At 42.6% G+C, this 124,392-nt stretch overlaps 6 protein-coding genes across 20 annotated transcripts; 2 read left to right on the top strand and 4 right to left on the bottom strand.

Moving 5' to 3' along the window:
- Positions 1-10,899: 10,899 nt before the first annotated feature.
- ptpn20 (protein tyrosine phosphatase non-receptor type 20) lies at positions 10,900-39,133 on the bottom strand. Of its 5 annotated transcripts, none has more exons than XM_084375565.1 (47): positions 39,062-39,133; positions 35,990-36,137; positions 35,642-35,805; positions 34,558-34,623; positions 34,279-34,458; positions 34,043-34,118; positions 32,623-32,703; positions 32,465-32,540; positions 32,096-32,249; positions 31,753-31,824; positions 31,376-31,550; positions 30,243-30,378; positions 30,010-30,148; positions 29,762-29,914; positions 29,372-29,557; positions 29,132-29,294; positions 28,763-29,018; positions 28,604-28,683; positions 27,893-27,970; positions 27,449-27,556; positions 27,229-27,345; positions 26,897-27,105; positions 26,611-26,712; positions 25,973-26,066; positions 25,461-25,546; positions 24,802-24,976; positions 24,115-24,326; positions 23,390-23,488; positions 22,770-23,287; positions 22,006-22,651; positions 20,601-20,771; positions 20,339-20,513; positions 20,041-20,251; positions 19,920-19,957; positions 19,374-19,460; positions 18,611-18,672; positions 18,084-18,245; positions 17,754-18,003; positions 17,517-17,626; positions 17,282-17,364; positions 16,768-16,907; positions 16,511-16,659; positions 15,850-15,940; positions 14,456-14,790; positions 14,137-14,352; positions 13,066-13,128; positions 10,900-12,969 (listed from the first exon to the last, which is right to left on the bottom strand). In XM_084375565.1, exons 2-47 carry the CDS (start codon positions 36,111-36,113, stop codon positions 12,859-12,861), a joined length of 7,179 nt encoding a protein of 2,392 aa, XP_084231691.1. In that variant the 5' UTR covers positions 36,114-36,137; positions 39,062-39,133; the 3' UTR covers positions 10,900-12,858. The 5 variants fall into 5 exon arrangements, with proteins under 5 accessions (XP_084231691.1, XP_084231690.1, XP_084231692.1 ...); XM_084375564.1 differs by lacking the exon at positions 39,062-39,133 and adding an exon at positions 38,697-38,778; XM_084375566.1 differs by lacking the exon at positions 39,062-39,133 and adding an exon at positions 38,697-38,778 and having other exon boundaries at positions 30,010-30,142.
- A 23-nt stretch (positions 39,134-39,156) lies between these two features.
- Positions 39,157-53,936, top strand: mapk8a (mitogen-activated protein kinase 8a; the record flags this gene model as incomplete). 7 transcript variants are annotated; one of them, XM_084375574.1, is made up of 12 exons in its annotated part: positions 39,157-39,239; positions 44,084-44,250; positions 44,470-44,599; positions 44,681-44,739; positions 44,830-44,968; positions 46,351-46,516; positions 47,182-47,253; positions 47,672-47,854; positions 47,965-48,089; positions 48,224-48,287; positions 50,241-50,318; positions 51,908-53,936. In XM_084375574.1, 12 exons carry the CDS (start codon positions 39,204-39,206, stop codon positions 52,084-52,086), a joined length of 1,398 nt encoding a protein of 465 aa, XP_084231700.1. In that variant the 3' UTR covers positions 52,087-53,936. The 7 variants fall into 7 exon arrangements, with proteins under 7 accessions (XP_084231700.1, XP_084231699.1, XP_084231703.1 ...); XM_084375573.1 differs by lacking the exon at positions 47,182-47,253 and adding an exon at positions 46,727-46,798; XM_084375577.1 differs by lacking the exon at positions 47,182-47,253 and adding an exon at positions 46,727-46,798 and having other exon boundaries at positions 51,903-52,050.
- arhgap22a (Rho GTPase activating protein 22a) lies at positions 52,405-70,326 on the bottom strand. Of its 2 annotated transcripts, none has more exons than XM_084375570.1 (10): positions 70,242-70,326; positions 63,145-63,341; positions 62,229-62,316; positions 57,599-57,727; positions 57,247-57,457; positions 57,023-57,155; positions 56,866-56,939; positions 55,736-55,857; positions 54,630-55,644; positions 52,405-54,546 (listed from the first exon to the last, which is right to left on the bottom strand). In XM_084375570.1, exons 1-10 carry the CDS (start codon positions 70,291-70,293, stop codon positions 54,327-54,329), a joined length of 2,241 nt encoding a protein of 746 aa, XP_084231696.1. In that variant the 5' UTR covers positions 70,294-70,326; the 3' UTR covers positions 52,405-54,326. The 2 variants fall into 2 exon arrangements, with proteins under 2 accessions (XP_084231696.1, XP_084231697.1); XM_084375571.1 differs by lacking the exon at positions 70,242-70,326 and adding an exon at positions 67,907-68,305.
- Positions 70,327-70,937: 611 nt separating this feature from the next.
- Positions 70,938-77,718, bottom strand: LOC311270599 (uncharacterized protein). The gene is made up of 10 exons (XM_084375572.1): positions 77,401-77,718; positions 76,639-76,774; positions 76,420-76,530; positions 76,198-76,330; positions 75,184-75,362; positions 74,933-75,006; positions 74,620-74,782; positions 74,448-74,529; positions 73,648-73,839; positions 70,938-73,305 (listed from the first exon to the last, which is right to left on the bottom strand). The coding sequence occupies exons 1-10, from the start codon at positions 77,519-77,521 to the stop codon at positions 72,817-72,819; spliced, it is 1,680 nt and encodes a 559-aa protein (XP_084231698.1). The 5' UTR covers positions 77,522-77,718; the 3' UTR covers positions 70,938-72,816.
- A 742-nt stretch (positions 77,719-78,460) lies between these two features.
- Positions 78,461-122,576, top strand: wdfy4 (WDFY family member 4). Of its 3 annotated transcripts, none has more exons than XM_084374689.1 (65): positions 78,461-78,727; positions 79,822-79,909; positions 81,507-81,764; positions 82,861-82,972; positions 83,648-83,775; positions 84,105-84,233; positions 84,364-84,553; positions 85,120-85,309; positions 85,602-85,762; positions 86,928-87,160; positions 87,252-87,391; positions 88,128-88,258; positions 88,482-88,583; positions 88,724-88,914; positions 89,874-90,604; positions 90,992-91,082; positions 91,687-91,901; positions 92,029-92,132; positions 92,266-92,494; positions 92,797-92,873; positions 92,964-93,182; positions 93,352-93,530; positions 93,620-93,851; positions 94,259-94,410; positions 94,488-94,599; positions 94,689-94,879; positions 94,996-95,148; positions 95,286-95,359; positions 95,699-95,860; positions 95,980-96,074; positions 96,175-96,271; positions 96,408-96,610; positions 97,306-97,472; positions 97,548-97,667; positions 97,752-97,925; positions 98,002-98,160; positions 98,634-98,760; positions 98,906-99,057; positions 99,260-99,498; positions 99,595-99,716; positions 99,845-100,036; positions 100,126-100,235; positions 102,596-102,673; positions 103,079-103,270; positions 103,354-103,429; positions 103,529-103,743; positions 105,299-105,447; positions 105,557-105,671; positions 106,246-106,331; positions 106,426-106,488; positions 110,292-110,334; positions 111,033-111,152; positions 111,254-111,377; positions 111,457-111,566; positions 112,657-112,807; positions 114,083-114,174; positions 115,341-115,550; positions 115,632-115,752; positions 117,562-117,719; positions 118,436-118,594; positions 118,685-118,864; positions 119,124-119,306; positions 120,194-120,281; positions 120,951-121,080; positions 121,584-122,576. In XM_084374689.1, exons 2-65 carry the CDS (start codon positions 79,889-79,891, stop codon positions 121,645-121,647), a joined length of 9,771 nt encoding a protein of 3,256 aa, XP_084230815.1. In that variant the 5' UTR covers positions 78,461-78,727; positions 79,822-79,888; the 3' UTR covers positions 121,648-122,576. The 3 variants fall into 3 exon arrangements, with proteins under 3 accessions (XP_084230815.1, XP_084230813.1, XP_084230814.1); XM_084374687.1 differs by having other exon boundaries at positions 90,989-91,082; XM_084374688.1 differs by lacking the exon at positions 78,461-78,727 and having other exon boundaries at positions 79,557-79,909; positions 90,989-91,082.
- lrrc18a (leucine rich repeat containing 18a) lies at positions 106,527-110,211 on the bottom strand. Of its 2 annotated transcripts, none has more exons than XM_084374691.1 (3): positions 110,138-110,211; positions 109,076-109,194; positions 106,527-107,478 (listed from the first exon to the last, which is right to left on the bottom strand). In XM_084374691.1, the coding sequence occupies exon 3, from the start codon at positions 107,472-107,474 to the stop codon at positions 106,662-106,664; it is 813 nt and encodes a 270-aa protein (XP_084230817.1). In that variant the 5' UTR covers positions 107,475-107,478; positions 109,076-109,194; positions 110,138-110,211; the 3' UTR covers positions 106,527-106,661. The 2 variants fall into 2 exon arrangements, with proteins under 2 accessions (XP_084230817.1, XP_084230816.1); XM_084374690.1 differs by lacking the exon at positions 110,138-110,211 and adding an exon at positions 109,301-109,475.
- Positions 122,577-124,392: the final 1,816 nt, after the last annotated feature.

The raw sequence follows: 124,392 nt of genomic DNA, 5'->3' as shown, positions 1-124,392 counted from the left end.
CACCACACCCAGATTGGGACTAGTTGTCTCAAAGCTGGCTGAGAAGGAAGATCCTTGTCCCCATCTCTCCCACCGAGGGCAGGACTCGGCGAGACCTCAGACCGAGGAGCAGGAACAGCCAACGGAGAGCCACTGCCAGGTGTCAGCCACTGCCGCCACACCCACAGACACACACAGGAAAAGAAGCAGGTGAGGGAAAAAGGAGGGGGGAAACACCGATAGGCAGAACAGAACACAGAAAAACCACCAGACTGCCACGGTAGCACCGTGACAATTTTGTTGATGTGTTGCAGGATACACCAGAGAGGAGGTCAGATTGGGACCAGCTGTCTACGCTACTGGCTGAGAAGGAACATCCTTGTCCCCATCTCTCCCACTGTGTCTTCCCCCTCCCTCTCTCCTTCCCTCCCTCCCTCCTTCTCTCTCTCTCTCTCTCTCTCTCTCAACCCAACCGGTCGAGGCAGATGGCCGCCCACCATTGAGTCCGGTTCTGCTCCGAGATTTCTGCCTGTTAGAAGGCAGTTTTTTCTCGCCACTGTTGCTAAGTGCTCGCTCATGGGGGAAATGTTGGGTCCCTGTAAATAAATTGGATAGAGGAGTATAGACCTGATCAAATTGGAAAACATTGGAAAACATTGGAAATATTTGGAAAAAAAGATGTGTTTTGATTTGAATTGGCGCTTCAACAATTGACTGATTGATTAAACAAGAATCCTTTCAGTATTACAGTACCTGTAATAATTTATACTGATTCGGCTACACTTAGAATTAGACCAAATTCAGTCATTATCGACTCACCCTCATGCTGATGAGAAGCCCGGTGTAGTTTCTTATTCCTCAAAGTGCAGCTGGAGACCCGCGGGGGTACCCTCCTGCAGCAAAAATCCATATAACGGGCGTAAATGGTGTCCGAGACAAAAAGGTCCATAAAACGACACAAAAACTTTGTAATATTCCTGCTCGTCCGCTGCAATCCAAGTGTCCTGAAGTGGCGACATCTAGAGTTTACTCGAAATGACATCATTTAGTACATTTTTCTAGCCTAAACAGTCACTATGCTATATTTGCCTGGAGGCACGCTCTCACAGCCGATTGCACTACGGAAGCCGCGCCAGGCAAGATCAACAGAACTCGCGATAGATACACACCGGTATTTACATCCTGCTGTGAGTTTCAAAGTTTCAAATCACTAGTGCAGGCAGATCCCTCTTGTGTTTGTGTGTCGCTCGGTCACTCACAGCAGGATGTAAATACCGGTGTGTATCTATCGCGAGTTCTGTTGATCTTGTCTGGCGCGGCTTCCGTAGTGCAAGCGGCTGTGAGGGAGACTCGCGTGCATGGAGGAGCGTAGTTTTATGGACCTTTTTGTCTCGGTCCATTTACACCCGTTATATGGATTTTTGCTGCAGGAGGGTACCCCCGCGGGTCTCCAGCTGCACTTTGAGGAATAAGAAACTACACCGGACTTCTCATCAGCATGAGAGTGAGTCGATAATGACTGAATTTCGTTTAGAGTGAACTATTCCTTGAAAGCTTTGGATGTTGACAAATAAAATGTTTCAAACTGAGTTTTTAGAAGCATTTGTGTTGTAACATCTCCATCATGATGAAGTGTTGCTTGTTTGAACGTCAGCCAACAAACAGACTGTGGCACTGTTTGAACATTAATGTGTTGGCAACCAAACTATTGGAATGGAAAGATTTCTAATAATAATGACAATGATTACAATAATAAGTTTATTTGTATAGCACTTATCAAAAGCAGCGTTACAAAGTGCTTCACAACAAACACAACAATAAAATACACAGTTATACAAGAGAAATAAACTTCAGTTCATCAATGGATGATTAAAATCATAAAAACACCAAAGATAATAAGTTGAGAAGCAGTGGGTACATTCGAATGAAGCACAACATCAAAAATAGTACAGTGTAATTAAAAAGAAAAAAACATTTAAATAACTTTACAGGAAAGCCTTCGAGGAGAGGGGACACTTCTGTATGTCCATGAAGCATTTTGGGTACATTTCCACTAAAAAACATTTACACCTCTCCAGTTGTGACATCACAGGGGACGTTTCAAAAGAGTTACTACACATCAAAAAGTGACGAGCTGTGTGCTTTTACAGCACGTTAATAACATCTAAGGACAAATCCATCCCAAGTCTTGAGGTTGGTGTTTCATTCTTGACAGCATTTCACCAAACAAACTCCTCTTAATTGCTCGTTCTGGCACAAAAACACTTGGTAAGGTTGGGAAAAGATCATGTTTCGCTTAAAATACCTGTTTTGGTCACCACAAACAGCTGGAGCCGTCCTGACTTCCCTTCAAAAACATACTGTATGGTTTTTAACACCGCAATCATGGCTGAAAATTGGGCTGAGGACTCCTTGAAAATATCCATCGGTGTCACACTAATATATGATGTAGTCTCGCACTGTAGGGACTGGCTTCGCAGCCAGGTATACCTGTACCTATACATGTACTGTGAAAATGATCTCACATTTTGAGAAAACATGTACAAATGTGAAAGTAGCAGTGGTTTGCAAAAGCATGAACTGTAAACATTTGTCATGGCGACTGAGTTACCTGGAACATATGGCCTTCTTGTTCCTAAGAAGTAAAAGTGGTTGCTGAGAAAAGTTGCACTACTCGATGAATAGTGTAGGACCTCAACTAGCCTTCATACACCTTCCTAACAGCTAGAAAACGATTTAAAAATAGATAGTACATAGTATTATGAGTTATGAGTTGTCATCTCTTTTCATATTATTTTTCAAGTCTAGACTAGCCCAGACAAGGAAAACACTTACTTTCAGTCAAGTAAAGGCCATCTATTCACAAAATATACACTTTCCTCCAGTAGTGCATCCAGATAAGGTGTTAGTATAACACAGAGGAAGTCAGTAAGTCCCCAATGGAGCTCGCTAATGGTACAAGCAGAGAAAGGAAAAGCTGTGCAGACACAGATAATGGATGACAAACACACCAAATGTGGAACAACAGCGCGCAAAAACATGAACATGGTTGCATGTACGTTGCGGAACGGCTCTTCAACAGGTTTGCTCCGTTTTGAGTGCAGCGCGGTGCAGCACTGCCGGACAGCTGGAGTTGTGAGACAGAGGAGTTCCTGCCATAATTACAGATCTGGTGGAATTTAGGGATAGAATTCTACCGGTTACATGAATGTTACATGTATGCAGATATACGTTACGTTATACAACAACAAACCTGTCAAAAGGTTAGTGTTCCCAACCTAAGGATTAGAAGAAGTGCTTTGATTTGTCTCTTATTTGAGATTTTTGTGTTGGCGTTTATTATGAAAACTAACTGGATGTTATGTTGTTTTTTCGACTTCCTGTCCGCCATTTGCTGAATTCGTCTGAACTGATGCACCGTGCTCCAGCATCCGGCACAAATAGAAGCCTTGCGTATCTGCTACGGAAGGGTCCGGGCTGCCGGAGCTGCAGTGGAGCCAGTGGAGGTACACACCTAGACTAGAGTGAAACGTATCAGCTCCGCTGCCGTAGCAGAGGGGAGATGGACCGAACACACAAGCACAAAAGCCTGTCTTGGGAACACTATCCTTTTTGTGTGTTTGTTGTGTTATAAATACAACGTACGTATGTGTTATAAACACAACATATAACTGCATACATGTAATGTACATGCAGTGGAATTCTTAGCATTATTGTTTGGCCATAAAACTCTTTCACATTCAGGTGTTTTAAATAATGTTACCCATCATTTACCACACTGGCTTCAATCCTGACATTTGGTTAAACTTTGCAAATACATGAAAGGATGTCTCAGAGCATAAATGTTCAAGTGTTTTGATATTTTTTGTGTGAGCTAATGCACCAAGGCCAAGGTTTGCCCTTCATTGGACAGGCAGTGTTGGAAGACCCAATGTGTGTGTGTGTGTGTGTGTGTGTGAGAGAGAAAGAGAGAGAGAGAGAGAGGCAGTAAGGAAAGGTGTAAAAATACCATCCCGCTCCAAGATAAACCCTCTCTCCCACGGTTTGACATTTACAGAGGGCTGGAGCGTGGGAGTGTATGAGGGGGTTGCCCTGTGAGTGTGTTCCCGTGCACGCTGCGTGTACGTGTGCGTATGAGATTTCCCTCCACCGAAGAGAAAAGCTCCATTGATGTAAGCTGGTGCTCCTGTCCCCGTGTCAAGTGTGGACCAGGGTCAGAAGGAAACTCTGGGATTTTCCACAGGTATACAGTTATGTATGTGTGTGTGCGTTTTTCGTGTTTCCCATGTTTGCATAGAAATGTGTGACGCTTTAAAGTGTGTGATTCACGCATAATTGAGAGGGGAAATCTGTTTTCATGCCGCAGAGCATTAGGAGGGAGACGAACGCCCCTCTGTAGGCCCGTGTTGGAGGAAGATGTCTCAGAGTGACGATGAATCACACTGGGTTGTTGAGTACAGAGGCTGATCTGAGACCCTTTAACACACAGCGTTTTAAGGGTTAGTTGAAACAGTGGTGGAAGAAGACCTCAGAAATTTTTCTTATGTAAAAGTGGCACTGCCACAGTGTAGAAATAATATTTTACGAGCAAACATCCTGCATTCAAAATCTTACTTAAAGGATAAGTTCACCCAAAAATGAAAGTAAAGTCATTGTCTACTCACCCCCATGCTGATGGAAAGGTGGGTGAAGTTTTATAGTCCACAAAACATTTTTGAAACTTCGCAGCCACGCAGTGTTGCAGCATTCTCCCACTGAAGTAGATGGGGACTTGATTCGAAAAGATGTATGTTACACCATTTTTGAAGACAAATTTATGCTAAGCTAAAGCGAAACCTGAAGTGGGTGCACAAGCTCGACCTCACATGGAGAGCGTGTAAAATATGTCTTTTCAAATCGGTTTGGGATGTCTGAGCTTCCTGAGACTTGAATTTACGCTGGACAAGCTGGAAGGAGCTTTTATGTTTTTTTCTTTTCAGTTTTTTTATCCTTTAAGTAAAAGTTGGAAAAAAAATGTATACCAAAAGTAAAAGCACTCATGCAATTTCAGAATAGTGTTTATTATATTACTGGTTCATAATTATTAATGCAGTAATGTGTCATTTTAATGCTGCAGCTGGTAAAGGAGGAGCTAATTTTAACTTATTAAACTACTGCTGGGTATCTTAACTGATGATGTTGTTGTAATTGTTCATCTAAATCGGCAAAGTAACTAAATTATTGTGGAGTAACAACTTCAAAATTTGCCTCTAAAATGTAGTGGAGTAGAAATAGGAAATAACCTGAAAATGGAAATATACATTTAATTTTACTATAAAGAACAAAGGAATTATTTGCAACACAGCCATATTCATTCAATTCAAAGTTTAATTCCTACATGTTTAAATATTTGCACCATCACTTCTGCAGATGGGGACTAAACCTTCACTAATGCAGGAAATCTGCATGTGGTTCGAGTTCACGCTGTTCTTGCCTCCAAACTGCCGTGTTTGACATTTCCACGTCCAACACAAACAGCCTTTAACCATCAGCCTTTGCTCCAGCCTTGTCACCCTTTCCAGCAGGCCCCCGCCAGAGACCTGTCAGGTCAATAAAATATGACCTTTGGCAGTGTACATCTGATAAAGTTCCTCACTTTACGTGGTGACAGCCTGTATTGGAGTAATTTACCGGGCTCCAATAAAGGAGCACTCAGCTCTTTTACCTCCTCTGGCTCAGTGGTTTGTGACAGGCGGGCAAGTGGAGGAGCGGCCCAGTCAGTGACCCGCCATGGTTGATGTTCATCACAGTGACACTGACCTACTTAACTGCCACCTCCTCTTGGATGTCAAAGAAATCACTGCCTGACATTTAGAAAAAAGCTTGGTCAATATTATTCAGGCATGACAAATACTGATAACAGCGACTACTGGCTCAATAAAGGAGAAAAGAGAAGAATGACTCTTTGCTGGGTAGCGCCCGTGTCTTGTCCTGCATCTGATTGGTGTTGTCTTTCAGGCGGTGGGTTCATTTGCTTACCAAGTGTGCTCAGAGCACACACGCCTAAGTAGGAGGCCATCAAAGCTAACGTCTCAACTTGAATCAGACACAGATTGATGGTGGTGAGGCAAAGAAGGCTCCTCCGCCGCGTACTTAGTAAGAGGCGAATGTGGGAGGCAGTGACCCGGAGCAAAGGTCTCATCAGCGCCTGTCCCTGTCTGAGGCCCCTCTGCCTGTCAAAGTCACATTTTAATCGCAAACATAATTTGAATTTACACTAATGAATACAAATGACTCCCAGGACTCCACAAGCTGAGAGTAATAAATTATTATCGCCGCTAACAATCGCATTTCTGAAGCCCTTTTTCAATTAGCCGCCCCTGTGGAGATGATCATGGAGGGCCCGCTCAAATGAAGATAAACGACGCCCCTCGCAACGCCGTGCGTCTGCTCCTCTGATTTAATAGCTTTCTAATTCAGGAACATCTTCGACGTGACGAGGCGTGAGGCTTTTTTTTCTGTTTCCAACCAGAGCTTGATGAGAAAGTCACTTAATTGAAAGCAGGTGTTAATCAACCTTGCTCTGATGTGGCGCGTGATTCAGGAGGGAGTTTGACAAAGAGAAGATCGTCCTTGCCACTCAGTGACACAGACCATTCAGTTCACAAAAGACGGCCTTTTGCTGCACATTTGTAGTAGTGTCCATGTTCCATTCAATTAAATACCCCTTACTGTTCCTAATTTGTCAAATTGCACCAACAGCAAACATCAAGGGAAGAAGGGTTAAAATAAGCACATATAAGCATCTTATTAATTCTACATTTAGCCGATTTTGAATATTTGTTTTTGGTTACCAGAGCAGTGCTCTTGTGTCACACACTGTTCTTCCCTCCTATACGGAGAATCAGCAAAACCAAAGTTTATGCCCATTGACAGGTGCTCATTTACTCTGGCGGCTTGGAGAGGTCACATGATAATTATCCCAAATTATGGTCCTGGAAAGAGGCTTTTCCCTGGTTCTGTTCATGGACTTGCTGCTCCAGAGCACACAAGCCAAACACCTAAAATACAATATTGTTCAACTATTCTGGCCTTTGAGAGGAATAAATGGATAACTCTGTTGCTGTTTGCCTCTGCTGTAACTGCGTGATTAAAAACATCTATGGCTGGCTCTTATTTGAAACAAAATGCTCCACAATGTTCTACAACCATTCCTTGTATCCCAATGTTACCAGCAAATGGAGTATACACCACAACCATCTCGCAATTTTACATAACACGTCTGTGCTCTTCAGCACGTTGGACCCTTATCTCCAGCTGACGTAAAACAAAGTCTTTACTTCTCTGAGAGTAAAATAATGATAAATCTTACAATCAGGCCTTAATTTGTGCATAAAGTAGCAACCACTGCAAACTAATTAATATGTTTTGAATAATTCCCCTTAACATGTTTTCATGCCCTTTTGTTTGTTGTGTGCTAGAGGTGGAAAGTTACCCAAAGTAACAATACCACCAAAACTACAGTAAGTGTTGAGTATCAAAACTGCAGTAAATAAGATCGATTGTGAACACTCGTCTTCAGTGGCAGACTCAGGATGTTTGAGGGCCAGTGGTGAAAAAGATTTTAAAAAAGGGTACCATATGTATGCAGGAGGACACTGGTGCTCAGACAGTCGTGGTATATTTATAGTGAAGAGCTGCCCCTCTCCACCAGTGCTCGTCTTAATGCACATCACAATTTCCCTATCAGCTGTTGTAGCAGTGTTTTTACGCTGCCTTAATGGCCGGGTCTCCTCAACAATGAGGTTTTAATCTTAATGAAACTTACCTGGTTCAGTAAAGACAATCTACAGAGCTCAAGCACTCCTCCCTTGGCAGATAAACTCTAACTTTTGCCACAAAAAACCCAACAATGTGTCTGCGTAGCCTTTAGAGAATTCACTGCTTGATTAACTTGATGGATAAATGCATTTCTAAAACATGATGATTACAGACTCAGCTGCAAAGTGTATTGATGTGGTGAGTAGTTTGTCTTCTGTTGCATGTTTTATAGTTTTCAGATTCAACCAGACACAATAGAACAGACCAGGAAATGACACAAATTCACTGGATAACCGTCTCAGGAAAAATCAAATCCTTTTCTCGAAGCACCACTGGATGTAATTCTAGACCCCACTCGCAGCTCACCACAGAAAACCCGACGGCGAGCCCAGCTAACCGACTTAAGATAATTACAAGTGAACATACAAGAGGAGGCCGTAATCATAATCGGCTTCCTTTGACAAGTCTGTGGTTTCTGAAAGTCTCAACAGCCACAAAAGTGACATTCTGCTCTGAGAGGGGATGAATGGCTCTCTGTGTCTCTGTCAGCGGGTTGTCAACACAGAGGAGCCTATGGGGTCGACTTACAAAGGGCACGGTCAACAACAACTCAGAAAAACACATTAATGCTCATTTATTTTGCTGGTTGACACTCAATTAAATATACCACATTTTGGAATATAGAGGCGGTTCAGTTCCAGGGATGCGAGCATCCGTAGTGTAATACAATCGGTATGTGTAGCATGGGAAAACTTTAAGAAGTGTTTTAGGATCTCTCAACGTGTCGATGACAGTGAGCTATTTGCTGACTTCCCCTCCATGTAACACACAGGTAGATCAACATCATGTTTCCTTCCATCGTCTGCTCACGCTCAACACGCGGCTTCTTCCACAGAAACAACTCTCACACGGTTTAACTCAGTACAGGTCAGATCTACAGATTGTGAGTTCATTGTTTTGGTTTTTCGGCCTCAGACGTGACTGCATTGGTTCACCCTGACTGATTTTTGTGTTGCTTTTGGCTGCAGCTAACTGTACGCCGCCTACCAAGCAGCAGCCCGATGACTTGCAACTTGTTTCTGCTGCCCCCAAGTGGCCAAAAAAAAATTTTATTGCACGTTCAAGCTAAATAAACAGTTAAAAACCCATTGGATTAGATTAGTTCTCACAAAGCTGGAGGCGAGCGTGTATTTCTTAGCTTATGGAAACTGACTTTTTGGAGGTATGGAGTTTTCAGGACAGCAAGAAAATGGCACAATCTGATCTAAAATGTATTTCACATGAAAAATCCAAACACCATGCATGTTTATATGAATTAATCACATGTGAAATACTGTTTCACATGCACAGTTTTAAGTATTACGATAATCTCTTGTATAAAAGTTGAGTGGTGTGAAAAGTCAATTTGCCTTGTTCCACATGAACATCTGCTCTTTTGTGAGGCTATTTTGTTTACTACGAGGCCCTCTCGGTGCCAAACCCCTACTCTGGCCGTCCAGCTCCCACAAATGCTCTCTGATAGTTCTCCTTTATCAGCTCGGGTTTAATCTCACCGGTCGATCAGAGAACACAAGCTGGAATTCATCCCTGTGTTTTTCTGAGAATCCCAATGGTGTATGACGGGGCCTGTTTTGCAAGCATCCTGCAGGGTAATAACTCTCAGCCCTCTTGAGCTTGGCTGCAGCGGGAGGGTCATACTTAAAACCTCTTCAAACCTAAAATACCTTTCAGGGGAGTCAGTGTGACAAATGCATGGCGTGAACTCAGATTTTATCTCAGCCCACAGAACTTTCAATTTCAGTCCAGATCCCAAAGTCTCTGTTATGCCAGGCTGAAATATACAGGAGATGTGCATTAAGTAATCTAGAAGTTTCCATTAAATCTGCAGCCCTAAAAGCGTCGTTCTGTGAGAAAAAGACATTGCATGTGATTGAATTGAATCTTTTCAAGATGGAAATGAAACAAAACACTGTGGACTTAGTCTTAACATTTGAAGAGAAGGATGGAGCTGCGTCAGTCAGACAAAAAAAAGCAAAAGACTTTTAGTTTCCTCAAGGTGAAATCTGACAGGAGGGGACAGGGAAGCAGTGAAGGAGGATGGGACCAACATTAGGTGTGTGTGTGTGTGTGTGTGAGTGTGTGTGTGTGGCAGCACATAATTTGTGTGCTATTTTTAATCAGTACACAGAGAAAAAGAAAACAGACTTGTGTCTGTGTTTCACTGCGAGCCCAGCAGAGAGCAGGAGGATTTACCGAGAGTGAATGCGGTCATTTCGACACGTTTCCCAGCCCTTTAAATCACACCCTCTGACTGTGCGGCCCTCCGTTAATGACTTTACCACCAACTTCGTTCCTGTCTCTCTTCATCCTCCTGGCTGCTATACTGTCGGAGCCCCGATACTTGCTTATGTTCCTGGAGTGCAGCCGTTACCGGCCGACTTTGGGGCTCAACAGATTTCCACTTATCACCTTCCCTGCTTTTCAACATCACCTTTGAGTCGGTGAGCCAGTCAGTAATTCTCCCTCTGTCTTGTGGTTTTGAAACTCAAAGGACAACTGTTTAATAAAATGATACAACCATAAATGTGAATGGGCCTTGAATAACCGAGTTGTTGTCGTTCCTGCCATAACTTACAGCAATAACAAGGTCTGAGCTGGGGAGCAAGGAGAAAAAAAGAGGGAGGAGGGTGTGTGTGAGTGTGTGTGTGTGTGAGATAGTGCCTAAAGCAGAGGGAGAGAGAGTAGAGAGAAGGTGAGGGAGTAAATCTGCTCCGTGGCTTCCCCCCAGCGTCAGGTTTATATGTGTGCGGAGCGTGCAGTGTGTTTCCAGGGGTTTCCATGCTGTCACAAAGACCCCTGTGAGACCAGCTTATTTACCCTGCAGTAAAACCCGAGAGGGAGTATACCCTGCAGTAAAAGTGGAGAGGGGGCTCAGTGGAATTAGATTTAGGGCCGCCTCTGGCTCTCTGTTCTGTGTGTGTGCCGTCAGGGAAAACCCACTCTGCTGCTCTTGTTCCGTTGTTCCACGTTGAGTTATGCTGCGTTCAGAGTCGGGGGGGTGAAACGTGTTGTATAACATGCAAACAAGTTTCAGAAGAGTTTTTAATTAAAGAGAGAGGTATTACATTGTTCTCAGTTATTGGTTACATAGTGGCTTGTACGGTGACAAGATATTAATTTAGCATTTATAAGCAGTTGTGCAATTAAGGGTTATTACATTTCACAATGCTACTGCATAAGCACTTGCTCGACTGTACAAGATGCATTTTCACAGATGAGCGCAAAGTGTGCTTTTTGTTTTGTTCTTTCAAGAATAATCATTTTTTTCAGTATCTGAGGGAGAAAACATATCATCAGAGTCTCAGAGACAACATGAACTTGCACATAACAGAGGGTTACCTATCAGCATTGAATGAAAAGATGTTGCATACACAGTACAGAGGCTGACGGCTCTGCATAGCCAAAGGTACAGTACTGCATATGTCTTACCGACATGCTCCGAAACAGTCTGGGAGACGTTATCAGGTAAGAGGTTGACATTCTGATCTCCTCTCCACGTGGAGACTATTGCTTTGTTACATTCCACATTTTGATCAAGTCATTCAGTCAAACTCCAGGCTCAGACTTCTGTACTTTAAGAGTCTGCATGCAATAAGAGAGCTGGTGTGTGTGTGTGTGTGTGATAGCAGCTAAAAGAACAAAGCTTACAAGCATTTACATCCAAAGGTTGAGGTTCAAACCAGCAGCTATAAATCATCGTTGACCTGTGACTTGGAGATGCAGCTCTGTTGCTCTAAAGTGGCAAAATGGAAAGTTTGTAAACCTCTTAATATTTTTTGCATTTTTGGCTGAGTTTGTATTAAAATAGCTTATGGAATACAGATAAAGGATGTTGTCACATAACGAGTTACGACCTAAAAACTAATCATTTAAATCAGTTTTGTACATTTTACAAAAAATCTGAACATTTAGTGTTCACGCCTCGTTCAAATTTTAGTAAAAGAGTGAATTGAAAATTTTATGGATTTATCCAAACATCTGTTATGTTCAATCATTCCTTATCTGTATTAGGATGTGCAAGTTGTGATTATGTGTAGTAAGACTTTCATTGTGAGAGTGTTTTTGTATAAAATGGGCCCACAAACAAACTAAACAAAAAAAAGATTGACAGGCGGTGTGCAAACTTCACATTGTTTCTACGTTTGAACTAACTAAAAGATGAGATGTAATCCTCCTCTGGTTTGGATCAACCAAACATTCACCTCAGACCACAAACAGACTGAAAGCTGCACATTCAACCTAAACACCGCCGGGCGCTCTCAAATCAGTTTCTTGCTCTTCATCCCCGACCGCTTGTGACAAGCGGCTCGGGGTCAACTCGGAGCAAGCGGTGTGAGTCATTCCAAGGCACTTGATTCTTTTCATTTCCTTAGATGATGAACTGAAAAATCAATAGTGTTCTTTTGCTAATGCCCTTTTCTCCAGGGTACAAATGCACTTAATGAAATGATAACACAATGCTTAATCAAATGCCACTCATCAAGGTCACAAACAGATACTCCCTTTGGTATGATGATCCTATTGTACACTTGTGCACGTTGATGACATTAGTGACATTACTGTCAGGTAAAAAATGTGAATATTACCAGATTTTAAATTCCATGCAATGTGACTTAAAAATGAATGCAGTTTGAGAATTAAAGGACATGGAGAGACATAAATGAGATACATTCGAATAGTGACACAAAATTGAAAAAGATGCTAGAGACAGAAGGCAAATCACTAAGCCTGGAAAGGCAAAACAACCTCAGTGATCTAAATTAAATGGACATATAATCACAGCACCGAGAGCACATACGAGATAAGAAAAAAAAAAAAAGTTGAAGTCATCGTAACTACACAACGGGCTTCAACACAAAGTATCAAAACAGAGAAGAAGTACAGGTTTCATATTATAGCTAACGAAACTAACTACAGCCAAAGAAAAACGGCATCACCAATCAATGCTGTGATAGACTGCACATGGCTCCTCGAACACAGTCTGTGCTTTGCAGGTAGGTGAGCTGGACGTGGAAACATTCAAACTACTTTGTGGTCTCGGGGACTTTCCGGTTGCCACTGGTTGCCGTGAAGCTGTAAAATGCCCTGTAAAACCTCCAACCAGACTTTGTAGCAGAAGAGATACTGTTCCTGCAACGAGAGAGACAAAGGGCACGTCTAGCTTTTGGGAACTGTCTCTCTTTTAAAGCTTGAACTTTGAACTTTGACCCTTCTGTTGACACTGACCTTGGTTTGAATCATCCCGTGCCGCTGAAGTCTCATCCCTTTTACGATGTCGCTCACATTGATCTGAGGACAGAGACAGAAGGTTGTTAGCTCCAATTACAGCATGTGTGAGAGCTTGTCTATGTCTATACAGTAGTTATGTCGGTAGTAAATTAACAACAGCCATTCTGGTCCGCAGTGCTCTAGAAGTTGTCCATTTCTCACCCGTTGCATTCTGGTATAGAGGGAAAAAACACTCCGGCTTGTTTGTATTTCTTTTAACCAATCATAATAGTCTTGGGCGGGGCCAAAACCAGGGCGCTGTTATTTGTGCCCCTGAGAGGTGAGCCCTAGCATTAAAATGGCTAAATCCCCATGAAAGAAACGGTAATTACCGCTAGCTCGTTATGTTCACACTGTTAGCTACCAGGCTAGGGTTATAGTAACCTGCCATTTTCAGTGTGTAGGTTGTTGTTGTTGTTTCCCAAAGCAACAGGGAGACACACCGAAAGCAGAAGGGAGGAGAAAATGGTTCCCAATGACAGCTAAATGCTAACAACAGCATGCAAACACACTGTTTTGTTTTAGGTATAATCTTTACTGCGTTCAACACCTTAGTTCAGTGTGTTAGCATGCCGATATTTGCTAATGAGCATGAAACAAATACAGTGTCACTGCATATGAAATTAACATGTTGACCCAGTGACAGGTTTAGATGAAAAGTCGGGGGATCACAAACGTCATTACAATTCTTCCTGAGGGGATCATTAGTGTATGAACTGAATGTCATAAAAATCCACCCAATACCTGTTAAGACAAGTGACTATAAACTATAAATGTCAACCTGCTGGTGGCACCAGAGGCAGTCAGAGGATCACAACACTTGTTAGGCTTCATCCCCTGAGGACCATGAATATTTGTATAAAATTACATGGCAATCAGTCTGATAACTGATGAGACATTTCAGTCTGGACCAAAGTGGTGGACAGTGCGACTCCCACTGCCGCCCCCAGAGCCGCACCACTAGCGTTGCTAAAAATAGTTTTGTAATCCAAACGTATTAGTAAAGCTCACAAAATGGCTTCCACTCACAGGCAAATCGTTCTCGACGAGGCTGAGAAGAACGTCAGTGCAGATGAGAACTCCCGTGCGTCCGATGCCGGCGCTGCAGTGCACGGTGACTGGTCCCTTGTTGTGCACCGCCCTCAGGTAGCGGATGAAGCGAACCAGCTGCTCCGAGCTGTGAGGTACACCGTGGTCAGGCCAGTGTGTGAACTTCAGGTGACGGACAAGATGGGTCTCACCGGTCTGGAATAACATTATGTTTAAGAATAGTTCTCCTTCACGCTGAATTTCAAACCATAATAACGACATTTGACAGGCGGGAAGGTGTTCCTCACAAATCTCTCACCTCTATCTCCAAAATGCGGATGACCTTGATGTGAAAATACTCCAGGTACTGCTGGTTCTCCAGGTGAATCTGGAACCTGCCGGTGTCCAGAGGCGCGCTCAGCTTCTCCGGCCAGTACTTGTGACATTTGATCCTTCCCCGTTCTACTTCCTGGGTCATCATGGCAATGACGTCAGATTTGCTCTCCCAGATCATCTGCCAGAAGGCCGGCACTGTGGAAGGCAGCGGGCCCTGGCAGGAGATGTAGAAGAACTCCTCGTCGCCAACTTGCATGCGGATGTAGCTGGCGTTGATGTAGTCCTGGTTGTCTCCAAGGGCAACACGGGTTTTGTCATCTATTGGGGGAAAGAGACGGAGAAAAAAAACACCCTCAACTGCATGAATTCATAATCCAAATAAATATGTCCCAGAACGAGACATCCCTCATGTTTTTTGATAATTCATTCATCACTTGATCATAAACAACAAACACTGCTCACCTTGTTGTTTCACCAAAGGCTCGCAATCTAAGTGTACAGTAAATAAAGTCTAGCAAATAGCTCAGAGGTCTGGAGTCGGGCTTGACAAACCAGCGCTGTGAAGACGTGTGTTGGTGATGAGAGGGGTGATAGACCGAGGGGCAATTAGGAATGTTTTCTGGGTTGGTCCCCCGCCCTGCTTGTGAGGTCAAAAAAGCCGCAGACTGGAAATCGGCCTTTCTAAATAAAATAGTTGAAGCATGGGATCGGATCTGTAAATAACATGCCCTTCTTCCTGCACCGTTTTTCCACTGGGGGTCACAATCTTTTTCATCACGCTCATTCATCTCAGCTCCGACCCTTTAACACACTCTGAGGGGCTGCTTCTGTGTGTGTTTGTGTGCATGTGTGCATTTTTTTTAGTATCGTCAGTGTCGACCACAATTCAAGCATTGCACACACCCTGTCTCTCTGTTTACCCCCCAATATTCCTATTAATAACACAGCTGGTAATTTAATATCCTCCTGATACTGCTTCATTTATTAAAAATATAAATCCCAGATAATTACAAGGTTGGTAAGAAATGACATCTTCTTCATCATTACATACTTGGCTGACTCAGAGAAGATTAAAAGTGCGGCAAAAGTGAATTATTGATACTAATATGGGAAATGATTTGTTTCGCTGAAGTCCTTAAGTGTTGTAAACAAATATCTCTGCTCCCTTCAGTAAGTCAAGCCTAAGAAAAGAGCTGACAAACAGGCTCTCCTATAAATGCCAAGCCTGTGAGTATCCAGCTTTTACAAGCTTCAGCTCACCAATAAAAAACTCCAATAGGGAAGCATAAAATGAAACGCAGGGGTTTGAACAAATGGAGAGAGTAAAAGTTTAGAATCCGCCTGGAGAAAGTGAAAGTAAACAGACTGCAGACTTACAGGGCAGGATGTCTCTGTAGCGGTTCTTCTCTCTGTTCTCGGGGGCTTTTCCCACCAGACAGTTGTCAGAGGGCTTCAGATGCTCCAGAGCCTGAAATGAACAACATGCGATGACAAAAACAAAACCGTCTGTGAGTGTCTCTCTTCTGTGCTGCTTTTCTTTCAATGTGCCACAGTGGAGAATACGTAATAATAGGGCTGCAACTAATGAATATTTTCATGATTAATCAATTAAGTGTTTAGTCTATAAAATGTAAAAAAAAATGTTAAACATGCTCAGCACAATTTTCGAGATGCCAAAAGTGATGTTTTCAAATTGCTTCTTTTGTCCAACCTACAGTCCAAAAACCAAAAACACTTCACTTACCGTCATAAATGACAAAGAAAAGCAGCACATCCTCACATTTAAGAAGCATGAACCAGCAAATTTTGTCATTTTTGCTTAAAAAATTAACAATTAAGAGTTTATTAAAATAGTAAGCGATTAAATTTCTTTTGAGTGACTAATCGATTAAGCACTAATTGTTGCTTTTCTTTGTATAGTTCTAATGTCAGGATCAAAAGGATAAATGGCACATTAGCTGATAAGTTTGTATTTCCACCCCTTGTTACAGTAATTTTACACCCACTGGTAAATGTGTACGTTATCACATATACACACCATGAACTCTTTGACCAGTTCCTGCTGGTCCAGTTGATGCTGCAGAATCTGGATGAGAGCTTTGACCCTGGAGCCTGAATACTGGCTGGTCTTAGCCGGGCTAATGAGAGCTAAACCGGCCAGTTCCTCCTCTGACACAATGGGTGGGCCTGAGGAAACACAAGAGAGAAAAGAGGAGGACAAGGGTTGCTTGTATGGCTCAGCACAGACACAATTTTCCCTGTGAAACATCAGGACAGGAGCAGAGGAAAAGACACCTGTTTGGGGTGAGGTCGTTTCCCGACCGGTGGCGTCAAATACATCGTCATCTTCTTCTTCGCTGCTCCAGCCGTCTGACTGGGTTTTTTTCCGGATGTCTTTGCAGGACTGGTCCAAAAGTTTGGTCACGATTTGTTTCCTGGGGGAGTCAGGGGGCAGGGGTGAGACCAGACCATTTTTACTCTTCGGTAGGAGGGGATGAAATCATGCAAGGCTGAGCTTCCTTTCCCTGCGACATTTCCACCTAAAATACAGTATAGACAAGAGGCTAAAATATCTCTAATATAGTACTAGAGTATAGACCTCCTAACTGATACACTATTGTTTGTCTCATTGGCCATAACGCCATGTATCCCAGGGTGGTGTTTCATTTATTGCTCTTTGCTGCCTCCTTGTGGTTAACATTGGAACTCTGGCAGGCCAAAACAAAAGAAGAAGCAGGAGGAAGAGGAGGATCAGGGAGAGAAAATAAGCACACAATTACAAGAGGAGAGTAGTTTGGGAGGTAGCTACCTGTCAGAAGCTCCATGCAACATGTCAGTGACATTGAGGGACGGGCAGCAGGCTTGATGAGAAGGGGTGCTGTTACAGCTCTCCTGCTCCACAGACAAGCAGTCAGAGGAGGCGACAGACAGGGAGATGTTAGTCGATGTTAGTGAAGAGGGAAGAAGGGGTGAGAGTATACATCATAAATACTACACTAAAGTTCATGAACTTGTGAGTGTATGCTTGTTAGTGTACGTGTTACCTGCTTAATCTCCATCTCATCTGTTACAACAGTCAGCAGACGGTGTGGTGGAGGAGGTGGAGAGTTAAGAAACACACCAGCTTCGATGACCACAGGGTCTGACGTCGCCTCTGAAACAATGAAAGCAGTTCAGATCAAAACTCTAAGTCTTGTGACTTAAATCCGATTTGAGTCTATTTCAGCACTATTCTCCCTCTAAAAATTTACAACAAAAGGAAAGACAGTCACAGGTCGTACCAGGGGGGCGCTCAACTGGCTTATTGAGCATGACGTCAGGTGAGGAACAGGCATCCGGGCTGGACACAGGAGCCGGCTGCTCGGCTAAAACTGCTTCAGTCTGAGCGGACATGTTGGGCGGTGAAGGTGACTCGCAGTAGGTCAGGGGCAGGATGTCCCTGCAGATGGTGAGCTGGACAGAGCCCTCAGCTTTACGCAGGATGTCCACCACCTTATTGTGGCTCAGCCCGGACACGATCACACCGTTCACCTAGTATACACACAGTGAGGATGAGGGTTTTCTCTACAATTAGGGTAATAAAACAGACAAAATGTGTGATGAGTTATCACCTCTAATAAAATATCTCCCACTCTCAGCCGACCGTCCTGCTCAGCTACTCCGCCCGAGCAGATCTCCTTCACTCTGAGCATGCTGCCATTGGTTCCTCCGACCAAAGCAAAGCCGAGGCCTCCTCCTTCTGGTTTTGTGAATTCCACTTGCATGATGCAACTCTACAAGAGGAGGAACATGAAGAATCGGGGGATGCTGGTGAAGCGTGGGTGCAGTTTCTGGTGGTTTTATTCGAGTGTATTTACAGTAGCGACTTATATTATACTGAAAAAGTGCCATTGTGTTGTTGATATATGAATCAGGTGTACAGAAAGCCTGACAGACACGCACACATGCAGACGGTGAGCCCCCCCAGCAGAGAAAGCACTCGCAGATTGACACACAGTAGACTCATGTTACAGTGTGTGTTTCAACAGACACTGAGAAAAAGAAGAGATAGAGCTGGCAAGAGGTGAGAAAAAATGACGCTGCACACCAGAAAGAATGAGCTTTTGGGCAAGTATGATTAAAATGTTTGGAGACTTACATCGTGTTCCTGGCTGATAGAGAGACATCTGAAACTTCCAGTGGTCCTACACACAGGCTCGGCTGAGGAAAAAGGAAGTTATCGATGAATCAGCAGACAAAACTAAAATGATAAAGCCAGTAAAAGCGATGTCAAAGCTAAATAAGACAATACATCTGGGGTTCTGCACCACTTTTCATCCATGCGACCATTTACAGCTGATGAAATTTACCGTTACAGACACAGAGAAAAAAACAACACACACCAACCTCCCACCTCTTCGGCCATTTTGAAAGAGAAGTGTTGATGGGTGCGTCTCTTCTATGACAGGTGAACAAGACTGCTCTTTTCAGACTGACCCTCTCCACTGTCCCTTACCGCTGCATGCACCGTCACCAGGCAACTGAGCTACCTGCCCTGCAGACCACTGGCTGTATGGCACCGTCTATGTGAGTGTGTGAGTGTGTGTGTGTGTGTGTGTGTGTGAGGACTACAGCCCTGCAGTCCAATACACCAGTGGAGGGCCTGGGGCTTGCTAATTATTAATCCTGCTGTGAGAGCCCAGGATCTGTCTGTCAGCATTCAGATCACACACACACACGCACGCACACAAGCACGCACACACACACACAGCTGCAAAGAGAACTATCTTTCAGCACCGAGCTCCGGCTTCACGCAGACAAAGGAGCAACAAGCAAAGGGGTGAAAGGGAACCAGTTATGGCGCTGATAGAACATGTGAAAGTTTGGAGGGGATAGACGAGGGAGAGGAAGAAAAAACTCACCATCTTCAGTAGGAGACTCTTTCTCTGGAGAGACTGGCTCTTCGAAACGAGCAAAGAACTTCCTGTCCTTCTTCCAGTCAAACAGACCTACGGAGGAAGATAATGTGTTTTTCAAGTGTCAACCATCAAACTGGTTATTCTGTCTGTAATAAATCACACATGGAGTTATTTAATGTATACACATTGACTCAACATGATAGAAAAACTTTGCATTAAATGTGACCCTTTACATCGAACTTTAACAGAATTGTAACAGAATTAGATGGAAAATTTAGGTTTAATCAAAATACTTAAATTCACCATTTTAGGCAAATGATTTTCTGAGTGTAGCTTGTACAAAGAAACATTTGCATTACAGGTGCTGAATAACCAAAAAAAAAGAACACTAAGAACACTTTCTGCTAATGATTGAACTAAACTTATCATTCTTCAGCTGAGCACAAACATATCTGGTTTCTAGGCAATCCATCAGTGCATATAACAACCAAACCATCTGTATGTTTATGTGTCCACTCAAGCAGAGGAAAGCATCCCATAAATCCTTACCGTTCCACTTCGCCCTGGGGGTCACCGGCTGGTCCTCTCTGTGACGGACACAAACAGTAGAGTCATTCAAAGAAACAAACACATCTCAGAGTTTATCTCTGCAGCCTTTGAGGGCACATACCTGAGGATTTTCAGTTTGACTTTACGAGGGGCGATCTCACAGGCTTTGACTGCGTCCTCCAGGGTCATCCCCAGTGTGCACCTGCCGCAGATGTACAGGATCTTGTCACTGGGTTGGACGCTGCCCTCCTCGCTGGCCGGGGAGCCTGGCACCACCTCCAGACAATAGATGCCCTGCCACTTGCTTCCGATGCCTCCTGTAAGCTTTATACCTGAGGAGGAAACACTCATAGAGTAAAAACAATCAAATAATACTGCTGATATCTTTAATATATGTGACGATATAAAAAGTCCCCCACCCAGCTGTCCTGAAGGTGTCTTGTGGAGAACTACATCAGGAAGGCTGTCACAGGAAGGCGGGGCCACCAAATTGCTAACTGCCCTCCCCAGGGTCATACTCAGTCTTCTCGGAGATGACCTGAGAATCGTCATGGCAACATCATCTGCCACACTGGTCACATCGTGTCCATTTACCTGGAAACAAATGACAGAAACGCTCTGAATTAAATTACGTTTTGAAAATGTAAACGTACGGACGTGTGTGTGCATGTGTGTGCGTACTGTGATGAGCCGGTCTCCCGCCCTGAGTCGTCCATCTGCCTTGGCTGGGTTGTCCAGTATTTCCTGTATGTAGTAGCAGTTGTCCAGCTTGCTTCGAGTGATCGTGAACCCAAAGCTTCCACTCCTGGACTTGGTCAGAAACACTGTCAGCTCGAACTCTTTAACCAAACCCTGACAGGCGACAAACAGTGAAAATTTATCTGTGGAACAGCTACAGAAATTATCCAAATAACTTTAACAGTAAAGACATCATTTTCATTGTGACGCTTAAACTTGAACACTGCTGACTTTGGTGAACCATGACCACAAAAGCGAGAGACCACAAATTTTCGGCTGTAAATTTGGTACGCCAATGGTGAAACCTTTCATATACACTCAAAGTTGTAATATATGTTAAATAGTAGCATATACAGCTTTTTATCAGGCATAAAAGAGGATTTCTAGTATTTTTAAACCTGGGCCCTATGGTAACATATTTTCATGTGACTGTTTTGGATTTTGTCCAGTAGATTGCCTCGGCCGGCGTCAAAGTAACCCTTTGACTGAAAAAAACCATCTTCATTCTCATTCTCCCAGGTGGACGTGAAAATGTTCTGCCTCTACAGGCTGTTTCCCCCTGCTGCTTTACAGATGTCCGACCTCCCTCGTGCTTCTCTCCCGATATCTCATTGAGCAAATTAAGGGTTCATTTTTTCAGATGGTGTTTTTTGAGACGATGCACAAAGAAGGTTTTGGTGAATTTCATTTTGTTTCTGACGAGTTTGAATTAATTGTGTCTTACGATGATAAAATGATTGTTTCAGTAAATGCATGAGCTGCTGTTTCTGGTTAAACAAAACCGATTTTCCTGTTTGATAAAAAGGTCTCTCTCTACAGGGATCCCCTCCATAGTGTTGTCAGACACTCAGAATAACACACTCAGTCTGTAAGTGGCAAAAACAAGCACTTTTACTTTTAGTGGACTTATTTTGACAGTCGACGTTGTAGCCATTGCAGCCCGTGTTGTGAAGATATACAGCACTGGAAACTTTTTGCACCGATTTGTCAGGTATGTAAACACAGGGCCCAGGTTTGAAAATACAAGAAATCCCTTTCAATATAGCAAACAAGTGATGCATGAACCATATGCAAGGGTAACAAGGGTTGGGTTAATTTGATGAATTTCTTTTTTGAACACACGCACCACAGATTTGACAATTTAATCTAAATTAATCTGTATATTTTATCTAGCATATCATTGTTCATTGTTGGTTTCTGGCCAAATAACCTGTTAACTTTAATTACTGGTTCATTCACCCAAAGCCAGTCTATTCACCAAACTCTATTCAGACAAACAAATCTACTGGAGTAAAAAATATATGCTTCATAAAATGTTAAGTGAGGCCACAAAACATCACAAACTTACCTTTCTTCGACTCTCTTCCTCCTCCTCATCAACATCATCATCATCATCATCCCTGTAGTCCCTCTCTTTCTTCTCCGGTTCTTCCCTAATCTGTATGTGGCTCTGGGCGGGAGGCGACAGCACTGTGGGTGGCAGCGTTGGGGCAGGTGGACTGGCACAGGGAGGCACAGAGGACATGACCTGGGCTGTGATGGGGGTCACTGGTGGGGTAGGAGGCTGGGGTGGAGGCACCACGGGCCTGCCGTTCTTGGACATCGCTTTGTAGTGACTCGGAAGGAGCCCCTGCTGGATCGGGTGGTGCTTGGCTTTGGGAGGCTGGGTTGTGAGTGGCTGTGCTGGGTGGGCCAGGGGGCAAGTGGTCGGGGTGTCAGAGGAGAGGCCGAGGGGCGAGACGGTGGCGGTGGTGGAGGGGATGTGAGGGCCGAGGTTTGGATTCTGAGAGGTGAAACTAGAGGAGGTGTTGGAGGTTTGTGAGTGGAGGGCTGGGAGGTTGGTTGTTGCGGTGTGAGTGGTCTGACTGGAGGGAAGGCTGTGAGGAGGCTCCAGGGTGGAGCTGATGGTCAGATACTCTTCATCTGCCATGATAGTCAGTCCATTTCCCATCAGGCAGTAGGTCAGACTTCCATCTGCTTCCTCTCTGACCCCACTACAGATAAACAAACAGTACGTACAAGATATAGTGTACATAAAATAATGTTTTTCTATTAATGTGTGATGTAACAAAATGTTATAGTTTCCATGTGTGTCTACATCTGATACATTACCTGGCATAGTTTGAGGCAGTCTTCTGATACGCATCCATAAGCATCACAGTTGAGCTTGTAGTCGTCGGCGCCTCCCCTTTCCCGTCCCTCTTCTTCTCCTTTGCTCCGACTTCTCGTTGTTCCTCTGGTTTCCCAGCGGTTGGTTGTGACTCTGATGGAGCTGGTGGAGAGCCACAGCCAGGTGAGGCAGGTGAGGTAGGTGACGCTGGTGAGGCTGGTGAGACTGGCGACGGCGGTGATGTGGGTGAGGCTGGTGACGGGGGTGAGCGTGGAGGAGATGGGGGAGGCGGGTTGGGCTGAACTTCACTGTCCACACTCTCCTCGGTGGAGAGCGCTGGAGCTGCTGGGGGTTCTGAGCTTTTCTCTGCTGTGCTGGTCAGAGCTTCCTCCTGAGTGGGGTCCACCTGCCTCTGGGCAAGTAGTTTGACATCATATTGAAACTTGAGGAGCTGGCTGTAGTCCTCGCCGAGTCGGATATCCAGAGAGCGAGATCGAACCTCACGGAAGTGTGCAGGACTCTACGGAGTCAGACAGGAAGCAAGACGATCCTTCTTCATTACTGGGTCCAACTGGTGTGATTTTATCTGTATGTGTGAGCGAGTGTGTGTGTGTGTGCTCACCAGTGTGTTGTCATCTGCCTCATAAAGCACTCCAGGACCTAGTCGGCAGATGAGCAGATGAACTTCAGACGGAGCTCCACGTAGCAGGAATAAAACCCTCTAAAACAAAAACAAAACAAAAACTGTGTTGTTGTGCTGAGGTGGACCATTCAATATATTGTCTTTCAACTGTTTTCAATTGAGTATACAGTACTGTATGTCAAAACAGGATTATCATATTATCACATTCGGTTAAATTATTCAACAATCTGGGTTGTATCTAATTGTGATTTATGATTAAAGGCATCTGTCTGAATGCCTTTGTAACTCCATGGCAGTACACAAAAGATTAAAAGACACATCAAACACTATGACACAACCAGCTTGCTATTTTTGGTGGTATGAGATTAAAGGATTAGTGAACAGATGACGTGGTCGAGATCTTAAGAAAGAGCAGGGCCACTGGAGCTGCTCATACACTCACCAGCCCATTTTTAAATATTTCAAAACAGATGAAATCACCTACTGTGCTGCCCTTAGTTACACTTTCTAGGCTGTAGTCAGCACTTCCTGAACCCTTCTATTCTTTTAAGACTTCTGACCTACTTTTTTATGTCCTTAACCAAATACAACCACAAAAAAAACAAACAACTTATACAAATCTATCAATCTATGAATGTAGGTTCAACTCACCAGCTGTCAATTCCCTGGTATGAATATATAAGGACTAAAATCCATGAGGCTACCTGGTAAGAGAGGTCCTTGACTGGCTCTCTGTTGACAGACAGAATGATGTCTCCCTCTCGCAGGAGCCCACTCTCTAGCGCCGGTTGACCCGGGAACAGACGTTTGATGCGCACCACGCTGCCGTGGTCTGGCCCAGAGCGAATCTGCGAGATGTTGAAGCTGAAGCCGAGGCCGGACAAACTCTTCCTTAGTACCACCTCGTGCGTGTTTTCTAGGAAAGAGGATAGATGAAGGGGGATCTTAGAGTATTAATGGGTGTTGTGTAATCTTTAAGCTGTAATGTCGGCTGTGATTTGTTACACTGTGATCAAAAAGATGTTTTAGCGACCCCCTTGACACACATATATCTTCCTCTGAGAGGCATTTAGTTTTGCAGAAATGATAAAATCAGAGAAAGCAGGAAATCCTTTGTCACATGTCTTTGAAGCATTTCCAGTAAAGAAAGGAGTGAGGGATGAGGAACTGTTCCTTTAACGAAGCTGAACAGGCAGCTTCAAGGTTTCAGCTCTTGCAGTCTCGGGGGGACTGAGTCTGACAGCAACCACAATGTAGCTGTCAGATGACTCACAGTCACCTCTGGGCCATGTGTGCAAGTGTGTGTGTGTGTGTGTGTGTGTGTGTGTGTGCCTTTTCTTTCTTTTTTTTTTCTTCTGTGAGTGCATGTGCCCCTTCGTCTCCCCTCTCACCATCAGTCACAAAGCTGTAGTCCTTGACTCGACCACTCAAGGTCGTTTCCATGGAGACTTCGGTCCTGGGGGGCTGTGTATGGACTGATGGACTGTGGGGCAATTGGGGGCAGGGTGAGTCAGGTCTGGGCTCCAGTATGACTGTGGGCTCCCTTTCCAGCAGCAGGTTCACCACCTATGGGGAACAGATGCACACACACACACACACACACACACACACACACACACACACACACACACACACACACACACCCTTTATATTCAATAGACTTCAGAGTGTATCTCCTGCTCTTTGATGGTGCATATTCATAATCAGCTTTGAATGGAGTGAAATGAAAAAGCGTCTCCATATTGCTACAGGTCTTAAGGGTCCAACAACTCCTTGCAACTAAAAAAAAAAGCAATCTAAAACAACCCATATGAGGGTTGTCCAATCTCTCATTCCTTTATGGTTCAAGTTTAGGTGAATAAAACTACTGCTGTAAGGTTTGGGAGGAACTGTCATCATGGTTGAAGGAAAACAACACAGACTGAGGACAGGAAGTAGGACCTAAATCCACTCTAGAAACACTGACTGTCATATTTTAGCTAAAGAGAAAGTGTGTTTGTGTTTGACTGCATGTGCATGTGTGTGCATGTGTGTGCATGTGTGTGCATACCTCCCCAGTCCTCTTCAGACACTCGACAGCTTGGTGGTGAGTCACGCCCCTCAGGTCGGACCCATCAACCTCCAGCAGTCTGTCACCTGTCATATGCACAAACACAAATCTCATCATCATTAACAACATCAATACATAAACGGTTTGAGTGGGTGTGTTTGTGTATGCGTGTGTGGATGAGTGTGTGTGTGGTTGATGCGCACGTCAACAGATCTAAAGTCGTCCCTGCTCACTGAAGCATGAACCGAGCAGATACTGACAGAGCGCAGTGGCTCCAGGAGCAAGAACCATATACAGATAACTGACAGAATAGAAGACAATATATTAATATCAGTATTACGACAGGGTGAGGTCTGTGAGGGCACATATCTCACAACATCATCATATCCTTTGATGATTATGATGATGATGCAGTCATTTAAGATAAAAAAATAATAACAATGACTTTGCTACAGTTTCCTTGCCTGGCAGCCACCTGATCACGTTATGAAGTTAACAAATAAACAGATTACCGATCTGAATGCGTCCGTCCTGCTCTGCAGCACCTCCAGGCACCAGACTCTTGATGTAGATGCCTCCGTATCGCACGTTTGTGTTTATTCCTCCCTTTTTGACAAAAAATAAATGAATAAAAATGACAAACAGGGTGATAAGTCAATGTCACGGACCTCAGGTAACCCCGGACACTGACTCAGTGTGTAGGGATCCAAGTGACTGTGCATCTTAGCCGGCTACCTTATGACCTTTCACATTTTTATCCTGTAAATCGGTTTGCCTGAGCTGATCTCACCCAAGGAAGCAATGTCACTAAGTTCTTGGCACAATTTATGTGGGTTTCAATATGTCAACATTGGAATGAGTCACAGGGCATTCTACCAAGACACAGTTGTCACAGTCATCGTGGGAAGTGGAGAAAACAATCAAAAGTAATCCAAACTCCTATAGAGAGGCATATTATATGAAGTACACTTGGCTAAAATTAAAGCAGTTAATGAAGGTTGTAATGTTTGTGTGGAAGCTGTTTTACAGAGCTGCTGACTCAACCATATGGTCATTTTAGAGACTGCTGTATTAGACTACTTTTGTTTTAGCTAGGTGTACATAATAAACTGCTAAATGAGTATATAACAAAGGGGAAAAATTCACTCACAGCAACACTGATGCCAAGACTACCACTGCTTTTCTTCAGCTCCAATATAAACCTCTCCCCTGCTTTCAAACTTAAGATAGACGGGGACCTGGAACACACATCCTGAAGGAGAAACAGAACATAAATCAGGAACAGATATCAGGTATTTTCAGGTCACTTCTGACGCAGGTCAACAACTACATCTCAGAGTTTTATCACATTAATCAATGCACTTAATCCATTTAATCCATTAGCACGAGTTTAACTCATTTATCAGCTTTGACCTCATGTTGACACTGGCTCTAACCTGGGCATCGTGTATCCGAACAACAGGAATGTGGAGCCTCTTGCCCAGTTTTGGGGTTACCATGTTGGATAGACTGATGGCCTCCTCCAGTTCCTCCATGGCAGGGCGGTACTCACTCCCACTCAGTGTGGTCTGTGAGCCAAAGCCCCTCTCCAATGCCAAACCGAGAGTACTTTGACTCAAGGAACTCTTACTTTCCCTCAGGGACTCTGATAGGAAAACAACCAGGCGGGATAAAGGACATCAGTACACATATATAGGTTGTATTGATGGATATTTGCATGAATGTATGAACTTCTCAGACTGAGGAGAAAGCATTGAGCAGATCTTACGTTTCGGCTGGGAGACAATGAGCTCCACCTCATCGGGGCTGCTCTGTAAGATGGCAGCAGCGTCACTGAACGTCACTCCCTCCAAACTCGTCTTGTTCAGGGAAATGAGGCGCCCACCTGGAAAAAACAACAAATCATTCAAAATCCATGTCTCTGCGATGTTACGCTGTATTTAAAATGTGAGCCGGTGTCTTTCTTTCCAGTTCCCATCGCCTCGTACCGGGTTTGATTCGTCCATCTTTGTCTGCAGGTCCATCGGGCACAATGGAAGCAATGAAGATCCCAAGGTCCAGTTTACCTGTATTGTCCTCGCCCACAATCACAAAGCCTGAAAGGGGACCAGAGAGGAAGTGAGGACAAAAGCCGTCTGTTAAAGAATCAGATAAGTGTCACTCGGCTCATTAATTTTACATCAAGTTCACAGCTCAGTCCGCCTTAAAGAGCCCCTCCACACACGTATTAAGGCACACAAAAATAAAATTGCGGGCCCGTAATAATAGGCCCGCCCCTTAATAACACTTTCAGCAATGAATGTAAAAACAACCTTCTAGTGTCAAACTCTGCTGCACACATGTTATTCTACACAGCGAAGCTCCAACATTCAACCGTAGGAACAAGAAGTTAAAACATATTCTCGACTGGAGGGGGACATTAATAAACTCACCAAAGCCCAGTTTGGGATCTTTCTTCAGGGACACACAGACAATCTCTCTCTCTGGTGGGGTCCTGGTTGGTGTATCAACTGCAAAGCACATGTTTACATTAGCATATTTTCTAGCAAAGGGTTAACTCACATAGACAGAAAAACACGTTAACATGTATGTCAGAGATGTTAGTATGTTAAGGAAAAGCCCCACATAAGTTTCTTCTGTTAGAGGTGGAAACACAAATCTTGCTGTGGAAACTGTCAAGACGTGACTACACATGACAGGATCAAAAATATGAAATTTCACATATTCATCATGCTTAAATTGGAAGACAAAGTTGATTTAAATAAAAAACAAACGTGAAAACATTCATTTGGGATGCTAAATATCAGATTTATGCAGGATCAAAGCACATATGACTTATATTTAAATTGTTCTGAATACAACTGGGCCAAGCATTTGATAAAACTGTGGGTTTTTTTGGCCTTTATTTTACAGGACAGCTCAGAGAGGTGACAGGAAGCAGGATGAGAGAGAGGAGGGGATGACATGCAGCAAAGGGCCACAGGTCGGACTCGAACCCTGGTCTGCTGCAGCAAGGACACGTCCTCTGTACATGGGATGCCTGCTCTACCATCTGAGCTACATACTGTACAGCCAGTTCTCTAGCAAACTAATGTACGTATATTTAGTCGGCAGTAAACAAAAGAAATTCATGACATATTTACCGCGTATGGAGGAAGAGGCATCAGAGTCCTGCTTCTGTAGCGAGACGCTGGACATCATTCTGGGAATTGTCTCTGGAGTGCTGCAACACATGTGCACGGTTGAATTACATTTCTATGTCCTTAATGTTAACACTGTTTCCTATTGTCATCAAGGGTTACCTCCAACACTGTCGCTCCTTCGTGTCCCTGAAATCTCCTGTTTCAGGGAGCTCCTTGTTCATCTCTCTGCTCATCTCCCTCCTCATCTCCCTCTGCTGACGGAGACGCTCCTCCAGCTTGGCGGTCAGGTCATCGCAGGACTTGGAGATGGAGTCTGGTTGACCAGGTACCAAACCAACATGGTTCAACATGCCCTCTGAGCAGGACATCCGTTTCAGGTTCAAGTTACGACCCCGGTAGACGGCCATGTTTTCATCTTTTCAAACAAAGTAGAATCAGGCGTTATTTACTCTTTGTTATTCTTTGATATGCAGCAGTATGGTCAACATGAAAATCTATACATCTATACAATCACTTAAATGTTCCCACCTGGTATCATGGTGTGGTTGAGTTGTCGTGATGTCATCTCGCTATGAAACTTATGCTGTGCGGAGCAGAGGTTGAGGAGGTACTGTGCTATTTTTGAGCTCTCTGTTACAAAACTGTGCTTTTTCCCACTGGGCCCGCCGCACTCTATGATCAGTTTACGCCGCTGAAGGACAGACACAACACATCGTTAGATGTAAAGTAAAATAAAATACAAAAATAAGATGACGTTGTTTTTTTTACCCCGGTGGATATGGAGTCGGTTTCCCTCCAGAGGAAGCGCCGGGTGACAGTCCGGACGTGGTTCTTCATCTCGTATACGATGATTCCTTTGGCACAGACTCCCAGAACCAACTCTCCCACCACTGGCCTTTTCTCTCTGCCCACACGGTGGAACATAACTCCATACTCTGGTAACTGCTGGGCAATCTGAGGGGTACATATTTCACACATATATGCATTCAATTTTAAATTGTAGACATTTATCTTCATTTAGACTACAGAAAATTGAAAAGTTGGCGTATTATCAAGTTAAAAGCAGCAACATTGCACACAGCCTGATCACTTTAGCTTATTGCAAGGTGAAAAAACAGCCAAAAAACAAAGAGAAACACTGGATAATAGTCTGGACACCTTTAGGTACTCTATTTCTGCCTCTTCAGGGAGCATCTGGGAATGACTCGCATGTAGTCTTGGCAGCTCTTCCTTGACAGTGGGCAGGGCCAGCTTCTCTAGCATCCTCTTGGACACATAATGCTCTGGCTGGTAATAATTCTTACCATACAACTAAAGAAACACACAAAACAAACACATGTGACACACTCTGAAAGATGATGATGGTGTTTTTAGACATAAGGTGACATATGGATTGTCCTCAGTACCTCTGGCATGTAATCCCCAAACTCAGCCTGCAGGGCGAGAGCAACCAGAAACAGGCCTGTCTCCTCGTTACAGTAAAGCCTGTCCTCCAAGATATCCTTACGCAGCTGTAAATAGTACTGGTGACGAGTCAGTCTGTGCCTAGCAAACAGGAAAAAAAGATTAAATAAAAGCAGCATTATTTTTTAACTAGGTGTTTCTATAAATGAATGTGTAAAGTTAGCACTATACTCACAAAATGAAGGAGATGTCATCAACAAAATATTTGACTCGAAGAAACGTCAAAAAAGACAATATCTGCCCTTTTTTCCAACCATCAGGTGCAACTTTGGAGATTTTAGTTTCATGCTCCAAAAAGAAATACTCATCATCTGCAGAATGACAGAGAGAAGCCTCTTTAACCTCAAGACCACTGAAGTGATTGAAACAGCAAAAGAAATGAAATCAACTTCAGTTAACAGAATGGTAACCCTTTCTATGAAGCCCACGTCTACAACGCATTATAACACATCATGAACAGACTTATAATGTGTTGTAACATGCCTACAGCACTGTATAATCACAGTTATAAGCACTCATGAATGTTCATAGTGCTTTATAGCAATCATCATTATTCATTATCTTATCTTAACGCATTAAAAACATACTTATAATGCGTTATAGTTTGCCTACACTTATAAGCAATCATAAGTATTCATAATGCTTTATGACAACAACCATCACACATTATAAGGCATTTTATGATGACTTATAAGGTCAAGTATCAACACTTCATGGTTGCTGGTCACTCACATTTTTTGCCAGGATAAATAATACATTAAACATAACACATTGTGCTAATGTGTATAATGCATTATAGACATTGGTTTGATAATGATTCAATTCCAGACACCCCTAAAGTGGCAAATGTAGATGCTGTACGTTTACGAGTCCTACTGAGGTATTTGGACTTCTATAGGATCTACAATGTGGAATCTTGATTTATTTTTCCTGTTCGACTATTCTCACAATAAGAAAACAGCTGATAATGTTTGATTACCGGGTGGTCGATGCCTTTAATGTTAGTCTGGCACAGGTGTAAATGCTATGTGGTAGTTACACATGTGCCTGCCCCTTGGTATGTTGACAGTGTCCTGACAGTGATAGTATATGTTTCTGGTACAGCTTGATCTCCCCCGTCACAGTATAATCCGCACTCTGACACGGGCTTCATAGAAAGTGTTAGCAAGTGTTTTATGTTAACATTACCTCCTAAAGTTAACATCTCATGCCTACATTTATAGATTTTTAAATTAATTTCTATTGAATATTTGAAGTACAATCAATGCAATCAAGACAAATAAGGTTTCATATAATCTGTCCTCTTACCATCTAGGAAGGCAAGACCAAAGTAAAAGTGCTCCACCAGGTTTGCGTGAGCCACCACCATGTCAAACACATCTCTTGCTTTGGACTTAATGTCACAGCGAACCACCACGTACTGTCCGTTAGGCAGCACGACAGTCACTTCTCTCTGTGACGCACAAGAGCGTCCCTTTCTGGACTGTTGTGGACATGCACAAACACACAGGCACACATCGACATAAAGACACACTAACATACAAGTACATGAGTATACAAATACCGTGCATGCAGTTATGCAAACACACATTTAGGATGCAAGGAGGGACGAGTTTAAATAATGTGGAAAAAAAACCAAAAATGTACAGTAAAATAGAACAGATGAACAGAAATCATTCATTTACCACAATAGATCCTGGAAGCTCGAGAACAGTGTGTTGTTCATCTGGCATTCTGATGAACTCGGGACCCAAAGCCTGACAAAACAAACATTTACAATATGAGCCGAAACACATCCGACAGGCTTTTGTCCTTCTCTAACTGCTCCACTGTCTGCTCCTGGAATTAAACTTGACCCTCATCTGCACTAAATACGCCACAGCTGTCACTGTCATTCTCATTAAACCAAATACTGCAACCCAGAAAAGCTGCTTTAACAACGAATCAGTAACCTACACTGTAAGCTTACTTTCTACAAAAGCATCTCCCTTGCATTTCTGTCACTGAAAAGGAAAAAAAAAGCCCTACCTTAGCTTTCCTCTGGCTCAGGCTGAGGGAGGACTCGCTGAAGGTAATGGAAGGACTGTGAGATCTGCCTGATGTCTTGGGAGAGATGTCGTGGTGGGGGCTCCGACCAAGCCAGCTGCAGTTGCTGTCCCTGTGACGAACCCCACGAGGGAGTCTGAGGGGAGGAAGGACGGATTGTGTAATAGTTTGCGAGGACAAAGTTGGAAAAGTCGAACTCTGGGACAATGTCACGTCCAGCTCAAAGTCACTACAGACAATGATTGAGCACGAAAGGAGAAGATTTATTTCTGTTGACGTGCACGCACAGAATCTTCTTCTAACTACAGTACTGGTAGTGAAAGTGTAATTACGCATGCATACAGCACTAACCTGTCTAAAGACGACTGGTACAGCGGTGTGGGAGAGCTCCTCGGTCTGTGTCTCCAAGGCCTCTGAGGTAAACTCCCTAGAAAACAGGCATTGAGACAAGCATGTAAGTTTTCCTCATTTCTACCTTCCTCATCTTCCTTTCAGTTTCACATACATACCTGACTTTGAGTCAGAGTCCGTTGAGTATCTCCTCCCTTCAGCACTCCCATCGCTGAAGTCTGAAAAGGGCCCTCTCTTCCCTGTCAAACAGGTAAGACATGAGAGATGACATATGAAAAATGTCCGTCTCTGCGCTCCCTGAAGACGCTGAGATGTTTGGGTGGCCATGAGGCTGGCAGAGGGTTTAAACTGTAGTGTCCACACTCGGCATCTGATTATTGGCTCTCGCAGGAACTTAATCCTGGGCTTGCTTTAGGTTAAGATTTTAATCCTGTCCTCCTGCACACTGTCCTGAGTCAAAAGTGCAATGAGTGCAACTACTTTCTGTAAACATGTGGGGTCAAAGGTTGAGATTTATTTATGATGAATAGATACTCCCAAGCAATACACACTTATTTGTATAGACTCTTAACCACACAGACATTAACTTCTGCTGTTTTCAATTTCAAGTTATTTGCCAAAATCTTATCCTGAAGTCCTGAAGCTCTTAAACCTACTGATGTAGGATAGGCCAAAAGATTATTCGAGAAAATTCCAGCGTTAGGCTTATGTTCAACATCAAATATTTCTTAATATCTTATATTATTTAGATAGGTAGATAACCTTTTTTAAACATGGGAAACCAACTGAGAGAAAAGCTCTAAAAAGCTAGCTAAAGAAGTTTATGTGAAACAAAAGGCAGAAAGCATAGAATACAACACAAACACATGACAGATGACTTAATAAATAAAAGAAGCACAAAGATGTTGACAGTAAAAGTAAATATAAAAGTTCATTATGCAGGGACAAAGCAGACAAATTAAGAAAAACTGGAGCATTCATTGTATAAAACATCGATCATTACAAGCTTTAACTGATCCAAGACTAAAAATGTGCTTATTCCACCTATGAGGAGCATAATAAGTGTTTTCCAAATTCTGTATTCATAAATGGGATATCCAAGGTAATGCACGATTATGATGTCGTATCACGCTAAGTAGGGCTGCAAAATGTATCGTTTTACCATATAATAGTCAGATCGCAGCATGTGCAACTCAAACACTTCATGCTACAACTTTTTTGCGACTTGGTACAAAAGGAAAGCTCGCATGGTTCTTATTTCCATGACTAATTGACATGAAAAGTCTGCCTGATACATCATCATTTAGTCCAGTTCAGGGGTTCTTGTAAACGTGGGAGTTCACACCAATCAAAATCATTCTTGATCAGTTTATGAAACAAGGCGGGGCCTGCTTTGGTTCTTTGACAAAACACACTCTACAAAATCAGCGCAATAGTTCTGTAATGATTCACTCTTTCCAAACAAGTATTTCATTTATTATTGTGCAGACCTAATTCTCAGTCTTGAGAGTGATGATCAGTAAAGTGGTATATTTTCCGTACACTCAGGTTTACCAGGACACTAACATGTCTGCTCACCATGAAGTCTCTCTCTGATCATCTGGCTCCTGCCACTCAAGGGAACGTTACTGTCTGGCAAAGAGCCATGGTCCATCTGTAGGAAAAGAAATCACTAACATTTACAATTGCTTTAATATTTTGCCGTAGTGCAATTTTGCACTATGCCTTTAAATCCTGACACATACACAACGGCCTGCGGAGAAGCTGAAATGCTTACAGACAGGAACATACTGTAGGTGGATATCTAGACTCACTGATTCATGAAAAACCTCCTCCACCAGCTGTCTGATGACTTTGGCGGGCGACGGCAGGATGGAGGCTTTGTGCTGAGATTCGCAGGCTTCCAGGATGGAGTTGAGATTCACCCGGCGGTGGGCCAGGTCCTCGCACATGCTGAGGAGGAGGCTGTTTAGATGGTCACTCAACTGGACTGGCTGAGAAGGAACGAGATAAGAAAAATCATTATATTAGCTGATGCGTGGGAACATGATGGTACTGAAGCGGATATTGCAGTTTCATATCAAAGCTCTCACCTGATTTTGAGGTAGGTGAAAATCAACTGACCAGTAGAGAGTCATACCCAGTGAATACACCAGCATCTGTGCAACACAATCAAAAGGTTAATGACAAGAACATTGGAAATATTAATGAGACATTACCAACCAACTCTCAAATAAAACCAGCTTTACCTTTACATACATGTATTACTTGTTATTGTGCTCAATGATACGAGAATGTCTTTTCAATAATAATTTATATTCAACACTCGCACCATAACTAAAAGCATTAGCTGACACCCATCAGTCGTCATCATTACTGTTTGATGCAAATAGAACTGATGTGAAGAATGTGTGTGGTCATTTCTAGGTAAAGTCAGGGGGTTGGGATTTAAAGTGCAGGACTACGCTGACACACAACACAACTTGTGGTCAAGCAGGAGAATTATGAATTAAATATCATCTAAAAAATGATCGTTATATACTCTACCCCTGTATGGTGTTACTTCATCTACATGATAAGCGAAGCACAATCTCAATGTGATTTTCTTTTATGATATTAATAGCCTGTTAATGTGCATCTATAGCAGTGCGATGAAAAAATATATAATTCCACTATCAGTTAAATAAAGGGCAACAATAAATAATAATAAATGGCAAATTCTGTGTTGTTTGAGGACACAGCACATGTTGTTTTATATGATGCGTGGGGTAATATTTTCTGCAGCTTTAAAAGGCAAATTGCTCATGTGTCTATGGGTTGATAGGACATATTGTGATTATGCCTATAAAGAATCTGTCGAGGCAGATTACTGAAAGGTGCGTAAAGAGCACATATAACTGATAACATTCCTGTCTGTACAAACTAATATTAATAAATCAGAGCTCTGAAGTGCAGGATTCAGAGAAGAGGTCTTTTTGCTGAGCCACTAGATGGCGTGCTTACACCTCAGTTGTCCTTCAACTCCTGACATCCTGAGATTTTACACTCCAAGAAAGAAAAAAGACACATCAGGATATGAGTTCAAATAAAGCAGACTGATTCTCTTTGGTGTTTGACAACTCTGTCATCGGCTCTCCCCTGAGCTGTCAGGCCAGGTGTGAGGGTGTATGCACTGACCCTCTCTATGGCAGGTTTGGTTGAGCTGGCACGGCCCTGCAGCATCTCCGGAGCAGTGAAGGTGGATACCTCATCTGATAGGCCACAGTTCTTAAATGCTAAGGTACCAGTGGCTGACAGCAGCAAGGAGGTGGGGCTTATGATGTTACACATATTGTTGTGACCTGCAGAACAGGAGGAAGTCGATTATATATGATGATTGTGCTGGCACAACTCAGCGGCAATGTTACAGAAATACTGCAGGACAAATTCAAATGTTGATGTTACATAACATAACATGGTCGTAGCTTTAAGCGTGCGGTGTGTGTGTGAGCCTGCAATGAGAGGGTGTCATCTGAAATGCTTTACCCTTATAGGAGACATCCACTAAAGACTCTGCAGTGCCCAGCAGCAGGGACCAGACCTCCTCCTCCAGCAGAGGTCCCCCTCGAGCCTCCAGCACCTCAGCCAATGTTACAAATGTGCTGCTCATCCTGCACACATTCCAAGCACGCACCTGAGGATGTAACACAGATGCATACAACACACACACACACACACACACACACACACACACACACACATCACTTATTAGAGCCTTTGTTCATCGTCATGGTCTCAGGGGAGGTTTTTCTGGCTTTTGCTGGAGTTCAATGAATGAATGTCATCTTTCACCACTCAGGAAAAACAGTTTAAGCCTCCAGGTTGAGCTGCTACTCTTTGCCGGGTGTCAAGCTTATTATCCTCTCATCACATCCACCACACACAACCGCCTCATCTTTACGTCTCTCTGGGGCTTCATTACTGCTGTCGACACAGCCTGTCAACAACGTTCGGTCTTCTCGGACAGTTATGAGAGAGGGTTCTGAGAAAAAGACAGTTCTGTGCACTGGACTGTGATTAGATTATCTTACTCCATTAGTCTCACTGCCTCTCGCCGCGCACGGCCCCTCCCTCCTTTTTGTAATAGGCTTTCTTTCTGAGCAGAGGGCAGTTCTGCTTCCGGCACCAAAGGAACTGTGTCATGATCCCATGTTAGTTTTGTTGTCACATACCGTGGAGGTATTATCATGGCTATATACAGTCTGAGAACGTGGAGGAGGAAAAAGAAACATGAGCTGACAGACAGAAGATCACATCCCAACTTACTTGTATACTAACTTACATTTCCATAAGTAGCTGTCACAAACAGCAGCAATAACTGCAACACACTGGCGCTGGAAAAGTCTGAGAGACCTTTAACTGCATTTCCAGCCTCAGACGGGTACGTCTCCATGACATGAGAATAAAACTGTGAGTGAAACATGTTGACAACTTTCTCAAACAACAGTAGAGAGAATCTGCTTTTTCCTGACTCATGCTAAAGGCTGTGAAACCCAACCATCATGTTTCCGTTATTTATTGTGACTGTTCTGTTCCTCTAAATGTTCCCGAGCAGTAATACAATACTCTACTCGCAGTACTGAACGAAGCAACACGCTGCCACTCGTACACACAACCCAATTACTTTAGGTCTGATCCTTCACTTGAACTGAACTTATCCTCGGCTTGTAACACCCAGATTTGCGAGGAAAGTCGAGATTACGTGTGTGGCGAAGCAAAATAAACCCACAAGGGTTTCACAGGCCATTTAAGTCAGCGATTAAGCTTATATTGATGAGAAATATACAATAATCCTATATCCCTGCAGGCTGCTTTGAAAGTAGGAACACTGCCAGGTCCTCCCCATTCACTGTTGTGCAGAAGTTTAGCAGCTGTTCTCCGTCACACTGGTCTGTCTACAGGTGTAAGGGCTACTGGAGCGTTGTTGTGAGGCCAAACACTGCTGCAGAGATCGAGACAGAAACCTGGTTATATCGACTACACACTGTCATGTGGTGATATCTGGGCAAAATGTGCATAAACTTTGTTGTGCATATAAGAGCATGGCTTGACGAGGGATAGACGGATTATCGAGGCCAGTATTCAGCAGTTTTCCGATGATCGGTATCAGTGTTTTTCGTGTCCGATTACCGATAAAATAAAATCATTTTAAAATGTACTACTTCAACTCCGATGTACTTGAGTAACTGTTTCATTCCATCACTGGTTATCCTACATTTTGACAAGAATTTTTTTGTTTTATTGTAAATGTATATCGGTTCCAGATATCAGTTATCGGTCTCCTTGATTTCCAATCATCAGTATCCATATCGCCCCTGAAAAAACAACAACATATCGGTCGATCCGTAGCTCTGACCTTTACATTTGGATTGTGTTTATTGAATTGATCGAGTCGGGCTTCTCGTGATTCCTCTCACCACCAACATCAAACTTTCTGTTACAGCATCTGCATTCCTCAAATCACAACCTTCACAAACTTCATAATCAATTGCATTACGAAACTCATTTCAAAGATCTCTCATGCAACAAGAACTCACGCTTTCCAGTATCTTCTGATGCTGATGCATGTCTGTGTTACACACCAGTTGCCCCTGCATACACATTCCTGTCTCCTTGGCTCACTGGGAGTTAAACCATCTTCATCCTCTCATTTGGACTAAAACGCAGAACCTGCCATGATTGAAATGAAGCAGTCAACAACCCGTCTTATTATCCTGTTACAGACAAAACTACCTTACTGATCCATTTAGCAGACAGCCACATGATGTGGACACAGACGGAGGAGAGGCTGCTCTGTATTCCTGGGAATTTGGGACAACATGCCTCTTCAGGATCTAGGTCTCTCACAGCCTATTTCCTCTCTATACAGCACAGTGACAATACACTCACACAGCATGAAAACAAAGTATGATGGTAAGGACATGATCAGAGTCTGATTAGCTCCAGCATTAGCAGCATCTGGCAACAACAAATTCCACCAAGATGATTTCTGTCGACACAGGCCTGGAGATGAAGGCTTTACTATGCATTTTATAACCCTTAAAGGTAAATCTCAGCACAGGCTTGTGAGTGTGGCGAGCTGGAGTGAAACCACACATGAAAATCTGTGAATAATGAACACAATCACCCTCTTCTGTTCAGCAGCCTGTCAATCAGAGCACTGTGGGAAGGAGGAAGATGATGGAAACATTACCTGGTACCATATGTAGCCTATGTGAGCGGACTGATCCTGTGTCTTATCTTCGCTGCTCCCACCGCGGATCCAAAATAATCCTTGTGATCATCGCACTGCTGCTTTGACGTCCTCTTGGTAAAAAGGCTGCTCCTCTCCGCCAGGTAATTCATCAATGACATTAACTATACATGCATGGTGCCCCATTCATTTGCCCTGTCGCCGGCGGCACCACGCTGTAGATGTGAAACTTTTGACTGTAATTGGCGCTATTCTTAGCTGCTCGCCTTTAAACACATAATTGGATTAGCCTCGCGGTTTGACAGCGACAGGTCAGAGCCACCAATAGCGGGTGGCGTGAGATCAGCTAAGTTACACCGATTTACCTAATCCGTCTGACGCCCAAAGGTGCGGTGGATCCCCCGGCGGTCGGTGCGCTACAGAGAAGCCTGGGAAGGACGAACGACCTCGGCCAGACGAGCGGACTGTAGCCTGCTGCTGCTGCTGCTGTCGGGCTGCTCCCCAACGATGATCATAACACTGCGGGCTCTCTTCGAGCAAGGGGTAAGAAACCGTAGTAGCCTTGTGCGCTTGCTGCGGGAGTCGGTGCCGCCGGGACGTGTATCCATGCCGGTGTAGTGCGCGCAGCTTGCCTCTGCAGGCCCCGGGCTATCTGCGCAGGGACAAGGATAAATAACAAGCATCCAGGGCTGTCAGGTGGGTGCAGGGAGAATCCAAACTACTCAGCGCTAACTTAACGTAATTTTACCTAATGTCCTTATTCAGTCACATGCCTTCAGTCCAGAGCATGGCTGCGCCGTTGTAGCGTGTGGGAGCTGCTGGGTGAACTCCAGATGTACCCTCGCTACTATGCTGTGGGTTTCTGCAGAGCCCGTGCAGCATGTCATAGTCCACACATGATAGCACAGTTTAATATGGACAGGAGAGCAGCTCTGAGGGCTTACAGAGGATGTAGCCCTGATGACACTGATCATGCAAATACTAGCCCTCGGTTTATTAATACGTGTGTGTGGCCACTGCAGCATCACTGTTTACCCTCCATAAGTGACTAATGCACTGACTGAGCAGCTGGAATTACATTAATGTTAATGGTATTTACAGTCCAGTCAATATTGTTCACATGTATCTGCTGTATCTACTGTAAGGAAACTGTCATACAGTGGTGGAAGAGGTACTCAGATCTTTTTTAAGTAGTAATATAATAGAAATACAAGTGAAAGTGAAAGTCATGCATTCAAATTTAAATAATAAATACTTAAAGATATAATATGTAACATTTCTGTATTAAAAGGTTTGAAAAAGAACTACATTTGTGTAATAAAAAGAGTATTTCAAGCTAACTTCAGAGGAATATGTAATTTTACTGAAGGGGAGCCAGCCAGTAGACGACACTAAACATGACGAGAGGAATAAACTCCTACACATTACCTTGTCTGTCTGTGAACATTTCTGCCTGAGTTACATTGGATAGATTTTCGTCTGCAAAAGGCGGATGTTTAACAATGAAGACAACAACTCCCATGATGCAGCGTTGCTTACTTCTTATGTTCTGTTTCAATTGAGAGACCTCCAGAAACAGAAATTACATACTGTGTGTTTAAGTGAAAGTAGAAAGTGTAGAGTGGTGGAGGTTGTAGTCCTAACACACACACACATCGGTTAGCATCTATGTTCATCTGGTTCCCTCGTCTCAAAGTCAATGAGTTTTTTGTAATTGGTTTTCAGTTAAATGCCCAAAATACTGTAAGATAGTTACAAGTTTTGTTCCACGACATAAAATACATCATTTAATGTCCCACAGTTGAATTATAAAGCACCTATGTGTCTTAAAAATGGCGGTTGCTAATAAGCAGCTAAATGAGACAACAGAAGTTGTCACGGACATTAAACGTTGTCACACCGAACACGGAGACTCACCTACTCACCAGTCCATCTTCACAGTCTTAACTCTAACTTTACGACTTGTGGATTTACCAGTTTACAGAAAACATGTACAGTAATTATGCAGTAAGATGCTCAGTGGTGGTTTCAGTGATATTCAAAAATCCAGTTAAAAAATCTCTATTAGCTTCCAAATGTAGGCCTACTTAAATACTACTAGTAGTGATAATGAGGAATGGCCTATTTCAGAATGCAACAAACATTATTTCATTTAATTATAAATATTGATAGATATTTATGTACATGACTTTAATGTTGCAGCTAGTAAAAGGTCATTTATACTACTGGGTAGCTTGTGAATATTCCCCCATGGATCAATCAAATCTTATCTTACTGAACCTGTAATAGATCATTTAATCATGTTTTATATCATGAATCTGAATCTGCAAATTAACTCAAGTTGTTAGATAAATAGAGCTGTAAAAAGAAGAGCATTTGCCTCTGAATTGTAGTGGAGCAGAAGTATTAAGCAACAAAACTGGAAGTACTTTAGTAGATGATGTCAGAAAGCGCTTCAGAAATCATTATTAACTCAGATCTAGCTCTCTTTTGTCTTCATATAAAAAGAATAGGTTGCGATTCTAAGACTACCCTTTGTTTACATTAAAAAAAAATCTAAAATGCATCAGAATGCTCGACTGTTTGGCTCGTATCCAGGTGCCTGTGCTCCACTAAATGCCCTTTCTGTCCTTCCATTTACCTCTGTGAAGGATTCTGCAGCAGGGACACTTTGCGGGGTGAAACATGGGCATCAGCTTCCAATCCATTATGTTTCAGTTACAGGAAAAAACAAACAAACAAATGCTCTGGAGGCCAATGATCCGTAAAGTATGCAGCCTGGCGCTGCACTCACCAGAAGAATACATTTTTAAGAAACATAAAGCAGCTGGTCAATATGCAGCCTCATCTTTCACCCCTCATTACTGGAAATACCACTGAAGAGACCTTGTGTAATGCTGCTGGACAGTAAAAAGACCAGTTATATATATAATATGTGGGGTGCATGTCAGCCCTGTACAATACAGTTACTACATTTTACATAACAAGTCATTTAGCATGTTTTAAACGGAAGTGGGCCACAAGTTTGTGTTTTTTAGTTCTTCAAGATAGATAGATAGATAGATAGAGAGATAGAGAGATAGACAGCTCAGGCGGAAGGAAGGCAGGATGGATGGAGGAGGCGGTGGGTGTGTCCCTGTGGATGAGTGACGCGCTGCTGGGACGCATGCCCCGTGCGCACTGCGCGTCCCGGCCTGTCAGTAGCAGCCAGATGGAAACGTAGGCAAGTGAATTTGGTGAGGTCATGTATTTTTAAGCCGCACAACGGAATAAATCATCCTTCACCGGCGGCATTAACGTATCGTCGGGCTGCTCCGGAGCATTTCACCGGCGATCGGACCGCAAGGGGGGGATCGATAGTTGTGATTCACCGACAGAGGTAAGATGAGGGTTCGCACCTCTCGCTCCTCAGACGTGCTTATTGTTTGGCCGTGGGGGGAGGGTCGTGTGTCGCTGTATGTGCACGCTTGCTTTGCTTCTCGCCGAGGCGCTTGTTGTTTTTGTCGCGCCGCGGCTTCGCTCGCTCTCCCCCCGCCAGAGACACTCGTTTCCCGGCCGTGCGAGGCGTTCCGCACACGCAGGGCCAGCTCCGCCGCCGACTGCGCACTGTGTTCACCACCAGGCCCCGGCATATCACGGTATGGGTGTCGTTATTATCACTGCATTCATGTCTCGGACGGCGTTTTTGGGCATGCACGGCTTCCTCTCCGGTGCAGCTGCGGTCATTTACTCTGCGCCTACGAGACAAGACAAGACGAGGGGTCGTGTGGCCAAGGTTAACACGCTGACAGCCGATAGACATGAATAACGGGTCGATGGTGGTCCTCCACTCAGGACTCTGCTGTAATCTGGAGCAGGGTCCTCTGTTTCTGTGTCTTTCTCCGCCCTGCTCGCAGTTTGCATGTGCGGATTGGAGGGAACAGGGCTGTTTTATCTTTGGATTGGGCACATGGGAGGATTATAAGTGACAGAAGGTATTTCAGATTATAATACAAATGTGTATGGCTGAGATTTGTTTGGGAGACACGAGATGGCATTCATATTAGGCTGTTAATGCGTGTGTACTAGACAGCCGGGCTGCACCACGTCACGTAATGTTGTGTTAATATGTGGTCAAACAGTCACACAGATCTCCAGCCGCCTTCGCCAGAGTCTTTAATTGTCTTCTAAGTGTGTGCTCTGGAAGCCCTTCATTAAATCATTAGGCTGCAGCAGCTTGTTTAGAGAAAACAGAGTCATTAGAAGGCAGTGCACTCCAGGAATGACCCTGCTGTGTTTTCTAGATGTACAACAGCCGTCCCTGCCTTCAAATGCATCCATCCGTGAGGTGCAGACCTGCAGACTACTGATGTGGCTGCTGCATTCCTTTCTACAAGCTGCAACTGCAATCTATCAGTGTGTAAGTGCTTTTTCAGGGGAACGTGTCGATGCAGCGAGCGCTTGTGAGCATCGATACGATTAATTCACAGCAGGAACAGCAATGTTAACATCCAGAGTCCCTCCCTGCACTGACCTGACCTTAATTTTCTTAACGGAGAGCCATTATTACAAGATAAAATGTAACTGTACATACCAGCGACAGCCATTCAAGCCCTCATAACCCATTCAAGCGTAATTGCCTTCCTGTCTGAAATCTAGAAAGAGGCGGCACGTCTATTTTCACGTTGTGAGGGAGGTGGATGTTATGTGCGTCTTTGTGACGTTGGAGCAACAGAAGGAGAGCTGACTCATTTTATTCTGGCAATTACATCCCTCATATGGACTGTGTGTCGGGAGAGTGGAGGAGCGGGGAGGGCGATTACGTCGCTTATATAAGAGCTGAAGAAACGCAAAAGGAAGTCACCGTGTCCTTTTTTAGATTTAAACGCAAACTGAAACATGCTCGGAGTCGTCTTGTGAACAAATTGGCATCTCTGCGCTGTGTGTTATCTGGGCTCACAGCCCTCATGGTGCAATTTGACCCAGTTAACATGTGCCTGTGGAAGACCTGCTTGTAGAACTGGGCTGGAGTCCTGGGCTGGGCTCCAAACTCGCAGGAATTATCACCGGGCTTGGTTTTCCAGTGTGACAGAGTCACTCAGAGAGTCATGTTTCGTATGATGGAGTAGACCTCCCTGTGGCCTGCTGTTCTGCCACCACTGCTGATGATATCAAATCTTCCATCCTGGTGTGTTTGCTGAGTTGCAGAGATAAGGAACCGCAGTGCTTGCCTCAAGTGTGAAATTCAGCAGTGTCTTTCCTCCTTCCCTCCTAATCTTTCTTCTCCTGAGCAGAGGATTTTTCTTTTCCATTTGACATTCTAATTTTTGGCTTTTCTGCTCAGCAGCTATTGTGGTGTCTTACTGGCGCTAGAAAAAACTTAAACGCATGTCTTTGTGTGTGTGCAGAGGACATTTTTGGATGCACAGAGAACAGTGATCGAGGATTTCACCATGAACAAAAACAAGAGAGAAAGAGAGTTCTACAGCCTAGATGTTGGGGATTCAACGTTCACAGTACTGAAGCGGTACCAGAATCTCAGACCCATCGGCTCGGGAGCACAGGGGATCGTCTGGTGAGTGTTGTGTCCATATTCAGTCAACAGCTATCTGGTGAAACATGGGTCACTGTTTCCACCAGGACGTTCATGAGAACAATGTCTTTAATGTCAATTAATTAAAATATAAATACATATAAACTGTAGATTTCTTTAGCGACACACCCATATCCTGTGACGTTTACTACCTATTGTGCTGCCTTTGTGACCTTATTCTGAAATGACTTTGCTCCACAGCTCTGCTTATGACCAAATCCTTGAACGAAATGTCGCCATCAAGAAGCTGAGTCGGCCGTTTCAAAATCAAACCCATGCCAAGAGGGCGTTCAGAGAGCTAGTGCTAATGAAATGTGTCAATCACAAAAATGTAAGTATGCAAACATACGCCTCTAATGGCAAAAGTTGTTCAGTCATCTGTGTGCCTAAACGTGTCCCTTTGTACCCACAGATCATCGGCCTATTAAATGTATTTACGCCACAAAAATCATTAGAAGACTTCCAGGATGTGTAAGTAACGAGATGTGAAGTGTTTCTTGTCATTTTGGAGCACACGGTACCGTACGCATCGTTTATTAAAACCGTTTTCTGCTCCGTCAGTTACTTGGTGATGGAGCTGATGGATGCCAACCTGTGCCAGGTCATTCAGATGGAGCTGGACCACGAGAGGCTGTCCTATCTGCTCTATCAGATGTTGTGCGGTATCAAACACCTCCATGCTGCTGGCATCATTCACAGGGTAAGCATCAGCTGGCCGTCACCACACAGACTGATGCCAGGCCAGTGTCCCGAAGAGGAACAGTTAAACCTGCTGTGACACTTGACACTGAAGTGTAAGGGCAAACGGTCAAACGGTGCACCAGGGGATGATGAATATAGTCCTTTTATAGAGTAACAAAATTCAATTTAGGGTTTCTGTTGAAACATCACTGGAAAATATCTCCATTTGTGTAATTCTTTGATGGTAAAAGCAAGAATGCTTAATAAAATTTCTTTGAACAAAACACTGGATTTCCAGCTGCTTTGTCTGATACGGACCTCTGCCCTGCGTATCGAGTAGAGCTGGTGAATGTACAACTCTCCCCATATGGATCAATAATAAGCAGCTGCAGAATGTATTCATGCATAGTAATGTACAACTGCACCTCATAATGAAAAGGAAGACCAACATAAAGGGAGAACTGCATCAGCATCAGAAACATGCAGTCAGGTGTGTGTCTCACCACTAAAGAAAGTGGAGAACGGCCGTGCTTGCATGGTTTTTGTTTTTCAAAGGTCATTATCTCGAGAAAACAATCTCTGTTGTTGTGTTAGTCATGATAAAACCCTCATATGAGATCAACAGGGAGAACATTCCCACAACAAACAGCAGAAGCTCAAGTTCATATGGTTTGCTTTGAAAATCCAAACCCCCCCCACAGAGCAGTGTGTTTATGTCGTGGCTCATATGAAGTCATTTTCTCGTGACAATGAGACATGATCTTAAGACAACGAAATAAGTAACTTGTGATCTCATGATAATGGCATTAAAAAGACAAAAACAGTTGCATTACGGCTAGTCTTGGCTTCCGTACACAACACATACAATTCTGACAATGTTAAATCAGTAAAGAAATGTTACATCTCCAATAAAACATGTTTTCTAGTTAGAATGAAGAAGCAGCCGATCTCAGAAAAAAACAGAATCAATATTGTAAAGTCCCACTGCTTGATTCATCTTGAAACTGTGAACTTAACAATGCATTTGCTACTAACAAGCAAAACATCTCGGTAAGCGATTTGCGCTGCAGAGAAAACATGGCACAGACGAAAGTCATCTTCAGAAAACAGCTGCAGCAGGAGGCGGAACCTGCAGTCTATCAGCTGGATTTTTAGCCATGACGCATTAAGACGACACCGTGACCACATAAACAAACCATGAATAACCTTTATATTACAACAGGACTGGTCGGGATGTTCTGATGTCGGGGGTCCAGTTAGTCTCAAAATGGTGGTGGAAGATGTTTCCTCACGACACTTCTCTTACTTGATCAATAAATCACTAAAGCGACGTCAGCACCTTAGCAGTCAATCGACAAAGCATCTAAAAAGTGGCATTTTGCTGTGTGTGTTCCTCTGTAGGACCTCAAGCCCAGCAACATAGTCGTCAAATCAGATTGCACGCTGAAGATTTTGGACTTCGGCTTGGCTCGGACGGCTGCCACAGGCCTGCTGATGACCCCGTATGTTGTTACACGCTACTACAGAGCGCCAGAGGTTATCCTGGGCATGGGCTACCAAGCCAATGGTTAGTGATAATCTATGTACCGTATCCGTCAGTCTGCGGTGTAAAACCCTTGATGATTTTTGATGCATAAAAAACATTTGTGACTTGCATGGTGCTTCTGTACATAATGGAGATTTATTGCTCACTAACTAGCATCCTGCTTGTATCTAACCTGTTGTGCGTTCCTCTCACCTCTTATTGGCTTTTGTTTACCGTGCTCCACTCCACTAGTGGACATATGGTCTGTGGGCTGCATACTGGCGGAAATGGTGCGCCATAAAATCCTCTTCCCAGGAAGGGACTGTATCCTTGGGTCCTATTAATGCTTCTTCACATTTTGAATATTAACAGTCTTTGTGCTTCATGCTGTGCAGTCTGTCAGATTTTTTCCCTGGTCAATTTCTGACTAGAGTACATCATTTTGTGCCAGGCCTCGGGGCAGTGTCTTGTTTGAAGCTTTCTGGCAGCTACGGGCTGTGAATTTTTCGCCCACATGTCAGTTTTCACTTTAACCGCTTCGCTTCTTTCTCATATATCCGGCTGACGCTGCACGTTCTCCATTTTCATTTCCACTCATCATCACGCCTCTGTCATTCTGTTTGCATCCTTCTCATTTTTGTTCTGTTTGTTCTTTCACCATTTTGTTTGCATGTCCACCTCCCCATCATCTCAACCTCCACCTGCAGTGGATGTGTGGTCAGTGGGCTGCATAGTGGCCGAGATGATCAGGGGAAGTGTGTTGTTCCCCGGCACTGATCGTATCCTTCCCCGTCATTGATTGATCACTGTGTCATCACTTCATTCTGTGTGAGGAGGTCCGACACCACCCCGAGGAGTTTCCCCCTGTCACTCTGCTATCCATTGTCAACTTTTCCACCCGACAAACACGGCCTCCCTCATTGCTCTGCTGCACCCACCTATTGTGAAAACTCAGATGTTAAAGGGCAGTAGCTGCTGAGAGAGTGTGTGCTGTAGTTATAGCAGAGTGACTGAGTGGCTGCATCATGTCAGATCATGTGATGTAGGTGTGTGTGTGTGTAGACTACATAAATAGAGCTGTTGGTGTGTGCACCTCAAGGAAAGGTAAATGTCACGATGCCCTTATGGTGTGTTACAGTGTGCGTGTGAGAGTGAAGAATGTGTGTGTTGCCTGTTCCCTTAACGTTCACACTTCAGACATCGACCAGTGGAACAAGGTGATCGAGCAGCTAGGCACTCCATCTCAGGACTTTCTCATGAAGCTGAACCAGTCGGTAAGGACGTACGTAGAAAACAGGCCACGCTACGCTGGATACAGCTTTGAGAAACTCTTCCCAGACGTGCTCTTCCCTGCCGACTCTGACCACAACAAACTGAAAGGTAGTGGTTTTTTTTTTTTTGCATGACCATAAATCATAAAGAAGTCTTCGACCACATTTGAAGACAAGCATCTTATCCGTATCTTATCTATCTGTCGTTTCCCCCTTCAGCGAGCCAAGCCAGAGATCTCTTATCCAAGATGCTAGTGATCGATGCCTCCAAGCGCATCTCCGTAGACGAGGCCCTGCAGCACCCCTACATTAATGTTTGGTACGACCCGGCTGAAGTGGAAGCGGTAAGTGGATCGCCGATCGGACCGCATGATCCTGAAATGGGTCACATGAGATTTTAATTACATCGCTTGAAGTGGAAAGTTGGCTTCGTTCTCGTTGCGCCAATGTGCCGTTTAAGCCATTTTCTCTTTCTCAGCCCCCGCCTAAGATCCTGGAGAAACAGCTGGATGAGAGGGAGCATACCGTGGAGGAGTGGAAAGGTTAGATAGCATTACACTACACTCAATACTTCACTTTTGACCGGCTGTTTAAGTGTATTATTTACCCACTGGCCCCTGATGCAGCACAGGAGTTAACCACAGTGCTCGGTTGGATTTCCTTATAGTGATTTGTTTTGACTGTTTATTTAAATTTGATTATCTGGAATTAAGATTACAGATATTAACTATGTCATTTTGACTAGTTGTAGTTACAATTTCATACTGTGGATATTTGCAACTGAACTGTTGATATCTGTAATGCAGATGAATGGCATTAGTAGTTTGAATCTCAGAAGTCAAAATGTAACCACAGATATTAGGGCTGGGTGATATATCGAAATTCTATTGTTACTGAGGTGTGAGACTACGCATCGTCTTAGATTTTGGATATTGTTGTACTGTGACAAGTGTGTTCTGGTCTTTTCCTGGTTATGAACACAGTGTTCCAGTAACGTGATGTAATTTTCTAAATTTACCAGACTGTTCTACATGTTCTGAAACCTCCCACTCAGTCATCAGATCCATATTACTGATGATTATTCATCAGAAGTACTAATAGTCATCCCTACATAACTGTTACGATATTTGGTCAAACATATCATGATGTTTGATTTTGTGGCCCAGTCCTATTATTAATGGAGTGCTTAATCATGGTATATATCTCAAATTATTGAGATATATATTCCAATGTAGCCTAAAAATATTCAGTATTATTGTGTCGCCCAGCCCTAATAGATATAGAAAATTAGAGTTCAACTAGGCAAAAAATCATTGCAGATGTCAGTAACAGATATCCAGTCGAGCTATTAAATGTTGAAACGTTGTACTATATTCTTGCTATATTCTTGAAGCTGCATGTAATCTGATAATCTGCCATCAGTGATGTCACTCAGTGGCTCAGTTGCACTGTGGGTAATGTAGCCACGAGGTTTTTAAATGAAGAATGCGTGGAATAAAAAAGGTGATATCTCTGGTTCTGTTGCATCACTTTGGATTATTTGTTTTTAACAAAGACCTGGTGGCTACATTACCCACAATGCAGCTTAGCTACTGAGCGACGTCACCAGAGGCAGTTTATCAGATTACATGCAGCTTCCTCTGGAGCCACACAAGCCTTGATACTGCCTTTTCCACATATGCAAGACCTGTAAACACACTTTAATGCTGATTACCCTTCAAATTACATTTATTTAGAAGTTTAGTTGGAGAAGAGCATTGTTTTACCTCTTTAAGACACTAAGAATCTGCGAGTTACAGGTTCAGTAGTCATATAGTAAGTCAGTATATAATAAGTCAGATAGCTGAATTTTGGATTTAAATTGACGAACAAACCAGCTGGAGATTTTGGCAAAACATCTGTGATATATAAGCTATCTGCTATAGTTAATACATCCAATTTTGTGCAAATAAGACGTATTTACAATATAGAAATGGGTCAGCTGGTCGGATTCTATGATTAGTTCATCAGTGGTGACACGATTACTCTCTGTCCATGTAAATCCCAGAAATAAACCATGTGTAAAGAAATCCAGTGGGACAGCCAGTGAATGTGTAGACATGCAGTCACACACATTGTTTCCCAAGGAGGTCTGTATCTCCACTGTAGCTGCCAGAGAGTGCATTACGTGACTTGAAATCCCCTGTAAAGCCTCCCAGTTAGTGTTTTCCACTGTGGGGAACCTGATTCTGTGGAGCACGGGAGGGTTTGAGATTGTGAGTAAATATCACTTTCAGTGTAGCAGCAGGATGAGCTCATCCTGACCCCCTGCCAGGTGATAATGACCCCTCACTCATTTTTTAGGAGGGTCACACCAGCACAGCCCGTCCAATTTAGAAACATGATGCTGTCTGGACTGTACAGTATGCACTACGCTCCGACTGTAAAGAACAAGTACATCACACACTGTGATACATGCATGCCCCGCTAAGTTTCTCCTGTTCTTTCACTTGCAGGGCTTATTTATAAGGAAGTGAGTGAATGGGAGGAGTGGAAAAAAAATGGAGTGATAAGAGGCCAGCCCCCTCCTTTAGGTGAGTAATCATTATAACTTTGTGAGATGAGACGAGGTGGACAGGATGAATAACAGTGTTACAGAAGACTCTATTATGGTTGAATAATGAAAAAATGCGTTTTACTCAATATGAAGTTCACTGAATACTAAGTATATAAACGCACAACCCAGTTAGAATTATTTTTGGTGATTTGCAGGTTTAACCTGGACATGTAGGTTAAATCTGGGTTGAGATGTTTTTATACTTCTTGGTTACATAGAAACATTTTTCAACAGCAGTTCAATATTTTAATGTGAAGTACAGCAGTGTATTATACACCGATCAGCCACAACATTAAAACCACTGACAGGTGACGTGAATAACATTGATCATCCCATCACAATGCGATGTTCTGCTGGGAAACCTTGGGTGCTGGCATTCATGTGAATGCCACTTGACACGCACCACCCATCCAAACACTGTGGTGGACCAAGTACACCCCCTCATCACAACAACACTACCTGATGGCAGTGGCCCCCCAGCAGGACAGTGTGCCCTGACACACCGCAAACACTGCTCAGGAACAGCTCGAGGAAAACACAATAAAGGGCCCAAGGTGTTGACCGGGCCTCCAAATTCCCCAGATCCCAATCTGATCGAGCATCTGTAAGACGTGCTGGAGCAGGTCTGATCCATGGAGGCCCCACCCCCCAACATACAGGACCCAGAGGATCCACTATAAAACGCCCTGGTGCCAGACACCACAGGACACCCTCAGAGGTCTTAAGTCCATGTCTTGACAGGTCAGAGCTGTTTTGGCTGCACAAGGGGAACCTTCACAATATTAGGCAGGTGGTCATAATGTTAGGCCTGATCGGTGTATACTAGTATTTATTGTGTTAATATTTCCAGAATAAAGTGATAATATTTCCTGAATTAAGTTGTATTGTATTGTGCGTAATATTTTTCAAAAATGAAGTCAGAATATTTCCAGAATAAAATTTCAATAATTAAAAAATTAAGTCAAGATAATTTGAGAATCAAGTGATAATATTTCAAGAGTCCTATTGCCGAAAAAGCAGTGAGACACAGACATGACTCATCCTGCAGACGCAGACCAGCAGCCGTGTGCTAGTTATAAGAAACAGAAGAAACACACAAGTGTTGCACTGTACTGATGCACATCTCATCTAGTCTACCTTCAGTCATAACATACAATACATTCTGTTCTCTTCAAGGATACATTGTATTTCTATTACTTCATTTTCATTTTGATTTCATCTGATTTCTTTTTTGTCTAAATATTTGGACATTTTCTCACAGTATTGCAACTTCAATCTCAAATTATTAAGTTTTGTCTTCTTCTCTTGAAATCTTTAAACTTTATTCTCGAAATCGTTCCTTTTCCCAAACCCTGTGGTATCAAAGCAGCCCCTAACTACACAAAATAAAAAACTAACACTTCATTTTTCAACAAGACTTAAACTGCAAATGACCACATCATTGCTTCCTAGGACTCTAAAGTCTCTGGCGCTGTATACATGTGAGTTTGTGACCGAACAGATAACATCAGTGTCCTGTGTATTTCGATGAAACCTATTCGTTGACGTGTGTTTTTCGCAGCACAGGTGCAGCAGTGATCGACAGCCCCCCTCAGCCCACGTCCTCCTCCTCCTCTTCAGCCAACGACGTCTCGTCCATGTCCACAGAGCCCACTGACCCGAGCAGTGACCCCACCATGACCTCTGAAACAGACAGCAGCTTGGACAGCCACGCCTCTCTGGGTGCACTGGCCTGCTGCAGATAACGCACACATGCAGTATACATACACACACACACACACTCTTACACACAAAAACCTGTCCCCATCAGTGTGTGTGATGGGAGAGGGGTTAGGCCAATGGAACTTCTCATGTTAGTTTGTAGAGCTGCGCTTTTAATGTACAGTTTGTTTTTATTTCCCCTCCTCCCCTACACTGCTGTAAATGATTGTGGTTTGAAATTGTATCATTACTACTGTATTTTTGCTGCAAAGAATCAGAGTATGTTTTGATGTGAATCTGTGATGTGTGTTACGAAAGAGAGGGATTCGAGTGTACTTTACACATTGCTGTTTTTTTGAGCCGCCGCTGAACAGCCGAATACCGGAGCTGTCAGCGCCGCGATATTATGTTGAGTATATTTTTGAATTGTTCATTTGGCATTTTTGTATTTATTTTTGGGACATTTGAATGACTCTACACCTACTCTCTCTTTAGCAGTAGACTATAGCACATGTCATCTCGGATCCAGTTGCAAATGGATGCTTTTATTTTGATATTGTTCCTCATCTTTCTTGTAGAAAGCGTCCCTTGGTTTTATCCAAGTTAACCTAATGATTAGTAGTCACCTCTGATTGTGTGCATCTTGACGAGCAGTCAAACGGTCTATAACCCTGACGCTGAGTCTCTTTTTTACTATAGCATACTGTTAACTGACTGTATTTTAACTTGTTTATTTACTTAGATGTAATTTGTAGGTGATGGTCTGTTGGATGAGGAAGATCAGGGTGAATGTAAGAGAACAGAAATGTGGCATGGCGAGGAGTTGATATAGGCCACTCCACTGGCTAGAACAAGCTCTGTGCTTGGGGACTGTCACCAGAGACTAAGTCTAAATGAGTCACTTTACCCTTCTGGCAGGTTCTTTCAGACGTTATTCACAGCTGTCTGATGTTTAAGATATTTAATTTAAGTGCCCTTACTCAGTTCAATGATTTTCAGTCCTCTCCGTGGCGGACGCCCCTCTTCTCCTGTGGTGCGTCTTTCTGAGTTCTACCTCACACACATGCACACACTCTCAAACACACAGTATGTATATCATGGCACACATCATTTGAAAGAAATGTGAAGAAAAGATCCAGTTTTTTTTTTCTGTATTTGTGTTATTTATTTATTTATTTATTTCAAGCTAGGAGGCATCTATTGTATGTAATGTACATTTCATTCAGAAGTTCTATTTATATGCATTTCGTTTCATCTTTTTTGTTTGTTTTCTGTGCAATATAATTCATAGATTAGTATAGTCGGTGGTTGATCTGTACATTTTACTGTATGTTTGTTTTCTGAGAGTCGGGAAACAGACATTTGCTACCTGCCATGATAACCTTTGGATGTATTTGATGGCTCAAATTCCCAACCTGTCCCTTTGCCCCTTTTCATGGTTGGGCACTCCAGGCAGTAACCCCCTAGCATCAGCTCTCAGAATGCACTTTGGGGATTGTGACGCATGTCCTGACCCTTTGTGGGCCACATCTCAACTGATTGTGGCTTCTTCTTTTTTTTGTGGTTTTCCTCTCCTTCATCTCCTCTAAAAAATAGAAAAGATAGAATAGACTACGCATGAGTTTTCTCTGAGCAACTCTGGTTTTTAGTGCAGGTACCTTTTAGAGGAAAGAAGGGAAAGCCATTCAGCACTACTGGGATGACGCTGCAGTCCTCGGATGGTTTAACCAAACACTGACAGCAAAGTTAACCAGCTGTGGTGTGTTTGGGCAAGGCCAGTCGTGTGAATTTTAGCCTTTGGATCTGAAATTGCCTCACTAACAGACTAATTATATACATCAGAAAATGGAAACTGTCTACCTTCAACTCCAGCAAATAAAAGAGTTGAATTTTACCGTCTTGTGTTGTTTCTTTTACCTTTTAAGAGTTCTTCCAATAAATGAACCTGGTGTTTATGGAAAGACTTAACCTCACAGATAAGGCTCTTTCTGCTCTCTTGCAGAAGAATTTAGTCAATAAATAATCAGCTACATGATCTATGGTGTATCATCATAATAAGGGATTTTATGGAATGGTTAAATCAGAGCTGCTTGGTCCAGAGGAGTTCTCGTTTGGCACCGGCACTGGTCAGTGTAGGCACAAGACGGCGGTACTAAAGAGGACACGATGGCAAGTAGTACTGCACTAGAGGTATTTGGTCTTCAAAGCTTTGGGGCTGGCTGATCTTCCCAGTAATCGAGCTCCTCGTCCTCTGATGGACCAGATGAAGGCAGGTTGGTTTGGTCTAGTTGGTCCGTGTTGCCCCTGTGGTCAGATCCCCAAGGGTTTTGAAGAACTCCTCCATTTCTTGTTGCAGGAGAATGTTTCGGTTCTCTGCGTCTTGATGCGCCCGCTCCGAGTTCCTGAGTCGGATCTCTAGCATGTTAAACTTCTTCTTCTCCTGGTCCAGCTCCTCCTCCAGGCGGTTTACCTGGGACTGGTACTTAGAACAGGACTCCTCCAACCTCAAAGAAAAGAAGAATGGGTTATTAATAACACCTCATGCTGATTTTAATTGGTTATTTGACAGGAAATGGCTCATTCTTACTTGCGAATGCAGGTCTCGTAGCTCGTCCTCTGTTTCTTCAGCTCCTGCTTGAGCTCGGTCAGCATGTTGGTGAGACCTTCATTCGTTCCTGCCAGTTCATCCTCAGTACCGCTTGCACTGTGATCGAGAGAATTTGGACTTGCTCCCCTTTCTGCGGGTCTCTCTGGACCCTGCCCTAATTTTAGGGCCTTGTCGCTTCTCTCTGGCTCGGTCAACGAGATCTCAAAGGATGTCCAGATGGAGGATGTGTCAGCAGGCAGGCTTAGACTGGATGGGGCAACATTGTCATAGGCAGACAGTCTGTGGGATTGGTGGAGGGCTCTGTGGGCCAAGGATGTTTGAGGGGAGTCTTCATCAGAGTCTCTCTGTGAGTCCTTAAGTGAGAGAGCGGTCTCTTTAAGCGAGAGGGTTGAATCCTTCAGAGACAGAGTCGAGTCTTTAAGTTTTTCACCTGATGAGGTGGTGCGCCTGTGAGCTCGGAGGGACGACAGGCCATTCATTAGCCAGTTGCTGCCCCCAGCTGCTGACACGTCCCCTGCTGACCCCCCCATTTTCCCCCTCGGTCCCCCAGATGCTGCACTGCCCTTGAAGGAGCACCTCCAGGAGGGCAGGGCTTTGGACTGTTTACTGGGGCTAACAGCAACTTCACTTCCACCTTTTCCTTCAATTTTACTATCTGCTTTTCCGTCCACTTTCTCCTCCGTCTTAATTTTGCCTTCAATCTGACCATCTTCAGCCATCTCTGACGTTGTAATGGTGCTCGGTGCAGTCGGCTTACTGTCAGTAGAGGGGGTGGATGGTTGGGGTTTATCTTTAGGGGTTTTGGAGCCAGTGCCCGAGGAGGGAGGGGGGTCAGTGTCGTCTTGTGAGATCCATTCCACTGTGCTCCGATTGAGAGGACTCAGCTGTTGTTGCTGCGGGGGGATCTTGGTCTCAGTTTCCGGCTCTTCCTGTTGGTAAAGTCCAGTGTGTTCACTGATCAGCACAGTCATCAGGTGCTGCACTTGTGAACTTCCTGTTTAGACACATAACAAGCAACACCTTCTTGAAATGCTTCATGGCATTGTACATACTGATTGGAAAGAAATATGAGCGTTATCACTGACCCTCCATCATGGTGACTGGGTCCTCCACTCTGGGCCGAAGGATATTGGGTCCGAACACGGTGGCCAGATTCTGGACGCTCATCTTATTCTCACTGGAGTGAGACTGAACCTCATCCAGAAACCTGAGCAGACAAAAAACAGAACTCATTTCCACATTATGTAATATCACCGGTGATGACAGCTTTGCTTCAAACTGGAAGAAAACTCTTTTTCATTCAGTAAAATTCAGACTAATAGAAAAAGGAGGACTGAGTCATGATTCTGGCTGGCGTGTGGGCTCAGCTGACAATCTTTATATAGATGCAGAAGGCAGAGAGGAAGAGCAATTATGCACACTCCGAGTCAATCAATGCGATGTCACTTCCTCTGATGACGATGATGTGGGTGTAATGAATGTTATTTCTCTTGTGTGACAGGGTGTCAAATCCTTAATCATCGCACAGTGAATGGGATAAGGCAGCAACAGCAAAGTCCATCAGAAGAGACACATCAGTGACCTTAAAGGGACAGTTGACCTTCACGATATTGGCCAGAGAGATGTCTGCCTTCCCTCAAATATAATGGAACTAGATGGCACTTAGCCTGTGGTGCTAAAAGCACCAAATAAAAAGACTCAACAGCAATTTCTCTTTCCAGAAATGATGATCAGATTACTCAAAAAAATCCACAGACCATGTTGTGTGCAGTGTCATGTAGGAACTATTTTCTCTCTCCCAAGTGACACCCACTGACCATATCATGTCGGAGAAGGGAGCGTGCATCTACTTGTGATAGTACAGGATGTTAAGATTAGTAGTGACCCCCTCAGCTGAGCTTTAACCTTAGCTAGTTTAGTTAACTTGATTAGCTAGCCTCTCGTCGGTGTGAAAAAGTGTTCACAGCAGGGTCTGTAGATTATCTTTAGTTACTGGGTCATGATTACTGGAAAGAGACGTTGCTGTTGAGTGCCATCTAGTTACATTATAATCAAGAGAAGGCAGACAGCTCATAACTATCTATCTCCAAAACTTGCCAACTCATACCAAAATGATCTAGATGGATAAATAGCTCTAAAGGGAAGAGGACATATATCTATTTTTTGTTTTTGAGGTGAACTGTCCCTTTAACAGCTATTAAGAGTGTTTACTCACTTGCAGATGTATTTAAGGAGGTTGTAGTTGACCTGAGGAAGGGATTTCACCTGTTTGCCTAGCTCTGAGATACCCTTGAACGAAAAAGAGACATGTTTATTGCCAAGGCAAGAGTCTGTGAATATAAGACTTAAGTATTAAGCAGACATGTAATTACCATTGCTTTATCCTTGGTAAGAAGCTGAGCACAAGAGAGAAACTGTGTGTATTTGGAGAATGGGATTATAGGCTCGGGCAGCTCCCGTATGTACAGCTTTAGCAGCGATGCCACTGTGTGGACATCTGTGGTACTGTAAGAGAGTGGACATAAAGAATACGGTCCAGTATAGATTTTAGATTTGCATGCTGCTGTAGATAAAATGCCCCCTCCCAGTACGCCACCTGTCAAACACTGGCTTCTCGCCACGGTCAAACGCATCCTGCAGCTCTCGCACATGATTGGTCTGTCCGGGGGCCCTGAAAAGGCCCTCCTCCCCCAGCCCGTGTTCACGTATGAAACACACACACTGTTCGACCAGCACGGGGACCAGTCGCTGAGGGCCACACTGGGCCTCGTACAACATTGTCTCCTCCAGGTGCTGCCCAAAGACGCCTGCAGCCGCACAGAACACAAACACCAATCAGGTCATTCATAGCTCAAAATATAAAAGCTTCAATATTTTATTCTACCTAATCACAGTAAACAGCACCGTACATAGAGATTTGTGTATATGCATATAATTAAGAACATCACCTCCTCCTAGGGGAGCCCATATGACTCTACGTATGGCTCTGACCCACTCCTCCATGTCACTCTGAGAATTGGCCATCAGCAGGAATGATTCGTGACTCATACCTGTTCGATCCTTGTCTCCAGCCCCCCCTGAAAACACAACCGCATTTCATTACTTTCTGGATCAATAAGACAAAATGACACAACACATTGCAAAACAGAAGAGATAAAGCTTTTGCAATTACTCTGTTGATCACATAAACTATCACCTGTAAAGGAGTGGGTTCTACAGATATCAGTGTTTTTAGTAACCTTATTAGCCCCAGCACCCCTGTGAAGTACAAAGACAGCCACGCAGCTCTGCCTCTCCTTCCTCTGGCTGCACGCAGCTGGATACCCCACGGTTTGACATTTTAGTTTGACATTTTAGTTTATTTTAGTTTAGCTTTGATTGCACTATGTGAAATACTCTCCCTTTATGACTTTGTAATCGCTTGTGAAGAGGTGGAGGCAATCCTCAGTTACAGATGCAGATAAAAGCATCACAACTGCTATTCATGAAATGAAAACCTTATAAAACCAATCCAGAAGACAGATGATTGTATGGGCTGCGTATGGCTTGCTGTGTAGGCTATATATCAGTACCTGCATTCATTACTTTGTACTGCGCTGTGGTGCATAGTGTGTTCTGTGTGAGAGAAATGACCCAGAAAGAGTAGCGTTCCCAGGGGACACCAGCAACTGCACCATGCCTCTCACTCCGTCTCTTTCTGTCCAGACCCTTTACCTCTGTGTCTCCACACCAACAAACTTTCTTTAAAAAGTGACACTGGACACCATCTCACATATTATAAGACCACTCTGATCTATGTGCATGTTTTACATAGTATGCATGGCATGACAGCCATTATCCAAATCACAGTATAGTCTTCTAGATCTTAGCAACGACGTCACTTTGTTTTTAAAAGTGGTGGGGACACAAGGTCTCTCTGATTGCTCTGTTATATGTTACATTAAATTGCCTTGTTTAAATGGTGAATACTTTAAAGTTAGAGAAAACAGAGTTCACAAGAGCTCATGAGTCAACCAGTCATGACTCATTCCAAGGTTCTGGTGTAAACGTTGAAACTGGAGCAGGGATTCTTTTCAATACCACACGATTAATTCACAGATTTCACACAATTAAACTGAAATACCGCATTGTCAAAACCCTGCACTACAGGCTGCCACAGGATCATCAATACAGAAAGAACAGTAGTTAGCTACACAATTTAAACAAAGTGCACTAGCCTAATTTACAGGCACCCAAAGTGGACAATGTCCAAGAGGAAAAAGGGAGGAGACATTAGAAACTACTTTAGGACGCAGCGCTGTACTTTAGACACTAGATTTTTTTGTAGGCCCACTATTTTAAAATACAGCAAATTAACAATGATCTAAATGTTGTTAAAATATTATGGCTGTTCTTACTAGATATGCTATTCCAGCTAAGTCCATCTTACGCATCGCATTCTGATTTTACAGTATATGTCACATCTAATGTCTAATGAACTATAGCGGTTTTGCAGCACATGTTGTAGGGTGTTGCTGTCATAATTCCACATCAGAGTCAGCAGCAGCCAGTTGATGGAGAGTAGGGTGTTCTCATTTGTTATCTAACATTTTGTGGCACAAGCTATTTTTCATTTTTTTTGACAAATAATGTTTCTAAAAGGTGACGGTGACAACATCAGAATGTGGTGGGGACATGTCCCCAGCATCTACAGAATAAATGACTCCTATGGATTTTTGATTGTGTTTGTCTCAACTTACAGTGAACCATTGGTCTCCATTCATTTGTCTGGATATTAGCTTGCAGAGAACACAATCCTGAAGGTAATTTATCATAATGAGCATCTTGGTTTCTCATTGATTTTCATGGTATTGTGAAATGAATTGAAAACAGCGGCTGCCTGTGAGGTGGGAAAATACGACATAGGCTGGGTTGAGGAAAACTCTGACGTTATTGAACATCACTGCATGTGTTAACCAACAAATCTGAGCAGTTTAGTATTAAATCGGCAACTGTAGATCAATGTAATATTGCGGAGTTGCATTATACATACAATACAGCATTGACTCATATAGCCTCCTGTCGATGTCCTTCTATTGTTCATGAGTTAAAACACATGTTAATACTGGAATGGTCCTTTAAGAGAGTTGCACAAACACAGAAAGGCCACATAAATAATTAAAAACACTAACTGCAAGAGGAATACAGAAGGATGTGACCACACCTGCTAATGATGCAGTGTGTTCCATTTACCACTGTGCTGCCCTGCAGTAGCTGTTAAATCTGCTGACAATGTGTGTACTTATGCACGTGTATGTAATGTCCAACAGATCACCTAAAGCTGAAACAATTCAACAGAGCAGAGACATGGCAGTGTTATATCCCGATTGTTTCTTCGCACAGATGAAATTTAGGCTTGTGATGCAGGACCGTGTTTATCTGGGGGTCGCCTCTGCAAAATTGAAATTATACACCAAGATTTTGAAGCTATAGAGAGAGAGGGAGAAGCACAGTACTTTTCAACACTTCAATCTGCTTTCAACATTACTTACAGTATTGTGAAATGAATGTGCTCCTACAGCACATCCTCCTCTTGTATTATCAAAGCAGAGAAAAATGTACTTACTACTGTCATTAACAGAAACCTCATCCTCGTGATAACCTGTCAGGCTGTTTGTCAGCCTGCTGCAGTAATGGCCCATGTTGAACCTGTACTGCCAGCAGTAAGTAGCAGCCGCCCTTAAGAAGAACTAATTCTTGCAGGTGAATCTATGATGATATGAGCCATGATACCATTCGACAAGAGCCAACCGTCACAGCCAGTAACTTTGCAAACTGTCTCACATCTTCCAACTTCATGTCTGTCCAAGTTTAACTTCCAAGCCAGCCCTCTGATGTATGTGCTGTAAGTACTGTCCACTGTTCTGACCATAATCATGCCAACCCCACGCTGTCAACAGCAGAAATGAATAAAGTCCTTGTTTAACCCTCAGACACACACTCACATCCCTTCTGCTGCTGTGCATATTCCACGCATGTGTTACAGCCTCTGACTCATATGGAGCTGTGAGTTACTTCTGTTTTCGGGTCAGCAAGGTTCACACAGAAGATATGACCTGCTGAATGTACAGTATGATCACAATGTCTGGAAATACTAAAGGATCAAACCTGACCTTGTGGTTGTGGTGTATGTGTTGATGTTGCCTAGTCTGAGGTTTTAATCCCCTCCTGAATGACATTTACAGTGTTGTAAAAAGTACTCAAAAAGCTTGAAATAAAGTAAATATATTGAGTTAAAACATTACTTTGGAAAAAAGGAAAGTCACCATTATGAATAGTACTTGAGTAAAATGTCTTAAAGTATCTAATGTTAAATATACTTATGTATCAAAAGTAAAAGTAAATATGCATATTTGGCTCTGATGCAGCATGTAATCTGCAAAGTAACTAGTAACTAAAGTAATTAATTGTAGCAGAGTCAAAAGTAATATTTGCCTCCAAAATGTAATGAAGTGGAAGTAAAAAGCAGCAGGAGCGTGGAGCATGGAGAGTAAAACCACCTCTAAATTTTACTTGAGTAAATGTATTCAGTTACATTCCATCAGTGGAAACGGTGAACAGAAAACTCAACAAACAACTTCTTTGTGTAACTGAGATGATTATAAACACCCTGTATTTTATTTTTTTCTTTACTACATAATAATCATTTATCAGGATTTTTTACCTGGAAAGTAACTAAGTACATTTATTTGAGGATTGTACCAGTACAAATTCAAGGTGCTTTACTTGAGTATTTCCATTTTATGGAACTATATACTTCTACTCCACTACATCTCAGAGGTAAATATTGTTCTTGTACTTACTACTACTGTATACTATTAGTTACCTGTTACTCAGATTATCGTCCTTCCCAGTGAAAACCACATATCTCCAGATGTGGTGATGTTGAAAGTATCTGATGTAAAAGTACTTAAGTGTCAAGTAAAAGTAAATGATACATATATTTACATGGGTGTATACTGTATACTGTACACTATGGGTCAACTGATTATCAGAATTTGTGTTTTTTTATCTGATTGTTGATGAAATAAATTAATTTTAAAATGTTCTACTTTGACTCCGGGGCAGCATGTAATCTGCATAGTAACTAGTGACTAAAGTTATCAAATAAATATAGTGGAGTCAAAAGTACAATGTTTGCCTCCAAAATGTAGTGGAGTGGAAGTATAAAGTAGCAGAAAATGGAAATATTCAAGTAAAGTACAAGTACCTAAAATGTATACTTCAGTGCAGTACTTGAGTAAATGTACTTAGTTAAAGTCCATCACTGCCAATAACTAGGTGTGGTACTCTTATCCTCCAGCTTTGATCTTGATGTTTTTTCTAGCAAACATGTTTTAAGTTGTGGTATTTGTGTAAATGATATTAGAAGTTGAACTTGATCAAACATCAGGTTTTAGCGAAACAAGAGATTTAAAATAAAAATCAAAAGTTAGCCTAACCCCCGATGGCACTTCTTATTAAACAGATGGATCAGTATCACTTGAACAGTGCTCACTCACTTCCTTTCACATCAGCGCTGTCGCCATGCCAACTCACCTGGAACGATTTCAAAAGGGTGGCGGCCAGGCTCGTCTTGATTGGCAGGCAACTCATTGACCTGACTGCCCTGAAGAGGAATACAACCCTGTAGGAGAAAGCAGAGGAAGGTGTGAGTAAGACAGGTGGAAAGACAGACTGACAGACTGACAAGCATGAGGAAAACACCTGTATCATCGGTGTTCAAGCGTCAAACAAGAAATCACTTAGTGGTTCTGGACTCGGACGTGTAGCGCATGTTAAACACTACAGAGTTCGGAGTACACTGTTCTCCGGGCAGCTGTCCAACAGAGGGAGGTAATGATGATGGAGGGAGGGATGACTCAGGGAAACATCTCTTCATCTAGTTATCCCTCCGGCGCTTCCTGATGTACTTGCATTTTTGATCCTTCCAGCATAGAGAAGGTCAAAGGTCACATACTAAGTGCTTACAGCAGAAGCAGGGGTCAGCTAGTAACCACATTATCAGTGTGTGTGTCAGGGCAATGACAACACCCTACGGCTGCAATGGAGAGTGTGTGGGGGTCTTAATGTTTTAATGATTTTTGTGTGAAAAATGATTGAGTTTGACAGAACTCACCACACATACATACATACATACACACACACACCACATGCACATCACCCTTATATATATACTCATATATGTACATGTGACAGGTGGATATTGTGTACATGATCTCTAATTTTTTACCCTACATGTTCCTTGTTTTTATCTAGTTTCATATTTAACTGTTATTATCTATGTTTTTTGGCAGCCATGCAAACTATATCTTTCTATTATTATGCATAGCTCAATCTCTCCTTCGGCTCTGCTTGTGACCCTTGAGCTGCTGTAACGAGTGAATTCCTCTGGTGTGCAATCAATAAAGTGTTATCTTAGCACACATTGTGTGTGTATTTGTGCCAGCGTCACCTGTGCCTTGGTTTCATCCTGGTCCTTGTAGAAATACAGAGCTTCGGTCCTCAGCACAAACCAACGCAGCTGCCAGTTCTTCATGATACTACGCTGTCTCTTCAGCCAGCCTGCCTTCAAAGCCTTCTCCTGATCCAGAGGAGAGCAGGGCCTGGAGACCCGAGTCAACTCTCCAAGCACCATGCTCTTGGACCGTGCTGCGTAGACACACAAACACACACACACACACACACACATAGAGATAAAGGGGGAGATTTGAGGATTAAGAGCATCAGAATGAGAGGGAGGCAGAGAGATCAAGAAATACAGAGCTACATAAAGACAGAGGATACATGTTTTTTGGGGATTTTCTTGCTTTGTTGTTTTGCTTTTATTCTTTAAATTCACCCAGAGACAATCCTGAATCATTATTCTCAGAAGTCTCTCTTGGGTGTAGATAAACCCACAGGCTTGACTGTGCATCCAGATTTCCTCTTAACTCAATCTTCCAAGGCATGGCCTCCATTTTGCAGGAAAGACGCCCTGCTTTAAGATGAAATCCATCCATCTATTCCTTTACATTTTATTATGTGTTTCAGGCATTAATGAATGTCACTGCTGTACAGAGAGGAGTGTTGCTTTGCATCAGCTTGCGCTTTAACTGCTACAGACTGACAACAAGCATAGATTATGTATTAGCATAGGTATTCACAAGGTATAGAGCAGAAACAGGGACAGTAGAGTGATCCCTGGGGAGCCAGGGGGGAGAAAGAAAGAGGGAGGGAGATAAACAGACGGCAGAGAGAGAGAGGAGAGAGAAATCAATGGCTCTTTTTTCCTGTTAATTGCATCTTGCTTTCTGCTGAGGACAGCAGGGAAGGTATCTGCAAGGGCCGAGACTGAAATCTCTCTCCTGCTTCCTCTCTCTTGCTTATCAGCTCCCTGTCTGGACTCCTCATTTTATTTCTCCCCTTTCTGGATGTCCTTCGTTTGCAGAGTCATGATTGCTGGGAAGGGATGAGGCCAGAGACGAGGCCAAGCGAAGCAGCCATTAACAAAACTGTATGCTGACAGCAGAAGCAGGCAGAGCAGGATCTATAAATATGGCAGACCCAGCTGTGTCTTGTACATCTCTAAAAAAGAGGCAGGAAATTTCAGAGGGGAACTGTTTTATTTCATCTACTGTCAACAAAGAACCACAGTATTATTGTACAAGATTCAAATCACCTTTTCAGGGATAGTGTTACTCAGAGCGCATCGCCTCATATTCACTTACACCTAAAAGTGCAATATGTTAGAACTTTAGTTAAAAAAAACAATTATTTTCTTTATTAAGAGAACGTGAATAACACTGGTGCGCTGAGCCCCCAGTCCAGGGCGCTAGCTGCATGGCTAACTGAGCTAACTACCTAATGGCAGCTACAGTTACAAACAGTTAGGGGTTACTCTAGTGACATGCTGCCCCCTGTTTGTTGAATATAATTTGACAGGTGGCCAATTACCTTACATATTGCACCTTTAAGTACCTTTATGTTACTAATTATTAGTGCTTATGCAGTCAAGTGGCAATATTACTCTGGTAGAGGGGGAGCTAATTTGAACTATTTTATTTACTTTTTAGTCAAACTGAGCAAATGTTTTGTTTTTTGTTTATATATGATCTTAATCTGTAAAGAAACTTGTCAAACATGTCAAATACATGTGGCAGAATTAAGAGTACAGCTGTCCCTTTGAATTGTAGAAGTATGAAGTAAAGCATACTCAATCATACTGAAGTAAAGTTCATGTACAGTACCTCAAATCTGTACTTAACTGCAGTACCTGAGGAAATGTACTTGCATTACATTCCACCACTGAAGTATTAAAAGTGAAAGTACTCATTATGTTTGAAAAATGGACCCGGTCAGTCATGATATCATAATCACATTCATTATTAATGACGCATTACTGGAGCATTTTGCTTGTTGTTGTGTTTGTCTGGCACAAATTTAAACTATTTACTGATGTTTAATCGATTAGAGTGCGTCACATTTTATCTCATAAATCTTGTCTATGCAGTCTTAATCTATAAAGTTACTGCAGCTGTCAAATTAAATGGAGTAAAATATACTGTTTTTTTTACTCTCAGATGTAGTGACAGAAAAGCAGCACAGGCTTGAAATACTCCACTACAGTACCTCAGTATTTAAGTAAGTATCTAAGTACAGTACTTGAGTACGATACAATCCACCACTAGTAACTTCTACATATTTAGTCCTCCCACTCCCTTCGTACCAGGGATTAAATTATTCAACTAATTTATTAGACATCAGTATATTTCATTCTTAAGCACATCTCCATGGTCTTTTTACTCACATATATATGAGCCCATAATAATGTTTTTATTAATTATTGATATGGTACAGTAGCAAAACTTCTTCAGTTAGGACAGGATCTCATTGGTGAACATTTGAGGAAATGACAGACATGAAGTTATGATTATGGGTGGGAATCTTTCACATTATGTTGCCAACAATATCGATGGTATCATGATACGGCGTTTCTGCAGTTCTTGATCCATTGCGAGACTATCGTCAGTACATCACAATGTCTGTCTAACTTAGTCCTGGTCCCGGTGGCTCCCTGCCATGCATGTTGTAGACGTTTCCCTGCTCCAGCACACTTGATTCAAATGAGTGGGTCATTATCAGGCTTCTGCAGAGCTCGATGACGAGCTGATCAGGTGTGCTGGAGCAGGGAAACAGATTAAGGAATAAAAAGCAAAAAATAAATAAATAAGTAAAATCATGTATTCATCCACTGTAATGTGGTGCTGACATTACCTGAGATGAAACAAATATCAAAGGTGCATAGAGTAGTTTACTAGTTTACTGCCTCACACACACATTGACTGCAACTTGTCCATGCGTGCCATCCAATGGAAAATTAATTGGCAAATGGCCAAACTGCCAGAGGGCAAATCAGTTCCGGAGTTAAAATGTTAAAGGAGGCGTACAACTATGCCCCACTAAAATCTATATAAATTCAATCTGTGTGAATCAAGTTTACAGAAGTTTACACCACAAGGAGTCCTGAAGTACTGACGCTGGTAAGTCAAAGTGGCAGGTGAATCTGTTTAGAGCGGCTGCATGTTTTAATAAAAATATTGATATTAGGCACCAGTGGCAATACGATATATCGCTTCCTCTCGCTACACCATATATTGCCGTATCGATATCTTGTCCCACCCCTCTTCATGGTCAATTTGAACCGACTGTGCAGAATCATATGTTGTTAACTGCAGCCTTTCATTATTCATTCAAATGTCCTCATATTGATAATTATTCACCACACAGATAATGGACCGAAGCCTCAAACACCAAAAACGTCTTCCCGTAAGACTCGCTACTTAACCGCTTCAGATTCTGCTCTTACAGCTCAGCTTGTGAGTGCACATCCAGCTCAGTGATGCTGTATGATTTGGCCCTGGATGATGCTGCATTAAAGGGTCAGAGGAGAGCAGAGCTGGGAATCTAATCAAAGGAGAATACCATTACAGCAAATGAGAGATGGCAAGTGCACAAGACGTGGCGAGCAAACTGAAGTGGCTGCTGCACTCTCCGACTGTGTTGGTGAAGGAGAAAGGAGAGGCACTTCTCCTCCCCATCATCTTTTTATGGTCTTACTTTTTTATGGCTGGTTGAGAATAAGACAATGACTGCCAGGGGAGAAATGAAGCAACAGCCCTTCCTAAACACACTCAGAAATACGTGTTCTTGAAACCATTATTTTGCTCTGTTATGTCTATTATCATGCAATAATGTGCTATAAATTCATCTCCTGTGAGGGTGGGGATGCCTCTGTGGATACTCTCTGAAAACCAACGCTAGTTCATTTCCTTGAGATAACTTGGCAACTGTCACAACTCCCCGAGCGACCTGAAGCGTGTGTGTCTGTCGGCTGTCTACAGCAACCACCTGCTATGAAGAGCACAGCAAGTGTCTATACTCTGCGTCGTGATAATCTCGTTGCCAGGAGTTGTCCCTGTGATTTACAGCTTCCTTATTCATCTCCCCACAGTCATGTGAGAGGCATGTATATGTGGCATCCCGACTTCAGCGGTCACAAGTGGATTTTAGCCAGCGTTAGAGGAACTATGTTTGACAGTCAGCTGTTGTGATTTACATGAGAGAGCCCCGCATTCCTTTCAGCACCTCTGATCTGTCTGTCACCTGCTCCGAACTGTGCCGAGCAAAAACTAACTCAATAAACCCTGAACAAACAGAGATGTGGTGCGAACATGTCAGGATGCAGACCATTGTTGGAGGGAGCATTATCCTTCAAGCAGCCATGTTTTACTACGACCCACAGTATCTCCATCAGGATCAAATCTTCTAGGAATGAGGACGGTATAATTAAGAGGCAGGCGGGATTACATCACCCTGTAGTAAAGCCTGTTAACTCTCATTGAGTGTTAGACACTGAGGATAAAAGCCTCAACAGTTCAGATCATGCAAGAAAACTCAGGTCAATTACTGATAAGGGATGCAGAATGACACCGGTGTGCACAGTTGGTGCCAACATGGCGCGGTTACACCTTTTTGGTGTCTTTTCTCAATGAAAGCGCTGACAACAATATCGATGTCACATTACCACAAAGACAGCAGGACAGATGGAGCTCCGCAGAGGAAGAGGGAGACGGAAAGAAGAAAGAGATGGACTGCAGAGAAAGAAAAGGAGAGAATGGGAAGAAGAAGGAGAAGCAGAAGAGGGATGGAGAAATGGGAGGAGGGACTGTGCTTACCCCGGCGTGCCTGTTTTATCTTGGGGCTCAGCATGGTTACCGTTGCTGTGCTGCTCCCTCTCACAGAGACATGACTGCATCCCTCTGTTCACACACTATCCCTCAAACACACACACACACACACACACACACACACACACGCTCACGCTCAGCTCCTCACGCTGCTGCCTCGCCCTGTTACTCCTCATCCTCTGCGAGCATCTCTCTCTCTCTCACCGGCTCACTGTCTTGCACTTGGACACGTCTGGTGTTACACACACACACACACATACACACACTCACACACTCTCACGAGGCACTCAAGCACACACTCTCCTCTTCCTCTTCCTCCCCTCCTTCCTTTCGTCTCACTCCCCCTGTCTGTCCCACTGGCCCGGCGTGCTGTTGTTCTCACATACCTCGAGCCCTGCCCACTCTCTCCCTCTCTCCCTCTCTCCCTCTCTGTCTCTCTGCCTTCTGCTGCTGCACACTCTCAGTATCAATTTCTCACCGTCTATAAATATGTCTGGCAGTGTGTCCTCTGTCTTGTCACCCATTTCTTTACATTGGCTCCCCCATCGCCGCACGGTCTTCGTAATCCCTCCAACTGTTTGCTCATGGAGATTTGATTATGGTCTCCTCTGTACCTGAAGTGCAACCTCAGATCAATACATTTGATTTAACTGACACCATTCTCACCACTAGGATGTTTGATGCAGACTGAGCGTTTTGGGTGAATATGTGTTTGTAAAACTGCCAAAAACTCCACTTTACAGCACTCATGTTTAGTATCCTGACTCATTCAGGCTAAGATTTATGGTCAGAGGAGAAAATGCCACACTCCACAGTCACTCAGCAGTCTGTACGGTGAAGCCACAGCACTCAAGGGTGTGATGTTCTTGTTCCTATTCTGTCTGGTGGGGTTGGAGTGGATGTGATAAAGCAGATAAATGCTGCAGTTGGAGAGGCTGGATGAGACGAAAATGCAGCACAGAGACAGAGACTGCTGGAAGACAGAGCGAACTCGGCTTTCTCATACTGCAAGGTTAAAAATACTCGGCTCACACATAACAGTCAACCATTGACAAATGAGTACTACTGTACTCTTCCTAAATGAAGGCTTTATAATGGAGTTGGGGGGTACTAAACTACATTTAATTGAACCAGTAGTTTTACTGCAGTTTGCAGTAGCTTATGGTAGTTCAACTATATTCTTTTATTACATTTTTACACCATTTTAGGCTGCTGTAGGCTAATTAACCACTGAAACTACAGATAATTTTAGGCCATAAAAGAAAAGTAATGATTTTTAATTTTTTTAGATTATTTCTGTACTGTAACTGAACCACCATTTCCCAGTCCCAACCTCAGTTCTTTATCTTGACCGCTCCTAACACATGCATATATTAGGTATTTAGTCATCAATTAGTCATCAGTGCTGGTTATTGCTATTTATTAACAAATGTTCAGAGTCACCCCAGTTGCCAATATAAAAGGTTTGCATTTTACGTTTTTGCAGACCCTGCATACGTTTTAATTTGGGCCAGAGGCCACATTTTTTATGAGACGCAGAGTTTGGGGTAACAAAACAGGATCAGTCAAGACATTTCCAGCCGTGTTTATTGCTGAAGAAAACAGGTATCTTGAGCCAAAACTTCTTCCCCGAACCCCAACCAAGTGTTTTTTATTCATCAACCTCACCAGAGCATAAGCACAGTGCTGCCACTTTATAAAGTAAAATGATTTTGCAGAAATGTAAAGTTGCATGATAAAGGAAAGTAGTTTCAACAGTTTCAACATTTCCAAGGTTTGCAGAAGTGTGCATTGCCAACATTTATTCTGGTGAGTGGGTTGTCAGAGAAGTTATCGCCTGCTATTTTAGAAGTTGCCTGTCTAACTTTCTAATTCTGCTTGGTGGAATACCCCCAACTGGAGTGTAGTTCCTGGAAGGCAACTGTCGGTGTTTTCTTTCCATTTTTACAAATGTCAAACAGGCACTTTTTTGCAATAGACTCAAATGATTGGCATTTTTTGCTTCCACGCGACATGTTTATATTATATTTTGTTATGATTTTGGATCACCTGTACATTGTCAATTTAATCTGCTTTAATTTCTAAAGTAGTTTGAGCTAATTTTTCTAATTAGCTTTAGTGAATCAACTTAGATTTTTCTCTTGGGATAGCTCTGCTACCGTTAAAGTACTTTGAAAGTAGCTTCCTCAACACTGGGTTGCAGTACATAGTAACTTTGTACACTTTCATAAGAACAGCTCATACCCTGACAGACAGAGAAGAGCTGAGATAGATAGCTTAAAATCACAAACATCATCAAAATAAGCTAAAATCAGAGCTTTACCTGCCCAGTCCAATGGTTTGTCACTGGTCAGAGGAGTCCTGGATGGTTTCATGGCAGTGAACTTGTCACCACAGTGTATCCCTCTCCGCTGAGGCCATCTCTAGAGCCACAACACACACACACAGAGTCAAAACAATGGCAATACTGAAATCTCAGCCCTCTGCTTAATTGATGACCACTAAGTAACAAATCAAATGACATTCACATACCCAAAGAGAAGGGACCACTATAGCTGCCATGATTAGCGCACCAATGACGAGTGCCTGAAGAATGCTGATGTGAACAGACTGATAGGAGGAAGGAAATAAAAACAGTCATGCGAGTATTACTTGCCATGTCATCTCTGAGGGGCAGACCAGACGACTCTCTGCGCCGCACAAGAAAGCATCACATAATCCCGAGCAGATGCTGTGATGCTGTAGGTACTGCTTTACAGAGAAATAAAACACAGCTGTGCGATGCTCGCCTGCCGTCCTCCTCTTCTTTTCCAGTCTGTTTGTCTCTCACTAAAGGAAGTGAGCTGCCTTGATGGAGAAGTGAAAACTGCTGACTTCTGTGTAAAAAAATATGAGTGTCTCCTGCAGATGTTCTTACTGTATATTCTCACCGCAGACAGCATAATGGTTGGCTGTTGTTGATTTTTAAAAAGATCTATTTCTCTTTTGAGACACAATGAGATAAATGAGACGGTTTATTTTGTGTATAAATGGCAGATGTCAGTGATTTATTAAACATGTTGTTCTCACATCAGAAAAAGGAACATCACAGTATCATGTTGGAAACCAAGAGAAACTGTGCCACCACAGATAAAATATATTAGTACATATAAAATATACTGCGATATCGACAAATGGCAGCCAGATCAATACAATAACACTGATTTAGTGACAGAGAAAACACAGTAAAAGCACTCAGTTTCACAGGCTCACATGCACCCATCTTAACCACTCCAATATGCATGGAAGGCAGTACAGTAGACACTAAATAATACCACGTGACGCAGCTACTCACACAGTCCAGACACACCAGCCTCTGAGGGGTGTGGGGAACGTCATCTGTAATCTAGAAATATGGTCCTGAGGGACACATAGGAAATGAGTGTGTTTAATTGAAGACATGAAAAGAGCATGTCTCATTAGCGAGAGCAGAGGAAGTGTCATGGTCCAAAAGACTGAGAGCAGGTCGGAGAGGTAATGACATTATGTTAGGAACAAAGCCTTTCAGTGCACCCTCCATAACCATTATCACTTGCTAATCACAGGACGTGCTAATGTTATGAATGCACAGATCTTCACAACCTTGAACTAGAAGCTTTGCACTGTGACACACCTATTTAAAACAACACTGAGGTTAAAAAAGTAGGCTGACGTTGAATACAAAAACAGGTATGAGCGTTCGCATTCACTCAGAGGCGTTTCCCTGCTAAAACACAGTTGAGGAAATCTCTATCACTTAACACAGAACGAAGTCAACCAATAAGTTAATTAACAAGTATTCAGTGAGGTCTCTAAAAACTAGGGGAACATCTAAACTCTTAGTGCTAGTTATCCTGCTAGCCACAAATCTGCTGACAAACCTACTGTATATTAAAATAGAGTATTAGGATGTAACTTTTTTTTTTTTTTTTTACATTCTAATACAACATGTTATATGGCATTAGAGAGTTACTAAATCTAAAGAGGACATCCTCACAAAGTTGAGTGCACACCAAAGACTGTAAACTGTAGAGTTGTAACGATAAGTCGATCGAAAGATTGAATTAATCCCCAACTATTTTGATAATCGATTAATCGTTTTGGTCGCTTTTCAAACACTTGCTGGTTCCAGCGTCTTAAATGTACTGACTGGCTGCTTTTCTTTGTCATTTATGATAATAAATGAAGAGTATTCTGGTTTTGGACAGCTGTTTGGACAAAAGATGCGATCTGAAGACGTCACTTTGGGCTCGGGGAAATTGTGATGAGCATTTTTAGGCCTCTGCACCGGCGACAGCCATGGCCGGAGGGATTAAGTTTTCAGGTTGTCCGTCCGTCCCGTTCATGTGAACGTGATATCTGAAGAACGCCTTGAGGGAATTTCTTCAAATTTGGTACAAATGTCCACTATGACTCAAGGATGAAATGATTAGAATTTGGGAGTCAGAGGTCAGAGGTCAAGATCGCTGTGCCCTCATAAAAAACAAAACTAATACAATAATTACTATAAAATTTTACATAAATGTCTAATAGGATAAAATGATGAAGTTATGACACTTGATATCCAAAAGATCAGAGGTGAAACGCACGGTGACATCATAATATTCTGCTAAAAATGTTCTGCCTATTATTCAACACCACAGCTCAGGAACAACAACTTGACTGGTGTGCCGAGACAGACAGCCGCTAGGCGGTAACTCTAGATTTTTTACATTATTTAGACCAAAATGATTAATCAATTAATCATGAAAATAATTGTCAGATTAATCAATAAAGACAGTAGTTGTTAGCTGAAGTACTAACCAGTACTAAACCAAGACTGTACATCTGTAAGTGAGTGGTGATGTAACAACAGCTGGATACAATACAGACTAACAGTATTAAATGTCTATGGCGGTTTTGTCCTCTCTCGTTTGCCCGCTGCCAACTCGTCTCCGGCCATCCAGCAGAAACGACAGCACTATGACCCAGCGCTGCACCAGTGACCTCTGTCGTGCTGAGCTCTCACACTGTCTGAAGTAGGTGGTCGTTCCCGTGGCGATGGCATCAAACTGCTCGGTGAGTAGCCACGCCTCCCAAAGGAGCGTCAGCGCGTTCATGCTCATCATGACCACGACCCAGAATTCCTCTCCTAACAGCGTGAGCCACGAGGACCAGCTGCGACCACCCGCAGGCGTGTTCTCCGACAGGTAACTTGTTGCCGTGGCAACAAAAAGAAGGTGGGCAATCACCATGGAGAGGATGAAGAGGAGGAAAAGGCGGTGGTTACCCCGGCCGATGCACCGGTTGAGGAAAAGGCAGTGGTGGTCGTAATCTTTGATGCACAGGTCACACAGCTTGCAGTGTTTAGTGAAGTCGGGCGGAAACAACTGTGAGGAAATAAAAGACAGGGAGACAAACAGAGCGGTCAGAACTAATCCAACTTTTTGTGTGATGCAGCACATGAACTAAACATAACTTCACTGTCAACCTTTTTACAAAAACATTTTGTTTTTTATTTCCTACCTTTGCAGAGGCTATCACCATAAATATTTTATGACATTTATTGTCACATCATTGATTCATTGTGACAGCTGAGAGTTTAGCAGGGGTGTGTCAAGGACCTTTAGAAGGGGAGTTGGGACACATGTACACTTTTAGATCTCGACAGAAAAGACCTGCGAGAACTAGATATGCATAAAACAATGGCTGCATGAACTATAATGTCTTACCTCACAGTATGGACAGAACCTGTGGTGGCTCTGGTTGTTCTCCACCAGGTCAGCGATACAGGAGAACCGCGGATCTGCATCTGCTCTGTCCAGTGTCCCTGGGTCCTGAGTCAGAACCTTACAGAACAGACCGAGGACCAGGGAGAAGTGGACCATTGACACCTGGACCAGAGCACTGGTTGGCCACACACTTTCAAAAGGTTAAGGATGAACACTTTAATACACAAAATCCTAGCTTACATTTGCCTAACAGACAGTGTACATTTGAGAGAGTAAGACAGCTGGGAGAGAAGGTGTGGGAGGCCCTAAAATAATATTTCAGGGTGTTTCCACAATAATGATATTCTTGGCAATATAACAAGATACTAAGTACAACTTGCCAAAGATTCTGCGATGCTATGCTGAGCCAATGTCTGCTTGGCTAGTTGACAGCCTGCACAAACAGACTTGTTGAGTGTCCAAAATGCAAAGGACATATTTTTTGGGGAGCATGATTGTGCACATCAAATTTCACTGTATTATGCCTGTAAAATTTTCATATTCATTGAGTGGAAATGGAAAACAATGGACGTATTAAGCTTTATGTGGTGGTAGAGAAAAGGTCAGAGTATGACAAAAGGATCACAAGGATCTATCCTCTGGGGAGCGCGACTAGTAAGAGGTAATCATGTGAAACTTTTAGTGGATTTGAACATTTTTAGAATACCTTGTCATTGACCAAGTGTTGTCTGTTAGGCCAGCTGACACAAAAATACACATGGACACGAGACTGAATATGTGCAATATTTGTTAAGGATATTAGGCATTATTTTTCCATAGAAGCAGAGCAGGGAGTGGAACAAGCCAGCTATGAGGGTCCCCAAGTAGATCGGGTTGGGCAACCTGAAAGAAAGACATGCACTCTCTCAACCAAAGATATAACATCAGTGAAATATAAACACATGATAAACAGGCACAGCAGCTTTGTCAAACCTTTGGTATGTGGTCATGCGGTGGTACTGTGTGAAGATGCTTCTGGCCAGCCAGGGGAAGAGCAAAGCGCAGCTTATCCCTCCATAGCTTCCCAACATGGCTGCTATCAGCAGGATGGCAGCTCCGCCCAGAGATGGAAAGAACAGTGTCCAGTAATACAGAACTGTTGAGAAAAGACATACAAAAATGTGTGAGAAACTCGACACGTGGCCGTACACACAGCACTTTAAATCTGACAGTGCCACTACTACCATCACCACTGTCATTGTTTTCATCCCTAAATGAACTACGTAATAGTAGTAGTAATATTTACCATGAGACTCTCTGGGCTTGTGATGAATTGGCTCATTAATGTACCGACTCAGTAGCTTGGTGAGTTGCTGATGTCTGGAGAAAAGCACACAGTATAGCAATGTATTAATCAGCGTCAGGATCCCATGAGGAAAAAGCAATCTGGAAATGTGAACACACTGGCTATTTAAAGGTACTGAGAGGTGCTACCACCCCATGCAGTGGAGTGCTACTCAGTGTTTTTCCGGAGATTTCCAGAAACGGCAGATTCACCTAAATGTTTTCCCCTGTTTGCAGAGGTCCAGTGGTGTGAGGCCGCTGTGGCTCTTCTCATGGAGCATCCTGCAGCCTGTCCTCTGCAGCAGAGTCCAGCACACCTCCACTCCGCCCCTCTCTGCTGCAACGTGAAGCGCTGTCGCTCCCTGCTGGTCAACTGCATCGATAGCACACCTCTGAAACAGACGGGCTTGAGATGAACAGCTGCTGAAAAATAGTCGCATCTGCACTGGGCCCCATTTCATAAAAGCATCTCAGGATTTAACTAGATGGACTTAGACTATCCTTGGCCCTGGTTGCATTTATGTGGTCCACTGGGCGGCAGAACAATCTCAAAGACAAATGTTTTAAATCATCAATCAAACTCACCTTTTGAGAGCTGCTTTTATTGTGTGATTGGTGTTGTGGTGTATGTTTTAGGGTGCTGACCCCTAGGGGGTCCTCAGACTTACTGCATGGGGGCTGCCCGATGATTGTGTATTGTTTATTTAAATGTGTCTGAATTATTATTTAAAGCTGCTGTAGGTGATATTTTTATGAAAATAAGTGTTAAATAGCTCAGTTTCCAACAGTAATCACATTGAACCCACCTTTATATGTTTCTTTTTTTCACCAGCCAGCTGCTTTTTTCAGCTATAAGCTATTTTGTGCGGGTGGTGTAGAGCTGTGAGGCTCATCTGAGCTCATTTGCATAAAATGGCTGCCTACAGTTATATAATATGAGTGGTTGAGCAAAGTGTCAGATAACCATACTGTGAATGTGTACTGCTGTGTGGTGCTTGGGAATGAAAACAATGAGCTTGAAATAATTGAAAGCAGCTCAAGGTTTAGGAAAGTCACAGTGCATTGTTTGCATATTAGTTCTCAGTGAGTGTGACAGCAACACAGCAGCTGTGCTTTTAAATCATTTTCTTTTCACTCAATGTTTACATGAAAAACCTTCTCATGAACTTCTTTAAGATAATGTTCTATCATACTATTGGTCAGCTAGAGCAAGTGAGTGAGTCGTACCTGGCCTCTGAGCAGATAGCGGACCACCTCTGTGTTTCCTGTGGATGCAGCCAGGTGAAGGGGTGTCACCTGGTACATGTCTGTGTCTGAGAACCGGAACATCCCCGTCTCCCACAAGTAGTGCACCGCAACGCTGGGAAAGATCACTAACAGTTAGTGCATGCACGATGTATTTGTGTGTGACTGTGAACTTAGTTGTGACGAGCCGTTTCCTCCACTCACATGCTGCCCCCAGTGACTGCATGATGGAGCGACGTTTTTCCCTGCAGGTCTATGAGGCGCAAATCAGCTCCGTACTGCATCATTTGGTGCATGATGTAGATGTTCCCTTGCCTGAGAGAAGAGCAAAAGGTTATGACAAAGGATCAAGTACAGAAAGAAAAGCATCACGCTCACATCATGAAAATCCAAGCATGTTCTATATGCACAAATAATGCTCACCTGCAGCCAAAATGAAAGGCTGTCTGTCCCGCATCACATGTCACGTTAGGGTCAGCTCCATTACTGAGGAAAAGGTCAACCATGGCGCGGTTACCATGGAGGGCAGCGTAGTGGAGCGGGGTGAAACCACCCCAGCCTGGATGAAGTGAAACGCATCTCAGTCAGGTTTAAAGATGCAAACATTCAGACTGATCTTCAGGTTCTGTGAGTAACAATATGAGCCTGACGCAAGTGCACGGCCCGTCAGCCTGTTGATCTTTAAAAGGGTTAGAGTTCCTTTTGGCACAATGTGACTCTGTGTGGTGTTGTCACAGGATCTGTCCATCTAGATCTGTGCCAGACCATTTCACAGAGGAGCCACGGCAGGGTTTGGTTTCCTGAACTGGCACTGGGACAAAATCACATCAGGACACACTGGTGCAAGATAAAAAGTCTAAATGGGTCCTTTGTACATAAGATTCAGTAAAATGATACTTGTTCAGTGCTGTATGCTTATTATAACTTATCCTGGTTATGTGATGCAATTAATACACGTTTTAAAATGTGTATTACAGACATATGACACAGGTGTAACAGGTTGAGTCTCTGGATAAAGTTCATCAGCAGTTTCCTAGATTTAAGATGAGCAAATGAGGAAATACCATCACTGACAGTTGCAGGCTAAACTGACATAAACACAGGAAATAGTGGCCTGTTGTTGCACAAATATGTTGCAAATAAAAGAGCAACACTGACTTGTTGTTACATCTCACTCTAACTTACCTTTCTGCTTGAGGACTGACCGATCGGACTGCAGGAACTGTATACACTGTTCAATGTTTCCTCTCTGTATACAGTCAAATATGTCTCCGCTGCTAACGGAGCACACAGGCATCGGATGCATGATGATGAGCGCTCACAGCCTCGGCTCTGCAGCTCTGCAGCTCCGCAGCCTGCTCTTATTCACACCGACGGAAACTGCAACGGACACAAAATCAGCTCCTCTGACGACGCGCTGCTACATCACGATGTAAAGTGAGAACAGAGATCATCTTTCGCTGCAAAGTAACGCGAATCCTTCATTGTGCTAAACTGATTGAGGCAGACCACGCCCTGGACTGCTCGTTGGCTGCGGCGGGTCACATGACCGGTGATGTCACCCCCGCGTCACAAAAACACGTGGTCCCTAGAAATAAGATAACACCTTAAAATGAATTAGTTGTGTCATATTGAACATGCACATATTAGGGATGAAGTCTCAACACACCTTTACAATTTATTTATAGAGATTTTTTTAAAAAATTAAAATAAATATTTTTTGGTTATTTGACTGTAAGTTAATAAGTAATTTAATAAGTACTTTTTCTAGGTACTTGTATAGTATTTCGGTTTTCTGCTACTTTACACTCCACTTTGGAGGCAAATGTTGTGCTTTTTACTCACTACGTTCATTTGATAATGTTAGTTACAATGCAGATTGCGTGCTACATGAGTAAAAGTAAAGATATCGAGTTAAAATACAGTATTACTTTGGTGAAGTCACCCATACGATTAGTACTCGAGCAAAAGTGATATTAAATGTGGCCTACTTAAGTGTTAAAAGTAATTTTGTGGCAATATTTCTACTCAAACCTCAAAAATAAAAAATCCAAGTGAAAGTAAATTACATAGACCTACATGAATGTAGCTATATTATGTAGGTTGTATTATTCTGCTTACTTGTCGACAGCCAATAAAATCAATTAATATCAAAATGAGCTGCTGTTAGCTCTGATGACTTGTGGGTACATAATAACACAGACTTTAACCTGCTGCGTTCAGGGACCGCATGTGTTTGCGACACCGGCTGAAAATGAGAGTGTTTTCGGCTCGGACGGGATAAACGTCATTGAGTGTCCACTGCACGTGCTGTCATCTTACAAAAGTTAGTCCCGCGGCGTCAATACGACGACTTGAGATTAGACATATTTATCTCTGAGTACTGAAGTGTGTTGTTATCGGCTGGAGGCAACACCAGGCGAAACTGCAGAGGAGAAAAATGGCTTCACAACGGGGGATGAGGCGACTGAGCTAATGAGTGACCTGTCTGGAGGGGCTTTGACTTCAGCAGGTGACGGTGATTTCTGTGGTTACAGGTGGAGGTATCTATGCTAATGATGCTAATAAGCGTGAACAGCAGGCGTTTCGTCATTTTTTGTGTTTTTTGTACATTTAAGTAGTCTTTAATTGTAGACATTTAGCCTTTTATATGAGGTGAAGGTGTAATTATTAATTATTATTATTATTCAGCTTCAGTAATTAATCACGTGAACGATGGCGTCATTCAATTTCAGGCCATACCACTGAGTTATCATGCCTCATAACACAAAACGACAAATAACCAACATTATTCTGCGTCATTAATGTCATTTGTTACTCCTGTGTTTTTTTCCAACTGAAATGTATATATATTACATACATGGACAGGTTTTAAGATTGTTTTTCTCTCAAGATCTGGCTGCTTTCTCCATATTTCTGTACCAATACACGCCACAAGATGGCGCTGTTTAGCTAAGTTATGTTTATCTTCTATGTCACCAACACAGTTTCCCAATCTCACTGCAATTACACAATACAAGCATCCAAATCACAATAATCTACTGAACACACAGCACTATAAACATGTGTGAGCTTGTTTTCTGTCAAAGTTTTGTTTACATACCAAACCTTTTAAACACCGTATGATAGGCCTGTCTTTCCAGTTATTATCAGCCGACAAACACGCACAATGCAATTTGTTCCTCATTGTTTCCTGTTAGTCAAAGCCTGCAAGTTATCCACACACACAGTCTGTTATTACACGCTGTTTGCTGGCTTCTTTGGTGAATCATGTGATCCTGTCACTGTCATTCATATCACGCCAGCCTTACATGACATGTCTATAAAAAGCAAAGGGACTCTTTGAGTCCTCCCTGAGCTGTAGTGGGAGGGCCTCATCGAGCCAGCTAAACAACTCTTTTTCACTTCTGCTTCTCTGGGGAAGTAAGAAGGCACATGACCTGGGCCAGCTGACGTGAGTTACTGTGCTTGTTCAAAGTTCAGCCTACATGCTGCAGATTAGTAAGGGGCGGGCAGTTTTACAGAAAGGTCCACTGCACAGTAGGTGATAGTCATGTCTTAGCAGGTCTCTGCTTGTCTTTCCTCCTGACATGGGAACGATGACAGACCACTCACTGAGTTTGAATAACACAACACAGATGACAGCGTCCTCTTAGAGCTTGGAAACTCCCAGATGGCTCTCACACAAGTGCAGGTAAGAATATGAGGACTTAACTTTGTGTTGCATGAATGATTTTCCTTTTGAAGACTGGGAGAAGTGTCACTTTATCTGGGGTGTTTTTTTAATGTTGACAAACTGGATTGTACAGTAAGTCACTGTCAAACGCAATAAACGCATGTGCTGCTTTTCCATTTCTCAAGTAAGGAGTGACACTGACTGTTCTCGCATGAGAAAACATCAAAGTATTAATGAATTTCTAAGGAATGTGAAGCCTTAACTTACAGTCATAGCTGATTTTACTGGCTCTGGCTTATAAGTTAAGCTATCAGTCTTCACTGACCCTTGCTGTTCATCATGAGCATGTGTCTCTAAACGGTAGTGCCCAAAATAATATTACTGTAATGAGGAAACAATGCTCCAGTTAAGCCTCAGTCATACAGAAACATGTCTGCGTGGGAGCAGGACTCCCCATTCACACAACATTTATACTGAAAGCTTTCTGTGTAAGGGACTTCAAACTTTCAAGGAATTATTTCACATGATCAATAACTTCAGGGACAGAGCATCCTAGGGGTTGATTTTATGGATTTATAGGACAAATTGGTCCCAATTGGCGAGCTTTTGCATATGTGTGCCTCAAATAGTCCTGTCCTCAAGAAGATAAATCAATCGGACAATTACTGGTACTCTGCATTTTACCCTTCCTGAGGCAGCATTGGGCAGTGTAGGTGCCTGGGGACCAACTCGATCAACCTATTGTACATGTTTTGATGGGGGAGAAACTGGAGTACCCAGAGGAAACCCACACAAGCACGGGAAGAACATGTAAACTCAGAGAGATAACCAAGGACCTTCTTGCTGTCAGGCATCAGTGCTAACCACTGTGCCACTGTGCTGACAGGGCTGCAACTAATGATTATTTTCATTGTTGATTAATCTGTTGATTATTTTCTCAATCAATAAGTTGTTTAGTCTATAAAATGGTGAAAGTTTTGATCACTGCCTCCAAAAGTCCAAGATAATGTCTTGAAATATCTTGATTTGTCCACAACCTAAAGATATTCAGTTTACCTTCATAGATGAGTAAAGAAATCAGAATCAGAGAGTTTTTATACATATTAATCAATTATTAAAATAGTTGGTAACTAATTTAGTGGTTGAAAACTAATCAGTAATCATTGCAACTCTAGTTTGGGTATTTTCAAAACCGCTGCACATTTACTGTTTATGAATAAATATTGCACTGTAAAAAATGAAAGAACATAATAAAAACCATCAGTAAAAAATGTTTATGCAGTGAGGAATTTGAAGCTTGAAGTGGTTATGACAGTCACTGGTATTATATGCTTCCAGTTACTGAGAACTGGGGATCAATTACACCCTGCAGTTCCCTCACAGAGGTTGATAACATTTAAGGAAAATGACACGCAACTTCCATATGTCTGTCTGGTGATTGCTCAGGGGTTTAGGGCAGGAGGCCAGAAGGTTTGGGACCACTTTATCAGATGAGGAAGTTGCACAGATCAAGGAAACATGATTTAAAGTTATTCTGGATATCATGTCAGCTGAGGATAACTCAAGAACGAAGATGGAACAGTCTCACTTTTGGTTCTCTTTTTTTCTCCTCCAGGACCAGACTGCTAAAGGGGAAAGGATCAATAAGGAAACCGGAGAGCTGAGTGCTTCAGGGGAGTTATCTGTCTCTGTGGAGTTGAAGGTGGACAAAGTGGAGGGCTCTTGTAAGAACCCTCAACTCCCACAAGAGCTCATAGAACAACTACAGGAGCTGGGACTTTACACATGCTCGAGCCCTGACCACAAAACAGAAGATGTTCCTCTAGAGCAGAGAGAGGAGCAGCTAGTCAAAGTCCTGCCTCTCTACATACAGGTATGGAGCATTTTTTATTGCTGAATGAAGTGAATGTTTCTTTTTTCTGGGGTTGAGGGATGACCCTGATGAAGGCCGCACGCCAAAACGTGTTGGTATCATAATAAATTTGTTCTATATACTTAAATGTTGCTGAAGTTTTGAACTCATTAGTCTTTTGTGCCAGAAACCCCCACTCTGCTTCAACAAAATTTCTCTATTGAATTAAACATGGCATGAAAATTTACAGTGGAGCCATAATTCTAATAAATACCCATCCTTGAAAAGGTTAAATGGATGCTTCAGGAGACTGTGGTTCCCAAAACTATTCCAGACCGCTTGAATGAACAATCAGAGCAACATGAGGCGGCAGTCAGATGTTTGGCCCTCAGCTGATCTCATCATTGTCCTTTGAACAAGTGTGTATGTGGTTTCTCAGTCAATCTATAAAGTTAACTGAGCTGTCACATGAAATACAAAAGAGCTTCGGGCCTCGCTTTGATTATTTGGAGAAAGAGGAATTTCTCATTGCGTCACAGTGATGAAGAAACCTCTCTTTATTTTTATCCGTGCACACACTTGGTATAAATTCCTCTGTGTGTATAACTCCATTGATCAGGCTTACAACTGCAGAAGTAATCACTCTTTGGTTTGTGTACGGTTCTGTGTGTGCATGTGTGTGTTTGCCTCATGACCAGAGATTTGAGCAGAATGTGGAGCCCCACTTAAGAACAGCAAACTCAGTGAAATGCGATATCCTCTTATGGAACTGAAAAGAGCATATAGTTCGCACTGGCTTCTATTATTTATAGTGTAGTGCATTAGCCAAAGCAGATGAGATCCGACTATCATATGGTTATATTGTTTCATAGTGCACCAAACGTAGTAGATACATACAGTACATATGGGTGTATACAGTCGTTTTATGCCAATGTCAACACGCTAAAACAGCTTAAAATTCATATTAGAGACACGTTTAGGTACCATTTTCATTCAGAAATGCCATTTGCAGTAGACAGCTAAAGACATCCTCCATCAGTATGTTGATACAGACTTTAAGGTGTCTTTTTGCTCTCCAGTATCTTAGTATGATGAACTCTCTCCTCTCTGATCCCAGGTCTGTGAAGATGGTGGACGACTTGAAGGTCTGAACTTAAAGGGGCTTGCAGCTCTCACTGCTGATGTTGTCATTCATAACATCCACAGCAGACTGGCAGAAAAGCCTGCAGGTACTGTACTAATGGTTTTATTCCAGGTAGAGGGGCTTTCCACCTTCTCCGTTTACTTCTGTTTTTTCAGTATACTGCGGTGTTTTTCCAATAGGTTGATACATAGTTCCCTTCTTGAGGTTGTGTCAGATTTCTCTCCCTGTCTCCCCTGTCTTAATCCCTCTGTTGCTGGTTGTTTATGTATATTTTTTTCTGGGGGAAGGAAGGAGAAGGTTTTTTTTGTTTTTTTTAGGGAAGTAGCTACTTCTATTTTTTTTTAAGTTTAACATGGCACCAACATGGTTCATGAAGTAGCTATTTTGTCATTCTTATTTATCCTATTTTACCTGAAAAAGTGTGGCCTTTTACAGCTGGTCCTTTTAGGTGCACACCACCGTCGTTTTAAAGAAAAATTCGTTTTACGAGGAACTCTTCAGAAGCACAAAAACTTGCCAAAAAAGAAACACAATGCAAATTTTCTCTCTAAAAAAAGAAGTGAAACACTTATAAGAACACGTATCCACCCAAACTCTTTTTAGATATGCATGTTGCTTTCAGTTTGAACACTGACACACTTGACTGAAATATGGATTTAGATTTTACTGTGATAGTAGGTAGTAAAGAGAAGCAGTTCATGACCCCTTAGTCTTTGGGGTTATTGTTCAGCACATTTTGAGTCTTTTTTTGTGTTTTCAGAGGGGGCTCGTGATGAGGTGGTGCAGTTCTTCCAGAGGCATGACACAAAGGAGAAAAACTGCGAGGCAACAGAAAATAAAGGATGGCTGCTGTTAAAGTCTCTGCTGCTGCTGACAGCTGACAGCTCAGTGAGTGATAATATCAAATCAGCTTTTTAAGGTTTCGCCCAAATTGACAACCTTTTTACATTTGATTGGAGCCACTCACTCAAATTGTCCTCATTATGTGTTAAGTCCTTGACCAACATTACATCATATTTATCATATTGATAATTGTCACAAATATCTTCACAATCTAGACACAGCAGACTTCACAAAGTCAAGACAGTATGGGTTATTACAAGTAGTATTATGATTTTAAATAAAGTTGGAAGTTGAAATTTGAAACAACCTTTTTAAAATAAACATTTTGTTTAATTGAAATATGAACACTGATTTTTTTGTGTGTGTGCTTGTAGGATATATTGTCCTGTATAAACCCAGGGCTCCCTGCTGCTTTGGTGAAATGTCTATACCTGCTAGTCTGCCTTCCAGCTAAAAAGGAGAACATAGCCAGAGAGGAGACCTTTCAGGAGCCACTAGCCCAGGTCAGTTGAGGCAAAAACCTAATTTTACATTTGTATTCAATCTTTGCCTCTTTTCTCCTCATCATGCAAGCTGTCCTTGTCTATCCTAGATTTCGGTCTCACTCTAAACTTCCTACTTGCTCTTCTCCAGGTTCTCCTTCAGCTCTGTCGGCAGCCAGTCAATGTGGAGAGACTGGTGGACACCCAGGAGTTGCAGTGTCTTATCATTGGCCTCACATCACTCTGGGACCAGACCAGCGCCTCCTGGAGGCAACAGGCCTCCCGCGTCCTCAAGGCAGTCTCTGCTGTAGCAACAAGCAACACTGCCCCGAGCTTGCTAGGTGATGTAACTCAAAACTATTTGGATAAGTGAACATTTCTGATAAATTTTATAGACATTTAATTTGTCTGACTCCTAGCTTTAATAGACTATTCCATCAATTTCACTCAACAAGTATTAAATACATCAGTGAAAAGGCTTCACAGAATGTGAATAATTTAGAGTTTTCCAGGGAAAGTTATTTGTGCAGACAGATATTTTAGTTCCAGTGATAAGTTGATTATACAGACACATGACCACATATCCCAGAACAGAGACATGCTGAAGTATGTTTCACATGATGCCTCCATCAGCACAGATAATCCACTCAAATGTTCTGGGACACACAAGTTAACTTTGGGACATCAAGAAGTTTGCAGCGTTTCCCAGCATGTCATGCTCACATAACTCTAGAGCTTTTTCCTATAGAGTTATCGTTCTATAGCAGTGTGCTTGTAACATAATTTCTCTGTTCTTCATTTCTTCAAAGGGAAACTTTGAGTGCCTGTATTTTATTCTTCGAATGTATTGTATATCTCTGAGCAGATACTTCTTCACTAATGAAGACCACCGTCTTTTCCTCATTAGGCAAGAACTGTGTCCGTATCTGCATTCAGAACCTGTTGCACATCAGTGCTGACGTCTCAGGACCGCTGCTAGCCGAGGTGGCTGTGGCTGTGTTCAGCTTCATTAGAGACACCTATGCCCTCAATCCAGCCCTCTTTATGGAGTTTGACACTAACGACGGCTACAAAGCCCTTGAGAACATCCTGAAACGGTGAGATAAAAGGACATGAGCAGAAAAAGAATGTAACAACCATGAAATTTCAGGATTAGGAGTAAATGAGACTCAAACAATGATGTTTTGAATGTTTAGAGAGGAAACGAAAAGGCAGCAATATATTTTATGTCTTTTTTAAGGCAAGAGTAAGTAGACATGGAAATGAAATTAAGTGGAATTTTCCAAATGTAATTTGACTGCTCTCAGTCAGTACAGAGAAATCTTTATTTCTCTCTGCTTTTCATTTAACTTGACTATTTTTTGTCTCTTATCATCATCCCATCATTAGCTGTGAGGAAGGTGTTTCTGTGGACCAGTTCCAGCCTGTGGAGGAATTGCTGGCTCTCATTGCATCTTTCACCCTTTTTGGAAAAACTGAGCTGAAAGTGGCTCTTTGTGTCACCAACCCCCAACCTTCAGGCTTCAAGTTTGACCCACCACTCACCAAAGGTAGGTCAACTCTTCAACTTTAGTTTTGCATTGTTATCCTTTAGCCACCCCTTCCTAATTATCTCTAATAGTTGATTGCACCATGAGGATAAACTCTGAATCATCCCCTTCGAATCCACACTCCAAACAATCTAATTATCTTCACATGCAAAGCTCAGCAAAGTTAGGCTTAGGGAAGGGAGTGGTACCCCCAAATGACTACACAGTTCATCTCTCCTTTGCACTTTTGCCCTCTTATAACCCACCCAAACTGCACCACTTCCTCCCTCTGATTTCCCACACACCCTGACTCCCCGTTCCCCCACCGCTCCCCCGCTGCAGCACACAACACCCCTCAGGTTAACAGGAAGCTGAGGTGATTATGTCTGGGATGATGAAGTGGAGGCTTCCCTTGTAACTCTGTTAGGATGCCCCACATCCATTCACCACTGGCCTACAGCAACCAGCCATCTATCATAGATGCACACACACCTCCATCCAACACTCATAAATAGAGTGTCCATAATAAACACACACATACCCATCCGAACATACACACTGACACACACACTCAGCACCCATCCATCACATCAAGGAGTAGATCTCTTTCCAGCAGAGGGACCAGGGGCTGTTCTGTGCTGATCTTATTTGGTTCTGATGCAATTTTGACTAAGTGTGAAAATGAATCGTATTACTAACCAGGTATATATTTATTCACAACAAACACTACTGTGTTTTAGCTCGCAAATCTAAGACCTCCTTATAAATATTTTGACAATGCAGCAAACAAACTCTATCAAGGCAGATTATACTACTTTCTTTTGCCTTCATGCATGTTATGTTGTTTGTTTTCAATCTATCTATGTATGTGTAACTCAATTGGTTTATGAGATTCAGCATGCACTCTGTGTTAAAGGTTGTTTGCAATTCATTGGTTTTCCTTTTTCCAAGAAATTGACTGTCTGACCTTGCCAAAACAAAATCCATCTTTTGGCTAAATTGACCTCAGGCTGACATTGTTTTACTTTATTTGATGTCAGTGATAAGTACAAAAATACATACAAAAACGGTAAACAAACATGCATATCATATTCTCTTCAATATGACTGATTTTTAAGAGCTAAAGCCTCCTTTGACAAGTTAAGTGTACGGATAATTTTTTAGTTCTTTGTACTTTTATATCCAGGTGCAGCAGTGAAGAACCTGCCCGCCTTCCACCTGCTGCAGACCTCCTTGCTGCGTTCTCAGGATTCTCTGCTGTGCTGCCAGCTTCTTCGAACCCTGCAGTCAATATGGGAAAGGGACCCAGCCAACTTCTTCCTCTTGGAGTGGACTGTCCAGTCGATGGCCCAGCTGGCTGCCTGTGTGTGGAGTAAACCAGCACCTGTCCAAAAACTATTCTTTTCATTGCTGGAGATGGTATGTCTTGGAAAGTTGACAGCAAAGTCCCTGTGCATTTTCTTTGATACAACATGCATACAGGTCTGATTAAATGCTGGGTTTCTTACAGGTGGTATTTAAGATGAGCTACATCCCCCATGAGACCTTGCGGGCACTCCTGGGTGTGCTGAAGCAGAGCTGGACTGGAACACTGGCAGGAGGAGTGGCAGAGATTGAGTTTGGAGTGGTGGCTCTTAAGTGTTTTCATAGGTGAGCAGATGTAATTGGTCTGAATGCTCGTGCTCGTCTGAATTTGTTGTTGTCTAGGTTAAGAAGTGTGCTCATTAAGCTAATTCAAATTCAAATTCGCTAGAAGGTCTTCAAAACATTGAAAACAAAGACTAGTTTAATGATGCCTTAAAGTAGCGTGGGATCATGGGAGTTGTGGTCTTCATTGTTAAACAATCACCATTGCCGATTAAAATCTTAATGACGCAACCCAGGCAGAAATCATGTTCACAGACAAGGTTATGTAATATAGTTATAGTCACATTAACTGACTTCCTTCCTCACTCTCTGATGTATCATCTAATCTTTCCCCAGAAGCTGTAATGACAAGCAGCCAAGTTAAACATGTTGATACTTGAATACAATTACGGGTTTCTCTGGGATAATGCAAGTACACAACTCAACAAAATATATAGTACAAAGCTCTAGTCGTGTTTGTACTTTTTAATGCAGAAATTTTACACAGTATATCTTTAAATAATACATGGCCAAAAACATATAACATAACAACATATCTTCTCCAAATGCAACAGCTTGATTAGTCAGATCATTAAGACAGATGTTCACATGACGGGTAAGAAAAGATAAATATTTTTATTTCTAGTTTTAGATATAAATACATTGGTTTTGCTTTTAAATCAATGACCAATAGTTCTTTGTTTCTGTCCATTATTTCTTCGATGCGGGGTGAATAAGACCCATCTCCTCTGCTCTGCAGGATGACGGTGCACAGTGGAATGCTAGCTGAGGTGCTGAGTGACTGGGGTCTGCTTGAGCTGCTGCTTGGGGAACTTCGAAGGAGAGCCAAGATCCTCAGGAAGGCCGGAGTCGTCACTTCCTCTCAAATAAGTATGAACCGACATAGTTGTTTCCTCAAGATCTGATGTTATCGTGATTGTCTACTCTCAGTAGCTGTTTAGAGAGATATTGCTTGATATTACGATCCATTACAGTGAATATGGGAATGTGCAACACACCCAGTCTTAATTCATTACTTTTACTTTCACCATGAGTATTTTTGAGATGAAATGTTTACTCTGTAATTTTCATCTGAAGTTCTTGTGCCTTTCAGATCCCCAGCAGCTTTCATGTGTGGAGGACAGCGAGAAATTGCTCACTACCTGCATGCTTCAAGTTGTGTCAACCCTTACTTTGCGTTCAATCAAAAACACAGGTATACATATTCACTTCATTTCATGTCGATTTTTTAATTACATTTCGTACTGTCTCACCATCTGCAATCTCCTGTTTCGTTTATTCATGTAATGGCTAGAAACTGCTGTTGTCTGCTTAATTTTTGCATGTGTGTACCAGTTTCAGTTCGAGACCTCGGTATGGTTCCCTACATAAAGATCTTCTTGGATGAGGATCAGTATCGAGGTCCCACTCTGAGCATTTTGGAGCAGCTAGCTGAGATTAACCCAGAGGAGTTCATGAGCACAGCCATCGGAGCCCTCTGCTCCTCTACACAGCAGGAACTCAGGTTGAAGCGGGACCTTTTGCAGGTACTTACTGCACGTTACATGCACCCAGTCACAGACCCACACACATATAGAATCGCTCAGATATGCAGCGATATCAGCTGAACAGTGTTGTCTTCACTCTACATCAAATCATAACAAATTGTAATGCACTTAAAACATTATAAACTAGTGAATTTATTTTCTTAGCATGTGGGACCCTGATTACATTACAGACAAATGCAGATTGATTTGCTAAAACAGGTTTAGCTGTTAACTCTGGACCGATTTGATTAGGCGAGCAGCCTTGTGCTGTGGCACGCTGAAGATTACCACCTCTATCAGATCAGTGAATGGGACAGAGATCTGATTAAGCTTAACTAAGTTACACACCCACTGTATGTGTCCATTTTTATAGATGGCAGCAAGAAGAGCACTTACTTGCAGATATTGTGTGTATTGAATGTGTGTGAGAGTGTGTGTGTGCTTGTTCGTGAATGCATGCAGGAGCTTGTGTGTGTGTGTGTGTGTGTGTGTGTGTGTGTGTGTGTTGCTTGTGCTAACACGGTTAAAGCAGGTGGCAATCAGATTGGGTACGACCTGGGTTGGCAAGTGTTAAGAGCCATTGTGATTACTCCAGTTTCAGTTAATCACATTTCCCTCTGCGTTCTGCCTCACACATTACCTGTCTGATGGATTAGGTCTCTAAATTGAATAAAGCTAATAGGATTTTGTTCACCTCCAAAAACTAGTTACCTGAAATGATTTATGATATATCTATATGTTTCATCTATTTTTCATGCCATCTTTTAATTGACTACGGAGATGCTTTTAAAAGCTGAGACTTTGAGTTGTAGTTGTTGTTTAGTGTCTATCAAAATACATTCTCCCTAAGATGTAGTGAACAGAATCTGCTTCTTCATACTGTAGGTATGATTGTGTTTGGTGATTCAACATGCTCACTGTCCAAATGCTCTGTCTGACTTCTCTCTTCTGTATTTCAGTCTGTGCTGAAGGTGCTGGAGAGCCCCAACAGCTGGGATGCCTTCAGGAGAGCAGGGGGCTTCACCGGACTGCTGTCTCTGGTGATCGACATGGAAGGAGCTCTGTCTGACCCTCCTCAGGGAGACGTGTGGAAGTCCCTGGGGCATCAATCGCTGCTGGACCTCCTCCTTCTCACTCTCCACATTCTGGCTTTGGCTGTGCATCTTCACACAGTTAATGCACACCATTTTGAGACTGGTGGCTTTTATGAAAGGCTGGGGGAGGCTTTACTCCAGCTGGGCTGCTTACACTCAGAAAGCCCTGAGAAAGAGAGGTTTGATGGAGAGGAGGGCTCCAGTCTCAAGACTGGAGAGGACAATCAGTCTCCTGGAAAGAGCTTCCACCAGTTTGTTGAGTTAGCAGAGACCCCTGAAGTTCTCTCCTCTCCCTCCACCACACCGCAGCCCAATCTGCCTGTCACTCTTCGGACATGTATAAGGTTGCTCTCCTATCTCGACCAGTTCGCCACAGGGACCTATTCCTCTCTGGAGTTACATTTGGGACTAGAGCCTGAGGATGGGCCCAACGGAGATAAAGAGACACTAAATGGACCAGCAGGGCCTGAAGGAGTGTATTCAGGCTCCCCTCCTGTCCGCCTGGGGTCAAGCCCGCATTTTGTAGAGGACACACAGGGAAGATCGAGAAACCCAGCACCAAGTATTTCCACAGTCAACACAGAGTCTCAGTACAGGTGGATATATTTCTAACCAAGTGGTGACAAACTCATATTCCGACAAGATGAATTTCCTTTATCGTTAAATCTAAATTTAGTCTCATAAGTATGAATCTTTTATTCATCTTCACTGACCTATATGGTTGGTTTGATTCCCTGCTCCTCCAGCCTGCATTTCGAAGTGTCCTTGTGCAAGATACTGAGTCCTAAATTGATGTGTCCGTGTCCGTGTCCGTGTCCGTGTGTGTGTCTGTGTGTGAGTGTGTGTGTGTGTGTGTGTGTGTGTGTCTGTGTGTGAGTGTGTGTGAGTGTGTGTGTGTGGCATGGTCATATGTCTTGTATGGTGCTATGTAAATGTAGTTTTTTTTACCATTTTTTTTGTGTTTTTTGCTTGGCTCACAGCAGGTTCAACTGCGATCATATTATTCTTCATCCAGGAGCAATCAGAGTTATTATGACTCTCCTTCCATCAGTGTTTACCCCTGAAGACCCACAGGTACCTTTCTAGGAACATGATATACTCCCAAATGTTGCATATAATTTAAGGGCGCACTCACACTAGGCCATCCGTACGATGCCCAAGCACGTTTGACCCCCAAAGTCCAGTTTGTTTGACTAGTGTGAGTGCTCCGTACTGAGCTCAAGCATGGTACACTTCCTTGGCCCTGGCATGGTTGGAAGAGGTGTGCTTCGGCATGGTATGGTTTCTCATGCACGAGCACAAGCATGGGTGCGCAACATGGACGTGAAGTATAATAATGCGTATCACGCTCCTTTGCATAATCAAGAAATCCAGGAATAGAAGCTCGTCTATGACCAAAACGACACAAAATAAGCCACAAAAAAGTCAGTAAAGTTAGTCATGTTCTCTGTGTTGTTCTCCATTGTGCTGCGACCGCGCTGCGATGTGATGACGTATATACAAGAGTCAACCGTGCTCAGACCTGGTTGCGGCCGGAGCAGTGTGAGTGCAGGGCAGTGGGGGGACTGGGGTGGAGGGACAATCGTGCTTCAGCACAGTACAGAGCAACTGGACCAATTGTGAGTGCGCCCTTATACACAATAGGGCCCCAGCAAGAGTAACTTTCCCTGTTTCCCAGCTCTCTATGGAGGTCCAGTTCTCACTGGCACACCACATCCAGGCTTTGGTCAAATCTGAGAGAAACCGCCAAGTAATGTGCGAAGGCGGGCTGGTCTCCACTCTTCTGACACACTGTCAGCACATGCTGATGGCCCCAATCCACCCGTTACATCTACCTGTTACAAGGATCTTGGAGAAGCTCTCATCTCAGGCCATCACACATGCTGACTTCAGGTGAAACATGCTCGATCTCTGAGGTTCACACATGAATTTTTCTGTTGTACTGAAGATAAATAGGCTTTTGGAACTTAATACACAATATTTTGTGTCTGACACCTGTGTGTTACCTTTCACTCCTCAGAAAGTTCTTGTGTTTAGGGGACCCTCTCATGTGCTTGACAGACAAAACAGGCACGCAGTTGCAACTAGAATGTCTCCCACAGGTCAAAGCTCCTCTTTCAAATGGTAAAAAGTTGTTTTGTTATAATTTCTGTTAAACTTTCTGTTATACCTGCTTTTATACCTGAGGTATAATTGAATCAAACACAGACATGAAGCTGGTCACACATAGTGCATTTTGATGTGTTGTCTAAACCAGGTCACAGTACAGAGGCAGGTGCCTCATCAGGATCTCCTGTAAAGACACTAAAGAGGACCTTCAGCTTATTAAAGTCCACAACTCGCAGTGAATCCTCTGTTGGTTCTCCAGTCCCGGTCCACCAGATCATCAGTCTGGTGTCTATGACTTCACCGCGCACCTTTAGACCACACCGAGTCTCTGCCTCACCTGCCTTTGTAGAGTTTGACATGAGCGAGAGTGGATATGGGTGAGTCCTTGTTTTACTGGGTTTCTGTGTAGTCTTGCAGTCACAAATAGACAAGACTCGATGATAAGTTGGAACTGAATGTTGCAGCACATATTGGGGGGGAAAAAGGAGAAAAATAGTTTGCATATAATACCGACAAAAGTTGATTATCGAGAGAGTATTAAGTATAATGACTTACTCACTACAAATGCATTACTACCTATCCTTGATTACAGATTGTATCTGTACTATACATAGAATAATTATATAACATATGTGCTGTAAAAATAACCTGACTAAAATAATAATTTCTTACTTTGCAGCTGCCTCTTTCTGCCCTCTCTGGCCACAGTGAAAGGAGTGACCGCTGATTCAATCTCGACAGGTGGAATTGGAGGAGGTAAGTGAGGAGTCTAAATGTTTATTACTCACATACTTTTTATTTACTCTGAATAAAATCATGTCTAATCATCTATCTCTCATGTTTTAGACTGCCGGGGTTTCCCCCCTACAGCTGGGCTCTCATTCTCCTGCTGGTTCCAGATCAACAGGTTCAGTTCGGCCTGTGATTCCCACCCAATCCGTCTGCTGTCAGTGGTTCGCCACATGTCCCGGACTGAACAGCAGTACATCTGTCTGTCTATCTCCTTTTCAGCCTATGATGGCTGTTTGGTTATCTCCACAGAGGAGGAAGCATTCACATACCTGGGTAAGAGCCATAAACGTTTGCTGAACTTAACATATCATTTATTGATTGGCAAGAAATTGGAAGAATTTTTAGCATTCTAGCTTTTTCCACTGTCTGCTGTTCCTTATCAAGTGTGTTTAAAGTGGGACTGTATATCATTAGGGGATATTTTACTCTGTCTGTTTGACAGATATGATGGAGCCAGAAGTTTGCACTCCCACTTCTTTGCCTACATCACTGAGGTTCCGCTGCTCCAGCATGCTGGTTCCAGGTCAGTGGCACCACCTGACTGTGGTCATGGCCAAAGATGTGAAGAAGAGCTGTTTGGTCTCAGCCTACTTCAACGGCAAAGCAGTGGGGACAGGAAAGGTAAGACAAGGAGAGAGCGACTGATTGAACTGATAATTAATGCCACATTAGGTCTAGAAATTAATTCAAGCCTTTTCATTCTCTGTCAGATGAGGTACATTCAGCCATTCCCTGGTCAGTATGTCTCCATGGACCCCACGGCTGTGATTGACGTGTACGGACTGATAGGAACACCAGCTCTCTGGAAGGAGCATGCTGCTCTAGTGTGGCGTGTTGGTCCTACTTATCTGTTTGAAGAGGTGTTGAGCCCTGAGGCAGTGGTAGTCATATACACACAAGGCACAGCCTATGTGGGCAACTTTCTGGCTCTGCTCAAAACATGTGAGTCACAAGATCTTGTGCAAGTTTGACCAGATTTCTACAATAGGCTATGTTTACTTCCTGTAAGTCATTAAATTAAATTTCCCTGTGGTTAATGAGTAATATGCTCCTAGAATAAGATGAGGTTGTTTTATATATGTGTTTGGAATGTGGTTTTGATTAATCAAGCTTTGTGTTACCTTTTTCATTTATTTATGTCTTCCCACCGTGCCATGCTATGCAGTAAATAATATGGTCACAGTGCTCATTCCATGCATGCATGCAAGTTGTGTGTTTCCACTCTCATTTCTAATTAATACATTAATTACACAACTAGTTTTTTTCTAGTGGCAGTTATGGTGACACATTCAATTTGACTTTTGCAATTTAACCAACCTGTGTTGCTTCACCTTTCTGTTTGTGTCCAGGCTGTGATCCAGAGGCTGAGTCTCTCCCTCTCAGGCTGGTTCCTGAGGAGAGGATTTCATTTGGCATCAACCCAGCAATTTCCACATTAACAACTGTTGCGCAAATCCGAGAGAACTACAATGAGGTGGACTGCAGGCTGATTGCTAAAGAGGTAAGGTGAGTCCATGTTGAACTGATGTGTTTGCTGTTTTGATTGACAAAGTAACAATCGTGTGTGTGTAATTACAGATGGGGATAACATCTCGGGATGACTGCACTCCTGTGCTCCTAGTTCAAAACATCAGTCAGCACCTGAATGGCACAGCTCGCACCATAGGAGCAGCCGTGGTTGGACATTTTGGTGAATAAAGTGTTATTTTGAAACATGTATTGGCACATCAGTTGTTACTTGCAATCACATTTGGAAACACATGGCCTCTTTGGTTCTAGGTGTGCGCACATTCACCCCCAGCAGTGCATCCAATGGTTTTCTGTATGTCGGTGGGCCTGCAGTTGTTCTCAGTCTAGTTGCAATGGCGCCAGATGATAGCTCCCTATACGCAGCTGTTAAAGTTCTTCTTTCTGTGCTGGAGACCAATCCTGCCATGCAGCAGGAAATGATCCGCATCAATGGATACAAGGTCTGTTTGATCTTGCAAAACCACACAAGTGGCTGCACATTATTTATAAACAAACAGCAAAATATGCTACCTCACTGTTGTGACCTGTCCTTATAAATAATTTGCTCTCCATGTAGCTGCTAGCATTCCTGCTGAAGATGAAGAGCAGCCTGGTCGGCTCCAGAACCTTTCAGTTAGTTCTGTATCTCTCGAGTTCAGTGGACATGAGCTCTGAGTCCAGTTGTGTACAGAACACACCTGCTTTCCAGGCCCTGCTGTGTGACCTGGAGGTAAGCATCTAGATTTTAGCAGAAGGAATAGAAACTGGATCGTTTTCATGTCCACCCTGAGATTATTTATAACATTTTTAATTACATCAAGCTAATTGTTAGAGTTGTGCTGCTACCTCATTATTCCTTGTTTTCAGGTGTGGCAGAAATCATCAGATAATCTGGATGTTTCAGTTCTGAACCACTTTGCTGAAATCCTGAAATCCTCAAGGTAACTTCCGCATGTTATCAGCATGTGACCAGACCACACAGAATATGTTGTTGCTTTTAATCTAATTTACTTTCAACTCACATGGCCAATGAGTTACATAACACAACAAAAGAGGGTCTTGTTCAGGGTTGACGACAGGCCTTATCGGCTGTTCTGTCAACATCTGTAGCAGCTTGTCATCAATATCAGAGGAATGTACAGTCAAGGGAATTTTCAACAGAATCAGTCATAGGGGCTGAAGAGAAGAGCGTGACTGAACGTGTGCATGGATTGCTGAATTAGATTTTCCGTCTGCGATTGATATTAATGCTCTGTCTGTTTCTGTCTCTGTTTTCTCAGCAGTGACAGCAGGAATGCAGGGGTCATGCACAGCATGGGCCTGCTACCAAAGCTGCTATTCAAGCTCTCTGATCTTGCCGTGACTGTTGAGAAGGTTAGGATCATCTCTGGTGTCATCACATCCCTACTAAAAACTGACTTCACCCCTCAGGACATCAGCAGGTACTGTCTGGGCCACAAAAAAGAGCTCATGTGATACAATTTAACAGACAGATATCAGATCAGTTACAGTTTTAGGGATAACTCTAATCTTAAATTCTGTCCTTTTTTCCCCTTGTTAGACTTGGGCTCTTCCTGGTCTACACACTCCCTCCTCTTAGCAACACGAATGAAGGCAAGAACACATCTGACAGCAATCTTTCACAGGATACACAAGGTACAACACACAGTTACATCTTATACAGGACATTAAATGTTTCACAGACGACACAAGCTGTTACCAGTGCTGACCCAGACTCTTCTTCTATATTCCGTAGTTTCGAGTTCTGATCCTGCCAGCCTCATCTGGATCCGTAACCAGATGTTATTCTCTCTTTGTGAAATCCTCAACTCAGACAGCCTTGTAATAAAAGAGTGAGAAGCATCTGTTACTATTTAGCTAAACCAAAACTAGAATGAAAGCATATTTTCACAGTATTTCATGTGACATAATGTTTGAACATAAACATGTATTGAATTAATCATTAGTCATTTTCTAATTCCCCACTAGTGGCCAGAAGGCCTTATTCGATGCCCTGGGTAGCGATTGGTTCCTGCTCTTCCTTCAGCCCCACCTTCACCCCTCCACCTTGAAACTGGGCCTCGTCCTGCTCACACACTTTCTGTCAAGTCCCAGCCAGCAGAGCAGCTTCAGAGAGGGTGTGCTCCCAGCAACACTCATCGATGGCATGGAAGAACCTTTTGCTGTCATGGGTATGTAAGGGGAATAATTTCTTAGAGCGAAACAGGGAAATAATTCAGTGTTGTCACTCTGCCACTCTCAGAATCTGATGCTATTAAGTTAATTTCTGTAATTTGGGTTTTATTTTTACATCTCATTCTTAATAATTTAGATTAGCAGTTAACATGATTTTGCACTCATAAACTTCATCATTACTTGAATATAAAAATTAATATGAAAATTATAGTTTTAGTTATGTGTTTCAACATCTTAAATTCACAGTAATTTAAGATTTAAATCTGTCAGAATTACAGCCTGAAAAATACTGGATTTTGGGGCTGGTGCCGATATAGTTATTAGGGAGTAAAAAAAATGTAATATCAATATATCGAAAATGATCTGGTTAATCTAATCTGGTTAACAAGCACTTGTGACTGTATGAAATGACCAATGTCCAAAATGACATTAGTGTCCTGAAACAATAAACTTCCCAGGAAATGTAATAATTCCGATTCCGATCTTTTTTCCTTAAAAAAAACAAAAGTTTTCATAACTGCGCATGTCTGCCATTATATAAAGCAATACCAATCTATCTCTGATATAATTGTGATAGGCCAATATCAGCCAATAAAATCAGACTGATGTATTGGTCTGGCTTTTAAGCGTCTTATTTTAATACAAAATCAACTTCCATTGGTGAATTTTTTGCCTTGCCTTGCCTTGCCAGACAATCTTCGAGCAAATTCTTGGTCGTATGAGTGCTCCAGCATCACGTGTCCAGGCTTTGATGTTCTACAGGGGCTGCTGGTCAGACACTCTCACCTGCCTCAGGTGTATGAAGCCCTGGCTGCTCTGCTGCTGGGGAGGAAGGCCAGTCACACTGCAGAGGAAGAGGTAGGTATTTTTTCATCTTATAGATAATCCTCTTTATCATCACTGCCATAATGCCTTATTATGTGTCATCTACAGGTGCATTTGGATGATGTCCTACAGTCTTTGATTGACAGCCAGGCAGACAGTCCTGCTAAGCAGCTCTGTGCTGAAGCTGCTACAATACTGCTGGAATTAGTGAAAGTCCTCATCACTCAGGTAAGAACAGAATAACCAAACACCTTTTGTTTTTATCACCACAACTTATCATGTTAAATATATTTTTCTTTGATGTTTTAACAGCCTCCCACAAAGCACATGTCAGGCACTGATGCATCATGGGAGGTTCAGCTCCCAGCAAGTGTGATGCAGTTCCTTTGTCTCCTCCATAACCTCCGGCCCAGAGACCCACTGTGGGCATCACCAGAGTTCCTCCATGCTCTCGCCGGAGTTGTTTACCCTCCAAACGATTCAGAGGTTTGTGTATTTTCTAGATTCATGACACAGTTCTCACATCTCTGGTTTCACTCACTGGTTTGTTCACTTCCTTCAGGGTGCGGTGGAGCCTTGCGTAACAAGTGAAGGTGACAACGCTTTCAAGAGTCAATCCAACAGGAAGCCGGTGTGCGACTTCATTCGTATTCTGCTCATGGACAGTCTTCTTAATGTGTCTGCCAACACCAACACACATCCACTCAGTCTGCTGCTGGAGGTGAAAGCACTAGCAAACATAACTTAAGCCAATTATTTACTGTGATTTGTCAGTTTAAGGATCCCACTCAAATATCAACATACAGACAACACATACATATTATTAACAAAATGAATTCCCAAAAAAGAAAAAGCCTCTTAATTGTACTATTATTCTGCAAAACTCTTATTTCTCCAGAAGGTGCCACTCTTTGCTCAGTTACTAAATGAGACAGAGTCAAGCTGCTGCTAATAAAATCCTTCACCACTAGGAGGGAGAGAACACCAACAGGCAAAGTACTACAGATTTTTGTAGAGGTCTTCACAGCTTTTCAGCTTTCAGTATATAAAGCTTTACCTGCATGCACACACACTAGCACTAACACCCATACTTGAGACATGAGACAAGGTGTTCCCCTCACTGTCAAGCATAACAGAGGTAATCATTTGTTGTCAGTCAGGATTTTTAACTAATTAACTGCTTAATTGTCACAGTTTTCCCCTGATGGTGCATCCCTGGGACAGAAGCAGAGTTTCCAGACTGAATTGCTGGAGTTTATCATGGACATCATTCACATGCTCAGCCATGAAGAAGAAAACAACACGCATCTTAACTCACAAGGTAGAATTACAATGCATAATTTCCTCATAGCTTAAACTGGTCAAACCATTTCCATGCAAAACAAAACAAACATAAACATCTCTCATCTGAATGAAAATTCAGCTGAAATTAAATAAATAAAAAGTATTTATTTTATTTCTCTCAGACTGCCAGAGTGAGAAGCCCGAAGGACAGATGGGCACGTTGATTGAGAACGTGGTGCTGTTCAGTAGGACTCTACTGCAGAAACTTTACAGTGGAACAATCGTGGGAGACTCTGAGAGTTGGCTCAACTTCCTTGCAGATCAGATTGTGGTGGTGAGATGAATGCATAGAAAGACACGTACATACAGCAGTATACACAGATCTCATGTAGATACATAATATGGAAACATTTGTTTTCACCATTTGAAATGAATAAAAATGCAAACTTCTGATAAATTGTAAATCAAAGTTAAAAGTAATCTGTTAATTGTCCTTTTAGCCAACTCATAACAGATACTATGCTGTATACTTGTAGGCTCTGGAGAAAGGCCAAACTCAGAAAGAGAAGACAGTGTCGGCCCTCTACTCCTGCACCAATAAAGTCCTGCTTTATTTCTTGTCTCAACCGCGACATTCCCAAGAAGAAAAGGAAGAGGTCATCAGGGCGTTACAGACCTTCATGGAACGCTGGGATGTTCTCATGGCAACTTACAATTCAAATGTGAACTTCATTACTTGCCTTCTTCGTTGTCTGTTACTGATACGATCTGGCAGGTAATCTAAAACATAATCCTTCATGCAGATACAAACAAGGATGTTGCTGAAATCAGGATTCACTGCTAATTCACACCATAACCCTTTTCTTTGTAGTTACCCCGAAGGTTTTGGATGTGCGGTACAAAAAGCGCGCAACAGGAAAGCCTCGTCCAACGTGTTTGCTACCAAAACCAGACTTACTGCACGCCTCAGCAACACGGCAGACATTACCGCAGGTATGAGGGCCAGTATGTCAGCGTTTATTTACTTTAATCGCTTTAACATGATATTTTTGTATATATTTCTAGGTCTATGGAGGTGTACTGGGTAGCTAGAGAGTTCACAAAAAATGTGTGTGTTCCAGATGACAGAGAACTAGTGTCCATAGTGGAGGCCTGCTGGTCAAAGGTCATGACGGAGAGGCAACACACACTTGAAGAAACCTGTAAGATAGAGATCTCAGCGAGCCACACAGCGGAGATGGGGCCTGTCAGCATGACTGACATCAGCCCTCTGTGGGAGGAGATGGCACACAAAGCCTGGCTGCTACACACAGGTCAGCTCCCACTAAATGAAGAAAGAGGAGATACCTGAATATTACCTTTATGTTCTTGACATTTAAATTTTGCTTTTATGTCATCTCAGAGTCTCAGAAGAAGAAGGTGGCCAGCAGCTCTCAGAAGACATTTGATGTGATCAGCAGTGCTGTTCGCTCAGCTTTGGGCAGACATGGCAAAGAGTCAGTAACAGTAGAGGTAAATCCCTCAGTATTTGTTTCTTTTGCACAGGACGGGACAGAGTGATGCCCATGACTGCTGTCCCCTTTGATGTGTGTGGGGTCGTTACCTTTTCCCAGGTGCCTATGCATCCCAGAGCGCTGCACCCAAACACTCATCCCAAAGTCACTGCTGTGTTTGTGCTGTGGGCCGTCCAGCCCTGTGGGGGTGTTTGATTATTTCTTTAAATGGATTTGGATTATCACAGCTGATTGCCCCTGAGTGGGCATAGTAATTGATATCTGTTAGGCCTATCCATGGGAACACTCGCTACAACACACTGTTTGCTGCTGAAGGTTAAAGACGCGTTTATTGTTGTTTTTCCCCCCGAAACACGTGGCCCACATCATTAGTTCCCCCACAACGCTTAAGACGTCGAGCCATCTGGAGCAGGGAGCGGGGACATATTACTCAGGCACACAGGCATGAAATTACCGCGTCTGTGTGTCTGTCTCACCCCCACAAAGTGTGTGTGTTCTTGTTTGTGCGCGACTCTTTGCCGACAGAAATCGGGTTGGCAATTATAGTGGTACCAATCTGATGAAAACATTATTCATTTGATGTTATTCTTTATCATATCAGTCTTTGACAGGCTATCAGAGAGGGTGATGAATTGTTGTTCCGTCTGAGAGGCAGAAGAGAAGAGGGAGGGATGTTTGCCTGCTCCCTCTCTGTTGCACCACTTCGCTCTGAGTAGGTTGCAGCATGCGGCGAGTGTTCATAAAACTGATATTCAAGTGATCAGTAGTGGTCAGCCGGCCTGCTCATTTTCCATTCATCATCACGAAGAAACAAGTGACTCATTAATTAATTTCTGGATCATCAACTTATGACCTTTGGTTGGCAAGTCATGAGCTTGTGGGGAGTCACTGGAGCCACAGTAATGTATTTCTACGCTGAGCATAGTTTCTGAGTCTCAGATATCTACTTTTATTGAACAAAAAGAGTTTTAAAGCCTTCTGTAGGTAATGAATGAGAATACAGAGACTGATAGGCAGACTGTGTCCTCAGTCAAGCTTCAGTGCAATCCTTCTAGAGATTTATTTCATCAGCGAATGCAGTTTCCATAATCATATCTGTGTCCTCATATTAGAAAGATAATTAACAGCACTAATGATCACGTTAAGTTCATTACACATTCACTGCCAGCCCAGAATGAAGTTGACATTATGTTGCCTTATCATCAAAGGTGGCGTATTGTTGGGAAGTCATTAAAATGGAAATGAGTGTGATGTTCTGATGTTAATTGCAGAGGGAAGAGATGAGTTATGTATTTAATGCAGCATTTAAAAAGCCAATGAGGTTCCTATCTGCTAAATAGGGTAATTAATGCTATATATTACTTATGTTTGTCCAAATGAAGGAATGAAATTAGGAGATGATGACGCCGACTTGCTGTTTATCTGTCGCAACACGGCTCTAGTTCGCAAACTTCATTATTACTCTCTTTTTTGTCTATAATATTTCTATAATCTCCCCTCAAATTACTCCTTTATTTCTTTCTCTGCACAACTTCTCATTTGGATCGGCAGTCAGTCATTTAGAGAAAAACAGTTTTCATTCTCCCGAGAGCCTGTCAAAGTTTGTCGTCAACTTTTACGCATGGGTTTATTCTGAAATGCTGTTGAATTTTTGCATATCTTGTGTTACAGAAGCAGTTGTTTTTTTATTGTACTTAGAATCAATTGTTGCAATCAAAACACAGAATTAGCATCTGTAAATAAGACTCGATATAAAGAGTTACTGCATGTTCATTCAGTCAATTAAATGGCTTTCCTGGGTCAGCTGTGAGGATGGACACATGTTGTTTCACTAGTCTCCCAGCGAGCACTGCTGTGATGATGGGCTTAATGAAGCAGTTAACAGTCAGAATATGATCCCAGTGTGTCTGCTGAACACGAGCATCCTGTGGTGTCAATACGGCTCTGTTTTGGGTTTTTCCATTTTTTATTTTCTTCTCTCTTTTAATCGAAACATACACACTCACTCGCAAACAATAAGGCGCACACACACTTACCTTGCCCTTGACTGTGGCGTGGCTCAGTGATATTAATGTTTATGTTAATTAGATCACACCAACAAATGATTACATTTCCAGACAGGGTTATTGTAAGCCACTGTAGCCACTAGCTTATTTTGCCCAGTGAATGCAATTTAGAACAGATGTAATTGTATGAATGCATTGTAATTGCATGAGGAAACAACAATACCATTATGAATATACAATCTCTGTGAACATGATGTGTGTTGTGTGTGTGCAATATGAGGTAGAGGAAGAGCGATTGTGCCACCCGCTCTTTTCATTTGCAAACATCAGGTTACTCCCGTGTTTTTTGTAGGAGTTTCTGTCGTACATGGAGTCACATCGACAGAGAGGCCACAGCATGTTCGAGAATATGAGGACAGACCACTTACAGGTTTGACAGAAATGTTACCATTAATATGCTGAAATAAATGTTATTAAAAAGCCAAAATTGCATATATAATAATTTGGGCTGCAACTAAATATTATTTCCAGTGTTTTTTGATCTGTCACTGTTGTTTGGTCTATAAAATGTCAGAAAAATATAAAATGTCTTCAAATGTCTTGTTTTGTCCACAACTCAAAGATATTCAGTTTACTGTCACAGAATATATTCACATTTAAGAAGCTCGAATCAGAGAAATGTTTATTTTTTCATAAAAATTACTCAAAAATGGTTGACGATTATTTTAGTATTAGGCAACTAAACAGATAACTAATTTATCGTTGAAGCTCTAGTAATAATGTTTATGTCTGTCTAATGTATTCCCTCTATCCTGGGCCGATATCTGCACTCCAGTTACGAGCAAGTGAGTGGGAGCGAGTGAGCTCCACGTGGCTGCATGTGGAGGCCGAGCTGCTGAGGGAGAGAGCTGTGTTCGGCCCCGGCCCAGGTGTGCTGCTTAGCCGAAACTGGGTGCAAGACGCTGCTGAAGGGCCCAACCGGACCAGATCACGCATTCGCAGAAAGGCTCTGAGACGATCCAAGCGGGTAAGGCCTCCAGAGCAGGGTCCTGTTTAGTGTTCAGTCAGTACACATGCTAACCTTTAATGGTGTCATATGTTTTACATCAGGTGCTAGGGACGTTGTATATGGGTCTAAGGACTAGCCTGGCCGAAGAGAACAAAAATGGAGCAGAAAGTGACAAAGGTAAAGAAAAATGTTGCTTGTTGTTTTTTTTAAAATACGTGTACCAGAAATCGGATGTTGGATGTAAACTGAGTGAGAGCATTTTTTCCTTTGTAACAGAGCCGAAGATCCTGTGTGAAGTTGGAGCAGAGGCGAAAGAGGATGAAGAGGAGGCAGGACAGGATTGTGACCGCCTAACCTTCTTCCCTGTTCTGAATGAGACGCCTGCCGTCACCGAGGGTCCACTCGATCCCTCCACCCCCGAACCCTGCTCGAACACACAAGACTGCCCAGACATACGCACCATTCTGCAGGAGCTGCACCCTGGAGAGCAGGTACTTTAGCGCAGGAGGATGTGTTGGTATGCTGTGCTAAAAACAACATGCCTAAACACTACTCCTTCCTCACCATGCTAATATTCACAATCATAATTATCTGATGTAGACTAAGGGATTCCAATAGCCCAGCGCTGCTATCAGAATTTCATCTTTCCTCATTAGTGTAATGTTTTAATGTCGAGGCCCAGCTCAGCTCCTCTCATTCTTCCAGTGAGTTAGAAACCAGTGCACATGTTGACAGGGACTCTCATCGCTCCGGCAACCAGCCGCGGCTTTTAATGTTTCTGACAGAAGTATTAATAAAAACAGTAGGAGGTGATGCAAGCTGTCTTACATCCGCTTAGTAAGTGTGTGATGTGTGCAAGTGCGTCCTGTTGTCTTGCAGTGGTTCAGTGTGAGAGTCCTGCTGAGCTTCCTGTCAAATGAACACAGTCATTAGCTCTGAAAAATGCACACACACACACGGGCTAGCACACACAGTAACACACAAAGGGAGATCCACTCATAATTAGCTTGCCAGCGCCAATAGTGTGATTATGACAGTAATGTGTGTGGGGAGAAATCAATGGTCTGACATTAGGCTCTCAGTCAATAAAAGTCCTCCTTTTCTCTCCTTCTTCCCATCATCAGCTAAATCACCCACAGACTGATAACGCGTATCTGTCCAGAGCACAGCCAGGAGATAAGGAAACAAGTTTATTGTTATTTAATCTTTGATAACAATAAATTTAACTAGTTTTTCTTCTGAAATCTAGTCATTGTTAGGAGCAGTAGGCCTGAGGCTAGTTTGTGTTCGACGATGGAAACGGCCGTTAAATCTCGCCATGATATAGCTCAATGTAACGATTGTGTGCCTGAGACTCACTCACCTTGACTCCTCTTAAACGCTTTCACATGACAGGTGATATTATCCATCATAGCGTGTCTCTATGTGTGCATTCAGACAAGAGGTTCTGATCACTTAGCAGGTTTCCTATTGTGTGGGTGGCAGTGATTAATTCTCCTAATAATGGTCAGGCAGGGCCTCCTCCTGCACCAAGCGTGTGACTCTGTATCTGGGGGTAGGGAGTCTGATTTGATTAGTATAAATTGTGAGGGGCCTGCGGGTATGTTGGGGCCCCATATGGTTTTTAGGCGCTGTGTCCCAGAGGGCCTGCAGAGGGGCCAACCCAGAGAGACAGCCAGGTGCACACACTCGCTGTGAAATGAGGGGAGACAATAGAATTAGCCGCACATTATCACAATGCAGTTAGCATTAGCTACAGCGAGAGCTGAAAGCGGCATGTGGGTCCACTTTGGCGCTGGATGAAAGACACAGTCACATGGCTGAAAGAGGGGGCCGGTCCTTCTCCTCCCCATCAATCAGCTCTGATAATGAAGTGTTCAACTGTGTCTTTTTAATAATGATTAAAATATGTGATTAAAATGATCAATCAAGTAAAGCCTGAAGTGCCTGCGTTGCTGCCATGTCATGTCCCGGGAGAGAAATGCGCTGATGTGTATGGTGCTCCTCACATGGGGCTTAATGTATCTCTCTCCTCTCTCTCTGTAGGTAAAGGCTAAGATGTGTGTAGTGATGGTAAGTGGCCTGAAAGTAACAGAGGGGGTGCTGCTGTTCGGGGAGGAGAGCCTGCTCTTGTGTGAGGGATTCACTCTCAGTCCTGCTGGAGACGTTTGTTGCAGGCAGCACCACCCCAGCAGGTACAGCTATGTGTGCAGTTACAGCAAAACATGTAATGAGCATTGTTAGCTTCTCAGTTGTCTCAATCAGTCATCTTTTGTCCTTTGTGTCCCTTTCTTCTTCTACCAGTGTGAGGGATTCCTTTATTTCCACCATGCTGAGTAAAGAGCTGCCTTCAGCCAGGTGCAGACGCTGGCTCTACGAGGATATCAAGGAAGCCCGCTTCATGCGTTTCCTCTTAGAGGTCAGACATGCAAATGCTAATTTTAACCCAAATTTCTTGAATTAACAAGGATCTTTAAATAATATGATATGTTCAGATTAGATGATAAGGTTTGCCTTCAAAGGGGCTCGATGTAACAATTTGTAGCAATTTACATGTATTAATCACTTTTTTATTGGTTATATGTGAGCGGATTGTAATGCAGTGTGCAAAATTAGACCTTCCCCATATCTCTCGGTTACTTATATTAGCCTTTGGACGATTTGTTAAAGTTGTTTAATGTTGCTGGACTGTATTGTGATTTTATGCTTGTTCTAGTGCCTCTCTCTGCTCCGCTAACAGAGAGCAACAGTAGTTAACGTTAGTCTAGAAGTCCACAAACAAAACAAACAACCAGCTTCCAGCACAACACAGAAGTTCCTCAGAGCCCCATTAGAGAAATCAAATCTATGCATTGTACTTGCTCTTGCAGTTGAATTGCATTGTTGTTTATGCATGTTAATTCTAGGTTTATAAGGACTTGACACAAATGTTATTGCAGCTCAGTCACTTAGTTTAAGTTGTAAGAGCTGCTATGCCTCTCTGTTACTATCAGGACAGTGCCATCGAGGTCTTCATGAAAAACGGACATTCAGCCTTCCTGGTCTTCCTGAATAGAGACCATGTCTCTGCATATAAAAGGTACCATATTTACATAGACTGGATGGTAAAAAAAAATATATTTTCAGCATTCTAACTCTGATCCTTTTTCTTTCCTCTCTCTGTCTCCCTGCAGGTTGTGCACAGTAGTGTCAGCATTAAAAGGTAGAGGGGTTGCTGAGGTCATTGCTAATGCCAGGTAAGTGTCAGTCATCCAACAGCAGTATTTCAAGACAGTTAGATGTAATCGCGTATTTATTACATCAGTTGAAGTGGAAAATACATCAAAAACAGTCGTGTGACATATAGCAAGATAGTATGCAAATATTATCATGTAAATATTCTTAAAATTTTCAGGGAGTTAAGATTCCATCAGCAGCATTTGATTGGCCCTGGCTTTCTTTTTCTCCACACATCTTGATTGACTTTAGCCACTGAGTTTGGCACCATCAGTCCCGCATAAGTCCTCATCCTTTTGTCCTCAAACATGTCACCTCCTCCTCCTCCTCCTCCTCCTCTCGTAAGCCTCTCCCTCTGCTGTTTACATCTCTTAAGGCATGCCTTACACAGACTGCTCTCATGGACCAGGTACACACCCTCCTCTGGTTCTGACTTTTCCTTCATCCCCTCACCATCCTCCTGAGCATATGATAGAGGATTTCGCTTCACGTTTACCTTAGTTAGGTTGCATAGGACTGCCACAAACTCTGGCAACTTGATGAAGAGGTTATCAAACAGGCCTAACTCTTGGAGGCCACTGAGAGCCGCTATTGTTGGAGGCAGGCTGTCCAGCTGGTTCATCCCCAGATTGAGACTCTTCAGGCTGGTGAGAAAACCCAATGAGAAGGGTAAACCTGCAGAGGTTAGGCAGTTGTTAGAGAGGTTGAGGTGGGTCAGTCCCACCAGGTTACCAATAGACTCGGGCACAGACTCCAGTCTGTTGCTGTGTAGATCCAGCCATCTGAGCGACGAGAAGTTCCCGATGTTGTCTGGGAGCTTCTGTATCAGGTTGCGGCTCAGGTCCAGCTCGTCAACATTGGTCAGTTTGAGGAGACACTTTGGGAAGATTGTTATACCCATGTTGCTAAGGGTGAGTCTGCGCCGTCCATCTTGGGTCATCCGTATTGCCTTTTTGGCACTCTTGAGGGTCACTTTTGTCCCTTTGACTCCCTTCCTTTTGGGCATGGTACTGCAACACAAAGAATTACTGAACAGGTCAGCTTTAAATTTAGCTTTGGTGATAGTTGCCCCCAAGAGGCTGATTTACCATAATTTATCTAATCTACACCACCACACAGTACTATAGCAAATAAATGTGTTGTGTGTATGTTTACGTTTGAGTGTGTGTGTGTGTGTGTGTGTGTGTGTGTGTGTGTGTGTGTAAGGCTGATGTGATTTATTCAGATACAAGGGCTTATGTATGGCCTGAGGGCATCAGGGAAAGCATGCTCTCTGAGGTGTGAGAGCTTGAGCGGTGTATGTGTGTGTGTGTGTGTGTGTGTGTGTGTGTGTGTGTCAGTGAGTGTGCACGTGTGTGTGTGTCACAGTGTTATGTCTGCAGTAGTGCATGCTCACCCAGTGTTGCCCATGGGGGTATTTAAGAGCACGACTCTCTAATTAAGGCTAATGCAGGGGAACAATAGGAGAGAGGCGACACTGGGTAATACAGCAAAAACAAATGAGTGCTGATGCTCCCTCACCATTCAACTGATTGAGCTGTTTTGGCTCTTTTCAGGCAAGGATCGTGTGTATGCGTGTGCATGAAATATTCACATGTAAGTGTGGTGACAGACGCGCATGTACTGTACTACGGTATGTATGCGCGTGCACAAAGAGTCAAATCAGGACTTTGATAAATGATAGTTGGAGAGTGTTGGGAGTGTGATGAGGGCTTCACTCCTCTCCCCTTCCTGTCTAAAAGAGCAAGGTGTGTGTCTGTTTGTGTCTGTGTTACACCCCAAGGCCCTCTCTCGCCTCATTCATCATCCTCAGGATGAGAGAGGTTATCCACTGGTGCTTGTTCCTATTATAACCTCCTATAGAAAACTATTGCATGAAATTATTGCCTGCAATTAGATAACACATACTGGGCCAAATGCAATGATTGATTTAGTGTAGTTTTACAAAATAATTTGGTCAGGAGTTATTGGGCGAGGCAAGGCGAGGAGGTATTAGAAACTTGATACGCTTGAAAGTAGCCTCTCGATCTCTAAACCCATGCATCCTTATTTATTCATCAAATGGTATCCTACTGTTTGTTATTCTACACTGATGCCAATGTTTAAAATAACAATTTGGCCAATAAGTGATGCCGATAAAGATGTTTTTTTTATGCTTGTTTATTTTGTTTTGTTGTCATTTATTCCCTCTTTTGTGACAGGGTAACAAAGAAACCTTCAGTCTAAATAAATAACTGAACTGTTTTAAAGTCATTCAGCTCTGCGTTAGGGCACAAAAGCACAAATGCAATCACACCAATTTATGAAACAACCTTTAATAAATATTTTTTAAAAACTAGATTGCTATATAACTACGTACTCTATAATTTAATTTTTTACTACTTACATTCCCTTACCGACTGATGGCAGGGGTGTCACTCATAAATGTGCCAGAGCAAAATTGATGTGACCCAAGGGATAAAAATCGGCCCCTGCCATCGCTGAATGCCATCTTATTTGCTAACAGGCCGACAAAAGTCAGCAAGGCATTACTGATTTTCAGTCGGTATTCTTAATTTTTACTAAAAAATTGTATCTTAATTTTCATAAATGAGGATATTTACTCACCATATTTTATCTTCTTTTTCTCTGAGTTGACGTTAATCAAGTGATGAGATTGTGTTCAGAAACATGCCAGCAGCAGCTTCAGCTCCTGTGAACCGGCCAGTCAGCTCGAAGCTTCTCACCTATGTGCCAAAAAACACTCCATTACTGTAGTCCTGATGTTATAGCACAGGAAGAAAAAACTACATTTCCAATTTGGTCAGCTTATAGAAGTTGAAGCAAGAATACCTGGTAGTTGTATCTCACAAAATGTGGCGTTAAAGTCGGGAGGAAAAGATCAGGAATGCACCGTTTGTGTAGATCAACATTTCTCTTGCCTCCCGACACCAAACAGGGAAAGTCAAGGTTCTTCTTGTTTAATAGCGTTACTTAGCAACTGGGGTGCTTGGCGCCAGGACTTTATTGCCATGTTACTGGCCACAGAGGGAAAAGAGATTTCAGAAGCAGTTTACTGCTTTCCTCATTTAGATTACACTAGTTTAGATATGGGGTCCATGAGTGAAATACTGATGAAATGTTCAGCAGCATTGTCATTTAGTGTTGTTGTTATGATTAGCCTGACACGCATAAAAACAAGGTATTTTGATTGAGCAGTTTGTTTAAGAGCAACTTTACAAGTGTGCCCGTCTATCTGAGTGAATGCTTATTAAAGGATCACCTTACAGCACTCCTTGGACACACACCTAACCAAATGAAAAACACAGCTGGGGAAGAAGCTGTTTGTCTTAGCTGTGAAGCAGGAGACCTTTTCATTTTTCTTCTGTGACAGAAATGCAAAAGAAAGATATTCTTCCTGTTTGACTAGTAATCATTAACCTCTGCGTGTCATTGAAAAAATCCCTGCACAAGGAATATATTACTTCCTCTTTTCAATAGCTCACTTGCTGATTGAGCCTGGTCAGTTACAGTGTTACCTAAAGTATATTTCCTCACAAACTTCAGATGGCTCCATTTGCCACATCCTCCACGTCTCTCCTCACTATTTATGCTACCTACTGTAGCTCACCTCAGTCCCATAACTGCTCCTACAGCTGTGTACACACGATTTGTATTTCACTCACTCACCTCCAGTCTGCTGCTCCACAACTCTGCTGCTGCTGTGTTTCATTTTAACAGCTGGTTGCCAGGCAACAGAGCAAGCAAAAAAAACTTTGTGTTGATAGGCACTGCTCAGTGATCAGCTAATTCAAGGTGTTTGTCTTTTTTTATTGTGTTTTAGGAAGACTCCTGTGGTTGAAAAGACAGCCCTTGTTAAGTGGCAGGTAATTCAGTAAACAAAGCACTTCATCCTTTTTGTTTTGTTAGAGTTGGTTGTGTTTACACAGTATAAGTACTCACATCATTTACTTCAATAAAGGTACTGATTCCACACTGTGAACACATTCCACTACAAGTACAAGCCCTGAATTCAGAGCATTACTGTAGAAAAAATTATGTGTATGTAATTATGTGTATAAAAAGTACTCACTGACAGTGTTTTACTGTTATAGATGATGTTTTTGGAATGATATTGCTGCTGTGCTCCGCATATTGCTTATATGTGTTGCATGTTACATTTTACTGCCATTGATGTTTAAGGTTGAGCTCATTTTAACTACTTTACATACCATTAACTAATTTAATCTACAGCAATGCATCATATCATATAAGATCATCATGTTTGTAGTGTTGCTATCCAGTGAGAACCACGTATTTCTAAAAAGTCATGAAAAATTGTAATAACTCACGCCATCAGACAAATTGAGCATAGTAAAAGGTACAATATTTGTAGTGATGTACAGTACTTAGATACTTTCCATGACTGTGCTTACAGATAAATTTGTTACTCCTCAGACATCAGTGGACTGCCAAAAAAAGCTGCCAGTAGATTTGACATAAATAATAAATAAGTTCCACTTTTGTTTATAACTATCCCTTTGTGTTGTAAAGTGGATTCATATTACTTTTGTCTTTCCTCCAGAGAGGGGAAATGAGTAACTTTGAGTACTTGATGCATCTGAACACCATTGCTGGAAGGACGTACAATGACCTGATGCAGTATCCAATCTTCCCCTGGGTCCTCGCTGACTACCAGTCAGAGGTAAGACCACACACAGTGACATCTTTGTCTTGAAAATTCATATTGTAGGGAACTAAGGTAATGAAAGTGTTATGGGTTTGATTTATCTCTGTCCTTGATAGACTCTCAATCTGTCGAATCCTGCAACTTTCCGTGACCTGTCCAAGCCAATGGGAGCTCAGACAGAGAAAAGGAGACAGATGTTCATACAGAGATATGAGGAGGTAGAGAATATTGAGGTGGAAGGTATGTAGTCAGCTCATCTCATTCTTCTTTTCTTTTGCTTTTCACTGTACTTTTTATTCATCACACTTTCACTCTGTAGGAGATTTGTCGGCACGATGCCACTACTGCACCCACTACTCCTCAGCCATCATCGTAGCCTCCTTCCTTGTCAGGATGGAGCCGTTTTCACACACTTTCCAGACACTGCAGGTGAGGCCTTTGACATTCTGTGGCTCTGTGCTCACATTGGGGAGATCAGGAAAATAACTGGGCTTGATTTGTTGGCTTACTGAGCCATTTCCACACACACAAAAATAAAACAAACAGATACAAAAAACCCTCAGTCAGTTTGTGCCCTAACATATATGCATCCGTCACATGCTGAAATATAACACCAATCAAACTGCAGAAGTCTCGACTCTCACACATAAGTATATAAATACAAAGCTACACACACACACAAACACATGTTACATAAATGATACATGTGAAAAATGTATCAAGGAATAATGTAGGTCAAATTCTGCATATAATCACCACTGATCACTGCAAGTTTTGTCTTAATTTTCTGAAGAAATTGAAGAAAGTTTCAGTGTTTCCACTGACCCAGAGATCAGTCTGTAAACCAATTGCTCTAGATGCCTGTTGACATTCATCACTTTGTCATGTTTTATTTTCAAACATAATCTGGCTAATAATACGACTCTAATATGAGCTATTTTCAGCACTCCAGATCCTGTTTCCATGATGTTTTTGGTGAAAGCAGATTATGGCAAGATTTCAATATATATGCAAATAATTACAGAAAGCATCTAAAAGAAGCCAATGCAAATAGTCACATGTTACCAATTTACAATACAACATCCAATTGATTATAATGAAAAGGCATGCATATTTGATAGTCGGAATAAAGCAATAAAGATGTTAGTCTGGTGAATTACAGTGCCTTTTTGTCTTCTGAAGCACATAACGGGTGTGTAGTAATATCCATAACTGGATTTACATCTCTAACCGAGTTTACCAGTATATATGCTATTTTCATTCATTGAGGTAATTGTTTTACTCTAAATTACATTCTCTCTCATGAGATTTCCATCATAGATTATGGAATTTTACAGAAAGATGAAAAGCTTCCTTCAAATAGTAGCAGAGATTTCCTGCTTACATAATACAATGAAGAAAATAAAATATGGTTCACTACACTGAATCAGGCAGACTTCTTTTATTAACATGCCTGTTGCAAAGTTTGGCTCAACAGTGCGCTGGGCGTCTGACAGTGTTGTGCCTCGTCTCCCTACAGGGAGGGTTTGATATCCCAGAGCGGATGTTTTTCAGTGTAAAGAAGGAGTGGGAGTCAGCCTCCAGAGACAACATGGGGGACGTCAGAGAGCTGATCCCAGAGTTCTTCTACCTGCCTGACTTCCTGCTCAACTCTAACCACATCCAGCTGGGTGAGGCACAGAAATCCTCCTCTGTGTATCTAAATGAATTACAGAAATTGTGAATTTCCTTAAGATATTTGCCTTGTTGGACCTTTGTTTTTTATCTGCTCAGACGATTAGGGTTGTGTTATTCCATACTTTTCATATTGTAAACAAAACGCAGGAAGGCCCAAACCAACAATGTTTCAGTCTGCCTCTCAGTACCTTCCCTGCCCTGTCTGTGGCTCTCATCAAGCCCATTTGTTTCTAGAAGATCTTTAAAGGCATACTCTGCAGGATTTAAAGATGCAATATGTAAGAATTGGCCACTTGTTGAATTTATACTCCAAACAGATGAGATATCACCAGAGTAACTGCTTACTGCTACTATCTGCATTCTGTACTTCCAAGCCAACTGCCGTGCAGCTAGTCAGACTACTGGGGGAGTCTTTGTGGTTACACCATTAACACTGGAGCTTTAGCCCACCGGGAGAAAGAGGTTTTCAGGTCCAGGGCTAGCAGGTTAGCGTACTAACTTCATTTGATATCTCTGCAGCCTCTCTACTTTTTAAAGTAAAATATATGCAAATTGTGAAGATATGTACATATAGATACATCTTACTATTGGAATAATGCGCCTTTTAAATAGTGGGAAAAATACTACATTGACTCTAGGTTTTTGTTGGTCTGTGGTGCAGTCACTTTCTGTTGCTGAATAGCATTGCACCAGCAATGCGCCTGACCACACCCTCATTTTAAGACCTATATTCCCATAGGCTCAGAAGGGTAAAAGTGCATTTGCTACTTACACAACGTGGACGCTGAGCATGAAAATGACAACTGCACTGGTCAGAAACTAGCAATGACGCTTGGCGCCGGGCATATGATAGGCCTATTGTGTTTATCCTTGCAGCAAGAGTGCATTTCCCTCCTCTATAAATCATTTTGGGGAAAAAAAATGCACCTGCATTGTTTACATCGGCCGGTCGTCTTCTTCTTCTCTGCTTTTTGCTTTTGCATCACCACATGTCTCGCCTCGTTAACATGTCACTATGTAACTGTCACACAGTGGAATCGTGTGAAGCTGTCAGCAGGTTAGATTGCGTTACTCAGGTGCTAATGCACATACATGTGTGTCCTCGTGCATGTGCTATTTGAACACACAAATGGCACACAAACAAAATGGGGAGCCACACAACAAAGGATTGCTCCATGGTGCCACCACTGGCAAAAAAAACTCCTTTAAAAGATGACACACAGTGATGTGATGCATGCTGAATGAATTGTATATCCATGTCTCTATAGGCTGTATGGAGGATGGTACCACTTTGGGAGATGTGGAGCTGCCTCCATGGGCGAAAGGTGACCCCCAGGAGTTCATTAGAGTCCATCGAGAGGTCAGTGACCCCCGACCTCACCAGGCCTATCTGTTTTGATTGGCCAATCCAGCCTGTTACATACTGGGACTGTTCCCATTAGACTTAATCATGTTTGCCAATACTAGCTGATGTATGGACACAGAAGATGCACTGTTTTAGTCCAAAACAAACATCTTCAGTAATAGCCGCACTGTAATAGTGTTGGATGCAGTCTTCATTCTTTCTACCAGAGTATAAGAGACGATTCTTATTCACAACAGCCATTTGTAAGATTCTCTAAAGGCCATTTCTCTCATTGAGTTGGTTCTTTCTTTTAGTGCTGACTATTTTCAATGGCCGTTTGTTTTTCTTATTAAGAAAGAGAAAAGGCATGTATCTGAAGTTTGAAGGACAACAAGCCTATTTAACACTATTCAGGGCAGCACAAGACTCTCTTTTCATAATGCCATTATTTCTTTCAGATGTTTATGAGATGCATATTCTCGCTCTTTTCTCAGCTCTGTCCCTGTGTGTGGTTATTGTATATCTCTGTTCTTTTTCCTCCCTCTTGGTCTGATATCTTCAGTTTGACCCTCCCTTTTTCCATTCCTGGGGCATCTAAGATGGTTATCACTCTGTAATCTACTGAACTACTCATATTGCCTACCATTCTCATAAAATTAGTGACTTTGGAAGATTGTTTTTTTCTTCCATATACAAATTAACTCAGGACAATATATCCTTGTTACGGTGTTTTTGCCTCTGTTTTCTGATTTTCCAGGATGGGTTTATTAAGATTGGGTGCAAGGATACTCATGTTGGTCATAATGCCCACTTTTCCTTATTAACTCCTCAAAACCAATCTCTGGATAATTCTACCCAAATCATTCTTTAATTCAAACATGAACATATGCTCATACCACAGCTGTGCGGCTTCCTGCTGTTCGAGACTTCTAATTGACTTTTGGAAGAAATCATACAGTACCTGAATAATTTGATTGGTTGTGCATCCTCAAAGAAGTTTTCTTGTGTTTTTAAACTCTCATATTAACAGTTTGACTGATGGTATTGTTCTCGCTGTAATAACAATGAGCACTGCACACCGCTGTATTTTAACACCGCACAGTGCATGTATAGTAGTTTGTAATATTACTTTACCAGGTGGTCTTAGTTTGTCTAACAATATCCTGCACTGTTTCCCTTAGGCCTTGGAAAGTGACTATGTGAGTGCCCACCTCCACCTGTGGATCGACCTGATTTTTGGGTACCGGCAACAAGGCCCTGCTGCTGTAGAGAGTGTGAACACGTTCCACCCTTACTTCTATGCTCAGAGAGGCCGGCAGAATGCTAAGGACCCCGTCATCAAGAGCACAATCTTGGGATACGTCAGCAACTTCGGCCAGGTTCCCAAACAGGTAAAAAGAATAAGCTAAGTGGGCTACTTTCTGCACCAGGTGATCATATCCTTTTTAAAAATTATCCTGTCTTTCAAATAGCTCTTCCCCAAGCCACATCCACCTCGCAGTGGCTCTAAGAAAGAGGGATCATCATCGGCTCATCCAACTCCATTTTTCTTCAAACTGGACAAACTGAAGACCTCTGTGCAGCCACTCAGAGGTTTGACATTTTGTGAAATAGGCTTTTTCCCTTGCTTGCCGAAGGTTAGATTAAAAGATCGATATCACTCTCATGTCTGTGCGCTAAATGTGAAGCTACAGCCTGCGACCAATTAGCAGAGCGTAGGACAAAGACTTGAAACAGGCGGACACAGCTAGCCTAGCTCTCTCCAAAGGTAAAACAAAAGATCTGGCTACCAGCACCTCTATCTGAGAAATAACATCTTACTGAGGGAGCTTTAGAGGAGCTGGTTGAGACATTTTATAAGCTTTGGACCAGGGTTGATCCAATGCTGATACCAGTATCGGGAATGCCTCAGCCATCAGCCAGTACACAAGTTTTTGCACATGATCTGATGCTATGTAATTTTTCTTTCTTCCGGGACCCTGCTTCTTCCCAGCAGCGTCCTGTACACATCAGTGCAACTTAACAGATTTTTTATTGCTCAGTAGTAGCCAATATCCAAAATGGCAAGCAACTTGTGTAACTTGAAGCACATCCATAACTTAACGTTCATACAGGGGTAGTAGTGTGCAGCTATAAAACAACTATAAAAAAATGTTAAAAAAAATGTTTTATGCATTGGTGTCGGATCCTTCCTCAGTATCGGTCTATCACAAAGTTCAGGTATCAGAGTCAGTATCAGGAAGGAAATATGGTATTGGTGCATCTCTACTTTGAACAGAGCCAAGCTAGCTGTTCCACCTGCTTTCAGTCCTTATGCTAAACTAAGCTAACCGATTGCTGACTAGTGGCTCCATATTTTGCATAATCCCAGCTAAAATGTCTATTCCCTTACATGGAAGTATAAAATCAAGCAAATCATAATATAGCCTCATAAACAACATATTTCCAAACAACTGAATCGTTGTTGATATTTTCTGCTGAGTAAACTAAATTCAATCAATTCGATTCATCTGCATTTGACACCATTTTATATTGTTCCTCCTTTATTTTATCTCACACCTTTTGATGTCAATTATTATATATAAGATGTTCCCAGGTCTCAAGGGTTTCTTTGAAATGGAGCGAGAGCGTCCATAGATTAATTTACACTATGGAAGGGTGGAAGGAGCTATCTGTTAGAGCTACAATATGGAGATGATTCTTCCGCTGAGCCCTACTTAATAATCTGAATATCCCTACAGGCCCACTGAGGGAGAGGAGATGAATCTGCGAATGCTCAGGGAGAGATTCCTGCAAATTACATTTCATATTAAATCTTAGAGTGTCTGATCTGATCAATAAGCAGATAGAGATGAATAGGAGGAGGAACGCTAAGACTAATGCAGATACAACTTCTTTCCGGGGATTTTAGAAGCAGAACTGACGGTGGAATATAATGATTTCTGCCTGTTCCTGCATGAATAGGTCAATTACAGGCACAATTACAGCTTCTCTCTCGCTGCCCCACCCTCATACACACACACACACACACACACACACACACACACACACATACACACTGTCCAGGATGCAGGTGTCCCCCTAGGACAGAGCCTCAGCTTGCTGTAACCTGGGAATAGCTGTTTTAATTGCCCAGTCTACTATGGTCAATTTAATGAAATTCTTTACAAGTTTACTGAGACACCAAACTCTTTAATGTGATGTTTTTGAAGAGCTATTATCTTTATCTGGCCAGGCAAGTTTATTCAGGTACACAAAAGGCAGATTGAGGTCACTTTATCCAACTTTTTGTGGGTGCAGATGTGTGAAGAGACGATTTTAATAAAAACACACTCTTACTTTGTTCCACAACTTCTTCCTGATGGTGCCCCTCTTCCACTAACAATGTCAACATTTCTGCAGAGCTGCAGAGAGGCCCAGTGGGTCAGATGCTGTGTCTGGAAAAAGAGGTTGTGGTCCTGCAGAGAAACAGACTCCTCCTGTCGCCTCTGTCGGGCTGCTTCTTCAGCTGGGGCTTCCCTGACAACAGCTGTGCCTTTGGAAACAATTCCACAGAAAAGGTATGTATGTACGTTTGTGGTGTGATGATGTGGATCCAACCTTGCACAGTGAAGTTGTGTTCTTTGACAAACAAGACAAGACTTTTTCTCACATATGTGACTTGAATCACAAAGTATATTATAATGTTATATACTTGGGAGGCCTAATATGCACATTTATTGAAACTGAATTTTACCCAGTTTAATCACATACATATGAAGCATCTCACTGGGTCTTGATCAAGCCGAACACACCATCAGCTAATCCGAATCATCTGACTTCTATTATCACTGGTCACGCTCAATCAAAACAGTGGAGTGATCTTTATGATCTGCCAAACTCTCACTCTCTTCATAGCACTACATTCTGCTGTGTTAACTGTGTCGACAAATTTCTTGACAACTATTTGAATACTTGTACATATTTATCATACCTGGCAATGCACTCTGCGTATCTGATATCTCAGCGATATCTTAGTTCCTGCTTTATAGGGCCTTTGAAGGGTTTACAACACTCCACATATAAAAAATGCTGCACGACACTTTGGAGAACAAAAAGTTATAAGATAAATAATAATGTAGAATTAATACAAAGATTTTTTTTACCAGTTAGATGAAAAAATCATCTATTTAAAAATAGGTTTTTAAATACCATCCAGTCCCTTCACTACATCATAAATGTAATACATACAGTACATACATGATCACAGATTAATTTACTTATGTATGTCTTTAAGGTCTTTGCTGTGTGTGAGAGTTTGTGTAACTGGGGGGAGATGTTGTGTGCCGCCTGTCCGAACCCGACGACCATCGTCACTGCAGGGACCAGCACTGTGGTGTGTGTGTGGGACATATCAGTCAACAAGGACAAACTCACTCACATGAAACTCAGACAGGTTGGTTGGTTTGCTTGCTTGTCTGTTTGAGATTTATCTTTCAGAATGCATTTTCATTCACACAAACACTAACCCGGTTTTTCTTCACAGCCGTTATACGGTCACACAGATTCAGTGACGTGCCTGGCTGTGTCTGAGGTCCACAGTCTTATTGTAAGTGGCTCCTGTGACCTCACCTGTATCCTGTGGGACATGGAGGAACTCAGCTACGTCACCCAGTTAGCAGGACACACTACCAGCATCTCTGCACTAGCTATCAATGACCTCACTGTAAGTCCACCTTCTTGATCTCTTTGTGTGATAATTCTCGACTGACTCTTCTCTCAAAATCTCTCTTTCTTCTGTTCTTTGTAATTTTTCTCACTGTTGCCATGTTTTTGCCCTTCAGTCTGCACACAGTGTGAGGAAAAGATAATTCTCACTGCTGACAGCATGCATATCCTCTTTGCGTGTGTTTTGCTTTTTTGGGCTTCTCTTTGTGTACCTTTGCGCACATGGGCTTCAACACCATATTACTCTGTAATCCAAGGGTGAGATTGCGTCCTGTGCGGGACCTCAGCTCTACCTGTGGACCATGAAGGGCCAGCTGCTGACCTGCACTGACACTTCCTGCGGGCCTCAGCCAGACATCCTGTGTGTCAGCTTCACACAGCGACACGAGTGGGACGCCAAGAACGTCGTCGTCACTGGCTGTGCAGATGGCATCATACGGGTGAGTTTTTTTTTTTATGTAAGTGTATAATAATATGATTGTTACTGTGTGTACAGGAACGGCTGGGCCCCTGAAAAGGTCCAGTGAATGGGCCATCCCATAATGTGCTTTACTCTTTCCTACATAAACACATGCGGAACGTCCTAGCTAGCAATGTTAGCTGTTAGCCTTCTGACTATTGTTTGCCTCTGCAGCCTGGCTGGGAGAAGCTTGCTGAGCTGAATCAACATTACATTACATGACAAAGGGGGTCTTCAATATGAAACAGGCGACACTTTACTAAAGCAACAACAATTTACATTTTATTTTTATTTTTGTTGTTTTAATAAGTAATGGTGAGTATTTTTTGTTCAAAATCTAATTTGGTTATATTTGCTTAAATTAGGATAATTATTGGAGGGCCCTCCCATAGTGTCAGGGCCCCAAAGAGCTTTCCCCTTTCCCCCCTTATGGGCGGCCCTGTGTGTGTGTATGAGAGACACCATCTTTAAAGTCACTGTCTGGCAGCTCTCTGCAGGACTAATAGATCCGTGGGAGAGGTTGCTTTGTTTTTATACAGTATTCCAATGTAACAGTCATTACTTTGGTATTAGCCTCGCAGCAGCTTGGATGTCCATCAAGGTATTAATAACAGCATATGGGTTATGTGTGTGACTGCATATAAGCATATGCTGCCTCTCTGCAATCAAAGCTGCAAACTCTAAATTAGGCTTCACTCGGGAGGGGTGCCCGTGCCACATGCACAACACACACACAAGCATGGTATTATTACTTTATTATTACCTTGAGTTATGGGATGTGTGCGCGCGCTGGTGCGTATGCGAGTGTGTTTGTTATTATGTTGAATTACGTCTGATTTTGCTACTCGTTATGTGTCTCTCATACAGATATGGAAGACAGAGTACACCAGAACACAATTACCTGGCCCTCCAGAAGAGCCTGTGTCCCCAGGGCAAGACCGAACAGAGAGAGACGGTAATGTTACAGGCAGTAGGATGGGATATGCATATAGGTACTGTATTTATAACAACACAGATGATGGCTGCAGCTGACAGTTGTGAAACAGTGAGTCTGAGATGCGACTGCACAAATAGAAATGATTCTTGTGTTTTGTGTTTTCAAAAAGAAACCCTTTGCTATCTAATTAGATAAATCCTTAAGTGTGAGATGATTATTTTTAACCGCTCATCTCAGAGCTCAACAGCGAGGTTTCCAGATGAGAGCTTGTAATGCTTACCCCATCCCTCACTAGCATTAGGGCTAGCAGGAATTATGTTGTTATAAAGTTATTAAACATAGAGGCAGTAAACACTGATGAGTAATTCTGCTGACGTGTGTGTGCTTGTATAATTTAGAAAGCAATAATACCCAGATCCAATTTGGCATACGTTGGTTACAGCCTCGCGTCACCTCATAGGAGTATTATGCTTGGTAAATTACATTGAGACAAGTCTTTACGTAACACTGAAGCATTTATATTCAAGGGATTTTTCTCCCTTTATCAGCCTGCTGGCCATAGATACGCACTGTGTTCATGCACAATTTGATTTCCTTGTGAGGACCGCTGGGTCAGGGTCACAGACAGGGTGGACACCTGCCCTGTGATTCAGTAATAAAGGTGGTTTCTTCACGATGTATCCACAGAGAGCAGCTCATGCCAGGTGAAAGGCTGGGAGAGACATCTGGTGTTATGTCAGGAGCTGAACAGAAATCAGGCTGTGTCGCAACGCCGCTTCAGGAATAATCCAGCCATCACAGCGCTGGCCATGTCCAGGTACTGTAAACACTGCTCACAGCTGTGAGAGGAGTAATTTGCCTTAAAGTTAACGACTTAAACTACATTTAAAGGTCCAGTCTGTACTATTTAGGGGGGTTTAATTTTAGGAGAATGGAATGTATTATATTGATCATAATTGTTTTCATTAGTGTATAATCACCTGAAACTAAGAAATTCTGATTCTTTTGACCTGCTGATTCTCAAAACTATAATTGACAGAATACACAAACAAATGTATGTTCATAATAAAACATTGACTATTTAAATAGTAAAATTTTCTCCAAAACTACACCAGGTTACAGGACCTTCCCTCACTCTCACTTCTCTTCTTTAACATGTTTGTTTGTGTGTTTTTAACATTTTATTTCAGACTTTATATACTTGGCTTACAGAATAGAAACTGAATTCTGCCAAATCTGACCCCTATTGTATGTGTTTTATTGTTTTAAAACAGAGTACAACATCACACTCTTAACTTAAGCACACTCTCTCCTGTGTAGGACTCATGCTACTCTGTTGGCGGGCGATGCCTGGGGCAGAGTTTTCACTTGGACCTGTGAGTGAGAGGTTTTGAGAGGGTTTGAGCATAATCACACCTCTGGGCGCTATTTCTACACACCCTCTATCCTCTCAGAGAGGCTTTGACACAGGAAATCCATCAGTGTCTCAGGTCTGACACCAGCTAAACATTGATACACGCTGCAAGTCACTTCAGGTCTGTGTGTGCATTCAGGGAGAACCATGTTACAATATTTGGTACATTCAAGTCTCAGAAGAAATACAATGTTTTATCTCTTACATAGATATTTAATTATGTATGTTTCTTTGTAAATACTGAATTTCAACTATTAAAACTATTGAGTTATTTGCCTAAATCTTCTCTGTGGGTCTTCATAATTTTATCTGGAATGCATAAAGGTGCAAACGCTGCCTAACATTCCCCAGAACTGCTGGGTAAATTTTCATGAGGAATGTGATGGAAAAACACTTTCTTATCAACGATACTTAATTAACCCTTGCTACTCCATCAAATCTAACTAGGGGTTACAGCAGAAGTCTATGGTTGAACGAGAAAGCTTCAAGCTGAAACAGGAGGAACTGTGTGAGTGATGAACAAGAGTGTGCACGCTCGGCCAGTGTTCCCTGAGAAATCCAGCTTTTTAATAGTGCCGTAGAGCCTGAGCAGTCCATTTCTCACGAACTGCACATCAAGCATCCATTATCATAAAAAATGTGGTATGCACACGTCAGCGTTTTGTGCTGCGAGGATTTTAGTGTTTCGCTTTGTTAAACGTTTGTGGTATGGACAATTCAGGATGTTTAGTTAGTTGTAAATAGTTTCTAGTTTCTTTGTTGTTTTCACAATGTGTTTTTAATCTGCTTTGTAATGTGACATTTACGAGCATTTGATCGTTTGACTGCCTTTTCATTTGTTGTTCCATTATCCTTCACAAGTTTACGGTGGTCATGTCAAGTGTGCGTGTTGAGGATGATATAAAATGTGTTTGGGTGTTGTTGAGGTATTCTTTGTGCTTGTTTTGCGTGCTTTTTATGTGTGTGTGTTTATGGTTAACCATGAACAAATATGCCTTTTTAGCCACCAAACTCGAAGAGAGACAGTACGAAACCCTAAACACAGTTTGTAATTTCTGCTAGATGCCCCTCAATCAAAGCAATGAAGACAAAAGACATAGTTTGATGATGGTGTGAAGCAGCGTGGGAGTTGTTGTCTTCATTGTTTAACAACCGCCATTGCAGATAAAAAATCTGTCAGGCAGAAATGTTCACAGACGAGGTAATGTTTCAAAGTATTCTTCACGTTATGTTTAGTCATGTTCATCGACTTTTTCCTCACTCTCTGACGTATCATCTGAGTTTTTATTCGAGGTTAAAGCAGCAGGCGACCACATGAAATGCAGCATTACCTTGAATAAATTACAGATTTCTCTGGGTTTGAACATTTTTGGAAACTCTTGGAATAATGTGACTGCACAACTCAACAAAATATATATCAAATGTCTAGTCGTTTTTAGGTATTTTAATCCTGAAATGTTACATATAATGTCTTTAATCTTTTGAACAATGATTTTAATCTTTCAGCGGAAAAGTAAAATACTGACACACCTACATCGGTGCAATAAGAATCCATTTTAAGTGATGGTGGATTGTGGAGACATGTTCCCTCTCTCTGTCTGCCTTTCTTGCTTGCACTCTCATGCACACTCACCACTCCTCTCTATCATAAAGGAAGAGGTCTCTCTCTTTAACCTTTGTGTGTGTGGCTAATTGTGCTAAGTGGAGTGGCTTAATAGAGTGGAAAATAGTCCTCATAATTTTCCCAGAGAGCGAGCAATGACCTTCTCTAAAGACAACGGCCATCTCCATTCTCTCTACACCGCTGGTTTTATGATATGAAATGTCAAACCATTGGGTTCCTCAGAATAATTAAATCAAATAAATTATTGCACCTAGGCAGAACCATCTTGTAGCCTAACCCAATTATAATGCACTGTAAAGCTAATTATTAACCATGATTACAATTAGTCTAATTTGAATAAATGTAGTCATTAGCGGGTTCATCCTAGTCAGTGAGTCTGAACTGTGGGGGATGATGGCCGCTCTCTCTCCGTCTCTCCCCCTCACACAGAGGAGGGTGTGGATGTGCATCATTCTCTTTCTCCACGCGCCTCTGTCTTCATCCCATTTTTCATACACTGACCTTCACAAAATAGCCTTCATCCTTCACCTTTCTTGGGTACTTGAGCATAATGTGAGCTGCTTCCTGGATTCATGTTTGCTGTTTATGCCCGTTGATCAGACTTTGAAATGAGAAGCAGAAGACTCCATGTGGGATTTCTGCCCCCTCTTCTATTTTACAACCTTGCTAGAAAATCAAATCTAGACTAAATATTGGCTCCGGCTGGTAGACATTACATCAGTCCCCTGTCATGTTTTATTTGGCGAATATTAGCTTTTGCTTCAACAAAAGAGGTCCCACTTGTTAGATTTAAAGCAGTAGTTGGATATTTTGCCAAATAGGCTTAGAGTTCGATGAGAATGTTGATACCACTCTCAAACGTGTCGGGAAAAAATTAAGCTACAACCAGCAGTTGGTTAGTTTAGCTTAGCATAAAGACTGCAACAGGTGGAAAAAGCTAGCTTTGCTCTGTCTGAAGGTAGCAAAGTCGTTCCACCACCACCTGAAGTGGCATCTTGCATGAGAAAATTGGAAAAAAAAATAAAAAATAATAAAACAACCCACAAGTTGTCATATTCACACTTTGTTTTTGCACAGATTAAACAAACAAG

The sequence above is a fragment of the Pagrus pagrus genome (genome assembly GCF_965226575.1).
Source record: "Pagrus pagrus genome assembly, chromosome: 15".
NCBI lineage: Eukaryota > Metazoa > Chordata > Actinopteri > Spariformes > Sparidae > Pagrus > Pagrus pagrus.
The sequence above is the reverse complement of the archived record's forward strand: the minus strand, read 5'-3'. Positions and strand labels throughout refer to the sequence as shown.

Coding starts and splice junctions, on each gene's coding strand:
- lrrc18a (XM_084374691.1), bottom strand. CDS start 107,474: ATGCCCAAAAGGAAGGGAGTCAAAGGGACAAAAGTGACCCTCAAGAGT.
- LOC311270599 (XM_084375572.1), bottom strand. CDS start 77,521: ATGCATCCGATGCCTGTGTGCTCCGTTAGCAGCGGAGACATATTTGAC. Junction 76,531..76,638: donor GCCTTTCATTTTGGCTGCAG/GTGAGCATTATT, acceptor CTCTTCTCTCAG/GCAAGGGAACATCTACATCA. Junction 74,530..74,619: donor CGCATGACCACATACCAAAG/GTTTGACAAAGC, acceptor TCTTTCTTTCAG/GTTGCCCAACCCGATCTACT.
- wdfy4 (XM_084374687.1), top strand. CDS start 79,889: ATGGCTCTCACACAAGTGCAG. Junction 99,499..99,594: donor TTACTGATACGATCTGGCAG/GTAATCTAAAAC, acceptor TTTTCTTTGTAG/TTACCCCGAAGGTTTTGGAT. Junction 103,744..105,298: donor AGCTGCACCCTGGAGAGCAG/GTACTTTAGCGC, acceptor CTCTCTCTGTAG/GTAAAGGCTAAGATGTGTGT.
- ptpn20 (XM_084375565.1), bottom strand. CDS start 36,113: ATGAGCAGCACATTTGTAACATTGGCTGAGGTGCTGGAGGCTCGAGGG. Junction 22,652..22,769: donor ACTGCCTCAAACTATGCCAG/GTAATGTATCAG, acceptor GTTTATCTGTAG/TGGGGTCAGAGAGGAAGCAG. Junction 16,908..17,281: donor TTGCATGGAGCTTCTGACAG/GTAGCTACCTCC, acceptor TGACTCCCCCAG/GAAACAAATCGTGACCAAAC.
- arhgap22a (XM_084375570.1), bottom strand. CDS start 70,293: ATGAAACCATCCAGGACTCCTCTGACCAGTGACAAACCATTGGACTGG. Junction 57,156..57,246: donor GAGAAGCCAGTGTTTGACAG/GTGGCGTACTGG, acceptor ACTCTCTTACAG/TACCACAGATGTCCACACAG. Junction 56,940..57,022: donor TTACCAAGGATAAAGCAATG/GTAATTACATGT, acceptor TTTTCGTTCAAG/GGTATCTCAGAGCTAGGCAA.